This window comes from Homalodisca vitripennis, chromosome X (genome assembly GCF_021130785.1).
Source record: "Homalodisca vitripennis isolate AUS2020 chromosome X, UT_GWSS_2.1, whole genome shotgun sequence".
In the NCBI taxonomy this organism is placed as follows: Eukaryota; Metazoa; Arthropoda; class Insecta; order Hemiptera; family Cicadellidae; genus Homalodisca; species Homalodisca vitripennis.
Window position 1 is genome coordinate 136,786,464 of NC_060215.1, and position 122,198 is coordinate 136,908,661.

A 122,198-nucleotide genomic window follows, 5' to 3' on the forward strand; every position below is an offset into this window, starting at 1 on the left:
AAATCCTTTTACCCTGTAAGTCCCAGCTCATAAATCTTTATTTTTTGAGCGTCAATGCTTATTTTCAAACCCCTCCCATTGTAGCTACGTTAAGTGTTACTTATAACTCTTGCTTGTAATACATTTTATCATTTCAGCTTTTTATCATATTCCACTCTGAAGAATCTTTTTGTAGTATTATCGACACAAAACATTTCGCTTAAGAGCTTACAATTGCTTTGTTAGGAGTTTCTTTTGTTCTTGAACCTATAATCTTTGAACCACTTACTCAGAAGCTACATATTGGGCGGTGTGAATAAAAACGAGTAGGACAAGTAAATACTTGAACGTTTAAACATTATTATAGACTAAATAGGAGCTTTTTATTTTTTATGTAACATGGAAGTCAATACAGTTAATGGAAAATGAATATGACTCATGATATGTAAACAATTAAAATTGATTTGCCATTACTTATCTCATTGATTTGTATTGTGTTAGTTATATGGCTACAATCAATTGTACACATATTTTTTTCAGGAGAAAGAAGGGAATTTTAAGGTTCTTATTTAACGGTAGAAAAACGTTTGCATAGTGCATGCCGGGTCTGGTCTGAATTTACTGTCAGATCAGAATTTAGTAAAAGTATATTGGTTTTTGTTGATACCCGTTTGGTGTCACAGTACTAATGGATCTGTTCTTATACGAATTTCATTACATTTCATAGTTAGGTACTGTGACAAGTAAGTTCTTTAGGTAGTTACAAACCAATTACATTTCGAAAATGCCGGGAGCCATCGTTGAAAATTTAAGTGGAAGGAAGCTCTTTGTTTTGGTGGCAATTTTGTTAGTACTACAAGTTGCCTGCTTTTTGTTAGGTGGATTAATAGGTAAGTAGAAATGAATGACTAGGAAACTAATCTGGATCTTAAAATATACACGCTTATGTATATTTTATATAAAACTGTAACTAAATACACCCTATCTAGTTATAGTTTTAAATTTAAATAAATTGGGTTAGTCCTAGGCTACAAGATCCAATAAGGAATAATAGTGATGGGATTTAGGAGTGTTAAATTACTAGTAGAGGAAAATAAAAATTAAAGAATGGCCTATTTATTGGTATTTTTTGTTCAATTACGTTTAGTTAGAAGTGATTTTGGGTTCAAATCTGTTGACTAAAGATACCTCTTCACACCAAAGCCAAAAGATTCTTAATTATTTTGACTAAGGTTTGAGATTATAACAAGTACCCTTATAGGTACACATTAAGGGACATTAGGCACTCTCTATAAATTTATATGTTGTTTTAAAAAAAATATATAAAGGTAATTATGATCTTTATGTCTGAAGTGGCAAAAAATGAGTTTTGCGTTATTAGCCTATTGCTATTGTCCTTCTGAAAAAAAAGAACAGTATAAGGGTTTAAGGAAAACAAGTGATAAATAACGAAGTTATAGAACATTAAAAGTGGAACCACTTCTCTCGAACAGAGTAATATTTCATTGTTCTTCAGGCGTCAATTGGTTTTGTTATAATCATGAGTCAAATTTGTGTTGGTTGCTGCTGACATTTGCCATTACGCCATCTGTGGATTCATCAAATAACAATAATGCTGAAATCAGGGGAATTTGACCCAAATAAAGACGTTTTTGTTACCTATTAAGAATAAATATTCATATCTGTTTGACACAAGTACCTCCGGCCATGTGAAAAACATCCCTTGAGGTAGTACCTATCACTAAAAGATCAAATTCTAGAAGGTCTGATCACGAATGCCTCCGGCCAATACTGCTAGTTGGGTAATTCAACTTGACAAAACAAAGAAATATTGTAAATTCATCTAACCATAACTTCCTTCCATCTTACAAGAAAAGTACCAGTTTTAATGTTCAAAAATTCATTATTTCTCATTTTTTCCCTAAATCCTATATTTTTTTGTCCAGGACGACAATTGCAATAGGTTTATAACTCGGATCTAGTTACCGGTGTGGATAAAAATAAATTAAAAAATAACGCAAACAATTTGACCAAGCTTTCTACAAATAAATAAATAGTGTATAAAACAAACATAAGTTTAATAAGCAAAACTGATGTAACCATAACTTCCTAATTTTGTATGTATATCTATCTACTTACATGCCATGTGGTAACTTCTGATAAAATAAAAATAGTTTTTCTCAAATTAAAGAGAACACACGATTACATGACATGGCATGAACTCTCACTTGAAAAAATACAATGACCAATTAAAAAGGATGATATTTATTTACATTAGCGTGACCATGGAAAATGAACTTTTTTTTCATGGGTTGGGCATTTATAGCCAAGTATTATTATCACAGGTGCATATAAACTGGGGGGAAAGTGTATTATTGTACTATATTGATGCCTTTCGGACATTATTGCGTTAAGGAGCAGGGGTATCACGTGATCTGGGATTCGACTTTTGCAAGCTCGAGTTAATTTTTTTTCTAAAAGAGCAAGCAGTGCGCAGCGGGCAGGCATCGTTGGCAGGATTAGCTTATTTCAGTAACTTATCACTTACCTTAATGGATAATGTTGCCAGAGGTACGATAATTTCATTGATTTTATGTGCCGGTAAGATACACGATGGGTAGTTATTATCCTACCATGAAAGATTTTTGACAAATTTATACAAGTAACAAACCAAAAGTTAATTATAACATAATTTATTATACGAACATAACATACTTTTTCAATATGTGTTTGATACGATTATTTTATATGAAAGTACGATAATTTCTCGTTGTTGGTATGATAATCGGTTTTTAAAATCTGGCTATACTGAGTTTGAGCAGACGCGGAGTTATAGGAAACTGTCAAAAACAGAGTTTTCAGAGGATTTAAAAAAATCGTAGCTCCTTTGATTTTCGTTGCCGACGAGTTTTTTCTTCAATATTGGTTTCAGGAAAAATTGTAGTTTTCAGGGAAAAAAATGAACATACCTTTCCATGGTCACGTTAATGTAAATTGATACCAAAAGGATTTAATTAATTTCCATATATAACTCTATTCATCATTTCAAACAAAAAATGTGATATAAACAGGTTGAAAAATGTCTTGTTTAGCCGTTGACCGCCATTTTGTATTTTTTATACAAAAATTAATATTTTTAAAACTAATTAAGCTACAGCAACCAAATTTTGCACATAGGTTTCTTTAGAATAGAAGAACTCTTATCTTGTTACATGTTATTTTAAAGGTATATTCAATAGAAACACAATGACATGACTAAAACATGTTACTGATGTTTAACAGTGTTTAAAAATCATTTATAAAAAAGTTATTAGGTGGGCACAACTGTTTAAACTAATGTTTTATATGTTTTCAGCACCCAGTCCATCGAATGCTAATAGTCTTTTAGCCACTAAATGTCATGACAAAGGAAACAACACTGATGCTTGGTTTTATGTGAGAGGAAAGGGTCGATGTACCCCTGTCAGTCTTGAACACTATGAGTCAGACAGCCATCTTCGACATGCCAACGAGATTGTCTTTGCTTTCCAGGTATGGATGGAATTCTTGCTTATAAATATGTAAAAAAATACTAACTAAAAACAAATACTAAACATGTATATTAAATAGAAAATTACAAAAAGTTACAAGTACTAGTTAGGCTACTTGATTTAGAAGGCTTTAGCCTTTAGTTGCTTGTTCAGGGTTTACTGTTTGTTATATGTTCTACTTATACGTTCTCATTAAGTTTATTGGTGTACCCAGTAGGGATCACTTCTGGCTGGTTTATACCTACCAGTTGAACCCACCACTGGGCACAGCAAAAACCGATGTGCCACTTCAATCTGGGCCACCTTATGGATGTCCAGTAGCGGCACATCACTAACCGCAAATGTTGAGATTCTGGGGCTCATGGGCAATTCGATAGGTCTAGTCTACTGTGGGAGATGACTGTTGGAGTTGGTTGGGGTTTGTTCCCCTACCTCAGAGGTTCTTGTTAACCTCAACAAGGGTGTGCCTGTGCCACCCCCTGCCTACTTTGACTGGAGAGGCTCGTTCAGAGCTGGCCTCCCCTTCTTCCAGGATGACTTTGAGATGTAGTGCCCTAATTCTTCCTCATGGATCTCGATAGGAGGCGGCCCCTACTCCATAACCTTACCCATCCTGAATATCCTATCACTCCGGAAGCAGCGCAAAGGTTCTTAGAGGACTAAGTGCAATTGATAAGCTTCTTGTCCTAAGAGAACAAAAAAAAAGGTTCTTTGGTGTATCAAAAAACTATATTTTACTCTGCACAAATGTCAGTCCTCGGATATTTGGAAGTTTTATTTGAGATTTATAACCTTCATTCATACTGTGACATGTGAGCCAGCTGCTTGAAAGTACTCAGTAAAAAAGAGGGAGTCATTGGAAAAGAATGTGTTCCATGTACTCAGAATGGACTTAAACCTACAGCAGCTTGCAGGAATCAGATTCTGTTCCTGCAAACATCCTTGAAATGATTCAAGAAGTGTTTTAAGGTAAATGTTTATCCTAGAAACATGTTTTTGAATGTTACCTACAGTTTACGAAGGGAGAAGTAAGCTTTGAAGATGCACCACGCCCAGGCAAGCTATCATCAGAAAATGAAGTAAACATCATCACCACTGATGTTTTGCTGCGGCAGGAAAATTAACAAGAGGAAAGATTGCTGACATTATACATATTTCATATGGAGTAGTTGAAGGCATAATCTCCAAAGAGCTTGATGGATTCTGCATCAGAATAATGCTCTTGCTCATAAAGTGAAGGTAACTCAAGACATCATAAATGATTTAGGCATTGACGTCATGCTCCATCCACCGTATAAACCAGACCCAGCCACCTGTGATTTCGACCTCTTCATACAGGTGAAACACGTGCTTCAGGGATGCCATTTTCAACTAGACATCTGTGTTGAACCATGCTCCTTCAGGTATACTAAACAGACTCCCAGGGAAACATTTTAGTGAATGTTTTGAAAAGTGGGTAAAGCATTGGAATCGTATAATATCACAAAAGATGTACTTTGAAAGCTTATAGCAGAATTTCAATAAAGCATGTTCATTAGTTTTTTTAGTTATTGCTGTAGTAGTACCATTAATTTTTTGATAAACCCTCGTAGAATGTTAAGTCCTTCTCAAATCACTAAGTTAAGTCAGGTTGCAGTACTCTAAATTCAAAATATTGCACTAAAAATCAGTATATTAAACAATACTGCGCTGAAATATAACCTCTGATTTTGCTTGAACTTTTATTAAACTCTTAAAAAACTTTGCACCTCGTATTAATGTGTTCAGTGCCAATGTAAGATATGTTATTTTTAAGGTAAAATATACTAAAATTGGTTTACTTTTGGACTTTTTCTAAAATGTGTATAGATGTTTCATAATTAAAAATGTATTTAAACAAACTTCTAGAGGTGTTTTTCAATAATTAACAGTAGTATTGGGATAATACAAATGTATTGCTGTTCAATAGGATTGCTAGTGACACATCTAGTTGAGTATTGTTTATTGTTTAAATTAAGGGCAAAAAAGTTTTTTTATATCTACATAATATAAAACTGCATCTCCAAAGGTGTTTGAAAGCGTATAAGTTATACCTTTATAAAGGTGTCCCCCCATAACTGTTTAGCCAAACATTTGGGAGAAAATGGTCTAATGTTTAGCATTGTTATTATTGGGCAAAAATCAAGATGGCACATCTGGCTCTTAAGTACAATTAAGCCAATACAAATATCACAAAACATTCAAATGCATTAGTAGAGACATGATACATTAAAAATTTAATTTCTTAATGAACTTCTGAAACTTTAAAATAGTCAACTTCTCAGTCAGCTAAATCTGAAGATAAATGAAAAGCAATCTCGGTCATTATCAACAGCCAGAGATTGTCCTCTAGCATAGTCCCAGTTAGTACACGCTAGATGGAAGTTGCAGGAGAAATTGTTGGTAACCTTGACAAAGTAAGCGAACATTTTAATGTGTTTTTTATGACTGTAGCTGAAAAAAATGTTATACCAGACTAACATCCAAAGATAGATACTGCGTAGATGAATAATTAATTCCAAGGGGAATGTACTGGCAACTTGTATCACATGAAGAGATCTTAAATGTGGTTTCTTCTCTAAAATCAACATCTACTGGGATTGATGGTATGAAAAAGATGGTAAAATTTTGCATTAATAAAATTATTAAACCTCTCACTGACATTAATTAATCTCTGTCTGAAGGAACTTGTTCATATAAATTAAAAACAAAAATGTATCCTTACCTTGAATAAGGAAGTAAACGGGAAGTGAAAAACTACAGGCTCATATCCTTGGTTCTGAATATTTCTAGAATTATTGAAAAAATAGTAATGGTTAGGCTCACACATCATATAAATTTCAACAATATCTTACTTGCAAGGAACATGGGTTCCTAACTGGAAAATCAAGCACAAGTGCACTTTTGACCTAATTTAACAAACAATTTAGAACCTTGAAGAAGGAAAGTGTCTTGCCTGACCTCAGTAAAGCCTTTGACTCTTTGTATCACAGTTTAATAATTCAGAAACTGTGATACAAATTACTGTGTCTTGGGATTTGAGGGCACTTTTATGGTTTCAAAGCTATTTTTACAGGGAGATAGAAAATAGTTTTAAATAAAACAAATACAGAATGGTACTGAAAGAATTGTAAAATAAAAACAAGTGGTCAAACCATAACCATCATGCTTGGCATGGCAATGACTTTTTCTTACTGTTGCACAGAACTGTATACTGGAGCAAGACTAATCAACATGCTTCCACAACACTTAACGGATTGTGACTTTAAGACCTTAAAAAAAGACTACACATCTAGTTAGGAGACAAATCAATCTACACAAATGAAGAGTTCAAGATTTCAATTGTCACTTACGGTACCTTTAAAAGAAACATTGACATGTATTTTACCAATTTTAGTTTTTGATATCATTATCAAAATAATGTAAACTTCATATCATGACCATATTGTAATTGTCCAACATCTGTTCTTTTCTTGATGAAAATTAATACAGATTTCTGATTTCTTCCAATAATGATAATAAGTTTATTTCAATAGTTGATTCATTCATTTTGTTAATTTATTATTTAATTATTGGGAATTAGAAAATGTTTTACATACATGAAAATTTATATTTGTTGTTGTTTTTGTGTTTCTTCTATGTAAAAGTGACACCAAATTGACACCACTTTTGCACCTAAGTTAAAACTAGGCTCATGTAACTGCAACTATGTTCTTTCTACAATGTTAATTTTAAAATAAGTCGCATGTGAAAATTTACATGGTATTTTTGTCTCATGATGTCACCTGTTCAGAGAGACTTAATCTGTGAGTCTGTGTTGCAATTGTCAGTTGTATATGTATTCATGAATATTTTTAATGGCATAATTTTTTACACACTATACTTGTATATTGATTATAGAACATTACTATCTACTAGATTTATTAAACATCATATGAACCAATTTTTTGGTGCAAATGATACTTAACACTGTGTTATCCTGAAATATGAAGTAAAATAAAACCACATGTATTTGTTACAGTTTCCTAATGCTGCATGCAACAATGAAACTACATGTATTTGTTACAGTTGCCTAATGCATGCAACAATGAAACCACATGTATTTGTTACAGCTGCCTAATCCACGTAACAAAGTAATCTTGGACTACTCTCGTTGGCAGCAACATTTGATTGGGGTTCTACAGTTTGACATAGCGTACCATCCAAACACTGAAATGGGTGAGTGCATGTAAGTTAGATCTGTGGTGGTATTTTCCTTGCATACTAACATAATCCATAAACACCCTTGTCCACATAAGAAAGTCCAAACTGGGAAGTTTCCTAAAAGTGAAATATAGATTAACTACTTTAGTGTCAGTGATTTAGAATGAGTGCAAATAAAATAAAACATTGACATATTATAAAGTCAATGAAAGATGCAGTAATGTAGACTATTTGTCAGAATGATTGTCTGAAATTAAGTTATCAGATTTGGTTTCATTTGTTACATCTGGTAAAATGATTGATTGTACCTGTTGGGCAGGTTTTCTCCATTTTGCAGTAACATAAAAATTCAACACTCACTCATAAATCATCATCATCATCATCAGACGTTTCCGTTATCACGGGTCGTCATACACAGCCTCCTCCACTTTTGTCTGTCATTCCAGGTCTCCTCTTCCTCCACCTGTATTTTCTGTAGTCCCCTTCTCTCTATGTCTTTCCACACTTGGTCCTCCCATCTTCCTCTCGGTCTTCCTCTTGGTCTTCTTCCTCTTTCCTCCTTCTCCAGTGCTATTCTAGGCATTCTATTATCTCCCATCCTCTTCACATGCCCCATCTTCCTTCTATATCTGTATTCTTCTTCCTTCCATTGTTTCTTGCAGTGAAACTACCTTCAATCTTTCTCTGGTTATTTCGTTCCTTATTCTATCTCTTCTTGTAGTCTTCTATATCCCTCTTAAAAATCTCATTTCTGCAGCTTGCAATCTGCTTAAATCATTTTTAGTCCACGTCCACGTCTCTGCTCCATATAATAAAATTGGTTGGAACATTGGGAAAGAATCAAAAGTATTGATGTATAAATCACTCATAAATATATTATATAAATATGGATCATTCTTTTTTCAACCTCCGATCTCAGGCCATGACGGCCAGACATGTGGCAGGTTTGCATGGTGCGCAGTAGTTAATCACGCATCTTCCTCACTACAACATTTGTCACTGCCGAGTTCAAGTAGTCAGTTTACACTGAGCTACAGTTGCATAAACATGGCTGCCTCTATTGATTCTCCCTACAAATGTAAATTGAGGAGTGTTATTCATTTCCTGTAAGGAGAAGGGGATAGTGTAGTAGAATGTGCCTTGTTTACTGAGAAAACATTATGAGTGATGATGATGTGTGTGAACCTCGTCAAACATTTAAAGGTGGCCGAATGTCAAATTCAAGGATCAAGTCGAGAAATGTCAAAGCTAAAGCCATTCCGCGGTTTTTGTGGATGTCAGTCGACATCTTTGGCTTTTTACACCACTCGCGTACAACCCATAATACCCATAATATTTTCTCCATAAACATAGCACATTCTTAGATAGATTTCTGCTACACTATTCCATCTGCTTGCAGGAAACGAATTAAACTCCTTAATTCACATTTAGCGGGAGAATCAATAGAGGTGACCCATGTTTATGCGACTGCAGCTCAGCAAAAACTAGCTACTTGAGCTCGGCAGTGACAAATGTAGCAAGTAAATTGGCAATCAACTACTGCATACACTGCAGACCTCCCACTTGTCTAGCCGTCCTGGCGTAAGATTGGAGGTTGAAAAAAAGACTACCCTCATATATATTTTGTAAAGTTGACACATTTGAACAATAAAGTAGATGCATACAAATAATTTTATATAATAAAATAATAGTTTTTGTATTTGAAAACTAAAATTATTTATGCCACTTTTTTATTAAAAAGTTTTTAAAGATGTATAACAAAACTAAAGTCAATACTATGTTTATTTTTAAGAATATTATGCATTATTTGGTGAAAGCTATAAAAATGTCGATGGCACCAAGAGAGATGGTCTATTATAAATACTTGAGATTAGGCTTGTCATGCCCTAAAACTCCTAATACGCAAAAGATACAAAATTAACAAAGTTTCTAAGATCTGTATTGTGATTTGAAACATTAAATTCAATTTGATTTAATGAAATTTTACATTTAAATCTAATTTATAAACATATATAGTAAAAGCTTTAACAATTCAACATATCATAATTTTCCCTACGTCATCTTGTTTGTTTTTTTATATATAAAATATTTTTAATTATTTAAAAATCTTTTTCATATAAAATTAAAATTTTAATCGAATAAACACCTCAACTCTCCAGAACTATGGTAATGTGAAAAATATGAACTACACAGTGTCTAGTATATAAAACAGTTTGTATGATATTTCGGCACTAATCATTTCTAATCTTTCTCTTGCACATTTCAGCTCCTCGCACTATTATCACTCTGGATGCCAAATTGGGCTATAGAAACAAAGGTGATGCAGACGGTGACTGGAAGTACTTCACTTCTTCTGTTGTTCAAAGAATTTTGGACTGTTCAGTTGAAAATGTACGTTTTACTATAATTAATTAGATGGTATTTTTAACCCTTTGAGTGCCGCTGGGATTTTCCCAAGTCATGCATAAAGTGCCGGGCTGTTTTTTGTATATTCGTAAGCTTTTTGGAAAATAGCTGTTGTAAAATAACTATCCTCAGATCTTCATAATTTTGTTGCTGTTTTTTTTTGTAATGAAATGAAGAATATGAAACATATTGTTACAATCAAAATTTGCTTTATAAAAATATAAAAAAAATTTAGTTTTTACAAAATTGTTTTTACTTTTGTATAAAATGTTATGTTTGAACCTAATTTGAGTGTATACGGTATTTTTTAAATATTTTTCTCCTTTATGCCATGATAAAGGCCACAAAATTCTAAATAAACCCATGTATAATATATAACACTAAATAAAATCAAACATGCCACTATATGTATAAACAAAATGCTGCATGGTACCAACATTTTGTAAATTGTACTTCACTTGTCAAAGTTTAGAAATTACATAGTAATAGTATGTACCAATAGTTTTCACAATATATCAAATAAAACATCAAGATAACACAAATAAATATGATTAGTAAATGTAGAGACAAATACTTGCTTACATTTCTTTTTTATAAGTGTCAGCAAGTTTGTAAAATCCACAATAACCCTATTATATTTACACTGAAAACTTACGTTTTCCACTTGGACACAACTCAAATCACTGGTTATCGACACATAAACAACAAGAATGGTTGTCACACAACACGGTATATCGTGACTGGTAAACAAAATCATCGCAAAGGTACTTCGGTTGTATTACAGCCCACTATTTTGGATGAGTTTTCTATATCAGGGATCAAAATAAACTTCATTATAGTTCCTAATACTTTCCCTCTTCCATAATGAATAGAAAAATACTCGATAAATGATACTTCCTGTAGCCAAATGGCCAGTGAATAGGTCTAGACGAGCGACCCTTCAAGTAGGCCTAGACATACGAATCGCATGTCACTTATAATATGTAATATGTGTATAAATAATAAAATGTTGTTCATTTAGTTTTTGTTTTCATTGATTCTCGTAATTACTTGTAAATTTCAAAATAGGTTAAAAAAAGTCTTGTTCTTTTTGATACTGTAATTTATTTTGTCCCCAATAAGGAAAAAAACTCGTCCAAAAATAGTGGCCTCCTGATATGTACCCAAGCAACATATGTTTCACAGATCAAAGGATAGGGAAACAACATAAAACTCGTACTTTTCGGTACTTTGGAACCGATTGGATATAGCTGGTTATTTGGCTAAAATAACCTTGTACTAAATAAAATATTATCGAAATACGAAATGTCAAAATTAGCTATGCTGCGGCACTCAAAGGGTTAACCAATACTTAGATTTGTAAATCTAAATTTTGCAAAATTAGCCATCATGAGTGTTACGTTTTCCGGATAATAAGAGTCCTGAACCAAAGGCTTCCTTATGTTTATCTACTTTGTAACCGCATGGATTTGTTTTATTTAGTAGTGTTAGTGCAGTTAGTTATATATGAAATTTGAAGAGAAGTACAAAAACTTTAACGTAATCATTGATTACCTACAAAAATTTAAACTAAAATTTGGTTCAAAGGTTTTATTTTTTGTTGTATCGAACCAAAAAATATTTTCTCCAATTGAAACTTTTGCACTGCAGAGCTCTAACTTGCATGGCTTACTGTCATTTGCACCACAGCTGAAAGTAGCACTGTGTTAGTAGTAGTTTGTCCCTTTCATTTGTTCCCTAATGGATACTTATACTGTGTTTTCCAAACATCACGTAATGTTAAAAGAAGAGTATTATACTTAAATGCTGTTATGTTAAAACACTGAAAGACACAGATATAAACAAAGAAGATGAAATAGGTGGTGACTGGTGACGATGAGTCAACATACCTGAAGAGAATTCCATAGTTTTTTGTGATGGTGACATGACTTTGTTGTTGTTACTTTTAAAGTGTCAAATACAGTAGTATAGTTCCTTATATTTAGTTTTAAAATAGATATGGAACTGGAACTCGTAAATTTTCTACTACAATTAGAAAAAAGGTTTTGAGTTAACACCCTACTGCTTCTGCAGCAGCTACACAATAAGGATTTCAAACTTTGGCGCACAAGCTTCCTCTTAATCTTCTTACAATAATAATCACAGCGACTTATTTTAATTTATGATATAATCCAAAATGAGCCCGTTTTTTTTTATTAGTTTAAAATTAATTCAGTCATCACATAAATACTGTTACAGTTTCTGGATTAGAGAGAACCAGAACAAAAATGGTATAGAATTCCACTCTCTGTACAAATATCATATTGGAAAACATAATATGTGCCACAGTAACAATGGTACTGTCAGATTGTGATGTCCTTTCGCTCATTATAGTTTACTCTCTGTACAAATATCATATTGGAAAACAAATAATATGTGCCACAGTAACAATGGTACTGTCAGATTGTGATGTCCTTTCGCTCATTATAGTTTACTCTCTGTACAAATATCATATTGGAAAACAAATAATATGTGCCACAGTAACAATGGTACTGTCAGATTGTGATGTCCTTTCGCTCATTATAGTTTACTCTCTGTACAAATATCATATTGGAAAACAAATAATATGTGCCACAGTAACAATGGTACTGTCAGATTGTGATGTCCTTTCGCTCATTAGTGTGTTGGAAATATTGCTAGTTTGCCCATCATGTTGTGTGACAGGACAACTTTTAAGGCAGTAGAATTGTGTTGAATGATGACCAAATAATCCTACATTTTTATTGTATCTTTAATATTTGTTTGTGTCGTCCACAAAGAACCTTCTTGGTGATAATTTTATATTAATTGTTAAGCAAACCGTTTTGTTAAGTTTGTTTTAACATTTTAGAAGTACTACGTTGCAAAGAAGTTGATTTTTAAATTACACCATGATACACATTTTACGGTACTGCTGTGTTGTTTTAGTTACTGTAAAATCGTTAACTGTAGTAATTGCTACACTCCAAACTGCACCTGCATGAAAATCTCTTTTAAAATACAAAAACACATTGCAAAAGGCCAAACCATGGTGGTACAATGTGGGCTTAACTCTTAGAAATAGATGTTTGAAATAGTACTAATAAGTTGCAATTTACAATGTTGTCTTTATATGAACAATTTCAATGGTACAAAGTTGTGTTATAATGTATGAAGAAGAAGTAAAGAAAAACTTGGTATGCTTAACCCTTCGCATGCCACATAATAAATCCATGAACTTCCCTATAACACCAAGACATGTAAGAAATTTGGTGCCTTTAAGTTCAAAGCTAATTTTTATTATAACTAAATTATAAAACGTAAAAGCAAAAAAAGTAGTGAACAAGGCATTTTACTTAAAATTAGTGTATTTATTGATAAAAATTAAAAAAAGAACTATTTACAAAATTGTTTATTTAAAATAAATTTTAATTTCATTGTAATATGTAATTAAACTGAAAAGTTTAATTACTTTTTACTATAAAACAAAATAAATATTTCAAACTAATCAAAACACTACCACACAATGAAGAATAATAACGAGATACGTAGTAGACGTACACTTGTGACTACCAAGAAAGCAGTTATACACGCCACGGATATGTTTGGTTATGGCTCTGTAGGAGACGCAAAACTGACGAGCAGGTGGTCGGAGTTAGACAAAGGGCGCTTCCCTCCCCCTGCCGCAGAGTGAAGGTCATTTATAAATACTTCCTTGGCAGTCGCGATAAACAAAGAGCATGCACCGTGTATTTCAAAGGACTTTTGTGAACTAAAAATCTCTCCAGGAGACATAATCTATATCAGATATAACTGTATTTGGTGTTTTGGTCAAAGTCTACCATTCTAATATATATGTCTACGGCGTGGGAAGGGTTAATATCAACAATGTAATAAACATTTGCAATAGTTAACACCTACAAACGTAAAACCCCAAAGCATGAGATTAATTATGTAATAAAATTAAGTTAATAAATCAAGAGTAATAGTACTGAAACCACACAGCAAGAAAATGTAAGTTGTAAAACACAAGGAAAGGTACTAGCACTCCTTTAAGCTACGATTGGGGTTTTAGGATTTTACTCTAGAAGAGAACAGATACCACTTTTTGAAACATTGTCTTTTGAACACAATAGTAGTTTGTGTGTAATGTATTTTCGGATTACAAATATCCGGAAATATCTTGTTAGTAGTCTACAGCAAATACGTATGTAACTTAATCTGGGCAACCCAGGAACGGCACATCACTAGCTTGTCGACATATTAGGGTAAGGAGAGATTAGTTTACTGTGAAGGGTAGGTGTTGGTTACTGGTGGTGGGTTTTAGCTAGCCTAAACTGCGGAAGAATATGCCTCTATCCATTTTAACTGGTAGAGAGCTGCCTCCCATGCTTCCATGAGACTCCAATCCCCTATCCTTACCTAGCCTAAATATACTGTCACTCCGCAAGCCACACAGAACACCCTTTAGGTTTTAGTGCTGTAAAAGTTTCCTCTGCTTCTTGTTATAAAGATAAGAAAAAATCCGGTTACCTTTTTATATGAGTATAGGAAGTCCCTTCTGCTAACTTAATAAATTATAGTACCTATTTATAATCTGTATAAAAAATTGCATTAAATTTGTTGACTTTTTTATGACTTGCGAGTATTAAGCATTAGAAAACTTGTTAACAGACACGTGAAAGGTACTACTACAATTGTTCATTCATCCCATTGTTCGAGCTGGGCTCCCTGTTCCACGACTACTACTTGCTCAACATTCGTCTGCCAGTGGACCATGACAAGGGAATGAATCTTGGTCTGGGGCACATCGAGGACATTTGGCTTGTTGTAAGTATAATAGCTCCATTATCAGTTGACTGACTTACCGGTAGTGTGCAAAACTCTTGAGTTTAAATAAACCTGAGATACCCAATTTTTCAGAATTTATACCTTCTACTATGTTTTGTTTGATCTATCAAGGAGCAGAACATTATTTATTAAAATTGCCAATGAAGTCATAATCTATTTTGGAACGGTACATAATGTATATACTGCCCTGCACCACGCTGACATGTCCAGTAATCCAGAGCATACTACTAGAACTGGTCGTAAACAGTTACATTGAACCTGTCAAGAATTGTTTGTATAGGTGCTGAAGTATGTACGTAGTTCAGAGTACAACGTGCAAGTGTAGCGTGGCATCAGAAAAGCGTAAACTTGTTATATTAATATTAATTAAAAAGGTGAAATATTAAAATGTTTTGATAAAGTTAACAACTAATTGCTTATTTTTCTAAGAAACATACTATGAGTGTATTTGTCATACAAACATTAGAAAAGGATAAACCTGAGTCATTCATCAAGACTAATAAATTATCTTCTAATGTAAAGGAAACTAAATGAAATTAATGCAAGGTGTCACTGTATGCTTGGTTCATTTCAGAACAAAATGAGCATACATATAATTTAGTATACATTCTTATGGACAAGTTATTTTATGACAAAGTTGTAAAAAATTTGGATTTTCAAGTATTTGCTGACTCAGTTAATTTAACCACTTCAGAACGACATCTATGTATACACCACCTCCGAAAATGTGAGAAAGACTAAGCATCTTATTTAGTCACCAGTATATATTGTGCATCTCAAAGTTTTTGCCATTGTATCACAAGAGATGTATATTAATTCCATGTTGAAAATGTGCATTTCTGGCTTGTCAAATCTTTAAGTAACAACTCAGATAAATTGAAATAATTGAACAGTTATTTATCATTGTTATTTATGTTTTATGTTGCAGCCATAGATATCCGTTTATGATCTAGGACTAGCACTTTTCTTCAAAATATTTCTAAAGTTTTTTGTTCAGATTTCATCAAGTTCTTTAAAAAATTTATAATAAGATAAGTAATGACCAGTTATAATTACAAATATTCCACCTAATACTCATAAAACCTACCTGTAAGGTCTTTTTAAATAGGTCAAAAACAAAAACGTAGTTTCAGTCAGTGTGGTGTGCAAAAATCAAGCATATCTTCATTTGAAATTTTTAAAAGTATAAAAGTTGTAGCTTCATACAAAATTTATAGTTACAACAAATTATATACCCAAATAATAAACCATTTATTATTGCTTTTCTCATTTTTTTGTGTGTATACTTTGTTCGATTTTAGTTTCTGGAATCACAACTTTGCTCCTTAGGCTTACATGTAGCTTGTGTAGCATTAGTATTTATGAAAGTAACCCATTAAGTGCAAGGTTATTTCAGAACTGTGCTATGCCCTCAATGGGTCTTTTGAGTCTGAATATCCTCACGCAATAGCTAATTAAAAACTAAACCTTCAGTGAAGGCATTATATAATTATATCATGGTTCTAAAATTTTGAAATGTGATATTTGTAGGTTTTGAGGGTGGTGGAGTGGGTGGAGGTTGGTGAGGAAGGGGGTGGGGGTGGTAGGTTTTATTGGGAAGATGATAATATAAAAAAACTATTTCTAAGAATAATAATATTTCTGATGTTTTACATATTGATTGTTGTTGAATACAAATAGATTGTAACAAGTGATATTGATCGATTGCAGGCAATCAACCAAACAGGAGGGTTTACCAAAGTGTGGATGTCAATGAAACTGGTATTCTTCCCATCGATAGTTGCCATCATGATCTGGTTCTGGAACCGAGTACACCAGCTCACTCGAGCCCCTCTTCTGCTAGAGAACATGCTGCTCTTCTTGGGCAGCACTCTTACTTTCCTCAATAGTAATTATTCATCATTATTGGAAAAGTATCATGTTCTTTATTTTTTCTTTAATTTTTCTATTTGGGTGTTTCTATTGTCTTTGGAACAATTCCCAATACATTAAAGAATCAACTAAAAGCAATGCTGACTTCTGTAATCTTATGCTCCATATTGCAATTTTATGAACAATTAATTGTTCTAATCCTTCAACCCATTTTGCATCTGTGTTACAATATTCAATTAGTGTTTTTATAATAAAATTTGTAATTAAAACAGTGTTTATTATAAATGCTGTAAATTACACATTTTTTCTTAAATTGTTGAAAACATTAATTAGAAGCTTAGGCTTAAAATAACGAACTATAGAGGAATTATCACAGAATTTTTCCATTTTATTGTTTTTTACTTTATTAATCTCATGATGAACTGATTTACTGTATAATCACTCCATTGCTACTATAAATATGTACATTCTTAATGAGGATCTACCAACTTCTGAATAGACTTAGATTGTGTGACTGTTTGTTGGAGTTTGTGACACATCATGTGTTGTGTTGATGTAGATCATTGTGGTTATGTTGTCTTGAATTGACTGTTCAGTCAGGGGTCACGTCTTGACCGTAAATGGTTACAACAGTGAGTAGTTGTGAGAACAGCTAGAATATGTGGTCAATGAGTTTTGCATTATATTAGTGGTACAGTACAGTGCTGCATGGATCAAACAATCGCAGAACTACTCAGATGGGATCAGAGTATAACGGCTCAAAGACATGATTCATTCAAATGAAGACACAACTCTATGCAGAATAAATTATTGTGATAAAACCAAAGCTGTCTACTTTGGCTAGGAACAAGAAACAGATATTTTCTCTTGATTTTCCATTTCTTTTTCTTGTTTTAATAACCGGTAGAATTGAAAACCAACATATTTAATTAAGTATAATTTAATTTTTGTGGCCATCGTTGAAAATTGTCTAAACAATTTTAGGCAAACTGCCAATTTTTACTATTCAAACTGCCATAATTGAGTATGCTTGATACAATTGAAATGTTGATATTATGAACAGTGCCTCTGGAGCTGCTGACTTTGTTTTACGACCTGCCATTCATGCTACTGCTGAGCGACATCCGAGAAGGCATCTTCTACGCTGCACTCCTCTCATTCTGGCTGGTCTTCGCTGGGGAGCATCTCATGGTAATAATCTTTAGCTAATCTGTTTGTGCAAAACCCCCAGACTGAATACTTCCATGAAGTGCTCGGCTTCAAAATAAATTATGTACTCAGTCATTTAATTGTAAGTTTTGGAGCTTGTAAAGTCATTATTTATATTTAAGTTTTCTGATAATTGAAGACAATTGGAGTGTAGATCGGGTTAAATTTGTATTAACTTCTTATCTTGTCAGGTAGCGTTAGCCAACTCACAATAAATTCTCTTTTATTAATATACTCTTCATGGTTTTTTTTTATCATTACTTAAAAAAATATTAACAATATAATGAAACCAAAACAATAGCATAGAATAATTTATTTTTCTATAAAAATATGATAAATTCTAGGTAATAATAAAACTCCAATCAGTCTTGTAACTAATTACTGGCTGGGAAAATTTCTGTTGCAAGCTTGTTGTGAATTACAATGAATTAGAATTGTTGTAGTAAATGTAATACAAAATTAATGTGTTTATATTTTTAATGGTCGGTTCTATTTAACTTCAAATAATAAAATGTACTTGACAAAACATTTTCTCATAATAATGGCACAAGTGGTTAATTTTGTTTGTTGTATGCTAAAGAGTCTAATGGTACAGTATTAAAATTCTAATTCTATTATTTATCCACATTTCATTATTTAACTATATCGCCTGAAATTAAACTAAATGAATCCGTATCCAAGTGTGGCTGGAAAGTGCTATAATCTCTCAGTCAAAAAAGAAATTAAATTGGTATTTCACTATTTGTTTTACACTTATATATTTTTTATTTTAGTGTTAATGTTATTGTACCTATTATAGCATACACTATCATTTTATTGAAATCCTAGTGTGTTGGCAGAGCCAAACATAAAAATATCGAAATTAGTCAATTATTCTGTTGACATTAGAGACCTACTTTAGACGACTTGTATTTTTGTTATGCAAGTAAAAATACTTTTAAATCTAAATTTAAGTAGGATAAACCACAGCGTCAATTACATAACTTGGTACTTTTCCGAGGAAAGAATAGATAGCCAATAAAAAAGTACAACTTGAAGCTGTTAAACATTATAACAGGGATGCTACAGGTCAGGGAAATCAGGGAAAAGTCAGGGAATCCGGTCTCAAGTCAGGGAAAAGTCAGGGAATTTCGACGTTGGTCAGGGAAAAATATAAAATCCCTTTACACAAATAAACTTACTGCCGCCGCGCCGAGTCCAAGCCTGCAGACGACGCGGCGCATATTTTACTTCTGTGTTGTAAAAGATCATTTAAGTCAATCTTTTTGTACGTATTAAACTGTGTTCACTTTATTTTTTGCTTTTTTATATTTGCCACCCTGTTAGCCTCAACACCGCTTTTTTCCACCCGTTAATTGCCAAAAACCCTGGGGATTGCGTCGAAAAAAGTCAGGGAAAAATGAAAAATTTGGTCTGGAAATCAGGGAAAAGTCAGGGAATTTCATTATTGGACTCCTGTAGCAACCCTGTATAACTGTTCAAAAATTGCATTTAATAAATGCTAATGATTTAAAATGTTCCAAAATTTCCATACAAAAAAATCTTAGAGCGATGTACACAGTTATAGACTGCCGAGCAGGGACTCTGAAGCCACTATGGCCTGACGAGTTGACATGACAATTACATTGATTTACGGATGAGCTGTGTTAGAAATTGGTTATGTCCACTCATAGAGGCATGCCAAGCTCTTAGGGTTAAAGTATTTATATTTATTATTAGCTTTAATATACAATTAAAAAACGGTGAACCATATAGAGTTCTGCGTTACAAATTTGGCCCTCATTTCTAAGCTTCCCCTCATTGCATAGGAAGTATTATGTGGCATCTTAAAGGACTTGACTTTACATCAGAATTGTGTACTTTTTAGTTTAATTAAGTCTGTGGGGTAACATACAAGGAAACTTGTAGATCCTATAATCTTATGAAGAAAGTTACCTTGTTTATGGTTATACTAGGGGAGTTGCAAATGGGGGTAACATGCAATCAAAATCATTATTTAGTCTTTAATCATATTTTAAATTAGTGTTTTATGCTTACATCATTCTAATTCTTTGTTTTTTGTTTGGTTTTGTTTCATGTTCCTGTTGGACAACAAGATTCAGGTACATCAAATTGACAAGAATCCTATATCTATTCCTGTAGAGAGGTAATTTAAGTCTTGAGTAAAATGAGACTAGCATGCTAAATGGTCTTAATGGTAAGGAAGATTATTCTATATTAAACTTTACAATAGTTAGTGTATATCTTTATGTATACATCTGTTTAAAGTTTTTTGAAAATATTTTCCCAAAATGTATTTTTTGAAGGCAATATACAAGAAATTTTAAGTTTGTATTCTACTCAGCAATATCACATTTTTAATAATCCGTAGCACTTAAAAACTTTTTCATTAGTATTTGATGGATGTAACTTTTACTGGATAATTTATCATCCAGTTGGAGAAGAAACTACATGATTTAGAGACCATGAGAATCAATGTCAAAATACCAGAGTGTGAATTACAAGAAATACAAAACCGTGCTAAGGATTTGACTTTTCACAAAATGATTGAAGAGATCTAGTAACTGCACATGGACTTAGGGTTCAATAAAAAGTTGAAAAAGTAAAAAACTTTCATAATTTAGTAAAGGTAAGCCTGATCTTTTTACCATGTAGAAACCTGACCTTATGCCATCTTTACTCAAAACAATTTTTGGGCACAAATGAGCAACAGCAGTGCTTTCATACTTCTGTAAAAATAATATTTGCCTTTATTTAAAATAATTAGCATGTTTGAATGAACTATATGGCTTACAAGTGTACTGAATCAAAAATTGGAAGTTTTCATGGTCAACTTTGTCTTTAAAACAATAACATGGCATTTCTCTGAGCTTAATCTACTCTGGAAAACTGAATTTATTCACCACTAACACATACACAGTACTAGGTAATCCAAACTTTGCGTGGGGTTTTTCCAAAAGGTTGGCCTTTATTTTTAAAGCACAAAAGTCAGTTATAAGAACTATTTTAAACATCATCTCTTAAGCAGCCTCCAGCCAACAATACTAATACTGACTGAACACGGGTTAAGCTCAGAAACTTTGCTCTTAATGAAAGTTAATGTGTACAAGTTAATAACAGATTTTAGTAGAGAATAACACAAACTAGGAGGGGTCTACACCGGCAAAACAGCAGATATTAATGTAAATGTTGGACATAAAAAATCTTGACATATAACTCCTTTGTGGGGCTGCCAGGATAGGAACTGGCACAAACAATGCTCCTTCAATCTACTTTACCTCTATTGATCACCAGGAGGAAACATCAGACAAGCTGTAGAGAGCTTATCAGCAATTCTTTCTAAACATCAGGCAGATATAAGAAAACCGTTGTAATGGGTGATGTTAATTTTAATCGATTGACAGCAAACCTTGACAATATCCTGTTTGAGAAAGAACTATCAACAATTGGCATCAGGCGGCTCCTCTTCCAGCTACAAAATTAACCAGTATCTCTGTAACATCAATTGACTAATTTATCATCACTAATTTACATCTGTACTAATTTATCTGAGGACAATATCATTTCCACTATCGCACAAGGTGGAATATCTGACCAAATAGGTGAACTTTGCAATGTGCAAAATGAAGGGATCAAGGTTAAAAATAGGATTGGTCATTCAGAAGGGATCTCAGTGAACAAAATCTAGATCTTCTATAAGCTTATAACTCATCTCAATCTATTATAAAGAGAGTCAGCAGGCTTACCTTCAAAAATTCCTTCCCATACAATAAAACATGTTTAGAAATTTTCTATTGCACTGTAGTCTTTCTCAACCATTAGAGAGCATGCCAGTTGTCTGTCCACTATGGGTTGCAGAGTCAATGTGGAAAGCAAGGTTACCAAGATCTTAGTAGAAAACCATCCAAAATTATTCTAAGCAAAAAACTTGAATCTGGAACTTTTGTAGTTAAGTGGATAGCTGGGCAAGAGGCTGCAAAACGTTCATATCATGCACTGGTGGGTTCACCAGATAACACATAAGATATGGCCTGGTTATATGGGTAGGCATCACAGCAGAACCTTGATGGAATACTGATTCTCCAGAAAAAGGCTATCAGGGTATTGGCTAACTTCACTCCAACAGAGGGTCGTAGAGAGAGAGTGGGTCACTGCCTATAATCACTGAGGATTATGACTGTTGTTGCGTTTTACATTTACACAGTAGTTGTCTACACAGACCAGAGAAAGTTCACAAGAGGGGAAAATATCAATTCCTACAACACTTAGGGAGCAACAGAGTACTATCTTCCAGCACACCACACCACACAATATTGCAGAAAACCCTGGTACATTGGGTGGAAAGTCTTCAACTAGTCTACTGTGCAACTTATTTAATTTAACCAATGTACATTTCTTAAAGAAATCGTAATAAAGATCTTTTTTATTTTCATTTGATTTGTAATATTACGAGTAGACATACCAGCTATCTTTATTTAAACAGTTGGGTAGTTTAACCATGCCCTGTGTTCAAATTTTTTTATATTTGCCGATAATCAATGAGCATCTGTTTGACAAATTTAGATTTGAAATTCCATATGAGACTTGTAATAATAATAAACTTAAAGTTCCAGCTCATAATTTAACCCTAATAGATAGGCATCTCTTATTTATGAGAAATTAAAATGTATTGTATTATTAAGAAATCCACTTGTATTATTAATTTAAATAGAAATTGTTTTCTAGCCACCGTAAAAAGTTTAGTGTTAGTTAGAACATATAGTGTATAAGAGTTTTTAGATGCCAACATATAGTTTTATTTTTTTATTGAATGACAAAACACTTATTTTTATATTGCAATTTGTAGCTGATGTAAAATATATTGTGCTAATAAAAATTGAGCTGAATTAAAGATATCTAAGAAAGGCACAACTTGGCCAAGTGAGCAAAAATATAGTTGAAAAAAAGGGGATAGAATCCCAAAGTAGGCACTTTTAGTTCAAACCTTCTTTCTCTATAGGCTTGAATATAATTTGTATTACTGCCTGTAAAATATGTTGAAACTCAATTATGTGAATAAAGAAGTAAGAGTTACCAACCTAGCTGCAGAAGAACGTGGACGCATGTAGTCAATGAATACTGTCCGTAACCTCAGATGACAATTAATTAACAACAGGATGAATGCGCTTAAAGGAAGTGTTTATATTTTTAGGAGTCTCAGAAGAACCACCTACGAGGCTACTGGAAGCATCTGAGCGGTGTTGCTATTGGTTGTGTGTCACTCTTTGTGTTCGATGTGTGCGAGAGAGGAGCCCAGTTGCGCAACCCCTTCTACTCCATTTGGGTCACTGATGTTGGAACTCACTTGGCTGTATCTTTTACAAACGTATTATATGTTGTTTGTCATTTCAGATGATAATTATGATCCTTAGCCCATTGAGGAAGTATTTATTTAGGCCCATGTAGGAAGTATGTATTTACTGGTAGCAGCAATTAGATTGGGCAAAAATTTAAGACTATAAGACTATGTAAGATTTGGTTAAAGCTTTCTAAAACATAATCCATAAAAGGTAGAGCAAACATTTTTTACCACAGATTTTACAGTAATATCTTCATTTGATATACTAAATAGTATATTTGTAATAAAAGTATACACTTTAAAAAAAATTTAGTTTTGTAAATATTTTTATATACATTTTTGAAAACAAACATTTTAATTATTTTTTAGTTACTTTCTAACTAACTTTATCCTTAGAAATGGCAATGGTGAACTTCTATACTGGCAAGGCCTTTTTTTATGTCTATGCAAGGGATATTTTTTAAATTCATAAAATATTGTGTTAAACGTACCCCATCATATTGCATACTGCTTTATTCATAAAGATATGTTCTCTCATATTATATCATAATTAAAATATTTTAACCTTATTATTTTAGATATATACATGAAAAGTTTTATTTATGTAAAAATCATTGTCAGATTTTTTCTACTTTTACTAATATAAAATTACATAAATATATTCGTGATTCTTCTATATATATATATATATATATATATATATATATATATATATATATATATATCTGACCTATCTAACTGAACCTGTTCTTTAGGTAAATGACTAAACTAATGTATGACTAGAACCTAGGTTAAAATAAAAAGCTCTGGTATGTTTTGTTTACTTTAACCTAGGTTGTAGTCATGCATTACTGTGGTCATTTATCTGAAGAAGAGATCAGATTGCAGATTTCGAAACATGGTGTTACTAAGTAATCAGCTCGTAGCTTGGCATTCATCCCAGACCGCTCAGTACGTAACCAGTTCATGTGTGGTCCCAATGGGTTAACGGCGTCAGCTTGTGATGTTTGGTATGACACAAATAATAGTTACATGAGCAATAGTATAAATAGACTGAGAATTTGGTATTAAATTTGGTGTGTCTAAAAGTTGCTTAAGTATGGACATGCTAAAATCCCTGTGGAAACAATTATTGATATGTTTAACACATTTAGGTCCGGGTACAAATGAGGATGTACCCTTAGTTCCAAATTTTGTTCACTTAGTTATACTTGTGTAGCCATATTATTACTAATTATAATGATTTATTTTTTTAATAAAATACTTTATTACATGAAATATAACATGAAGCCACGTGGTGTTGTTGACTCATGCCTCAACTGGACCTAGCTTTGTGATAAAACTTCTGATTATTTAGTAATTATTAATCGCTTAATAAAGAATGCTATTTTTCTATGATTATATTACTCACATAGATCTAAATGATGCCAACGAATGTCATGTTATAGACTGAAACAAACTCGGCCTAATGTTGAGCGAATGTATGAGACAGCTGGTTTATCGGGAAAAGAGCGTAAAACAGAAGAAATTTAATAAAGAATAGGCTTACTCATCTTTAAGTTTGACAACATTCTCCAACTTCTTGTATGTTCTGTGTGCATCCAGATTGAAATCCTATTAAGAAATTGATAGTCCTACTAACTAAAGGATGTGCAGCATGTGGGAGTTGTACTTAAATTTACTATGTATGGGAAAAATGCGGGATATGTAAAAGCATTTTGAGCAAAATGCAAAAAATTTAAAAAAATTATGTACATCTAATTTTTTTGTGATCAAGTTCAAGGATATTGGACAGCGCCATCTTGGTGAAAAAGAGGGTAGAGGATTGTGATGTGAATTGACAGTTTAAGGCCACTCGTCACCAGTGAAAGTGTCATGGCATCTATGCCGGCAGTTTAGTCCATCTATGTCTATATAGTCTAGTTTGTGGTGTATGGCAGTCAGTGGTTGCCATAATTTTTATTGGCTTTGGAAGAAATAACATAATCATGTGTTTCTTTTACTACTATAAATAGCTTTTCTATTTTAATTTATGTAATTGAATTACATTTGCTTTTTTGTGTATGTGCTGATAAAAAAGTGTTACAGGATCATGAATTTACTTCAGATCCCTCACTTATTCCAAATAAATTGAAATTCACGCAAATAATGTTATTTTGTCAATGTTTTTAAATGTTGTTTTTTTTCAATCAACATTAGTTAAAACATAATTTAAAAAAAGAATACATTTTAATACACCAGATATATTTTTAAGGCAGTACTAAACATTATCTAGCCTTGGGAAAGACTCACGAGGATTACAATTTTGGGTTCAATCGTTCTGAAATTAAAAAAATATGTTCACTATGGGGTTGGTGAGACACAAAGTTCTTGGTAAAGTTGGTACATTCCTAATGATACATTAAGGCTGGAAAGAGAGTGAGAGGACTACTGGAAAATATTTCTTGTAGTTGGCAATACAAATAGCCAAAAATCTCCAAGTGTAATATTACACAAGAAATGGAATGAAATCTTTATCATTTATGTATTATTTATTTGAGGAAAAACTCTGAGTAAAGTATTAATTGATAGTTTTTTACTATTTAAGTTTTGTTTAATATTGTACTTTTAAATCAGCCGGATGTAAATTGGAGATTCCTTGACTTCAATATCAGTTGACTTTCATCATCCTTGCGGGTATATCAGCTGGCATGTACTTCCTGTTCCTGTCTTACATGATCTGGCAAGTTTTCTGCAACATCAGCGCCAAACGAGCCTCTCTGCCATCCATGTCTTCTCTGCGCCGGCTCCACTACGAGGGCATCATCTACAGATTTAAGTTTCTCATGTTGGCTACCCTTCTCTGCGCTGCCATGACTGTCATTGGATTCATCCTCAATGAGGTAATGTTCGTTTTGACTAATGCCACCTCTTACTTACTCCTAAGTAGGAATTTAAATGCGTTTTAATGAGGAAAACATTTTATATATGTACAGGATACAGCAAATCATCTGTATGTCAATTTTTATACCCAAGTGAGCTGACTTAGAGCTCTGCTTTACCATATTACACCACTAATTTATCTCAAGTAATTATTAAGAAACAAGTATATCTAATTTTATAGATTTCAATATATTTTATTCTCAGAATTTCAAATATCACCACATCTTAAGTTGCACCATTATAACAGCCATTGTTTGAAAAGAGTATTGTACTAAAAAACAATTAAAAAAATAAATGTTCTATATTTATAAAATTAATGTTTATATTTATAACATTTAAACTTGGTCTATTTGCCTGCTTTTTTTAGTTTTCTTTGTTGGATTCATTATTCGTGGGATTGTTCACCCACCATTTCTTCATTAATTTCCTCTATTGTGATTTTAAAACAAACTTTAAAATGTTTACCAGTTGTCTGAAGCTCATTATTTCAAATTTCTTTGAATATGTTTATAATTGCTGGCCTTATCTTTTTATTTCATAAATAACAAGTTAAAACAGGGTTAATACAAATTGTTTCCATCCTATAAAATTAAAAAGACATTTAATTCTAAAAACCCTATTATTCAATATTCTCAACTATCACAATGAGTTTTAACTGTAAAATTCGTAATAAACTTAACCCTCCGGCTGGCGCGCATTTGAGCCTTGACTGGCACCCTGTTTTGAAGCTTCGGGCAGAGTTTTTAATTTTTTATCCTGTACAATTAATTATTGGAGAAAACACAAAAGTGTTATACATCAAATTACTCTGCAGAATATGTTGTACAATATAAACATAATTATAATTTGACTTGCCTAAATAATGGTGGATGTTTGACGGTCAGAACTCAAAACTTTTTTTTTTTCAAAAAACACTTTTTTATATTAAGCCATTAAAAAAAAACTCAAAATTAATTTTATTTAAAAATCTAAAAATGCATAATGTTCACTTACTTATGCACAAAAAGAAAATACATAGTTATAAATACTTTTATTTACAAAAGAAATTACAATTGAAAAAAAAAACAAGACTATATACAAGCACTAACAGTTGCCGAGTCGCGTCACGCGGAAGTAGTTGGGAGCTTTTAGCGGCCAGTAAAATAACAAATATTCATATATATATATATAAGTGAATACATTATTAGAAGGCTTGGGATCTTGCGATTAAAGTGATATAACTTTTATGCGATTCGAGCGGTAATTATCGGAATTATGACGTAATTAGTAGACGATGTTTAATGAGTCGTATATTACGACTCTGCCAGTTCACGGTGGGAAAAAATGAGTCGTAATTTACGACGTTGCCAGCCGGAGGGTTAATAACATCTACATTAGCACTTCTATTCAATATTCATTCAGTAAAAGTGGCTGTAAAGTAATATTTACTTCCTATTTTCAAATAAGAAATTTGATTTTTTTAGGAATAAATACTAAGATTATTATTGTCAGAGAAATTACAATATTTAGAAACTATTTTTATTTTACTAATGCTCCATAATAATAATAATTAATGTTTAACTTAATTGTTTGCGTCAGGTTTCAGAAGGAAGGTGGAAGTGGGATGAAGATCTGGACTTGGAGTACACTTCGGCTTTCTTCACTGGGGTTTATGGAATGTGGAATATTTACATCTTTGCACTCATCGTCCTGTACGCACCGTCTCACAAACAATGGCCCTCCGAACATGGTACTAAGCTTTGTTGTCTTATATAGCTGTATCTTATAACCTTAAATTTAGGGAACATCACTTAAAACTGACCCCTCCTCTTAGATTATCAAATACAAAATATCCATTTTAAAACACTGATAAAATGAATACTTGTTCTAAAGAATGGTTTTATAAACCTTTTCTATTGAACAACTCTTCATCAAGAATATTACACACACAGTACTATATATTACGTTGGAGTTGGCATCTTGTACTAGAACCCAAAGAACTAACTAGTCATTATTACATACCTTACAGAGTTCCAGATTCTTGGATTGGAATTAAGACACAATGAACAATGAACCTTTTGGTTTTAGGCATATCAGAGACTAGACAGCTTACAGTTTATAAATTGATCAGAAGTAGGGTAGCGTCAAGTGTTTTGTTTGTATTGTGTGTGCGAGGTTTCAACATTGCCTCTTCTTAGTTTTTCCCTGTTCTGATTCATTCTGTCACTTTACATCTAAGGTAATTTAAGGTAGTTTTTTAAAGTTTTTTTTTCATATCTCACAAAATTATTAGCTGTGCCATCCCAGGACTAAAAGTTCATCCAAGGCATTGTTTCAAATAGTGCAATAATTATGTTTATTTCTCAGCTTTAATGGTTCTTCCTTATTCATTCTTTGTTTGAAGTTTGTTTTTGAAGACCATCATAAGAATTGGGATGAAGTCAACATAATACATCAGAAACCTCATTTCTTTAAAAGAAAATTAATCGAAGCTTCATACATTAAATTAGCAGACCAACAGATCATTCAACCATCAGTCGAAGTTAGGTCGCTTTGGTTGTCAATTCTGAAACAGAAACTAACAAGGAAACCTTAAGTATCAAACAGATTAGAAATTTGTAATAAACCAATGCGGAGTCACTATGGTTTTGAGAAGTTCATCTAGAATGAACCAATAATATAAAAGGCCCACTCCCTCCATCTTGTTTCTGCTGTAACGCTTGCCATTTACTACTGGCCTCTGGTCAGTTCTCTGTGGTTGGTCGGTGAGTGCAGACCTATTGTGGTTTGTATTCTTTAGTTCAGTTTTAATAATTAGTGTTTTGTTTTTATTAAGTGCATGTTTTAGAGTTAGTGTGCGTAGAATTGACACACAACATGGTTGTTGTGACTCCTCTAACATATGCATGTCACAGCGCTGTGGTATGATGGATTTATTTTTACCTAGATTGTAGTTATGTGTTGAAATATAAGAATAATTAATTGTTAATTTAAGAATAATTATTCACCTGAGGAAGAGATCAGATTGCAGATCTCGAAATGTAGTGAATTTTTGTATCACCGAACAATCGCAAATGTCTGGAAAAATCCTGTTCCTTCCTCCTTATTACTCGTAACTTTTCAGCTGACTTGGTGTGCTACCTACGAGTACACATAAATTGTTCAGCTTATTAATTACTGAAGTCCCTATTGTATTTTGTTTGGATTTTTGGCCTGTTCTGCTGTTAATATGCATAAAATGGTGCACCAAATCACCTTGAGTACTAGAAAGTGACAGCTTAGCAGCGACAGTGTTGAAATGCTGATCAACGCATTAAAAAGTAACTAAATAAAAGCTATAATTTAGTGCTGTTTTGGCTATAATATTCCCAGTCTAGGTTATTTTTAAGTACACTTGCCATTATGGTTGATAATAAGTATTTCCAGTTCATTACCTCATTAAAATTCAAAAATATAGGATTAGGGAAAACGATAATGTAAAGTAGGTACAATTTAACATCAATATTTCATGTAGATAAAAACAAAATGAAATGAAAATATCTTTATTCCTTCTGCAATATTACACTTCATGCATCTTATAATGGTAGGAATATACTCGACCATCCTACACAGTTTTGATGGCCGGCAATCAAACAATATACACTATTATCAGTTACTACTTTTATGACACTGAGAATTGGCATACTTGACACAATATGTGGTATACTTTAATATGCTTTTTGTTGTTGAATTAGTGTTAATTTAAGTTTGTGGTCAAATTTGTCAAAACCCTTAGAGCCCAAGGTGTATATAATAGAGTCTAGCTTATCCATCATAAACAGATGGCTGTGATATATCGGATAAGCAAAAGTATCAAATAGTAAGAAATATTTTCTTAAACATTCTTTTGACATTATGAAAAATTCATGTTATATAAGATGGAAGAATACAAATTTATAATTTTATATATTATTATTAAATATAATTTTTAAACAAAGGAACTACTCTTTTTAATATAAGTTATTTTTATATGACAAATTTGGTTAGAATCTTAATTCAAGTTTTAATAATCAATCCAGTACAAATTACCATTTAAAAATACTATAACTACATTATATATACTATTGAGTTGTGATATCTCATTGGATGCATGCCTTGTATTTAAAAAAAAAAAGACTGTCAACGTGACAGCAGATGTAACGGAATATCGGATGAGCTAAGGTCAAATAAGTGAGCCAATTTATATTGAAGTAAATGTAGTTGAACTTAGTAGTAAAGTTATTTTAATCTGAATCTTCACTGTACAGAAATTCGGAAATTTTGAACTTCTTACACACTTAGTTAAAATTAGGAACAAAGTTTCTATAAATAGGTTAATCCTTGTGCTTTAACCAGTATCTAAGAATTGTTATACTAAAATTAACTCAAGAAATTGTAAGTAATGTGGAAACTTGTGTGCACACCTCTATTTGAAATATACATAGACAGATTTATTATAAATAGAAGTGTTATAGATAATCTATTTGTTATTTATTTTAATACCCAGGCGGATTTTTTTACTCTGAAAATATTGTTTTTAAGTAGCAAATAAATGCATAGTAAATTCTGACTGTCGTCAATTTGTTTCAGATATATCAAATATAAATGATGAAATCGAGTTTTCACGCCTGCCAACAGATGCCAGTGAAATTTCGGCATTGACAACTTTTGTGAACAAGGCTTCTATAGATTAAATTGAAGGTATAAGATCCTATGTAATTAATTGTAGATTAGAGCATTGGTACTTTTGCTATAATAATATGACTTTTTCAGCTGTCCAAGTAGTAGGATACAGTTGTTTTTGTATCAGTGTTATTTTAACTACATTTAATTTTAGATTTTACATTAAAATGTTTATTTTAAGAGCAATACTTTAACATACTCAACTGTCTATCCATACAATGAGACACTTTTACAGCACCAAAAACCTGGAAAAAGTATAAAAACTTAACTTTTATACTTTTAATTGCAAATCAGAAGCTGTAGGGAAATCATGAAGATCTGCAGAGAAAAAAAATGGCTGTATTTCCCTTCACAAATATTGCCTTTAATGAACAAAGCAAAACTATTTAAATGTTTAATCGGAATACAGTTTAAATTATACATAGTCTCATTTCATGCATTCCATTGTCTTTTGTTCTTATCATCATTTGGTACAACTATATATTATGCAGTAGACAAAGTCAAATTTATGTTACTGTATACGTATTTTATACACAATTAAGAGCATCTTTTTAATAGAAGGAAAATATTAAATTTCTGATATATACTAAATCAAATAGGTACAGTAACTATAAGAAACAAAATTAAATCACTAAGCAATATTTAAAATCCTATAACTAAGTTAAAAACATTGAAAAAATGAATGAGTTAATATTACGTGTCAGGTAATCATAAACAGAATAAAAGCTTTTTTCAGCCATTTTTCCAATTAAATTCATGCGGACTGATAGACAATCAAAAAAGAGATTGGTATGAAAATTATGTTTTATAAAACTCATTCTTGTAGAAATGAAAAATACTTTGGTATTGTACAGAGACCACTCTGTCCCTATCTACTACTTTGTGTTATGCAGTATAAATTGGTTTAGATTAAGTTATCATAAATATGTTACTAGTAGTACCAAAGTTCAAGTTAACCTTTACAAGCACTCAAGTGATCTGAGCTTGAATTTGGGTACTATCTCGAGGCATGTTTTTTTTTTTTTTTTTTTTTTTTTTTTTTTTTTTTTTTTTCGCTACTGCAGCCCGCATTGATGGTCAGGGGCAATTCTGATCAGTACTGACCTCAGATCATATGCCATATCGTACATAATGTGATCTGACATAGGAAATGTACTGATTAGAAATGCCCTTGGCTACCAGTGCAGACTTCGGTGCCGGCACCAATATGCACTTTTCACAAAAGAAGAAAAAGATTCCTTGAGATGTACCTAAATTCAAGCTCAGATCACAAGAGTGCTCATTGTATTGGGTTAACTTTTAACTTTTTCTATTTATGATAAGTACGCATGTCCGTAAAATATTGATAATAACCTAATCTAAACCTACTTATATTGCATAATAAAAAGTAGTATATAGAGACAGAGTGGCCTCTATTAATACCAAAGTACAAAATGAAGTTTCATGTAAAATTTAAAGTCAGCATATAACACTTTTTTTCGAAATCTTGCCAGATAATACATTCACATTTTTGTTAATTAAATTGGGTCTCATATCATGTTTAAATAATAAAAGTCTTCATACCTAGTTACTTTAATATGATGTTTTATTATTATTATATATTGGGATAGTTGACCTGTATAAAAATATGCGCTAATGCTCAGCCAAATCCCATGGAGCGACATGTAAAGTTGTGCTAGTCTTACCAAATCAAAGGCATATCCAGAGTAATCACCTCCAGCATCAATGCAGTTTGAAGTCAGATTTTACAGATGTTGGAAGCACCCAGTCACTCAATTATCAAAGCAGAGTTAAAATACTTATAAATTTCACTATCAATTTCTGCTTCCGAAGAAAAGCGACGACCACACAAATATTTCTTCAGATTGAAAGCCACACAGCAAGATCGAATGAATAAGGGGAGTGCTCCATCGTTTTGATGCCATTTCCGGCTAAAAACTTCAAAATGTTTGCAGCAGTGTGAGAAAGAGCATTATCGTGGGCAAAGTTAAACCTTTAATGTTCAAGCCCTGAAGAACTACTAGAAAACATTGTTCAGTGTATGAACTTGCTGTTACAGTTCTTTGACCCTCCAGCTTAATAGCCTCCACCAGTCCTGTACTCCTGAAGAAAACAGCGTACATTACTTTCTTCACCGATTGTTGTTTCTGGGTGCTGGCTTGTCTTAAAGCACTCAAGCACAACTCTCTTCTCAATTTTGGAAATAACCCGATGACCACTATTATTAAGCAATTGAAGGGTCTGCTAGCTGATTCTCATACGGTCAGCCTTTTGCTCACCTGTAAAATATTAAGGTTCTCATAAATAAATAATTTACCTGACTTTTAAAGAGTCATGCAAAACTATTCACACTACTGCGGATTCAATCCCGAGGGAAGCTTCAATCATTAAATAAGAACTTTGTCTGTACTCTTAGATCATAGCATGCACCCTATCAATATTTTTTAAGTGACAATGGAATGTAGTCTTCCTGAAGGTTCATCATCAAGCGAATTACCGTCTTTCGAAATTCCGAATATGACCTAAAGCAGTTGGACAGGATAGTGCTTCAGAACCAAAGGTAACTTTAAGGAGTTCAACAAACTCCTCTTGAGACAAACCGACTTTAAAATCATAGCCCAAAAATGCTCTCAATAACTTTAAAAAACTTCGCAAATCCAAATCCGATCTTTCCGAACAGACAACACAAGTACACTGATGGACGAAAATTGCTGTCAGGTACAGACTGGCACTCGAGCAATCAAATAAAAATGATAAGAGTCCCAGCACTATTCACTGTCTGCTGGTATCTCAAAACTTTCAGAATGACCCTTGTATGGGTAAACTTGTAGCTAACAAAGTATTAGCCTCCTTAGTGAAATTTGATCCGAGTCTTCTGTTAAACTATCTGTCCAAATGCATCTGTTGGTGACTTTGACCACTCAGAGTTTTCAATAAATGCATCTTTTTTCAGGTGTTGAAGTCGGAATTGTAAGATCACCTCTCTAAACTGCCTCAGATGCTAGAAGAATCTCTGCTTTTAACAAGACTTTAAGCAAAATGAGTAAGATATTGATTGTTCTTCTAGATGTATTTATTAGTAGTTAGATGTTGATTTATGTTGTATGTGTAAATTGTCTTGATAAGTGATATTTCTTTAGCTACAGTATTATTAATTTTGTGTTAGTTTTAGAATTGCCATCGTCATATGCTGTAACAAAATAAGTCCAACAAAATTTGTCCAAGTTGTTTAAATATGTTTTAACAATGAGCGTAAAATCTAAAACTTATTTATATAAAAGGTATGATTCAGTTCTTTTTATAAATATTGTTTTAAATCAACAAAACCTGTACTGTCATGTGTAATGTAGGTGTGTAATAGCTTATTATATGTAAATAAATATCCTTGTTTTGTTCCTAGGTAAAATGTATTCTTCATAAGTGTTTAAGAAAAACTCTGGTGCCAAACTGTAAATGTTAAGTCTCATACTGGCTTGTCTCTTGAACTTATATATTTTTCACCTTCGATGTCAATACAGTACTTTATATGTATTAAATTCTCGTGATGTAGGTATCAGAAGCAACATAAAAAATATTGCACAAAGTTCTCGTCATTGCTATTTTTAGTACACACTTAATAAAGTAAGAATAGCAAAACATCTGTAATGCTATTGTCCAGGCAGCAAAGGCTAGGTCCATTGTTGTTGTGTATAAGTTTGTTTTAATATCTTAAGTTTAGATTAATCCATGAAATTGTTTCATCTCTGGGCTATCCTCTAATAGGCTCCACGGAAAACTTTTATATATTTATACAATCTAGTCCACATCTTGCCCAATAGGACTCTAGTCTATGCAGGTATTTTAAACAAACAATGAGATTTCTGCAATGGTTTTATTTCCACCTAATGTGGTAACTCCACCAACCCAATGTATTTTGCACTCAAATAGATTATTCCCGTATTGTGCAATATCTTCCTTTCCCGTCCTTTGACTAGAAATGCTCTGTGACGAAAAATGTTTGGAACCAAACTTTAAATCTGGTTTATTATTTCAAACATTTCTAATTGCAACATTTTCCTGATAAAAAATCTTTACATTGTGACTATTCTTGTCACGAATTCAGTTTCTACATAGTGATTCAAACAATCTATAAATTATAGTTATACCAAATTCTAAAATTTTATTTTAATTCCAAATATAACAAGATTACTAGGCAAACACCTACTCTACTGTCCATAACAAAATCACAACGCTGAACCGTTTGTGATGTGGAGGGGGCACATTGTTGGTGGCTAGCAATTCAATGTTTAAAGTCGATGGATAATACTGTCATATCAAATAATGATTGTAAAATCTAATGTGGACCTCGTATTTTGATCTGTTAACGCTTTGAACCCAGCAAGTTCTTACCAAGCTGCTGCTCCATTACTTCGGTTAGCGAAGTCTTGTATGTTGTAATTTGTTAATTTAGAATAGCTAGTACCTTGAGGTTTCATGATCAGACTCTAGACTCGGCTATCTAGCTATGTGAGAGGGGAAAGCGTAGTATAGATAAAAAGAGGGGATAATACTGAGGATGAACGAGTGAGAAGCTCGTTTCACCACTCTCCAATCTGTAGTTTTCTTTGCACCTAATAACCGAGACCGTCATAGAGTCCTGTAAATGCATCACTAAATAGTTTGCACCATCGTAGTTTTGGTTGCCTGGCCAGTCCTACATATACAAACACCGCATTCTCTGGCTACGGTCTCACTGATCTGTACTGGGATCGTTCAATAAATACTCAATCACTTCATTCTCCTTGTTCTCCAGTTAATCCGAGGTGCCACTTCTGTCTTCCATAGGTACTTGTGGCATTGAGTATCCAAAATTCAGAAAGCTTAGCACCTGTCGTACTTCTGCACAGATTTTTCTATGTTGTATTCGATAAACACACAATAGAGTAGCTTCAGTTTATTGAAAATTATGTATGAGTTGCAAAGTGAGTGTAATAACTGTAAGATTTGATTGAGTGCATTGGATTCTCGGCCCGTTACTTACCTCTCTTCTTTCTCTTATACCATCGTCTAGTTCCTTCAGGAAAGAATTAATTTGTAGATAGTATCTAACAGTATTATGTGTATGTGTCAAATGTCTGTTTAGTATTTAAGCTCCTGTCACACAGTATAATCTGAAATAATTTTCTCATTCATAAGGAACTTCTTTGTTTGAAGGTTATTTTTGACGATGGAAGGATTGTGAAGGAAACAGGATTTTTCCGGACATTTGCCATCGTTAAGTGAAACAAGAAAACAGTAACACTACGTTTCGAGATCTGCAATCTGATCTCTTCTTCAGGTAAAGAACTAACCTAATACATAATTACAAACTAGGTTAAAATAAACAAATCTTACTAAAGATAAAGGATAAGGATAAAGATATGGAGGATGAAGCCCACATAATACATCGGGAACCACATTTCTTCAAAAGGAAATTAATTGAGGCAACATACATTAAATTGGCAGACCAACCAATCAGTCAACCATCAGTCGAGATTAGGCCGCTTTGGTTGCCAATTCTAAAAAATGAACTAAAGAGAATACCAAAAGTATCAAACGGATCGGATATTTGCAATAAACCAATGCGGAGTCACAATATGGTTTTAAGAAGTTCATCTCTCATGAACCAATAATAACGAAAGGGCCCATTCCTGTTCCCCTTCCCTTGTATTTCCGCCATCTTGTTTTAGCCGGCCGTCACGATTACCATTGGCTACCCCCTCTGGTCAGTCGTAATGGTTAGTAGACGAGTGAAGACATATTGTGACCTGTATTCCGTAGTTTAGTTTAATGATTGGTGTTTTGTATGGTTTTTTTTATTAAGTGCATGTCTTTAGTGTTAGTGAAGTTGACATACAACATGTAGGTTGTGATTCCTGACTCAGGCGTGCCACAACGCTTTAGTAAGATTTGTTTATTTTAACCTAGTTTGTAATTATGTATTAGGTTAGTTCTTTACCTGAAGAAGAGATCAGATTGCAGATCTCGAAACGTAGTGTTACTGTTTTCTTGTTTCACTTAACGATGGCAAATGTCCGGAAAAATCCTGTTTCCTTCATAAGGAACGTTATATAATTCAGCAGCAGTTGTGGAAATCATTTTACAGCTGCTTTATTGCATTTAATGGTTATGTTTTAATATAAAAAAGGAAGCCACGAAAGATGTAACTAATGAAGCTTGCTAATATATATGTTCTTTAGCAATGCTGAATGATTTTAAATGTTCTGTAAATTTATGTTATACTTTCAACTTTTAGTTATATTTTAAAATTTACTTCATAAGTTTTGTAATAAAAATTAAAGGCAACAAACGGAGAACTAAATAATGAAAATGAAAGTACTCAAACAAAGGAAAGAGCACTTGTGTAAACTGGAAGATATTAGATCAATAATTTTAAGTATCTGTTCCTAGTCTAAATGTTTTTATTGCATGTAAAGTAATTTTGTATTTTTATATGTTAATAATTACAGTAAACAATTAAAGTATTTAGCATTTAAGTTTAGTTATGTCTTAGAAGAATCATCTTCAACCACTCTATATGGATATTGTATTTTCTATTATATTAAAAAGTAGATTCTTAAAAGGTATCTTTTTATTTTTACCCCACAATTTCTTTTACAGTAGAGTAATCAAATTTGACCTCCTGTAAAACAATAAATTTTAATCATAACGTCAGCAGTGATAAGGCTTTAACAAACAATATTTGTAATATCAATATTCAAAAACATGGCTGACTGGCTACAGTCTTAGTATAGTGACCTCCAGTGAAAGTAGTGATATAAGTGGTAATTATTCAACAAACATTACTTAACTTGTGCACAAACCTTAACTGGAACAACCGTAAGTCTACTCACCAATTAAACTCCACCAAGGAACTTAAATTTACCACAAAAACTTAAGAAAAGTAAAAGCTGACCTACTTCACAATGGCAGCATATTAATAACTTTTTATCATTTTTATAAAGAACTTCCCAAGAATTCACTAAGTAAAATATTAACTCAATAAAAAAGTTCTTAGTAGTCTGAGTTGTTAATAAAAACTGACAAGTCTAATTCATAATTCAAATTAACCTAAATGATCAACAAGTGATGTGACAGGAATTGGCCAACTCACAAGTGCTGAGAGTCTCCAACTCATCACCACCTGTGACAGTTGCTAGTGTGTCAACTCGGACTGGGAGCAGTAACTCTGTTATATGATATAATATAAGAGACTGACTCACTTTTAAATTATTTTCCTCTCACAAACTCTGTTTAAACACCAACCTGAGTAAATATTTATCACTTTATTATTAACCCAGTCTTAACTTGACTGAGATTTGAAATGCCAACAAAGTATCCTTGTGGCTCTTGTACCGTAGGAGTTTAATTCTCAGGAATAAAATGTTCTGGACCCTGCAATATGTGGTACCACGCTGGATGTCAGAATATACTTGAGAAAACCTTAAAAAATGGACTATTACAGAAATTAATGTGTGGAAATGCAGTAACTGTAAAAAAATTAGATCAAGACAACTCAAATTTTGACACTACGGCCCACTCATCAATCTTACTTTCTCGCAGATAAGCAACTAACTACCAAGCATTTCCCACATTCTTGACCATAAAACTGACCACACCTCAAACAAACCAGTCATTAATAATGAATTCACTTCCATGACACAAGTAACAATTGATGAAGTTCAAGGAAAAATTAAAAACTTGGAAGATAGACAAGATCCTTGACACCTTGAAACTTCACTTACCTTAGCTGCTGAGGTAGGAAATGCCTTGCTGGCCGAAAATGGAAAACTGAAACAAGACCTAAATAATTTAAAACTCAAAAATGTCCAACTATCACAACAGATCACAGACCTAAAGAAATACAGTGAAATTAAATATGAAATGAAAATTGAAGATTTGGAAAATGAAAAAGACACACTAATCAATAGAAATTTGGCCTTAACTGAAACTCTAAATCAAATTGAACATCAGCTCACCAAAGAGAAACAATTTCAAATAGAATTAGTCAAAACTTTTGAGGAGCAGACCGGGAGAAGGAACAAATTATTTTAAATTATGAAAAAGAAATTAGAAAACTTCAAGATGAACTTAAAAAACAGAAAACTAATTATATTGATCAAGTTTATCCAAAACAAGCCTTAACAACTGTAAAACACTCAGGAACACAAACCGATACCTCAGAGTCCAGTACCCTATCACCCATGACTACACCCCTCCTTCTTGAGCTGACAAAAATGAAGGTCCGCCAAGACCACATAGAACACCTTTTCAACTCTTTTCAAGAACAACTGTATGATATAAAAAGTAACCCAGCGACTGTGACCCCCACTTCTACAAAAAGGCTGAGTTATAGTTACTGCAATTCCCCAAAGTCACAAAAAAGAATGCAAGCCGAGGAAAAAATCATTTCAGTGTATCTCTGCAAGTGGCAAAAGCTCAAGCAATCGCACATCATAATGACAAGAAGGAAACTAAAGGGTCATACAATCACTGCACGGGGAGGGTCCACAAAATCCAAATCACTACTGGAATTTCATCTACAACGGCAGTTGTCACATCTCCGCCAATCTCTGCAAAACTTCGAGATCACAGTGATTGCATAGAAGAGTTTTTCAACAAACACATAGAACACTACAAAATAATAAACAAAAAATACTATGAGGGACAACTAATTGAAAGAGGCAACTCATGTTCGATTTTGGATATTTCGAAACACTACACTCTGAGCAACAACGAAGAAACTCAAACATCAAATTTGCAAATATCTTCAGATGATATGACACTTAATGCCAACATAGCACATGCCACAGACAACTCTACTGATGGAGAGACATCTGCCACAGAAACAGCTAACACCAACACAAGTAATTTTTTAGACCTGCGAAACAGAAAAGAAAATAAATTCAAAACAAGGACTTTCTGGAACACGACTTATCAAATAAAAAAACAACACTGAGACTTATAATCTTCCATCAGAACATAGACAGAGTAAACAATAAAATCGAAAGACTAGAACACTTATTGCATACAAAACCACCAGACATAGTGGTCCTAACTGAGCATGGACTAAAGCAACAAACCATCAGTCACTTAAGGCTCAGTAATTATAGTAGTGTGTGTGCATATGGTAGAACAGAACATATCAAAGGAAGTGTTGCTATATATACAATAAGCTAGCCAACAAAACTACCTCTCTTAACCTGGAAAAATACAGTGTAGAAATGGTATGTGAGGTAACTCGAATAACAATAAAAATAAGCAATAAAACAGACTTACATATACTGGGCTATTATAGACCACCAAATGCCAATATTGAGACCACACTCCAAGTTTTAGATGACACTATAACAGAAGTACATACAAACAACTCCTACATCATTGTCACAGGAGATATCAACATTGATAACCTTACCAATAACAGAGAATGAGCTTCACTAAATGAACTGTTGGCCTTACATGACCTTAGGAGACTTGCCCTGCTACCAACGAGAGTCACAGCCACCTCTAACTCCTCTATTGACATTATCTGCGCTAACCTCCCTCCAGGTAAACTAAATGTAGAAGTCTGTAACACTGGTCTCTCAGATCATACCTGTCAATACTGCACAGTTGATCTTCCTAAAATACTTGACAACTCAACATCTTCAACATGTAGGGATACAAGCTCAAGGAATCTAAACATCCTAAAACATCTCTTAGCCACAGAAACTTCGGAAAATGTGACACAATCAAACGACACTGATGACGCTTATGACAATTTCCTTATCACCTTTACTAGGGCCTTAGATGTTGCCTGTCCATTCAAAACCAAGAAACAACATCACTCTAAAAGGAATACATATCGCAACGAAGAAGCCTTGAGCTTACGGAAAGAATTTATTAAAAGAATAGAAGATAAGACTGAAGCAAACCGGAAAAAGAAAGCTTATGATCTAAAACTCAGAGAGCGTAGGAAGGAGGCCAATGCAGACTATATAAATCAAGCTAAAAATAAAACCAAAGCAATCTGGGAAATTATAAATAGAGAAAGAGCTGCTAAAAACCAAACATACACACTATAGTGTACCCGATAAGGTACACTATAGTCTGAAGTATTTATTTAAGTGCATGATCAAATTTTAAAAACTATCAAAAAGGCAAACTATAAACACACAATAAGGAAATGTATAGTAACGTGTACCCCATCAGGTGAACGACTTGCTTTACAAAAACCCGGTGTGTAGCCAACCGGGTACACAATGGCAGCTGTGAAAGATCACATGTACCTGACGGGGTACATGTCGTTATGAACGTGTTAGGACTGGTCCTATGCCAGACATGAAACAGTTTAAACATTATTAATCAAGCCAGCAAGCTCCTTGTAAAAAAACATTACAACTACCTGGTGAATTAAAAATAAAACATGGTCTTGTTTATTTTAAAAAATCGTAGCAAATGGTCAACTCTACCATTGGGCAACCTTTGTTCATTTTTATTGTGATTTCCAGAAATATATAAAAAGGAAATTTCTTTACGTTCCTCCAGATCTTGGATAATAAATTATAGTGCAAACGATAAAAGTCAACTTATACTAAACACGAGCTGTTGTAAAGTGGAAGTCCAGTATAATAAGATGTTGAGTCACTTCAGATAGGCGTTTTATGGGAAGAATCTTAACTTATTCAAACAAGTTATATTATATTCTTGTAATGGCTATTTCAGGACAAATGTTGATCAAAATGACAAGAGACATCTGATTTTGTCAACTGCTGCAAGATTGGGTGTTTCAGACACTTTTTCCGTGAGGTTGAGATAATTTTTTATACAGTTATCCTGTGATATATTCAAGGTAGTATGGATGTTAACACTTCTAGTTGTTAATTGTATTTTTTTGTGTAATGGGAACTGTATAATATACGTACATTATGATTTTTCTGTGCTCTTTTTGTTGTTCAGAAAAGTCTTAAATGAATACCGCCTTGGAAAACTCATCTGCTAGTTGATAGATATTTAGATTTTACAATGCATGTAGATTCTCTTGTTACATCCTGCCGTGCCTGTATTTAATTTAAAACAAATTGTGCTAAATTGTTCTACTGGCTTTTTTTGCAGGAAGATGTTAAGTTTTTAAATTATGTCCTCAGATAAAATGTAGTTCAGTTAGTTTAACATGAATTTGTATATTTACATAAATTATTATATTTATATATTTGTTATTTCATTATTTATTTTTGTTACATGTGTTAAATGATATATTGTTGATTTGGTACATTTATTGTTGCAATGTTATTGTTATTGTTAAGATTTTATTATTGTTATTGATGAGTTACTATTAGTTTAATTGCTGTTATTCTGTGGTGAGTTATTAATATAATGAATACCGACATATTGTATATGATCTACAGTAAAATGAGTTAGTGCACTCAGTAACAAGAAGGAAGGAAAAGTTAGAATTGGATTAGCTTACCCAGATAGAGGTTAGTTACACACAACACGATACTTGTATTAATTACCACACAATCACAACTATTAATTTTCACAACACAGCCGCTTGTGGCAGTTTCAACAAAACATAGGAAAACACAATGTGGATAGGATAGTAAATTGTAAATGGATAGTTTAGTATTTATTTCTGATGAATTGTGTCACTAAGTATCCAGAATGATGCCGGCTAATGCATGATAAAAAAAATGAAAATAAGAAAGTGAAAATAAAATCACTGTTGGCCGTTATTCAACAATATGTAGATATTCATACAAACCTATCAGCTCTGGTTCACGTCACTAGTATTAAAAAGTAAATAAAATAAAAAGAAAACACTACAATTGGAGGCTCAATTTTAAATAACTATTTAAGTTGCTGGACTCTAGATTAAGTGTCTTAATATTATTATTAAATTATATTTAATTATATTATTAAATTACTGGCCACACTACTGGCAATAGTGGTCGGTAAATTCTGAAAAAAGTTATTGTGAATTATACTTTGTAAATTATTATTGATGGAATAAATTATTATTATTATTATTATTTTTAATTTGGATTTTTCCCTCTAAATCTGATAACAGCAATGTTTTTTTCATTAGGTTTTCAAACTGAAAGAAGTTTGTTTTTGGCTTCTTTTTTTAACTTCTTTTTTTTCAGTTTCATAATTTTGTTATTGTGTATCAAAAGTTATTTATAAGGACTATCCAGAAAATATGGTTACAAACCTTGTACCCCTGGTGGGGAATTATTTCATGGAAAGTTGGTACAACTGCCATGTAGCAGGAATCTAATGGGGGCGAATTAGCAGTCCCAGTCATCAGTAGCAGGTTGATTCACAATGTGGTTAGGATTAGAGATATTTGTCATCATTCCACTTCCTGCTAAGCGTGACATACACTCTGTGTTTACTCAACTTAAATGCTAAGCGCATAATCACTACTAAACTTCGTCGTGAAATGGGTTCTGAATTTCAATCACAGAATGATGTAAATTCACAATGAAGACAGAAGTGGATGACGTGGTGCAGAAATTTGAAGAAAATATTTCCGATCATTCAACATTTGATGACCTGTGTGAACTTTGATCGAACTGTTGTTGTTCATGACATCCTAACTGATCGACTGAAACACACAACATTATCACAAGTTGTGTGTAATGGGTGTCCAAGATGGTTGATTACTGAAGTACACAAAATCAACAGGGTCAATGCCGCTTTAGCATTGTGATTTTCATATGTCTACTAATTTGAATATGATTAATAAATTCTTTACAACTTACTTTTGACATTGGATTAATACATTGGTTAGCTTTGTGTCAATAGAAATACTTAAGATTATATATCAGTACCCATCATTCGTTTAAAGGCATTGAAATGGTAAAGGGGTAAAATAAAGAGATTGCAACTAAATCCACACAATTTACATTTATTTGTTTAACCACGAAAATAATATAGATAAATGTTAGCATTTATTGTCAACTAACTGGTGGTAAACACAAATTTAAATGACACAGCATGAACTATCATTGTCATCTAAACATAAAAAAGTACATGTAATGGTAATCTATTCACAAGTCATGGACAGTCTTAGTTACTGGGAACTGACATTGAAAATGGGAATTGTACGTCTTTTTGAGTAAAAACAGGGTTTGAGACGGCAGACAAGTCCCCGAGATGGAGCATGTCCCCGATTACTGAGCGGGAAATGAACTTGGGGTCCGTGCAGTTCAAATTCTTGAACATCCTGATGGCTTGTTTGAAAATCTGTAACAAAATATCGCCATAATAAATTTTTTATATTTCTAAAAGATCCTTAAAATTATAATGAAAATCTGAACTCCACTGTGTGTTGGTCCACAAAGAACAGGTTCCAAGTTATCAACTATTAAGAGTATAAAGTTGCCGCTATGCAGTACAAGTTGTATTGTTTTATTTTATTTTACTACCAGTTACCCGTTTTACACACAATTTTGCTTTGCATGTGCATAATGCACTTCTGATTCAAGTAAAGTATATTTCCTACGCCTATGTTGAGTTTGCCACGGTCAATAAAACTATCTAAAGTGTATATTTATTGCCATTGTAATAAATTACAATGGCCATAAATATATACTTTTAAGTAAACTCCAAGCTAAGTATTTCTTGTGCCATAGTTGATTTTGCCCTGTTTCCCGGATTAAGAAAATACATGTATACATACACAGGTCTGAGAAGCCTACTTCTGGTAAAAGACAACTAAGATGGGTTTTATAACAGTCTTTAAATTTATCGTAAAAGTTAGATAGTCACTTTGTCTTTGATATCTGCATTACGGTACTGACCAAGCACTGTTAAAATACTACTGGTACTGACCATTTTAATATTTGCTAAAATTTACACTTAAAAGTATATGTTTACTAAAACATTCAGATTTCTTATCTGGTTATTTTCTTACTCTGTGCTTAACAGCAGTTCCGTAAAAGGTTGAAATAAGAAGTGTTGTTACTATGAAGATTACTTTATGTTATCAAGACTGTAAAAGTAAACGAATTGAACATAATAGTTAAATTAAATTAAACATATGGTTGTGCTGTCATAAAACAATTTTTACACAGACAGTTGATTATATTGGAACAGGCCATCTTTCAATTAATAATATTTGTTTCCCGTAATACAACTTTAGAGACTGAGATAGGGTTTTCAAGATAAGAATAGACCTATACATTACCCAAGGACCATAAGACGTTGATGTAAAATGTAAGTCCAGTCAGTCCAGTAGTTTTTATGTGATTGAGTAAAGAAAATGTAGACAGACACCATTAGATTTTTATATAATAGTAACTCACCCTGTATAATATCCTCAAAAAAATAAAATAAAATCTCTACATCAAAGTGTCTATTAGTAAACTCTGGGAGTTTCCAGTTTGCTGGTTATTGTGCTTAAAGACTCGTAGCTATCCAATCCAAAAGTTGTATTGTTGTGTTTTTTATATTTATCTGAGATTCTCAAAAAAGCGGACTCTAAAATGTCTATTGGTCTACTTGCAAATTTCTCAACTCGCTTATTAGTAGGGCTATGAATATAGATACATAGCTATACAGTCAAAGTTGTATTGCTGTGTATTAATATAAATAAGATCCTCACGGAAGAAAAGGTCAGTACACAATAATGTCTATCAGTCAACTGTAACAGTTAGTGTGTGTAGGAACTCACAACCATCCAATCAGTTTTATATTACTGTTCGTTTCATACCAATAAAAAGATATACTGAAGAAAAGAGAAGATTTGTACGCTACAATGTCTACATTGAACATCTGAATTGATTTAAACGCTTGTTTTAGTCTGACAGTTAATTCTTGGAATCATAAAATTAGTCAATTTTACTATTACATGAAATAGACTCTGTCTGTAATTCTTGATGTTTACACACTATTGGTTTTGTAATTGTTAAGAAATGCTAAAGAACAGACTCTAATAGTATATGTGGATACTGACCTTGGAGCTCTTGGCGATCCACTGCATGATGAAACTTGGAACAAGATTATTGCCTCGTATGTGGCCCATGACTAGATAGTTTTCTTGATTCTTCTTTTTGATTTTCTCCTCGCAACACAAATTTGGCGGATCCAAAATTAACACTGGCCTCCTCAACTTCCTGCTCAAGATTCCAGGTTTCAGTTTTTTCAGGATCTTCACTTTCTTGCAGTTCAGCTTGGACTTGTGGACTCTCTTGAACCTCGTGCGGATCACTGAAAGTTGAACACTTGGGTTAGGTAACTTTATTTTTAATCTGTTAATAATACCTACCAAAAGTGTCCCGTGTGTAGGGGGGGACTTATACCTGTATAATACCAGCTGAGTCGGACATTAGCTTTTGTTGGAATCATAATCTTCAAATTTATAAATAAATAAGTAGAATAAAGCTCAAAAGGGAATTGGCCTCTTCTTAAAAAAATTCAGATTAGGCCAATTAGAAATTACGTAAACTAGAAATATTTTCCGATCAGGCTGAAATGTTGCAGGTGAAATACCCCATGTATAGGGAGACCACTTTTCATAAGTATTGTCAACTGTAAAAAACACAATAATTAGCCACCATATTTGATAATTACATATTTTAGATTGTAATAAGAGGTTTAAATATTGGATATTTGTAAAACTTTGACATGCTCCAAAATGTCATCAGTATATTGTTAAAAAGAAAGGATATTTTATGTTCAGAATTTAATATACAGAACATTATTAACAAATAATTAGGTAAATGATGCATTAATTGAATAGTATATGTTTCAGGTATCCTAAAACTATGTTAAACTATGTATATCTATCTTATAATAAAATAAACACCTAATTATCATTTAAAATTTGAATAAATGTTGATGAATCTTTATATAAATTGTATAAATTACAATGGAACTTCTATCACCATGGCTGGAGGGGGGCTCTTTAACTAAGTATAGATGGAAAAATATTGTTGTCTAATTTAAAATACTAGTACATTTGCCAGTAAAAATTTTATTTATCGACATGATGTGTTAAATGAGCCAAGGTTGAAACATAGCACTAGTTTAGAGATTAAACAGTGTTTATAAAATAGCCCTGTTTCAAGGGTATGGTTAATGTAACAAAGCCCTTTTTCAGAATCAAGGTTATTGTAGCGTAGTACTGTTCTTATTTTAAGAGCAAGACTACTGATGTATAGCCCTGTTTCAAAATCAAGGTCATTTTTATGTAGCATAGCTCTTTTCTCAGAAGCAAATTATGTGACAGCCCATTTCGAAATGATACCTCTCCTTATTGGAAATTACTCTCTTAATTTTGGATCTTTAGAACTGTATTCTCAATATAAAATTTTGTTTGAGGAGTAGTTAGAAAATCTTGCATTATTACTGAAACGGTTGTAACTTTAATTTTGAGGTAAATGCTTGACAATCTTTATTTTCAAAGTAAACTGCTTGCATTGTGTGTTTGTATTGAAGTTATAAAGAATTATTTACAATAGAATATTTAAAAAAAGTATCCGAGCTGGATGGTTTACCAAAGTCAGAAGTACAGAAGTTGTCCAGTATGTTCTCGTAGGTCTCCACATGGTTGCACATCTTACAGCCGTTTCCTGAAACATCATAAAACATCATCATTCTGTTGCTACCCTAGAAATTAATTTGGACTGTAACAGTACAATATATATATATATATATATATATATATATATATATATATATATATATATATATATATATATATAGGTGTATTTTTACCTTACAGTTCAGTTAATTTATTTCATCATTTAAATGTACATAGTTATAAATTAATAACTAACAACAAGTAAATACATGAAAAATTAAATAATATCATCTAATATTAACTTAGTTTTAATTAATAAAATGTTTCTTAAATTCAACGTCAAAAAATATTTATTAATTTAGTTCTTAATTTTGTTATGAGGTTGCATAAAGTTTGTTACAGTAGAATTTTTTTCATTTGATTCGTTTTGCAAGTTGATAAAAGTAAAAATGGATAAAGCATATAATTTTGTTGAATTCAGTTTGACTTCATTGGTATGGGTGTACACATCCATTCCTTGTCATACAATAAGGCACTCTGTGAATTCTGTTATATCTAGATTCTCAGTTTAGTTGAACCAGAAAAAACGGTAATGCGTGAACTCAAAAGTCAACCGATGTAGCATAGTGCAGACAAACCGGGGAGGACCAGCTGAAGGACGCACTACAGCCAGGTGTTGGGGTGATACAAACCAGAGACAGTAAACAAACACTACATGGGCGGAGATTGAGGCTGTTGTCCAAATATACAAGCCCACTGCACATCATTATCTCTGATTTAATTAATACTCCACCGGAAAGTGCTACTACAAATTACGGCAGTATATATTTGGAAGGGATCACAAACTGTTTTTATCTACAGGGTGTGAAAATAAACCCCCCTTCCTATTTTACATATAATGAAATAAATATTGAGCTTAGAAAAAAAACAACAACCCTTGTAGTGCCAGACATTTTTTGGAATTCTTGTTAAAACTGCTAAGGGTATTTTTAAAGGTGTTAGAGGAGTAATTTTTAGCAATGTTCTATAATGTGATTATAAAATGTTGTAACTTTTTTATTTATTTGGCATTTTTATAATTCTTTTTTGTTTTGTGTGTTAACATTTTAAATACTCAAAACCTTATATTCTAAAATATAAAAAAACTATAAAACAAAATCTAATTTATTAAAGTTATCTTTAAAAATAAAATAATAGAGCGCTTGAGCTTTTAAAACTCTGATATTTAGCCATGTTGATTGTTAGCTGTCATTACTGATTGGTCAGCTGTTTTTATGCAATGTATAGCAGGTTTAACAGAAATAACATTTTTTAAATGTTAATTAGTATATAAAATACGCACATTTAAAATATTGTAATTTTAGTATATTTTTACAAAACGTTTGGTTAAATTGACATTGGCACAGAATACATGTTTTAACATGTTTGATCACCCGGGCGTCAGCTCTTTATGCGTGTTAATACATCCAACAAGTTATCCAAATAAAGTCGGCACTAAAAGGGTTAAATATTGTTTTCAAGATTTTTTCTTTATTAAATTCTTCCCAAAATGGGTTGTCACACAGTTTATGCAACTCAAATTTTTTTAACTCAAACCCCAAAATAAACTTCCAACACTCTTTATAAAAACATTTTATTTTACCCCTATACAAAGTTAAAGCTGTTTAAAAATTTGAGCAATATGTGTTTTTAAATCAGCAGCAATAAAAATTTGCCTATTTTTTCTGTTACATTATGGAAAATAAAATAAACCGGTTTGGGTTTAGGACTATTAGAGTATGAATGTTGAATTTAGCTCCACTTCACCTTCCGCTTAGGTGCAGCATCTGAAATCTGACATACTCGCAGACTTCAAATCAAATCAAAATCTTTTTATTCACAAACACAAAACAATAACATATACACTTCCATAATTTCAATGAATAATTCCCCATATAGACTATAGGTCTGTGTAAGGGGAAGAGTCCATCAATCAGTCTTTTCTTAATTTACATTTGTGTACCATAGTTTAACATAAAAATTTACAAAAGATTGGCTTAAGATTGTACGAAATACATAATGGTAAAAATTATATATATATACATATACATACATACATGATACGAATACATATGCACACACACACACACACACACACATATATACCCACCCATCTCTATACAGTTTAGGCACCGCTTAACCACCATATTACTATTAGATGGATGAAAACAATCCAACAGTACCACCAAACCACATTCCACAATAATAATTCTTACTTACACAATATGACTCCTGAAAACTGGAGTCCATGTTTATTTGTATATTTATTTGTATATCCATGTCTATTTGGAGAGATACAACAAAGTTGGCGATGACGAGAATGTTAAAACAAACTCTGCATCATTTCAACATCAGACACTTATATCACTGTTTGGTTTACCCAGCAACCATTCATTGTAATCTAGATGAAGATGTGTTTTCATTGTCTCATCAGGTGCACAACTGAGTGCTCTTAATATTCACATTTAATCAACCCCTCCCACCATGACTACGCTATTAGAGTATATGTGAAAAAATCTTAGAAAATTATAGAAAGTCTTATTTTGCCAGGCAATGTTGGGTACTATTTAAGGCTTACTAATATTTAACCTGTGGTTCAATAACTTGATGACTTCCGAACCACCACCACCAGGCATACAGGCGGCTTGTAAAGGCAGGATCGCTCAGTAGTCACCCATCCTAGGAACGACTACGATTGTTGTTGCTTCACTAAAAAAGGCTATTGCCAATATTTGTTGAATGTAGTGCGGAACGACATTTGCATACTGCTCATGGAATGCATTTCAATCTGAATGGTAAACGGTGGCTGGCGGAGAGGATCTGTGAAGCACTGGATGTTGGTGACAGTCAACCTGCAAGTGTAGCTACACCTGCGGGAAACGATCAGCTGACAACGACTGTGGCAAACCACCATCAGTCATCACAGACGACTTCAGGCTCCTGAAAGTGTTTCATCTCAACATTCAGTCCTTGAGAAGTAAAATTTTACCTTTAGAACTAACATTAGATAAGTTAAATTGTGATGTCATAACCTTAAATGAACATTGGTTGCACCAAGATGAAAGTTTATTTTATGTTCCGACTGGTTACAAAATAGCCGACATTTATTGTAGATGTCCTGCCCTAACTAGAGGGGGTTGAGTATTGACTACTTAATTTTTTTAAAGTACTTTATAAGCCAAAGTTGAAATATTGGGATTTATATGGGTCAAAAGAATCTTTTAAAGCAAATTTTCAGAATACATGTAGCATTGTTGCTTAGCTGTTTATATCAATATATAATATTTTCTCAAAAAAGTTACTAAATTTAACTATTTACATGTCTAGTGATTTCAATCATTCAAACATCTTAGTAAAAGACATGTATTTTGTCACTCATATGAGTTCTTTATAAACTACGATTTGAAATTTTTGTTTGACATAGATTTATTTTTATACATTTTAATTTGAGGGATTTTTTTGGATTATATATAAAACACTGCTGTGCTTCCATCCACCCTCCAAAGAGTGGCAATATGTATGCTTTATCCTTAAACACTTCATAACCAAAATGTTGTATGTTGTCTGTTACGTGAGTCTATCTATAGACATTTATTCGGGTATGTTTATCCCTCATTTAATAAAAATGAAATTTGTAGCAATGAGTCTATTCCCAAGTAACTTTCAAATTCACGTAATTTCAAGCATACTCTATCTTTGGATTTTAAGTCATGTTCTGAATAAAACTCTGTGCCCTCATCAGCAATTAATTTAAAACCCAAAATTTGAATTTTCTACCCTTTATTGTCTGAAAACACTATTCTTTTTTCATTCCACAAGAATTTGAAGTGCAGAATGAGCTACTACTTTTCCTTTGATATAACTTTTTATTATTATTATTAGTAATACTTGTTATTATCTAGTAAATAAAGCAACGACAAAAGACACACGAAGAATACCAGTTGCTGAAGCCTTCTAGTCCAGAAATGAAGAGCCAATGTGCATAATATATATATTCATCTTCATATATATATATATATATATATATATATATATATATATATATATATATACACACACGCAATCTAGTTATTCAAGAAAACAATAGATGAATTTGCCTTAAAAGAAAGAAATCTACCGTCAGCCACACTACTTCTAGCGAAAGTTTCAGTGTGGGGGAGGAGGGTAACAAATGGGTTAAAATACCAAATAATAAAGGTCACATTTTTTTAGTTTTAAACACTCATGAAGAACAGTCAGACACCTAAATAATAATTATATCATCCATAGACATGGCCAAACATAGAGAGAGTGAACCTCATAATTTTCAGCCAAAAAGACTGTTTTCGTCTTGTTGGCTGACGCTCATTTAACTTTTATTTACATAGTGCAGTTTGTTTTAGGCGTGTCAAGCTATAAAAATAATTGTATCCTTTGGTATTTTCAACTTCTTTAATATTCTCCCATCACAGTCTCTACTAGCACCAGAGCAGCTGTCAATCAGTTCCTTCCTTTAAGAGAAATTGCTCTATAGATCTTATGTTGAACTAAGTTATACAATGCTTCTACTGGCTCTTGATTACAGTAATAGCAGACACAGATAATCATTTAACATGTCAGTTATTCTAGTGTGTCCTACTTATTTGTAGAATTCATCTGTTACTAGAGGAGATCCATTGGTAGTGTCAATTTATATTTATACCTCAACTTTTGGAGTAGTTATACTTCAAATGTTTGAATAACATGTTCTATTTTTTATGCTGCCAGATAATGTCTGTTTTAGGATAATTTTAACTCGTAATATGTAACTAAACATTTAAAAAAAATTCACTTACAGCCCTTAAAAAAGATATATTATTTTAATAAAAATTTCTAACAGCTAAATTTTAAGGGTTATTTCATTTTCCAAAGAGTGCCCTTGAAACCCCTAGACTTCATTTTGATAGGCTGCACTAGTGATTACTATGCCTCTGGCATGTAACATTTTGTACTATTGACATCTCTTCACTAATGCAGCAGCTGTCAATCAGTTCCTTCCTTTAAGAGAAATTGCTCTTTAAGAGATTGACAGTCTCGATGAGTTTTATGACATTCTCAACTCCTGACTTGTAATGTTTTTGTTGTTAATTTTTGTTCTTTCCTTTCAATGTTATGTTTCATAACTTATTATTTTTATTATTGATTGACAACTATTCTGTTCTTGATGATCATGAATAAAGCTTTCTGTATTCTGTATTCTAATATCTAGTAATTCAATATTACGCTTACTCTGCTTATAAAAATATAGTTTAATCCCTTTGATTAAAAATCCAAGATTGCATGTTAATCAAGTACTATATTGAACATTTATGCACGTTTTTAATGTTTTAAATCATCCATATTAAAATAACAACTCCATGTTCTTTTGAAATAAAATAGGTGTTTTCAAAATTACATCTAAAGCTCTATCTTTTATTGATGTATCAAAACCTGAATTCCATGATATACATTAGTAAATTTTTAGTGGGAAAAAATAAACCCGTTCAAATAGCTGTCATGTAATTTAAAAATGATATTTTCTGTTGGAATTTGATGAATAGTCCCTTGTAGGTAGTTTGTTTTCATGTATTTGTTTTCTTTATCATACTATTTAGCATCTTAGCACATATGTAATAGACGTCAAAGTGTATTTACAAATTCTCTACTTTATTTCTTAATTTACTTTTTGGCTTAGCTTTATTGAAGCCTATCACTTTGTGGGGCTTCATTTCTATCTGTCTATCTATCAGCTTGCCTGAGTTTTGTAGACTTTTATTATTTATACCCTTACATAAAAATTAATTTAATGAATAGAAACGTGAATATATCATATTGCTAATATGTTGAGAAGATTTCATATATAGATTTAAAATTTTGCATGAAAATTCTTTTCTACAAGAATTATGTCTATAATGCGTTGTTTTTACGTCAACTTCTTTTTTGTTTTCTTTTTAGTCTGTCTATCTGTCCCCTGAACATCTCGATAATGAAATGAGCTATAGATTTCAAATTTTGCATGCAACTTTAGCGAAGCCTATTATGAAGTGGTGTGTCATATTCCTACCACGTATATCTTTATGAAGAGGTCAGTTTATATTTTATGGACGGATGATCCTCTGGTTGAAACCGTTCATATCCCATCTGTAGGCTATCTTCAGAGGTTTATATTTTAGTTTATGAAAATTCTGAGCTCAAATCAGGATTCAAGAGTGATAAACTGAGATGCTTACCAAACTACCACCAGCTACTAGGTACGGCTAAAAGATTCAGCAATAGCAATGGATTTTTATTATTCCTGCAAGGCAGCGACGCAATCTTCCATACTTCCCTGCAAGTTTTTACCTTCTTGGAGATGGCAGGCCTTAAGAGAGATTAGAAGGTGTAACATATTGAAGAAGAAATAACTTCTGTCACTCTTATTAAGGAATGCACTGTACTGGGCGTGCAAGAAATAACTAGCACATGTAATATAACAATACATTGTGTGGGAAATATGACCATGAAAGTTTGAACACACAATCTTGATTCTATTACACTTTCACTGAAATAGCTAAATAAGTATATTAAATAACTGAGTTATTTATTTTGTGATACCCTCTAGCCCAGAACCCCATTATAAGGTGAAAGTTACACTTAATTTGTTCAAAACGAGGAGGCACTCCTGCTTACTATGCAGGAAAAGCCTGGACTTCTTGCGATCAGTTAATTCCTAAGCCATCCACCACAGATCTGAAAAATATATACCGTGTGTTACAGACCACCCATCTCAAAAGTCTAGCGGTTAAACTGTTTACTGTGGAGGCTTGGTTTTCCTACTAAATCAAACCCAAAAGATTTGTTTAGATTATTTTTAATTCATAAAAGATACAGTGTTCTAAAAACAGATGTTGAAATGTTCTAATCTTGAAAACTTCAAATTCAAACATGGGTGATGTGCATTTTAAAGGTCTTTGTGTTTCTATGTAATAAATACTATTTCAACGATACAAATACCGAAATAAAATATTTCCTTTACATACTTTGTGATAAGAGCTTACAAATGATGCCCTTGACCCAAACATTTCAAATGGTAAGGGGGCTTCCAAAACATCAATTTAAAGGCAGTGCAAAACTGAACAACTTTCACATTCAACTTTTTTTTCTATTTCTAATAATATTTATTGTTCATAGCTCGTGAAGTATGTTAGAAAATCTTATTTTAGTGGAGGTTCATATTAAAAGAATAGTATTAAAAAGAAGAAAACACTATTTTCATTAGAATTTAGGCCAAAATTTTAAAACAAACAGAGATAACCAAATTATGGTTGACACAGCTAAACCTTATGTACAACATTACCCATGTTCACACAGGAAATTTTTGAGATTAGAAATGGGATCCTATTTTTTTTTAACAAGCTTTAACTGTAAATTGAAAATAATTCCAAAGAATTATTTGGGGTCGATTTAGTTGGGGATCGATCTAATCCAAGTCAATAAGCCGTTTGACAGCTAGGATTTTGAGATGGTGGTCTGTAACACTCTGTATAAATTGATGCTTCCAATACCGTGTCTGCTTTTATGAACTTATTTCTGTTATCATGTTCCCAACATTCGGACTTGGAAAGTATATAACTTTAGGACCAATGTGTCAAATATTGGGTTTTGGGTGTATTGGATCATGGTTACTGTGTTACTTTGAGTATCCAAAAATCTAAAGGCATGTTAAAAATCGTAAGAATAGTCACTTTGGTTTGATATAATACATGGGTAGGGTTTAAAATAAACCCAACTCAATATGGGTAAGGCCTAATGTTTTAAAAATCTGAACTTATATTTGGATTGACTATGAATCACCTTAATCATTTGATACCCCAAATAAATATGTGATCATTTTCATTTCTTTTTCAAAACTTTTCAGCATATTTCAACAATTTTGAGCAGTGGGTCTTTACATTAAATTAAAAAAAAAATCAAAGTTGCATACTAACCTCCAACACTTAATTCAAACTCTTTAGGAGACAAACATTTTCAGATTTACCAGTATAAATTTTATTTGTCACTTATTTTATTTAGATAATACAGTACAATTTACATTTATGCAAATAGAAAAATGAGTTTTCCTAGTCTCCTGAAAAGTTGGCAATTTGCAGATACTTGGTAATAGATATAGCCGATGATCTAGAATCACATATATTATATGTTTAATTGATTAAACCATACAAACCTTTTAATACTTAATTATTTTATAAAAAGTTAAAATATTATGAACATAGAAGTTGTATTTTGAATCTATAAAAAAATGTTTAAAGTTTAATACTCCATTCAGGTGAATCTTGCATTTTTCAAAATGTATTAATTTTGTTTTTAATTGTGGACTTGCTGCTCACCAATTTTAAAAAATCACTTTTTCAAAACTAAGGGTTACAATCAAGCCCAGGAAGATAATCCCTTTAATTGTACACTCCACGTGACGTGAATCAATATTTACAATTTTTACATTCTCAGCATTTTTCATTATTGAAACCAAGACCAAAGTCTTGCAACTATGAAACCAAATAAAAAATGCATTTTTTGTAGAATTTTGTATAAGTTTCATAATTAATAAGCAGCCTTACTTTGCTAAAAACAGTGAATCAAGATTATCGGAATCTGGTTGAAAACCCACTAATATATTCCTTCATTTGCAACTGTGCTAGATGGGTTTGGGAGGGATTCTGAGGAGTTTGAAACTTCAAGTGTAAATCAAAGGAAGGCACAAAAGCTATTGGTCGAAAGCTGCCATGAACCCAATATTTGAAAACTTCAACAAAAAAATGTTAGTTTTTCAGCATTTTTCAAGAAATAGGTAAAGAAAAAGAATACGTGTAATAGGAAATATTTGGCAGGAAATGCCAAACAAGCCCTGTACATTGAAGCGAACGGTAGGTTTTTTTGAACTAAACCCTTTTTTGATAACTCATTTCTATAAGAAAGGGAAAACCAGCCCACTGGTGATAGAATATGTAGCAGTCGAGGTGTAAGGCTAAAGCAATAACTTTGAAGCACAGGTGCAAGAAACCAGGGTAAGTGGGTAATGCATCCTTCAACATCCTTCCATATGAGTGGATGGTCCTGGGTTATGGAATGTGCCTAGACTGGTGCCAGAAACTAGCTTTGAAAATATCTGCTTTGACCTGTAACTGTCTCAGCGTCATGAATATAATACAAATGAGGATGAAGAAAAACACCTCAACCTGTTCAGTAATATCATATTGTGAGAATTGTGTTTTAAGTACAATACTGAACAATGGCATTAAATTATGGTGTAAATGCATCAGTGAATGAATCATTTGATGCAGGAATAACATGTCAGACTAAAGTCAATGAAGCAGTAGAGAAAGGTAGTTATCCAAACCATCTCCCCTATTGTGCCAAGAGGAAAAGGAAGGAGGGTCCTGAATCCTCTTTGGAGAATCCTGAATTTAAAAATGTTGCAGCAGTGGCATAAAAGTATGGCCATAATACTAGGCATCCTTAAACTCGCCCCAGAGCCAAATATATCTTGGAAGGGAAACTAGATTTGCCTGCATTAAAAAGAACCCTGAAGACTGAATTTTGGCATGAACAGGGAGAGAAGTGGCTCTGGCAAAGTGTATAGCAAAATTACTGAGGTATGTCCAGAGTATGCCTCCATCAACACACACCTTCACAATGAGAGCTCATAGAGGTCTACCTTGAAACAGCCTTTATATAAATAAGGTCAACAGTGGCAAGACTGTTGCGACCTGCTGAGAGATATTCAGACAAATGTGAAACCACATAACTCTAACATGATCAAAGGATCTGGAAATCATGAGTGAGTGGAAGTTCAGTGGTCATGAAGAACTGGGATCAAAACCACTGCTGCACTGAACCAGGCTCTCAGAGAGACTGGAATTGTATGGATCTTGGGCTAGAGAGTGGAAGCTATGCTCTCAACAGACAGGTCTCCAAACAAGACAACCAACCTTAGTGGCACGAGACTCTATCATGCGAAAAACTATGGAAGGCAGCGAGTATCATAAAATATGTATCCTTTAAAGAACCCTCTATTGGATTTGAATTACAAGTGATCTCGTCTTCAAAATTACCCAGGTGTATACTCGCTTTCCAGCTTATCCAGGAATATTATAACTATTTGTTCATAATTAGCGAGTAGTATAATAGATGGGGAAGGCTATATTGCGATTCGGACACTTTAAGCACAGCAGACATGTGAGGACCGAACACAAGGGTTAACAAAACATCACGTTACCACCAGAAGCTTTGTTTGGACGAGCAGCAGTGAAGCAACCTCCTTCAGTTACTATTTACACCCAACTAAACCATTGTTTACTTCCAAGAAATTGTGGACAGTCTAGAAGATGCTCTTTCCATCCTTGGTGGAGAGTTGATAGTCGCCGGTGACTTCAAGCTAACGGTGGATACAAGTGGATCTGGATCCGGTATTCTGGAAACTGTTGCAACGGGGGGACTGGCCGACAGTGAAGGTCGGGACAGAACATGGGGAAGAACGACACTCACACTTACCACAATTTCAGAGTAAATTCAAACTACTATGGACATCAAAACTTTTCTCGGAGGTTTGAGGAATAATTGAATTCTCTAAGAATGTGATTCAAGAACAGGCTGGTTAAAGTACCATTAAACGTCCTTTACTATTTTAGCAAGCAACTGAGGATCCCGTAATGTCCAGGTCTGGGGTTAAACATGTCCAGACTCAGCGAAGACACTGATACTCAATTACAAAAGGGAAATGTGGTTCAAGGAAATCGCGCAGCTTTGGAGAAGATGCGTCAGGATAGGGTGACTCAAAGTAGAGCGGAAGAGGTGTACGAGTCCCGAGGCAATCATCAGCTGGAGTTCAGAGCTGCGATATGAGACCCGCTTCCGGTGAAATTGCACTTAATGGGAGAAATTATGAGAGAATATCAATAATGAAACTTGGAGACTAGGTTACAGAGTCGTCTTGCAAATATCTTGTGCTCATTCAACCAAAAATGAGAGATGGATCACTCCAGACAGGGTGTACGAGGTCATCATATTCGGCTTCGGACAGATTCGTATTTACTCAGATAGAGTTGTTACAGTGTTGTTAGAAAGCGCCAGGTACCGATAGTTTGAGTACTCAAAGCTTGCTTGATCGATGCCAACACTGACATGCAACAGGAAATCAAACGGCTCACCTTCATCAGCAAAGGCAAGGGAAATCGTGAAACCCTATCTGCACACCAACCTTTGTATGTTGGAGGAATTTATCGAAAGGCTATTTAAGAGAAGGCTCTTAGCCTGTGGAGAAATGGAAGCTGGCGGTGGACTTTCAGACTTTCAATGCGGCTGTAGAGTTGCCCATTCTAGAGCATGATGCCTTAGAGAATTGCTTCGAAGCTAAACATTATGGGAACGGCTCGCACTAGCAAATTATTCTAGCCATGCTGGGCATAGGAAACAAGTTGAACTCAAACAGGTGGGATTGCCACGACAACCGAATTTCTATTTGCCACGGATTCACACCTATTTCAAGGATAGTCGGCTGATGTAGATGACAGCCGACTGCCCGCGTCGGAAGAAGATCGTGCCAAGTGCAGCCCAGGAGTCGATCCTATCGTATACCGGACATATGGAACGTCCTTAACGACGGGAACCCCGAATGGAAATGGCCGAAGTAAGCCTTCGCGTGGGATACAGGCGATATCGTTGCGGCTCGTGCCGAGATGACTCTCAACTAGACATTGTTTTCTCAGTGATATTCGATAAAACTATGTATTTCCAATACAGGATGTTCTTGGAAAGATATAGCCATGACAGGGGCAGAGTTCGCCTAGTAGCTGCTTATTTCACGAAGTATGCCAACTTTGACAAACATTTAGAGGAATCATTTAGGATCATCCCCAGATCAAATATGATCAACAATTTAATGACATTATCAAATGTGATTGGTACAGACCATCAAGTCTAATTTAGATCTAACCATATAATCGAATATTAAATAAAACTGATCACGATTGATTGGTATGTAAAGGTTGATAAAACAAATTTTATTGTTATCAAGCATGCCAAAACTTTTCATTAGAGTTGAGGTGGCGAGAAAAATGTTTTCAAACGAATCTGGTTTCTAAATGATCTCTCGAGGCTGTAAGAGAATGTGTCATAGAAAGCACGTTATTTTTATTGACTGTGGAAGACATCACCAAAACATGCGTCTACACAGAAAACACCTTTCAGACTGAACAATTTCATATCAGTATCTTCACTGATATGCATCGCAATCTTAAGATTATTTCAACCATTCTATGGAATGATATTATGTGAATGAAAATGTGTAGGATTTAGAAGTTGGTTCAACGATTAATAGTACAATGAAGAGACGATGATGGATGTCTCAACTGTTACTAAATTCAACGTAATAAAGAAATAGAATTTATATTTTATAAAGTTAAGAGATGCTATCAGAAATTTAGCAGCCTGCAAGGCGCGTGGCACCTAATGTCGTTCACGACTAGCTATGCTGTGTGTGTGAGGGTAGGCTGTAGAAAGAATCCTGCACTTCCAGACGGCTCGGCCACAAGCGAGACTTGGACTGCCACACCACGGTTACATATTCCAAACAGTGTAGTGTAGCACGTTGTTTATATCCTCGTAAACCTGAATTATGTAATTACTTTGGAGTGTTGGCAGGGACCGGACCGGGCCGGGGGTTACACGTGGGTCACCGCAGCTCTGGCCACAGAGCAAAGCAGCAGTTTACTATCAACATCGTATTTATGGCCGGACATTTACTGCTGTTATCTCGAGACGTGCTCCCCGTCTCTGTTCTTGTTTGCGCAGAAACATTTCAAACATTCGAGTCAGTGATTGGCCCTGAGTTGTAGCACCCTCTCCCCACTGCATCGCGCAAAACTCGTATGAGTGGTAAGTGGCCTTGACAGTGCTTGACCCACGAGTACAGGCGCTGCCTCCGTTTGTCAGACCAACGGAATCGCAAATGTCAGCTTTTATGTTTTCAGAATCACTAAATGGAGGAATTTAAAATTCAGTGGATAGAGTAGATGGTGTTTACGAGAGTTATAAATAAAATATGAATCCAGGAAGATTTTATGAAGGAATAACAACTATTATGCCTTAAAAGGCCCCACCTCAGATGTGTTCAATTACAGACCTATTTCGTCAATTCCTATTAAAAAAAATATATATTTTTTCACTCCCGACTTTATATTTTTTTATCTTTGTGGCAAACTCGTCGGTTTATAAAAGCCAGCCCAATAGTACTTATCGCCAATGAGATTTCTGTTTTGAATACAATGGGGTGCACAGAGTCGGGAAAATAACACTGTTGATTTACAAAAGGTGTTTGATTGCCATTCCATTCTATTCTTTTGAGAAATCTCCAGGAACCACAAGTTAAAAGAGAGAACATTGTCTTTTCATATCTGTCCGACAACATGGGTAACAAACTGCGTCTTGCGGATCAGAAATTCACCGAAGCCATTAACTTCCGAACTCATTGATAAATAACGATTTGTATTTCCAATAAAATATGTAAATAAATTTGTATTAAACTATTTAATTTTTTATCATCGCTGTTAATGGTTCACGATGTATATAAAATATGTATATAAATGTATATTTTGTTTCTGATATGCAACAGCTCATTCATGAAATAAGACCTGCAGGTGAAAGGTTTACTTAGGTTGAAGCCCTTGTGAGGGGGGGGGGGTTATTAGTGACGGTTACTGTTTAACATCAATCAGCTGTTGACTGGGGAGGCCCTCTCATCGAGGCTGAAATATTAACAGGATTCAATTGTATAAACAATATTTCGACACCGTGTGGATTGGAAACTGTTAGCATTTTACCAAAAGTACAGTATTTTATCTCGAACCTGACCGTCCTTATCGTGTAAATATACAAAAGACACACACCGACCAATCTGCCCAATAATCTCTGAAAACATATATTTTGAAAATATAACAGAATTGAAGCTATTTACCATCTTTATACGTTTCGAGAATTGATATCCAACCTCTTCCTCAGGTGTCAAGACATGAAGTCAAGCATACACAAAAATTAAAGTCTCAGTGTCACGCAGTCTCTAGTGCATGTGACAAGTGATTGTGCAGTGCGCTGGTTTTATGCATGACATTGTTTGGATTCGGTTTCACAGACTGGACTTACAGGTATATGCTTTATTTTTATGTACAACTTCTACGTTATCAAGTTAGTGAGTTAACCCTTGACTGCTTTGGTGGGGTATATATCTACTGACCCCACAAACTTTATTTTGAGTTTACACCGCGAAGTGCAGGCGTAGACGACGTTAGTCAATGAATTACGACAGGCCTTCAAACCACGTGCTGTACTGCTATTATCTTCATTCTGCTACCCTAACCTCCAGAGTACGGGAGATAATATTGTGAGGTAAAATCTGACCACACCAAGGTATTAGAGTTGATTTTTATTGTGGGCGATCTTTACAAGTGAAAATTAGTACATACAATCATGAAAATACTAAGAGCTGGTGAAATTGGCAATGTAGTGGGTGACTTTTTGAACTCTGAGTTTATTCAGGATCATTCTGACGCTACCCCAGAAGAAAGTGACCATGATGGCCGAGGAGCGCTGTGCACCAAAACGTCAACGCTACAATTTATGCGCCGAAACTAAAGGTCAGAAACATAAAAGGCCCACAAAATGCATAATAGGCGTCTACAAGCAACACAGCGAACGGATGATCGCCTGAAACGACTGCAAACTTTTAAGAGTAAATTTAATTTTTACACTTGAAATATTTCCATAGACAAAATATACACGTAGACACGAAATTTCAGCAAATACGCAATTACATTATGCTTTTTTATCCACAGTTGATCAAGGCTATCCCAGTGAAGACAACTAGGGAAGGTTCCTGGATAAAAAACTCAATGTTGCAGTCTACATGGCTTTTTTTATAAACACATTATGTTATAACTAAAGATTTTCAACGTTTTTAAATACGTTATTTTAGAACTTTATTTTGATTTAAATACATGCTTATAATAATAAAGTTCTGTTCATAATGAAAATAAACTGATTTTATTGTTTATCATGCGTCCTTTTTTATTAATACAATAAATTGTGGTTACCATTGGCTTCAACACGGCAGTTAAAAATGTCCAAATGTCATGAAAGCAGTAAACGGTTAATCAACACACTTGGATTATTAGCGTTTTAGTGTATATCTTTTTCCTCGAATTTTTGGTGCCTGAGGAAGAAGATAGATTTCATTATTCGAAACGTGGTGTTATATACTTTCTGTAACGTAGTATAACTAATGCAAATGTCCGAAATCCTGTTACCCTTTGCATAATCCCTCGTTAATAAGAAACTTTAAACAAAGAACAGATATTTTTACAAGAAGCACATTGTAACTGCTGATTCATGAATCAATCTTTCAGCGTAGGTACTGAAGGCTTTGATGTAATCAAAGCGCACGCGTGTACCTGCACCTGAGTCGGGTAGAACATGCAAATTAAATCTCGGCTATGAATAGCAAAGTATAGCCTGTGCAGAATCTAATCAAATTCTGTTACCATAATTGCATCCACGATTGGTGATCGTCATTTAAGAATGTAAATTCTGCTTTAGTAGATGGATTTCAATTTTCACCGAAGTAGTTTTTAGAATGCAAATTATTTTCAGAAGCATCTTTAAATTAATGTCAGCTCCTTCCTGTTCAGCCACATAAGTGAAAGATCGAACAAGTCATGAGCGATGGAAAGGTAGAAAATATAGAAGCATGTAGGATATACATTTTCTTTGGGCTCAAGGCTAGCTCACTGGAAACGTAGAAAGGTGTTTGGGATGTGACGTTTTCAATATTTGGGAATCCATGTATGGGATGATTTTTGGGAATTGATATTGCTGGATTAATCGTATTATATTGCCCTGTGATTTCAATTCTATATTGTTAAGGTACGAAATTTCGTGAAGTAGGAATCAGTTGAGAAAATTGCGTTTTAGTCCCTTCGTAGGGTACCTAATATACGAGTACATTGATTACCAATAAACAGCGTCACTTTCCTTGCATATATATGGAAGGTTGGCCAGAGTATGGAATGCAGAAAATAGCTCCGGTGTGGTTTAACCTTGCGATATGCCAAACCAAGTTTTTATGCAATCGGAGATGTTTAACCTCAGCGCGAAGCCTGTATGCGAAATGTCTGTGATGTTGGTCAACTTCAAATGGACCCCCACTGAAAAATCTATTGAGTTGTTAGTTTATCTACGGTTTATGGTTACCTTTTATTCGTCAGTTTTTATTACTTTCTGTTATTTTTTGGCATAATATTTTGGGTGTGCTAAATTCTCAGCAGCCCACTCCAACGCCACTGAGCAAACTACACGCCAGTAGTTACAAGGCAAGACAGTATAAGATACAAAAGATACAACGATATACGTATGGTGGTATAAGATGTAAAATATAAGATGGTATTAGACGTAAAATATAAGATGGTATAAGGCGTAAAATACAAAATGGTATAAGACGTAAAATATAAAATGGTATAAGACGTAAAATATAAGATGGTGTAAGACGTAAAATATAAAATGGTATAAGACGTAAAATATAAGATGGTATAAGACGTAAAATATAAGGTGGCGCAAGACGTAAAATATAAGATTGTATAAAACGTTACCTTTTAGTTAGCTTACTACCCCTTTATCGTTACCACATCCAATTTTATTTTGGTACAAACTTATGACATGATTGTACATGTTGAGCGCCAAACTTCGTCTGCCATCCTGACAGCAATCAGGATCCAGTTTATGTAATAAGTGCAAATAGATATGTTTCCTTGCAGATTGATTATATTAAATAAAAATTAAAAACTCTGTTCTATTTTGTAGATCTGACTGTCAATAATCTAGGGCGCCAGTATTTACGTAATTTAAATGAAATGTCAAATTCAAACACAATTAATTTATTTATTCATGTTTAATAATTCAATTGTAATACAAATAATTCAGGTTTACATTTTATGAAATAAGGTTGGCGAAAGCAGACTATGGCTGGCGGCCAAAACTCGTAATAATGCTAAAGTTAACACACACCACCCAACAATGGGTGCAGATGGCAAACAGTTGGTTTTTCTAAACCTTCGCAAAATAGAGGAGGGACAAAAACTCGAAACCCACCCTGTACAAGAGAATGGGTGTTTAGACTTGTCAAGAATACGACTGAATAATCGGAGGCAGCGCTTGCCAACCTGTCTTGTACCCGTCAGCGCGAGAAGAAAGACGCTGTCAGGATGGTGTCAGGGTGGCACTCCGAGGGCTGTGACTGCAGCACGATACGCCTAATTTGGGCTTTTCATCCGATGTGGAGTAGGAGGGGTGGCAATTCAAAGAGGGCATTATGCGAGACTGATTTTAATGGTAGATACGCCATGGGAAAGATCTGGTTTCAAACACGTCAGCAACTTGGCAGAACTTGGTCTCAGATGTACTCGCTGAACAAGTTTGCGAACGATGGATCCAAAATGTGAACGATATTATCGGCTGAGTTTGCTTCCCTTTGGCATCGACGGTTTTAATAAACGATAATCTTCGTTCTTGGGTTTACATGGCCGGAGTCATGACTAATTTGTGCACACCCCTTCGAAACATTGAAAAATTCTTAAAAAATCTTGAAATATTTTGGCCTTACAGTGGAGAGCTATCTTCAGCCATAAGATATTTTGGTTTAAGTACTGTTGGCTGAAGACTGCTATACACAAACATACCTTTTGGACTTTTACAGCGCTGTGTACACCGGAAAACTGATGATTGGCAAAATCGATAGTACATGTACAGTATTGATCTTAGTCATTGCATTAGTTTCTAGCCCTTAGTTTCATCACTTCTTAGGATATCTTTACGATATCCTTAAGGACGTATAAGTTTTATATTAAAGAAGCATACATTATTTGTATCACTCCACGAGGAAGAGGTAGGTATTAGAAGTAACAGAACTTCGGGCCGTCTTATAACCAGGTACAAAGAAAAGATTTAAAGATGAAGATGTGCTTTTTCACATTACCAGTATGTGTGTGAAATACGACTGGAGGAATTACACCAAATTTCCTTAAGTAATAAAATATAATAATTTTAAACCATATTTAAATACAAAAATATTATTTTATTTCGTCATAAACCATTTTAAAATGTTTAAACGTGGGTTGTACCCGTTGCAGTAGCAGTAACAATTCACATTTATATTTGGGTTTGGTTACAAAATTGCCTAAATGCTCTACTTTAAATGCCTGTAATTCCTTTAAGAGTGATAAAATTGTTCACTCAATTTTTTGCTTTCAGTAAAGCTATGACTATAACATTTAAAAAATTATCCAAACCAAAAAAGAACTGCACCACTTCAACTGTGTGCTCATAAGAACTGCCTTGTTTTTATTTAATTTATTGAATAACTCCTTTGTGAACTCCTTTGTGTGTTTCGGTTTACGAGCCATTTTAAAAAGTGTCTGGGAGCTGGTTTACAGCAGGTTTACATCAGGTGTATAATATGTTTATGTACGTTTATGGCCTGGTTTACATGAGAATACAAGCTGTTTTACTCGTATTTACGTTTACAACGTGTTTACACAAGGTTTACCATCTTGTGTACGGCAGATATACAAGTTTATAACAACAGATTTGTGTTCAGTACGGCAGATACACAAGTTATTCAGGAAGTTTGCATAGGTAGGCTTGCAGTAGGTGTGTCTTCTGTAAGGCAAATATCAGTGGCGTAGATAAAAAAAAATGTACTTGGAGGGAGTTCACCGTGGGGTCTGGGGGTATGGAACAGCCATCTGAGCTATTTCTGTTCTTAGCATAAGTTTAAGTCATCTTAATATTAGATTTAGTTATAGAAAAATAATAACAACATTAATTATAAAACACTGTACATATTGACAAACGGTCACAATAAAACGCATTTTGTTATTATAACTATTATATAAAAAGCTGAAATAGTTCTGTAGAAACAGGTATTGTATAAATTGTTTGATAATACATGATTTTTTAAATAAAAACCTTACCAGTATATTTTCCACATACCGATCATCCTTTTTACCTGTGAATCTGATTCGAGTCTGAAATAGCACAGAAATTATGAACCCCCCCCCCATATTGAATGATGTTTTTGCCAAATAAATAGTCTTATAAAAATTACCACTGACACCCATCACGAAATCTCCAACTACAAAACGGAGGAAGTTTGATACTATGTTCATCCTATCTCTTAGATGCTCGATATGAAACGGATTTGGAAATTTGGTAGTATTATTATGGAAGTCCGCGAAAACCGAATTTTATATATAAGCTTAGGGGTTTTCTATTAAATAATTACATAACCAACCGTGAGAACTCGTGAAACCCTTGGCAATACTCATGTATCAACTTATCCAGAAATCTTCGTAAATATTGGTTGCTAATTATGGAAATTTGAGGATTAGTTGATCTTGTTTCTTTTCTTGCTCAGTAAGAAACTAATTTAAAAATTTCACCATCTTATGGTGGAATTTTACAAAAGACCGCGCGCGGTGCAAACTTTCATGACCTTGAGAAGTGTAAAAATGTAAGCTACGAGCATTTCAGTTTGTTTCTACATTTACGTTTACAACCAACTTTTTGTCATGCCTCCAAAATCAACCGCGAGAACTTTCGAAAAGCCGCAATGCCCATTAATTATATCACAAAATCTCCGCCATTATCGTGAGTTGACACTTAACAATGCAATTTTAAAACGAATTGGACATAAGTGATAATATTAAGAAATTCCACGAAATCTTAGTAATGCGCGAAAAATTGTAACATTCTTGTAATATCGTGTTTAATTTTCGTTGTAATTTGGATGAATTAAAAAAAAAACTAAAAATGTACATTGTTATGTTAAATGAACTGAATAGAGTATCGCTGATAGCTTTTTAATTGTTTATTTTATTTCATGTTTTATGGTTTCATACCCATAAAACGCATAATTATAAACATAAATTGCATTATTTATAACTTTTAGGAACATAAATATTAGGCCTCAAACATAAAACGTAATTTGCTTGTTGTAAATTAGTTTTCACTGAGACAAATTTCAATAATTTATCAACCTGACTTGGAATTTTATGTTGGTGTGTACCAAATTAAAAACACTAAATTTAAACTGGCAGTAAGTGTTGCAAATGAGCCTAATTTTAAATATGCTTCACAGTAAGTTCATTCAACAACCTGATTATCCTCCAGCTGAAAAGAAACTCCAGGAATATCGTTTATAAGGAGGTAATGAGCAGAAAATTGAAAAACATTTGCTTACAATAACATATACAACGTTGTTGTTTGACAATATACATATTTTAACTCACGGAGTTAAGGTTAACGGTGACTTATTCTAATGAACATAATAGATTTAGCGAAGTTTGGGAACAGGTCATCTCCAACGTAAAGATTCTTGTCAATCCTACAGCTGGAAACGCAATGGGCGAAGCCGTAATGGATGTGCTGGTTTTGAATATACAAGTGTCAAATTTTTATTTCAAGCGTTAATAGTTGTTATCACGGTTGGAATTGGGAAACTACAGATTTTTTGTTTTACCGTGTATCACTGTTATTCCTCTGAAACCACATGGTTTACAGAATAGTTTTGTTTGGAGTATAAATTCAATCTTTTCAGATAAAAATAAAACAGTTATTGTACTTTTTCTATTGGAAATTTTAACAGTTCCGGAAGTTAAAAATGCATACCATCGTAGTTATGAACGTTAATTATTCCAATAATTATAAAACTGTTTGTATTTTTACTAGTTTCATGAAATGATATAATGACTGGTCAAGGGCTCGGGAATACAGTAAAAAATGTTAAACATTTTAACAGTGTGACGTTATACAAAGATTATCATTTCAGTAATGTTCAACATCATAAACTATTCTTATAAGCGCGAGATTTCATTTTTATTACTAATACTTAAAGTAATCCATATTGTATTAAGTTAATTTCTTGATTAGCCAAGTCAGTTATGCCACACCGATGGGGCCTAAATATTAGAACAAAGTATGTAGTTTTGTTAGAGGATCACATAACATATTTTAAAGTTAAATTCAGTGTTTAAATCAAAATAAACTTACAAAAACGCTCGTACTTTGCAAGAATGTACTCCAAAGCGCAACTAGCTGAGAGAGTCGCGCTTTGTCAACACGAAACAGCCGATTTTTCACACATATACCACCATAAAGCAGTGATGAAACGTTCTCTACCAAACTTGGACCGTCTCTTGTACCAAACTTGGATCGTCTCACTGACTTTGTAGTCCATAATAAAATCATAGTAGAAAATGGAAGGATATAAAATAAACAATTATCGATGGTTATTTATTCAACAAAGTTTAAAACAAATTACATGTAAAGAGTTTTTAAATTTTCTTTTGAGTTTGCTGAGGATCGGGACTCCCTTCCATACCTTCGCCACTGGATATACACTAGGTTTAAAACAATATTATTAAAGGAAAAGGTAAGCTGTAAGCACCAAACAAAAACGTAGCCAGGAAAACTTTTTGGGGGTTAAGACGACTGATATTTCCCGTAGTGTACAGAAAGTAAGGCAAATGTAGTAAACCACCTATTCCCATTTTGTTCCTTAACAATTTCTCGACCCGGTTCAATGTTGAGAACGATATTTCAGCAGTACATGTTAATAATAATAGTTTGCTAAAAAAAGTAATTTAAAAAAATGAAAATTTGGGAGAGGGGTCCGGAACCCTCGCTGACTACGTCCTTGGCACCGACGTTTCCAGACCCCCCACACCAACTATCTGAGAATGATAAAATCCTTTACCGTCTTTACATGCAGGCTATAAGGATATTTACTACAACTGAAACCAGAGGACTTAAGATTAGGGTAAGTAATCACACCTACGTTAAGTAAGTTGTATATGTATTGTTAAGTGGGTGGTGGGGAGGACATAAAAATAATGACAGAATTATAAAAGAAATGTTTTAATCAAATTAATCTTAACGTATAATAAACTTCGGTTCACATTTTCCAAACATAATTTATTTTAATGCATAATATTTAAAAAGAAGTTATTCTCTATCTCCTCCTTCATGAAATATGAAATGATGGAATTGAGCACCACAAAAGAGTGAAATCAATATTTCAGTGGTTGTTAGTGCCTATATTCAATTTAACTTTACAATTGTTCTAAATGCCAAAAGTAAATCGCAGTCACACAATATGTACACCACAGCTGAAAACACAAAACTCCATACGTGTCTCGAGAAGAAAGTTTTTAGCTTGGATTCTGACACAGCTATGAAAAGTCCTGATCGGAATAGCGATTATATTATCACACTTCCCGCTCAAACTTCTTCCGTAATCTCCCACACTGGGCTAAACCATGGGGAAGGGATTGCCTAGAATCTGTTAATTGGGAAAATGAGGCAGCTTTTAAAATTAATCATTTGATCAAATCCCAGCAAAGCTTATCTCGGTCTTGTCGCACGCTAGTAAAGGTCATATTTGTCATCGTTTGTGAACTAATATCGGGCAAATTAAGGTCAGCAGGTTTATGTTATTCACTAAATGTATAGGCTAGTTTAAGCGGTAAAAAATTGAAACTAGCAACGAAAAGGATTTTTGTGCAATATATGGGATACAATATTTATCTGTCAAATTGCAAAAAAGTCGAGGCTTCTAATCTACATCATGAAAAGGAAAATGATTCAAAAGTAATCTAAAAATTAATATTTGGATTGAGGGAGAAGGGATGGGACGGGAATCCCCCGCAGAAACTTCTTATATCCACTGACGAGTTAACGCAATTCCCGCCGAGAGCGAGGTAGATCGCCGTTTTCGTGGTTTACAAGCGCGAGCGCACCAAGGGTATGCAGGGCGTGCGCGGACGTGCGCGTGTGGGAGTCCAGACTGATGTATAGTCCGTCCATACTCCGCATGGTAATGCAAGAATAACGTATTCAACACAAACAATGCTTGACGCAAGAATGGCAAAACGAGAGATTGCAGCCTGATAACTCGATCCGCTCTTTTCTTACTTTCATTCCCTTAAATTGATCTTTTTTGCTTTGGACAGACAGAGAGAGACAGAGAGAGAGAGAGAGATTCAGGAGTACGAGCGGGAAGATCGCCAAATACTTGGTGCTCCACCTCCCAAATATCTCTCTCTGTCCTTCCCCTCCCCCCTTCATTCCTTCGCTAACGAGCTCGTTTCTTATTCAAATTCCATCAATTTTACATACGCACGTGTAATCAGATTGTAGATGTTTACTGTACCGTGAGATAATCTACATATTTTCCGAGCGATCATAAACTGTTGCTCGAACTGTGCTCTTCCAGACACCGCCTGAAAAACCGATTCGAGTTTTGATATTATTTCTAACACTCAGCAAGGATATCTTGAACTACGATATTCACTTTTCGATAAACGTAGATATCTTTAACTTCCACATCCGGTGCCAGTTTCTTAACTAACATTATAGATGATGCTCGGAACCTCGGCTGTCTTCTGTCCGGCTCAAGAGGTTATATTTGACTACAAGATGTGACCGTACTATCCTTGCGAAGTATTATTTTCACAACTACTACTAACAGTAGCATTTTACGGAACATGGCCAAGATGTTCAGATCACGAGCCGGATAATCACTATTGGACGGGTTATGAACGATTCAGGCAATGTGGAATCCGTATCAGAGCTGCAATATCTAGATTTAGAGCTAGTATTCAGGTTTCATTGTGTCTGTTTCAGGTCCGATTCAGGATCTGCAACGTCCATAATCAGGTTTGATTCTGATTGTATCTGATTGATTCAGGAGCCGTAACGAGCAAAATCAGAATGGATTCCAGATTATCAAGTCTGATTTTAGCTGTCACTGTCTAATCCAAGAGCTGAAAGGTGTAGAATCAGGCCAGGCCTTGACGTATTCAGGTTTGACACTGGATGTGATTTAGGAAATTTAAGTTTAAAATATGAATTATCCGATAACTATAAAGTTCATCATCAGGTCTGACTCTGGTGTAGTACCATCAATCCAGGGTCACCAGGACGTTCTGGTGTTTTTCACCTCATATCAGGCCTTGTTGTTAGCACTTATGACAAAAAAAAAAAAAAAAAAAATAGGATCAAGAACTGATCCCCACGCTGATAAGGCTGTAATTCAACTCTGTTTCGAGTATGTATAACTAGACCACATTGTTCCATAGGCCAATCTGAATATCTAAGGAACTTTAAATTTTATCTTGTCTTGAATTACATATTTCAAAATAATGATTCTTGTATATAGGGCAAATAAAAAGTCAGAACCCCCCCCTCTTTTTTGTTCTAAAGTTTACACAAGGAGATATCCTTTGGGTAATAATGCAATGAGGAAATGAAGTTTCATTTAGTGTGAAAATTTGTTGTGTCGCCAAATATACGGGATTTTGGGGGACAACTAAAAAATTTTAGACGTAAAATCCTCTCAAGTAACTGAGGGAGATTTTCTGTGTCCCAGTACCTGCAGTTGTATTTGCTTACAACCCCATTGACATAAAACACTGCATTCATCACCGAACACAACGTTTCGAACATACAATGGATGATCAGAAATTAGTGCTTCTATTTCCTCACAATATTGTAGACGACGATCCGGATTATCTTAATTTAACTCATGTACATGCTGAATTTTGTTAGGGTGAAGTTCAATTTTCTTCAGTAAGCGTACTACAAACCCTTTAGAAACCTCACAAAGATTTGCTACTGATTTGGTGGACTGCTGCGGATCTTCAATAAATTGTGCACCAATTTCAAACTGTTCATCTTTGCCTAAAGAAGGCCGACCTGAGCGTGGAGCATTTGATATGGATCCAGATACTCCAAACTTATTTACTAAATTGTTTACTACCTTGTCGCAGGTCTATCAGGTAGTGCAAAATTAAACTGCCTTTCTGCCTCATGATAATTTACATTCCAAGCTCCGAAAATATATATCATTCGTACTTTATCGTCGTGACTACGGGGCATTATTACTTAATTATTACTCGTAGGCAGCAATAATTTCAGATTATAATTTAAAAGTAAGAATGGCAAAACGATTCAAAATCAATAACTGTAATAACACTAAAACACACACAAATTTCTCAAAAGCAATTCACGAAACAGTAACCCAATAATGATCCACTGGATAGTAATGATACCACTGGATAGTAATGATCCACTGGATAATAATGATCCACTGGATAGTAATGATACCACTGGATAATAAACACCAAGTATGTCTTGTTCTGACGATATTGAAACAAAGAAAGGACTTGTTTATACTAAACCGTAGTTCGAACCGAGAAAGCCCGGTCAATCTTTGCAAGTAAACTTCTTATCAGTGTACTTTCTAATCTTCATTGGATCCTTCGTCCATTGCTTTCCTAATTCAGAACAATAACGACCAATAAACTGGTTTCCACGCTGACAGTAACTTTACAACACCAAAAAATTAAGTGTAAAGAATTAATTAAAATGTTGACGACCTATTATTTTGTATAAGAGATAGCGAACTTTGGTGTTCACAATTATTTCAGTTGTTTATGCTCTTCAAAATGAGGGGTTACTTAAGAGGAATTTTTATTTGGAATTTTTGAGTTGACCCCAAAATCCCACATTTTTGTGGGACACACAACATTTTCAAAATCACCAAATGAAACTTTATTTTCACATTTCACAACTACCCAAAGGATATAATATATTCTCATATAAACTTTAGAACAAAATAAAGGAGGAGGGTCCTAACTTTCAATTCAGCATGTATACGGTTATGTTGAAATCATTCCTGTCTGGTTCAGAACATAAACGACCAATAAACCGGTTTCCACGCAGACAGTAACTTTACAACAAAAAATGTAAGTGTACAAATGTCGTCAACTTAATTAAAATTTTGACGACCTATTATTTTGTATGGGAAAAAGATGGCGATCTCTTCTTTTCACCGTTTATTAAGTTTTTATGCTCTTCAAAATGAGGGGTCACTTGAGAGGGATTCATATTTAAAATGTTTGAGTTGCCCCTAAAGTCCCGCATTTTCAAGGAATCAAAATTTTTTTCAAAATCGCCAATTGAAATTTCCTTTCCACATTGCACCATTCCCAACGGATTGTAAACTTTATAACAAAATTGAGGGGGGCCCTGACTTTTTATTTACCCAGTAAACTGAGATACTGTGTATCCAATATGGTTACATATAGTTATTTTCTCTCCATTTTTCTAGTTATTTTTTCTCGGAAATGTTTACTTACACGATACTACTTGTTAGTAAAAAGCAATTCTATAGTTCTCTAGTTTTAAATGTAAATGTCCATAGAGAGCGCGTATTTCGGAGCGCGTAATACTTATAGAAAGCTAAACTACAGAAACATTCATACATTTAATAATATTTCCTCCATCCTCGATCAAAAAGCTACTATTTCTAAATTTACCTCGGAACCGATTTACTTTATTCAGATAGCAATAAATTTGCACCTACGTATCCATTTTACTCTGACTGTTCGTGACTCGTGTATCGTCAGTGTTTTGTAGAAAATAATTCACTGTACGTGATCAGATATTGAGTAATTCCAGGTAGAACTGGTGCTTCACATTGTTTGCAAGTCCCGCTGAAACCAGTCATCGTACTCGTACTGGCGAGATATTTCATACTAGCATCTTTTCTAGAGCCCAATGTTTCATCCAGCTTACATATAGTGGTTGAATATAAATGTTAGCTTGCATATAGTTCATAAAACATGGAGTCATTCGGATCATATCGGGTGTGATGTTCGCCCATTACAATGTTCGTGGTGTGAATCACCAAGGCTACCTGGTCCTTGGTGTAATTTCTAATTATAATAACGAGATCTACTCTTTGTAAAAGGTTTATCCCGATTGTAATAGCAAGGAAGCGTAAGAGTGTGATAGTTAAAAGCGAGGGTAGGGGTGTGATTGTAGAAAAGCAAGCGTAATATTGTTAATGTGAAAAAGCGAACATAAGAGTGTTATAGCAAAAGGGCGGACACAATAATGTGATAGTGAAACAGCGAGCATAGGAGTGTGCTTGTGGAAAACGAGCGTGAGTGTGATGAGCACTTTCTCACCTCCCTTGCCACATCCTGTTTCATCGCCATCTCAACCCACCACCCTCACTACAACAAGCGATCTTAAGTGTGACATTTCTCCCACCATCACACCTACTACCTTCCAATAAACGAGTCGTTAGTTCAACGGTCTCCTGATCGACTACGATCCGACATATCCAACTAAAGGTTACTTCATATGTCGTGTTGTTCAACTTTACTAACCTATTATTTAAATCTAACACAAGTATACTCAATGTAAGTTTGTGTTGTTTCCCAAAAACTATCACAAATAGACAAATTTTGATTATTGTGTCAGAGCTATTTCACATATATTCTAGTAAAGGTGGTTGCACTTTATCAAAACTTGAATTAATCACAATTTAGCAAATAACTTTATTTATTTATTTATTTCCTTCCAACGGTCAAAAACCAATTTACATTTACTAACTTATGATAGATGATTAAATCATACTTAAACAAAAGGGCCAAACCAAACATGCAACTGGACTCTAAATCAGATCTAGGCATAATTAACGTATAATTAATGTAATAAGAAAGTATAAATTATATTAAAAATTAGTGATAGTATATAATAAATTAGTGATAGTATTAACTTAAATACACTACTGTAAAAGATGTTATACCATATGGAGAAACAAACAGACAAATAATAACAGTGCAAATAAACTATAAAATTATATGCACTATATTATTATGCTAATATTAATTATTATAGTTATTAATAACTTTGACAATTATATGCTTTTTACACCGCCGACCTTCAAGTCCTACAAAACCTGAAAAAGTATGTACTACTTGAACTCAGGGAATTCTGTAAACATGTTGAAGTGAAGTAATCTGTGAAAAACAGAAGTGAGAGAGTTAAACATATGGAGATCAAGGAATTTAGAAAGTCTAATGGAGAGTAAAATGTTTAGCACTATCTGAAATTGAAATTACTGGTCATTGAAGTTGTGAACATATACTACAGTATATGTTGTGTTCAACTGATATACAAGTATGACGTTCGCATTATACACCTATACACAAAACTCAATCCTATACAATATTATGAGGTAAAGTTGTAAATCTGAAAAAAATTGTTCTAGTTGTCAGTGTATTGTTGATTATGATTCATAAATGTGTTAAGCCATATTTCCATTTCATTCAAATATTATCTGATTTTTTATTTAAGTATGTTATTAAAATAGGTTTTCCTATTCAAAACCGTTATAAGAACAATGTATGTCTATGCTTAACGGGGCAAAACGTATACCGTACGCAATGTTGAAAAGTTATTTTCAATTTTTTTTGGAAGTGATTACTCATTGTAATAAAGACAATGTAAATATGTCCTGAAACACTTTATTGCTGTTGAACTGTCATAAATATGTTGTATATAACTAGGTAAACTTTAGATGTTATTATAGACTACTTAACGAACACAAGTTATTGCTTGGTTTATTGGAATTATAATCAAGTAATTATTGAATTCCGAAAAGCAATCCTGGTCAAACAATTTTTATCCAGGACTGACTAATTGGATATAATAAACACACGATTATAAAAGAGGTGACTTTTCATAATTAGCACATTCCAAAGACGTGTGAAATTTGTCTAAATGTCATCCTTAGTTTAGTAAGTTTCTGGAAAGATTACAACTTATCTTAGCAAGTTCTCATCTTAAAAGGGATTACTGTACCTCCTCTGTAGAGACCTCGCTGCAGAGGCAGCGACTCAAATAGGGTAGTGGTAGGAATGTGTTTGTACATACTGTATTTCTTATCGAAGCCAAGATTTAATTAGGAAATATCTCTAACTAAAACGTTTCAAATATGTAAGTAGACTTTACAAGGAGGTGTTTCAAGGACCAAGAGAAAAGATCAATAGGAGCATAGTGTTGTGTGTATTGTGATTGGGAATCCTTTATTTATAGGCCCTCTCTCCCTCTTGCCACCCCTATAATTGATGAAGGGTGTTAGAAAACCGCCTTGGGCGTCCAATATCAGAGACCGACGACTGTTGGATGAGTCACGAGGCGATCGCGACCGAGAGCAGAACACTGAGCAGCTCAGACACAGAGGGAATATGATATACAAACTATAAAATACAATCTCATTTCTCTGTGGTCAGCCTCCGAGAACAGCTGAATACCGCGGTCATTTCAAAGATGTTTCGACTTTGATCGGTAGATAGCACCACGGTAAACTTCCCTATTCTTAAGTAATCTAACCTCGCAGGATTATTTAATCTTACACACCTTCTGTCTGACACAGAAATAGCTTTAAATAAGGTTCGATTTGTACGTGGACCTGTTATCCATGCGAAGGCCAAATCACTTTCTTCATCTCTAAACCTTTCGATCTCAATTATCTGAAAGGCACTTTCTTTTCATAATCGAGTATGTTTATAAGAGGGCAGCATCACGAGGAGTTAGTGTTCAGCCCCAAAGGTAAATGTAGGATAAGTTGTATATATAAAATCACTCGCTTTCTTAGTTTCAAAACATAAAACTAAGCACTATTTTTGTGTATAATGTTTTTCACATTCAAAAAAGGAACATAGATGAGTATGTGCTTGAGAGAGTGATCGAATATTATAAACTAAAATAACCCCATTTGCAAAGATGTACTTCCTTAGAAAAAATGGAAGAAAGAGTTCCAAGCCCAGCTGACCAGTTGCAAGCCCGCGTTATCTCTAGACCGATAAGACGTTTGACTCGGATAGTTTCACTGATAACGTTCGTGAAACTGATCCTTAGTAGTCTTTAACAATGTATAATTATGAGTGAACTCGTATTAACGTTAGTCACATACAAAAAAGTTTAAAATTTTGGGACAAATAACGACATTTTACCGCTTATCACTATGTTACATTGTACGTAAACGTAGATAGGATTCACTACAGCTTGAGCAAAATTGCAGTTTTTAATAGTATAATAGAGATTACTAGGTAAAGTACTTCAAACAGCTGTTTCCATGCAGTTTTCAATTTTTGTTTTTTAACAACGTGTCGGCTACATAGTTATCCTACGATGGGAGTCGTGAGAACTTAGTTATAGTGGAGTCATTTAGCTTTATATCTCTAGCGAGAAGAAGACATTTTCTCTAGACACTTGTGGTTCTAAACAAATAAATACGTTCAAGCCATCTGGCAAGGCATGTGTTAAGTGTTAATCCAACAGATCTTGTCGTTCTGTACGGCATGTTCAAAGTGTCTCAAAAAGAGATGAAAAGGCAATCGTAGGACTAATCAATTTGAAAAAAGACACCCAGAAGTTTGCTTCTGAAAATTAGAAACAAGAAACCCAGAAGCGTTTGAAACCACATCAACACCTCGAATTATCTGTATCCAAGCTTAATGTCAACGTTCTGCATATATTAGCCATCTTTCATATTTTGCATTGTCTCCTGGTAAATTATGATGATAATATTGTGTTAAAGACCTACGACAAAGAGAAGACAAAACCTAAAGGCAAAACCGAGATTTTATAATAACCACGAACATTGACCAGTAATGGAAGCGGATAAAAACTTGAAGACAGCTTACTAGTGTGATTTACAGTTTATTTTGAAAACAAAAGGATGCGCTAATGAACGAATCAAGGAGTAAATTCAAATTGATAAATATCACTAATCGAAATTATTCACTACTGTTGAACGCTTGATTTTGGCATTTTAACATCTCTGAAAAAGTAATGGTATTGCACAATGGTTGTTTGAGAGTTGGCATGCTTTCAAACATGCGAAAAACACCAATAAGAAAGTAAAGCGGAGGCATTCACCATTACGTTATTCGGCTTACATAAATGTTCGAAAATTGTAAGGTGTATCATCTATCTCAAAGAGGGTAACTCGCTCTGCAGAGATTTATTGACATATAGGTGTAATATGACATCTAATGAGAAGCATACCGAAGTTGAAACCCAAAAAATGTAATTGTAACAATATCTATAAAAGTCTGAATACAATTTCATCAAACCACCTCTTCTCTAGACTACCGTTGTCTTTTAAAATGTAGTGCTATAATTCTAGAAAGAAAGGAAGAACGAAACTACTTTTGGCCTTATAGTGCCAACAGTCTAACAAGTGAATAATAATGGCAGAATGTGAAAAAAGCCACGAAAGTTACTTACAAAAGATATGTTCCTGCGGTTTTAGAATGTGAGAACCCACTAAGTATACCACTACGGATCCGGCCCCATTTCATCCTCTAAACACTTTTAAAACGAAAACTGAACAGTCTCAGATGAGTACATAGTATCACTTTGGCCAAATAACTAAAACATTTGGTCATACACCCATTGAATTCAATAATTCTAAGTATCCATAAACTTGACTATCAGGAGAGGGTGCTTATACATGAGCAGCATACTTTAAGAATCATGGTGATTAAATAACTGGAACTTTCTAACATGATTAAGGAAACTTAACCATAAGGATAGAGCAGTAATACTGATGGGGGAAGAACAATTAGATAGAAGAGGGCTCTTAAGAGGGGCGCTTCTCAAGGCAGTTAATGTACGAGTACTTTATAACTCGGTTATTACCGCAAAGCTGGTAGAACAAAGGGTTTGTTTGGTCTAGGTTTCCTCGCCTCATTCACAGACAGAAGGCACACTAAGGTTGTTTATGGGAAGTCGTAACACACGTCCCGTCGGCAAAACAATAGCGTACCTTGTTACAGAGCAGTAACAGTAGCATCAACAGCCAGTAGTCTGTACAGATGGAGGAACCGGGGTCACACTTCTAAATCCCTTACTGCTCCCTTCTGGATAATATTTTCCAATTTGGTTGCACCGTTAATAAATCACAAATAACATAACTGACAGAACAACCAGATCTTGCTATTGGCTCCTTGCCTCTTATTATCAATCTCAGCAGCCTGTTTGGATCAAACACTTAGCACATGCCTTACCACGTTGACGCTAAGCTTGGATACAGATAATTTGGTGTGTCGATGTGATTTCAAATGTTTCTGGGAATCTTGTCTCTAATGTTCAGAAGCAGACTTCTGATGGTCTTAATTTTCATATTGATTAGTCCTAAGATTGTCTTTCCATCTCTTTTTGATAAATTGAATCTTTTTGTTCGTACAGTACGTACGGAACAACCAGATCTTGCTAGTGGCACCTTGCCTCTTATTATCAATCTCAGCAGCCTGTTTGGATCAAACACTTAGCACATGCCTTACCAGATGGCCTACACATATTTATTTGTTTAGAACCTCAAGTGTCTTGTTGCTGAAGAAGAAATGTCTTCCTCTCTTTCATGTTCACAAGTATCATAATACCAAGAGGCAGTGCAATATAAGAACGAAGACTAGTACGTGCAGAACGTTGACGTTAAGCTTGGATACAGATAATTTGGTGTGTCGATGTGATTTCAAATGTTTCTGGGAATCTTGTCTCTAATGTTCAGAAGCAAACTTCTGATGGTCTTAATTTTCATATTGATTAGTCCTAAGATTGTCTTTCCATCTCTTTTTGATAAATTGAATCTTTTTTTTTTTCGTACAGTACGTACGGAACAACCAGATCTTGCTATTGGCACCTTGCCTCTTATTATCAATCTCAGCAGCCTGTTTGGATCAAACACTTAGCACATGCCTTCAGATGGCCTACACTTAGAACCTCAACTGATGTTCACAAGTAATACCAAGACAGTGCAATATAAGAACGAGTACATGCAGAACGTTGACGTTAAGCTTGGATACAGATAATTTGGTGTGTCGATGTGATTTCAAATGTTTCTGGGAATCTTGTCTCTAATGTTCAGAAGCAAACTTCTGATGGTCTCATATTGAGTCCTAAGAATCTCTTTTTGATAGTTACTTCTGATGGTCTTAATTTTCAAATTGATTAGTCCTAAGATTGTCTTTCCATCTCTTTTTGTGAAACTTTTAAACTCATGTATGGAACAACCAGATCTTACTATTGGCCCTTTGTCTCTAATTATCAATTTCACCATTCTGTTTGGATTTAACACTTAAGCATATGCCTTGCAAGATGGCTTAAAAGTATTTATTTGGTCTTAACTTAAGTTCTCATTACTCCCCCGTAGGATGATTATTTGTAATTACAAAGAAAAAAGTCAATTTTCAATAATTGGGAGCGATAAACGATTTGTACAGAAAAATATACTATTTTCATGTAAGCTAATCGATTTAACAAATTTTCCAACAGACATTCAATCACATGCAAATTATCTGCTATTTATTACTTTAATCTTTTTATTTAAAAAAAATTAATAATCTATGTAACGCTATTCCAGAAATCCCAATTTATAAACCCTTTTTTGGCATTACAAACGGTATATTTCTTATTTATTTTACATTAATTTAACTTCTTACTCTTTTTATATTAATTTAACTTATTTCCTGAACTTTTCTAAGAAATTATGAAAAGTATTATCAAGAACATAGTTTAAATGAAAAATATAGAAAAAGTTAGGAATATCTTTCTATCGTCATCTTTATCGAAATCTTGTATTAATCCTAGAGACTTTTATCAAGATAATAATAATTTTATCCTCTATCATAAATAACATCAAACATTTCAAATTTATTAGCATAATTCAATGCGATATCCAAATAATACAAAAGACACATGTTCTACTTTTCATAATAAATAACCCAGTACGTTGAGTATCCACATATTTTCGATTAAATTGATTTCTTTGATTATATTGAAAAAAAACGTAAAAACCAACCAATAAAATTACTTACTTACTTTACAATACTTACAATTACATGAAACATTTTTATTGCTAACCAAAGATACATATTTGCCAAATATATATATCTGGTTAGTAATTGTAAGTTGTACTTCCCCACAGTGGATATCCAGGACCGGTCAGAGATATCCTAGATGCCGTACACACGACTTGTTGAGAATGACTCGTGACTCGTCACGAGCTTCATGCGACCTTTGGTCGATGGCGTCATCCCTGACCTCTACTTACGTTCTGTCCTACAACCGAATGTATTATACTGTCTAGGACCGGTCGAGGATATCATATATGCCGAACACACGCGATGAACCACGACTTGTTAAGAATGACTCGTAACTCTTCACGAGATATACGCGACCTTTGGATGAAGGTATCATCCCCGACCTCTCGTTACGTACTGTTTTATAGCCACTGTCCAGAACCGGCCAAGAACTTCTTAGCTGACGGACAGACGCGTTAAATCACGATTCGTGACTCGTCACGAGATACACGCGACCTTTGGATGCTGGTATCATCCCTGACCTCTCGTTACGTACTGTTTTATAGCCACTGTCCAGAACCGGCCAAGAACTTCTTAGCTGACGGACAGACGCGTTAAATCACGATTCGTGACTCGTCACGAGATAAACGCGACCTTTGTTTGAAGGTATCATCCCTGACCTCTCGTTACGTACTGTTTTATAGCCACTGTCCAGAACCGGCCAAGAACTTCTTAGCTGACGGACAGACGCGTTAAATCACGATTCGTGACTCGTCACGAGATATACGCGACCTCTGGATGCTGGTATCATCCCTGACCTCTCGTTACGTACTGTTTTATAGCCACTGTCCAGAACAGGTCAAGAACAACTTAGCTGACGGACACACGCGTTAAACCACGATTCGTGACTCGTCATGAAGCTCACGCGACCTTTGTTTGAAGGTATCATCCCTGACCTCTCGTTACGTACTGTTTTATAGCCACTGTCCAGAACAGGTCAAGAACAACTTAGCTGACGGACACACGCGTTAAACCACGATTCGTGACTCGTCATGAAGCTCACGCGACCTTTGTTTGAAGGTATCATCCCTGACCTCTCGTTACGTACTGTTTTATAGCCACTGTCCAGAACAGGTCAAGAACAACTTAGCTGACGGACACACGCGTTAAACCACGATTCGTGACTCGTCATGAAGCTCACGCGACCTTTGTTTGAAGGTATCATCCCTGACCTCTCGTTACGTACTGTTTTATAGCCACTGTCCAGAACAGGTCAAGAACAACTTAGCTGACGGACACACGCGTTAAACCACGATTCGTGACTCGTCATGAAGCTCACGCGACCTTTGTTTGAAGGTATCATCCCTGACCTCTCGTTACGTACTGTTTTATAGCCACTGTCCAGAACAGGTCAAGAACAACTTAGCTGACGGACACACGCGTTAAACCACGATTCGTGACTCGTCATGAAGCTCACGCGACCTTTGTTTGAAGGTATCATCCCTGACATCTCGTTACGTACTGTTTTATAGCCACTGTCCAGAACAGGTCAAGAACAACTTAGCTGACGGACACACGCGTTAAACCACGATTCGTGACTCGTCATGAAGCTCACGCGACCTTTGTTTGAAGGTATCATTCGTGACCTCTCATTACGTTGTTCTACAGGCCAATGTGCTATACTAGAACAATAGCCGGTCTATGGCCCTTAGGAAGCCAACAATCACGAGAACGAGATTATCTCCCCCTCTGAAGGGTCGAAACTCAAGAGTAAATTTAGTTAAAAGGGGTTAGGATCAAATACGTATGATTCATATAACACCTCAACAAAGACTGGGTTGAGTTGCAGACAATACAGAATTGCTATTCCTGCCATATGTTTAATTAAGTACCTAAAGAATGTACGAGCACATGTAAGTTAGAGAATTCTAACTTCAACTTAAGTTTATTCTTTACTAAAGTTTGAACCAAAAGCAAATTTTGGTAATTAAGGTAAAGCGAGGAGAGATTGCGCGGTAGGAGAGATTGCGCCTCTTTGGTTCCAGCTGGTTGGAGTTGGGTGCGCGCGCAGCGTCCCTCAGTGCCTCGATCCGCTTCATTAGTTGAGTGTTCTGTCAAAAGTTCAAGACGCTAAGTCTGTTTATTAGTGATATATATTAAACCTACAACTTTCATTTCAAAGGTAAGTGGGCTGAATTTTGTCTGCAGGATGCATGAAATTTAATCAGTACGATGCTACGTACATTATTCGGTATTTACCATTTTTTCTAGAGAGGTAATGAACATAGGCAAACTGTACAGATAGTGGTTGGTCAAATCTCGCTTCGGCCATCTTAGTTTTAAGCCTGCGCAATCTCTCCTAACCGATTTAGGACAGTACGCGCATTTCAATGTTGAGGATGAGAGATTGCGCATTTATTCCATTTAATGTAATGGTAGGAGACATTGCGCATGGATTTTTCATAATTAATATTAACTATTTGTGAATCTACATATTCGTTAGAAATTCATTAAATGTATATTATGAATCTTTATTTATTTTATTAATATGAATTGCATATTACCATTAATAAAACAACTTAAAAAAAAAATTAAAACATATTATTTTACCAAGATGACTATTATTTATTTATTTTTTACAGGCTAACATGCCTAACGTGTACAAGAGGAAAAAACAAACAAAGGATCCTGGACAGAAGATGATCTATCATCAGCTGTATCAGCAATAAAGAATGGATCATTATCAATAAGAGCAGCAAGCAAGAGGTTTAAAATACCAGAGTCTACATTAAGACATCGAATGAAGAAGAATGATTTTGCAAAACGGAATTTGGGTCCAGATGGCCAACTAGGATTGGAAGCCGAGAAAAAATTGGCTTTGCACATAATAAAACTTCAATCTGTAGGGTTTGCACCTACACAAAAGAATGTTAGAATGTTAGCTTACAATTTAGCAGAAACATTGGGTATTAAACACACCTTCAACAAAGACCATAAAACCGCTGGAAAAAGTTTGGTTTTCGTCATTCATGCGGCGACATCCTAATTTAAGTGTGAGAAAAGCTCAAGGCATTAGTAGAGCAAAGAACAGAAGGAATGAATAGGGAAGAAGTAAAAAGTTATTTCAATCTTCTCACTTCCACCTTAAAAGAAAACAACCTTTTAGATAAGCCCAACTGTATTTGGAACTGCGACGAAATAGGAGTGCAGCTTAATAATGAGCCTGGAAAAGTTATTGCCCAAAAAGGAAGCAAAGACGTTCATGTCGTTACAAGTGCTGAAAAGGGAGAAACTGTAACTATTTATGGCCTGCTGCAATGCAGAGGGACAGTTCCTACCACCTTTTTGTATTTTTAAAGGGAGTTTACGCTAAACCACAATATATCAAAGATGCTCCCCCTGGAACTGTTTTAAAAATGAGAAGAGAAAGTGCGTACATAAATAGTGAACTGTTCATGGAATGGATTTCTGAACACTTCATCCCAAGAAAGTCTCCTGGAAAGCATTTGCTAATTTTAGATGGCCATGCCTCACACATGAACTGTCCCAATATGTTTGCAAAAGGCTTATGATAATGACATCATTATCTTATGTCTGCCTAGTCATACTACACACTACCTACAACCCCTAGATCGTGTAGTATTCAAGCCTTTGAAAACTTATTTAAAGATGCTTGTAACAAATTTAGTCACATCTCGTTGTGGTACTGGCAAAATTTCAAGGGACGATTTTGGCCATCTATTGAATTTATCTTGGCCTCGTGCTGCCACTGTTCAACTTGGAGTTGCTGCGTTTCGTGCCACAGGAATCCATCCTCTAAATATTGATGTGATACCAGACTATGCATATCTTTTACATTGTGACCAAGATGTAAACCAGATTGTTCCTGATCCCACAACACTCCAAACCAACCTTGACATCAGTTAATAATCCAGTATCTGAAAACACTGAACCACCTATTTCAATCCAATCATCTCAATCAAATCATTTAATCCCTCCAATCTGTCAACCATCAACCTCAAGACAATGTTCAGCCGCATCTGTAGAAACTCCAACAAAAGTTTTACAAAAACTTTCACCGATTCCTAAAAAGTTTGGAGCCTTCAAAATCAAAAAGGAAGCAAAGTGCCATGAATGTTACAGATCCAAATAACATAACCAAAATCAAGATAAAAAAAAGAGTTAGCATCAAACAAGAAAAAGCGACCAGATGAAAATAAGAAACCTGCATGGAAAGAACAACCAAAAATCTTGCAAGATACAAAAAAAAAGGACTTAAAACAAAGAAACGGTTGATGTTTGAGCAATCTTCTACATCTGAGGGAAGATGACGCAGACATTGAACTTCTTTCCGATCATGTCAGCGATAATGAAGATGATGAGTGTACAGAGTGTCTTGAACTATATCAGGAGACTACTTCGACATCTGACTGGATCAAGTGCATGGTCTGTGGAAGATGGATGCACGAGAGCTGTACAATTTATGAAGGAAAGTGCATTGACTGTGGACGCCGTGAAAAACGTCAAAAAAAATGATTTTAATGCTCTATTATGTAATAATGTTTTTAAAATGTGCCCAAGTTAAAATGTTTAATTTTTTCAATTTCTTACATCAAGTTTGAAGGTTTCATTAGTTTACATTAATTAAATATGTTTAAAGTGTGAATTGCAGTAGTTATTCCCATAAAACAATCTCTCCTACCCATGTGCGCAAACTCACCTACCCTACGAGGAGAGATTGCGCAAAAAACACATTTTAACGATTTTTTTTTATTATTTCGTTATTAACATAAATATAAATTCTGGAAAAAATTACAGAGAATAGGACAACCATACAATGTAAATATAACACTAAAAAAATTGTATATTCAACTAAAAATTTTCGTTTTATTTAGATATTTTGAATTGTGCGCAATCTCTCCTCGCTTTACCTTATATAATATCTGAAATTTTTATGCAATTGAGAATATTTAAAATAATTTGGAACATAGGTTAACAAGATACTTCAAAAGCACAAATTAAATGTTTTTAGAGTTTTTTCATGTATACGTTTTTAATCAATACTTGTTTTTAATCAAGTCCAGACAAATAAACATGATAATTGTGTAAACAATTGTAATAAGATATTTAAAAAATTATTAATATAATAATTAATAATAATAACCAACCCTGTTTATTTTTAAGACATTGTATAAAATTGTAATGTTTTAAAGATTTAATTGTTTAAAAGTAATTTAGTTAAATCTTTTAGAGTATAATATCCTTTATTAATATTGAAATATTTTGCTATACTTTTAATTTACTAAAATAAAATTATTTTAATTTTAATTTAATTTATTAAAACTAAATGTGACAAGCCTATGGGGAATCCTAATGTTTTTATATAATCATCAGAATGAAAACTACTTAAATCAATTTTAGCTGAAATAAATACTTTAAAAATAATGAATAGAATAGTACATTTAAACTAAATTTCTGGAGGTGGTAATCACTAAGTGTGTCACAAAAATGAGAAAAATACATAATATTTTAATTAATTTGAAAGAATTATTGAATAGACGTTCAACAGAATAAGTACAATACATAAGTAAAACATATATATTTTAATGTTTGTCTGTCAAATTCTAAATCATGAAATTGTGCAATTTGCGTATTAAAAATATAAAATTATAAAAATATAAGAACAAATAAGTTATAAATAAATTATAACATAATAAATGTGTATTCACAAAAATTTTTTTATATATTTGTTATAAAAATAACTCGAAATACTATAAAACATGTCCACGAATCGAATATAAATTATTATTAAAAAATATCAGTTGAAAAACAAATTTTATAATAATATCAGAATTTTTAGAGAATATTTTAAGGCATTTTTCAAGAATTATTTGAATTTTAGTGATGTATTGGTGATAATATTTCGGAGTTAGGGCTTGCATTTAACAATATAATTGAGTATATAAAAAAGAATTTGATGGTCGTGTGAAAATGGTTTTAGTCCATAAAAGCAATATTAATAATTTAAATGAAGAAATGAGAATTAATATAAACTAAATATTAAACGGAATGAAAACAACTATTGTCATTCTACCCAGTATTAATAAGAATGGCATTGTTACTAAAGTACTTATTTATTTTTTTCCTGCTAAGTACAATTTAAACCATATACAAGAATCGAAATCGTTGATTTTAATTATTAAAATACTAACAATTAAATCAAAATGTAAAACAATTAGTGGTTTTAGGAAAGGGAATTAATCCATTTGATATACAGATCAAATACGTGCATTTGTTGACTATTTTATGAATAAAATCAAATAATAGTTGTTATAACCCGCATAATACAGCAAACATTTTGTTCAAAGGATAAAAATATCAGTGAGAAAAAACCAATATCAACTGAAGATGGGACTATTAACTGTTGAAAATGAGACTTTTCATGAAGAATTTAATTGAATTATTGGTAATTAAAAAATATTTGATCTTAAGAAGACTCAAGAAAAATTCTAGAAAAAATATGAAGAGAAACCTTAGAAAATTAACGAAAGATTTCATAGAACAAATTAGAAGAAAAGTTAAAACAATACAAAGATAAACATTATTTTGAAGCTTTTTATTTAAGAATCGGTATTTTACGAAACAATTAGGATCAATATTAATTTTTCTTATAACATGTTATTAGTAACTAGAAAATGCCAAATCTTCTTTAAAAGTGTCACTTAAATATTATTTAAAATGGAAACAAATATCTGAATCAATTCAGAGCATATTATAATGGAAATTGTAAACAGTTCCAGAGAAAGTGTTATTTGTAATAAACATAGTTAGTGCCAACTCATAACATTTTAGAATTTATTTTTAACGTTTTATTAATAAATTGAGATTGCACATACGTATTCTATGTCTGATCTTTCTATCCTTGATCAAAATGAAATATTAATAGAACATTATGATGATGGAGGACCTTCCTATAAATATGGATTACATGGCTATATGAGTAGACTGATTAAAATAATTAAATAGCTTCACATTTTTTAAATACCAAAATTATCTTTTGATTTTATTGAAGAATACATCGATTATCAGTGGGTGATATTTTTTAAAAGCATTAAAAGGTATAGATGATTGGACTATCGGCATTGATGGGAGTGATTGTCATTTGTAAATTATAAGTTCACATAAATTTAACAAATCTAAAACAAAATTTTGAACACGACGAACAGTTTTGATTTTACTCATAATAATAAATGTAATATTATAAATCTGCATTAATACGTCTTGTTTTATTGAAATTCTATTTTAACTTTTATATTTGTTCTATAGAAATAAAAAAATATTGTTCATTAAAAAGATCTTCCAAGAACAATACAGACGACAGAATAAGTTTAAACAAAACGAGAGGATATAATTAATGTTTTGTCCAATTAGTAACCAGCATTTGAATAAAGTAAATGAAAGAAACATACTTAAAAACGTTTTGCATAAATTTATTTCACATAAGTTTCAATTTCGTATTTCTGGATTCTTAATAAAAGCTGAATACATCAGTATAACGGAACTAAAAATGTGAGGTTAATCGATAGTTAATCGATCTTTTTACATGAATGACGAATATTACATGGATTAAATTACCTTTTAGGTTACGAACATCTGAAGTAATTGAATACTGATTTCATTTTTGAACAAGAAATATCAGTTCTCCAATTTATAATAAAGAATTTTATATTAGTTTTGTAATAGCTGAAATAGTGATTATATTGGGGGCAAAAATATAAAAGATGAACAAATAAAAACCGGAGGATTTGTAATTAAAAAATTCCACTTGGAAAACTATTATAATACAAATTTATTTATTATATAGCAATTTAAGCAACCTACTAAATTTTGTCAATAACGTCTTTTACGTAGACTCATCAACTGTTACTGAAATCAGGCGTTCCTTTATAGTTAAGCTTATAACCAAGTCTCTTAAATAAACCTAAAAATTGTCAGCCAATTGTACTTGAGCCTTAAATGAAATAACTCTATCGATTTGGTAAAACCAAAAACTTATTTTTTATAGTGCAAATTGTGTGAAAATGGAGTGATATAAATTATATGTGTATTTAAAAGGAGAAAAGTAGTAACAACTGTTTTATGAACTATAATTATTATAAATGCGCTACAGAAAGATATGTGTACACGAACTTACCAGCAGCGCCTGAAGATCCTGGGGTTTTAGGGGGGTATAGCCGGCGGTTGAAGACCTGGATCTGCTGTCTACCGTCAGCCCAACTTCCTGTGGCCGGTCCTGCAAAATTAACACCTCGTTAACAATCCTTTTCTCAGATCTCCAGAATACCCATTGGAGTTCTAAATGGGTTTACAATTTTAACAAGGTTGGAACAGCTTTGTTAACACCTGTCTAATTGTCTACGTATTTTTAGTCGGTTCCACTCAAGAAGACACGCCTTCCAAGGGAAAGAATTCCTCAAGCCAAAACCCACAGGAGGGGGTTCAATACCTAAATTAACACAAAGCAAAGGTATACATAGAATCTTAGATGAATTTGATTTCCGATGATAGCGTGGCCTAATTCAAACTGGATATATGAATAATCGAAACCATATGTAAACTTACGAAAGTCGTGAAAAAAATTACGAAACCAGGAGTAAACTTTCGAGAATTGTGAGTAAACTCATGAAAAGAGTGGATGAAAGCTTCGATCAATTCAGAGTTAATATATGGTGAGAAGCCCGCGTAGCTGAACATTTGAAATGTGTCCTGGAAAGTATGAATATTTATCAACACATACTATTAAAGTATCCATTAAAGGTCACATATATGTCTTGTATGCCTATTTTAGCATTACTGTATTACAAATGTTAGCATTCCCAAATTATATTTAAAAATTTTCTTCTGGATGCATAAATCCTTAAAAAATGAATTTTTAAAAATAAACACAATTTCAGGTGCTGAGTAACAAAGTACTCCAGCCAATTTCAATCTAGTTATTTAATAAATTTTATTTAACATTGTTTTATTGCGGATAACAGGCTCTCAAATTGCGAGTTCTATACAGTATAGTTAAACACACGGGCTACAAACATCTATCTGTTCGCGGTTAATCTAAACGATATTAGGACATCAGTGAAGTTCTTAATAATACTTATTGGTGGTTTTGTGCAGATAGTTTTTGGAACATTTGTACAGTACAGTCATAGATAACGTAATGTACAGAACAAAACCACAACGCGTCTTGTTAAAGTTTGCATCTCAACTAGTGGCAAGTCCCTTAATTCACTACGGTTAACATAATGTAAACATTCATTTTACTACAACGCCTGATAACAAATCAGTGTAAAATAAGGGTTTGGAATGTTGCGAAACAATAGGTATGGAAGGTCAAAAGGTCGAGAAAAACTTCTCATTGAAATGTCTGACGAAACCCTTGTGCACGGCTCTTTCATCAAGTTACAAGCAGTTTACCTGCCCTGATCAAGTACTGATGACAGCGTATTATGGCCTGATTATCCACAACTTTCCTACGGATTGGTTTTGTGGGAGACGTGCGCAATCAACTTTTAAGAGCGTTCAAATTCCAAAAGAAAGCGATCCAAATAATCGCGAAAATACATTTCAGAGAACCCTGCAAACAAGGCTTCAAACAATTACAACGGTTGACTCTGCCGAGTCTCTACATTTTGCAAACAATTCTGATCTGTAGATCTGTAAGTCAAGATGTGCCCTGATAAGGAGCCGAGACATACATGGGTATGAGACAAGAGGCAGAGACAGCTACCGAACTGAAAGACACAGAACGGTTGCTTATGAGCACTTGCCCTCACAGGCTGGTGTTCATCAGATTGCCAGATTCCATCAAAAGTGCCCCAACGCCCAAAGCGTTACAAATTCGTCTCAAACGCTTTTTAGCTTCTAAGGGATTTTATAATGTCGGCGAATTTATGGCACACACCTGGGAGACCGATCATTTACAAAACTGACCCCGAAGTTGGAAGTGGGTAGAATTGGCGTATGAATGAGACTGAAAGAATGCAAAAACTGTACGTCTGAATGGATATTGGGTACAAATGATAAAATTATTTAAATTTAAATTCTTAGACGTTTCGCAGTAAACATTTTGACTTGACTCGACCTCTGTTCGCCTAATGTAAACTGAATCTCATATTACAACTTGTGATTGAACAGATCTAATCGGTTGCCATGGGTGTTGCCGTGACACCCCACAAATCTGTCCGGACGGCCGCCACACCGTCAACCTCGGCTCGACCCTGCGGGTGCGGCTGAACCAGCCGTCTAATCAACCGGATTTATCTGCAATACAGGGGTGGAAATAAAGGGGAAGCTTTTAAGTCCTGAAATAGTCGTGTCATTCTAGCCTATCCTCTCCCCGGCCGTAGTCCGACCCGTCTAGCCCGTAGCCCCGCTATCTGTTCCCGTCTCTCAGACAACACTACCGTATCAGACTGTTTGCACAGACGTCCCACTTCCAAAAATAGAAGTTTGCTCTGTACTAACTGATTGCTGCTGACTCAGCTTTTGTAGTTTGCCTACATTTGCGAGTCTCTTGATGTTGGGGACTCTCATACTACCCCTATTCATGAAGTTCGTTAAGAAAGAAATAGGATTTTTCCGGACATTTGCCATCGTTCACTGAAACAAAAAAATCAGTAACACTACGTTTCGAGATCTGCAATCTGATCTCTTCTTCAGGTAACTAACTGACCTAATACATAACTTCAAACTAGGTTAAAATAAACAAATCATATCACTATGTCACAACGCTTTGGTATGATTTGTTTATTTTAACCTAGTTTGTAATTATGCATTAGGATAGTTATTTACCTGAAGAATAGATCAGATTGCAGATCTCGAAACGTAGTTAATGATTTTTGTTTCACTGAACGATGGGAAATTTCCGGAAAAATCCTGTTTCCTTCACAATCCTTCCATCGTCAAAAATAAACTTCAAACAAAGAACTTCGTTATAGTGCATTAACGAACCACAGAATCGATTGATCGTAACGGCAAGGGTCCTAACAGACTCGACATAATTGATTTGGAAATTTGGATCTTGTTCTGATAACAAACAGGGGCGAGTTTGAACTCTGTGTGTTCACCTCTGAATGTAATGGAAGAGGAAAAGATTTTGTAGCCGTGTCATGATACTCACGAAAGTTTAATTAAATTGCAGGTAAACTTACATCAAGGCCGGGGTAAATTACCCTACGAGCGAAAAAATAAACTGCTCTATACGTTCGAGTATCTTGTTAGTAAAAATTATGTTACGTTCACTAATATTAGGTATCACAGATTTGTCGAAGAGTTTTAGACAAACTTCGAACAAATATTAACAACAAAAGATGACAGCAAATGTTAATGATTAAACGATACTTCGCTTTATTGCTTTTCTGGCAACATTGATCCCGTTATCGAGATTTGATCAACAGAAAACACGGTGATTGCTGCAACAGCTTTCTCCATTAAGAAATTTTTGGATGAGACCTTCTTTCAAGGCAGAAGAAAATTACAGCGACAGTGATATGGTGGCTGACCCTTCGTTGTTGCCAACATCCTGGGATCACGGTCACTGCCAAATGCTGGAAGCATTCTCGAGCATTTGCCACCAACTGATGAGAAACTCATAACAAAATGGAAACGTTAGCAACGCGCAAACTCTCTGGGGTCATTGTAACGTTGTCAACACCTGGGAAATTCATCAATCCCATCACGACATTGATGTTCACCGATCATATTAAGAGAAATGTTGATAATAAATTGAAATATTCTTTATTTTAACATACAAATTAGGGCCATTTGGCCATTTCGTACCCCTCCCCCCACCGCCAACCAACATCATAATGGGTCATTGCCATGGTCTTTTCTTACGGTAATGAATACATATTATACTCGATTTCACAAAAATTACATTAAAATATTTATGTATACTCCAGGCACACATTGATTCCTTCAAAATGTACAGTTTCTTATCGTTGTGAAAAATTTAAGCCACGATGATCTTATTAAACAATGCCACTTATACAGATTAAAAACAAAATGGAAACGGCTTTACTATTATTGCGTATTGTGATTATGAAACTTAAATCATGTACTACACCGCGGGACTCCAGCTTCTCATAAGCGGTCCGTGAAGGTTCGAAGGCGGTGAAATGTAAAATATAAGCTAAAGTCGACTTTTAACAGTCTTTTAACAAGATATTATGGAAAGTCTGAGACAAAGGATTGTCCGTTAATGATTTTACTGGATAATAAACAACAACAAAAAAGTATCGAACAATAATCAACCTGGTATTTCGATTACTTTTTACTGTCCTATGCGCTTGTTAGTTAGCGCAAAGATAAAAATACTATGGGAAAGGTGTTTTTATGAATAGCTACAACTCGTTTAAAATCTTTACAATTGCTCCGAGAACCATCAAGCTTTTTAGGTTATGTTGCACAAATAGACTTTCTGATTAGTGGTTTCGTTTACTGCCGTTTTTTACTTGTATTCTTCAGAAGAGTAAACCGGTTTTATACAAACCAACCAAGTTAACCTAACTCATTACACATAAATATTTGCGCAGATTCGTGGTTGTAGTAATCAATTTGAATGTCTTGTTATCTTAAATAAATAATTGGAGTCTATATTTGATGTAGTCTGATGGTAAATTGTCCAAACACCACGAGGTTTACACGTGCATAATTTTTGCATCAATTCACGCTTTTGACTGACTGACTTAAAGGTGGTAAGCAACTTGACCTATGCTCATATTTAGACAACTTTAAGGCATCATTACATTATACTACGGATATGGCCTACTATTCGTGCAATATACTCAATTTAAATTTGCATAATGTGGCAAGTAATAGGCTTCGCTGAAGCTCAGCCAAAAAAACAAATCTATTTTTCAAATTGGTATGGAAGTAATATGAGACCAATATGTCACCGTAGAAGAAGTTTGGAAAATGAAATGTTTTCAGTTTTATTGATGTGCTTGTGGAACAACTGATCAATAAATTCTCTGAGAATATATCCTAAAAAGGGCTTCCCTGTAGTATTCTTCGGTCTAGCGTAGGACTGGCCCTCAGCGCAGACCACGTAAAACCCTGCATTTCAATATCAAATATGGCTGCAATCAGCAGTAATGCAAATTAGGCCTACATGAAAATGTATTCATGGACTAAGGCGGTTCTGACAACACTTGCCGCAGAACGTCAGAATAATGCTGGCGAAGAATATTCTGCCCCATCTCAAGTGACTTCTTGATCGATGACGTGGCAGCAGAAACGTGAACAGGATCACGGACATTTTCCATTGCTACAAAAATAGAACACTGCGATCCCAGGGTTGGAATCCATCCTCTCAATCTGGTGTCAATAATTATGAATTTTATTAAAGTATTACGTCTGTAATTTTTTAATTTGTTGTGCTTGCTTAACCTGATTCCGTAAGGTTTTCTGAAATCTAAAGAAAAGAAAGATTCCAATCTATGATTGTACCATACAACGTTTGTAAATCCAAAATCCTGGTATCTCTTCAAAACATCCAACGAGAATAATACAATGCAAGAGGACACGCTAGTTAGCTGCCGGCTGCACATTTTAACATCGTCTCAAAATCCATAAGTAAGATTTCACTTCATAAACTAATATTTTAGTGTCCCAATACTGATGAATTATTAAACACGATTATCCGTCAATAATAATCGTGTAGAATTCGATTTCATGTAAATGTATCGATCAGTATTATAACATGTACAAACTACCTTAAATAACCATTAATTATCTGCTAAATGTACGTTTTAATCAAAATGAGGCCTATGGATTTTTTAGGTAATCAATTTACATTTACATTTCTGAGCTGAATCTAAAGGGGAAATGAACATATTTAATAGAAATGACTTTGTTAAGGTTAACTGGTAGAGAAGAATCGATTGTGCCTCATAAATAAAGATACCTTTAGTTTCGTGTTTTAATAAATAGGCGATAAGCTTGTACACAAGAGAATTTTTGTGATTCATAGTATTGTTGCGAGAAAAATGTTAAGGACTTGTTTTCGATTGTTTCAATAATTTTCAGGGCGATATAAAATTGTACTAAATATTTTAGGTATGAAAAGTTTACGACATCAGTGATTTCTCACTTCCCATGGGACATGCCCTAAAATCGTAGGACATGACCAAAAATTTCAACGCAGTTTTTATGAGAAAAATAGTTTAAAACTTTTGTAACAGTTTAAAAACTACCAAAAACTTGTATCAATCAGGTAAAGTTTAAAAACAAAGGCGTTATAGTTCGAAGAACGAACGAATGCGTTAAAGCGAGAGTTAGCCTTTATGCTAAAGACGTCATTAATTAATTAATTCTGGGAAAGAAAGAAAGCTTACGATGTATCTGTTACCTTGTCCTAAGAACCGACCGAATATCAAGGTCCTGGCATTGAAGGTAGAACAAGGAATGAGGCATGATATATGATATCGTTCCTGGGAGCACACGTAATCAAGTGTGGGCGAGCTGCAATATCTCATGTACTTGTATAAGTGCCTATAAATAAATGTTGAGTTACACGCAACTGCATTCGAGAACAGGACCTCGTTAGAGCGGTGAACTTTGGTATTTGCATAAGCTAACAGCTTCTGACGTATAGACATAACCGAGCCATTACCGTACCGTCGTTGTCTACAGCACACTGTCATCCGAGCACCACCTGAGACTTATAGACATAACCGAGCCATTACCGTACCGTCGTTGTCTACAGCACACTGTCATCTGAGCACCACCTGAGACTTATAGACATTACCGAGCCATTACCGTACCGTCGTTGTCTACAGCACACTGTCATCCGAGCACCACCTGAGACTTATAGACATAACCGAGCCATTGCCGTACCGTCGATGTATACAGCACACTGTCATCTGAGCACCACCTGAGACTTATAGACAATACCGAGCCATTACCGTACCGTCGTTGTCTACAGCACACTGTCATCCGAGCACCACCTGAGACTTATAGACATAACCGAGCCAATGTGGCGACAACTATCGCAGTCAACTCCATCGAACGGTGGTGTCTCATCATTTGCCATCGCAGGCTTGTGTTAGGTTGATCAATAGGCTCCCTGAGGATCTTAAAACTTTGGCAGATACCCGATAATTTAAATCTCGTGTAAAACGCCTATTGGTTTCAGATGCTTTTTACACAGTGGCTGAGTTCATGGAAAGCCGCCTGGGAAATTAAAATCGAAACACGTTTTAACACGATCTGATATAGGAATTGCATGTATGTCTGGATGAGGAACTTTTTATATGTATGATTGTGTGTGAATAAGTAGATAGGTGGCTGTTGTTATACAATATTATATGTTGTTCAAAGGCAATAACGACTGATTTGATTTGATTACTCTATTTTTGGATTAATTATTATAAATACGGCGGTAATTTGTGCAATATGTCCACCAGTATTATCACTTTCATATATAAATACGGCCAACGAATGCTACAGTAGGTATCACGAGACAGTTCTCCTAAGCTTACTTTATTTTAGGATTTATTGATATTAATACGGTTGATATCTTTGCAATACCTATATCAACCAGTATTATCACTCTCAATATAACGTTTTTAGGAAATTTCAAAATAAATACGGCAATATGTGCTATAGTAGTTATCATGTGACAATTCTTCTAAGATTACGATATTTTAGGAATTATTAATATAAGTGAGATTATTAAAAAGGCTTATTAATATTTTTGCAGTATCTCCACTAGTATTACCACTTTCAATATAAATGTACTTTAGAAGATAGCAATATAAATACGGTCAATGTGTGCTGCAGTAGGTATCACGAGACAGTTGTTCTAATATTACTGTAATTTAGGATTTACTAATATAAATACGATTGATATATTTTCAATATATAATTTATCATCATCATCATAATTTACGTTTAATATGATTACTAGCTTGGCATTATCATATTCTAAAATATTACAAATATCTTTACCTTTCAACCAAAGTTCGTTATCATATTTACGTTTCTGTTTTCACGTTTCACGTTTTGGTTGTCACGTTTTACGTTTTGTTTTCAGTTTTACGTTCATATTGTCAAATTTTATTTTAATAAATGGACAAATCCTTATGAAAATGTTCCACTTGTAAAATAGAAAGATATATTTTAGAATTTGGAAAACAACTCGAAGAAATCATGTCATCTTCTAAAAATTGTTAAAATAAAAAAGTTTAGATCGATACTATAAAAATCGAAATGATAACAAAAACAAGAAATTTGATGGAAATAATTATTTAAATGATAATAATGAAACAAATAACAGCAATCTTGACGACAAACGCATACAATTAAATACAAAACAAGAAATAAATCAGTTGGAAAAGTATAGAGACTCAGGGCATTTTATAAAAGAAAACTTAAAATGTTAAATAAATATATAAACTTTTTTTATTTTTCAACTTCTAAAATTTTCTTAAATAAATGTATATGGCGATAACATTATTACAACGCGAAAAAGAACAAATAGAAGAATTTTTTTTTTTAAATTAAGAATTAATACAATATGCAGAGTCAGACTTTAAGGGTTTCAGGAGAAACCTATACAATCTCCTAGATAATATAAACCCGAATTTGCAAAAATAAAATTTAAAAACAGTATAAGCTCTGTAAATATTCTAAATAATAGAGAATCCGAGTCATTCACATTAGATACTGAAGATGAAAAAATAATAGATATCGTTAAAATAAATTGTTAACAGTAAAATCGTTGTAGATTCTGATAAATTACAAAATATTTCTTATTGGTTTTATAGTTTTAGAAAATATGGGTTTGGATTTTGAGAACATTAAAATTCTAAACCGATTTACAACATTGTAGCAGATTTATTTTTACTCGAAGTATATTCACAATTTATCCAATAGATTTCTCATTAATTCCAAGAAGATAAGACCAAATCTTAATAGATTTGACAACGATTCCTAGTATATTTGACAACGTTGTAATAGGTTTGACACTGATTCCAAGCAGATTTGACAACATTGTAATAGATTTTTGGAAGCAGATTAGACAATCAGGCAATAGATTACACGTTGACTCCAAGAAGATTTGGCAACCCGGCAATATATTTTATATTGGTTCGAAGCAGATTTGACAACAAATGCAGCATATTTTGCCGTGATTCGAAGCATTCTCGCGATGCAGTCTCTCGAAGCAGTATCTCAAAGCAGTCTTCACGGAGGTGTCTCCTGAAGCAGTCTCACGAAAGGGCCTCACGAAGCAATCTTCACGGAGGTGTCTCCTGAAGCAGTCTCACGAAAGGGCCTCACGAAGAAGTCTTCACGGAGGTGTCTCCTGAAGCAGTCTCACGAAAGGGCCTCACGAAGCAGTCTTCACGGAGGTGTCTCCTGAAGCAGTCTCACGAAAGGGCCTCACGAAGCAGTCTTCACGGAGGTGTCTCCTGAAGCAGTCTCACGAAAGGGCCTCACGAAGCAGTCTTCACGGAGGTGTCTCCTGAAGCAGTCTCACGAAAGGGCCTCACGAAGCAGTCTTCACGGAGGTGTCTCCTGAAGCAGTCTCACGAAAGAGCCTCACGAAGCAGTCTCGCGGAGGCGTTTTACGAAGCATATTTGACACATTTCTAATAGATGTTTTGAAGCAGGTTTGAAAACATTTGTAATATATTTTTGGAAGCAAAATATACAATATTTGTAATTGATTTTTAAAAGCATGTTAGACATTATTGTAATTTCTTTTGTTAAATCTTTCTTCATTTACTATAACAGATTGTTCTTTGATTTTGAAAAGATTTTGAGTTTTTTTGTTAAATTTTTCTTCATTGACTAAAGAAGATTTTTCATTAATTTTGAAAAATGTATGTGATTTTTCTTGTTAAAATTTTTTCATTGGCTGTACCAGAGTTTTCGTTCATTATGAGAGATTTTTTTTAATTTTCTTGTTAAAAATTTCTTCATTGACTGTAGGAGGGGTTTCATTGGTTTTACGAAGATTTTTGGTACCTACCTTTTTGCGATTACACATTTTAAATTAATTTTTAAGTGTTATATTTTTTGGATTATTTATGGGCAATTGAACATTTTTCACTTCGATTTTTGGTCTATTTAAAAGTATGGTAAACAGATTTTTTGTTGGATTATTTATGGCTCTTTGAACAGTAATTTAATTTGATTTACTGACGACTCCAAAAGGTGAGGCAGGAAAGCATATTCATATGTAGTATTGTATTTATATTGGTATCTCCCAAAATACTTTTACATATAAAGCACTGAACAAACAAAACAAAATTACTAGTTAATTTTCTGCGAAAACATCAACCGTATTTATATTAATAAATCCTAAAATACAATAATCTTAGAAGTACTGTCTCGTGATAACTACTACATCATACATAGGGAGTTTTTATATTGATAATGCCCAAAGTACTGTTATATTTTAAGTAGTAATATCGGTGGACATACTAAATATATATTAACAATATCTACATTAATTAATCTTAAAATACAGAGAACTGTCTCGTGTTACCTACTATGGCTAACATTGGCCGTATTTATATTGATATCTCCCAAAGTACAACTATATTTAAAGTGGTAATATTAGTGGACACACTGTTAATACATCAATACAAAAATACAGTAATATTAGGAGAACTGTCTCGTGATACCTACTGTAGCATTCGTTGGCCGAATTTATATTGATATCTCTCAAAGTACAGTTGTATTTAAAGTGGTAATATTAGTGGACATACTGTTAATATATCAATACAAAAATACAGTAATATTAGGAGAACTGTCTCGTGATACCTACTGTAGCATTCGTTGGCCGAATTTATATTGATATCTCTCAAAGTACAGTTGTATTTAAAGTGGTAATACTGGTGGACATACTGTTAATATATCAATACAAAAATACAGTAATATTAGGAGAACTGTCTCGTGATACCTACTGTAGCATTCGTTGGCCGAATTTATATTGATATCTCTCAAAGTACAGTTGTATTTAAAGTGGTAATACTGGTGGACATACTGTTAATATATCAATACAAAAATACAGTAATCTTAGGAGAACTGTCTCGTGATACCTACTGTAGCATTCGTTGGCCGAATTTATATTGATATCTCTCAAAGTACAGTTGTATTTAAAGTGGTAATACTGGTGGACATACTGTTAATATATCAATACAAAAATACAGTAATATTAGGAGAACTGTCTCGTGATACCTACTGTAGCATTCGTTGGCCGAATTTATATTGATATCTCTCAAAGTACAGTTGTATTTAAAGTTGTAATACTGGTGGACATACTGTTAATATATCAATACAAAAATACAGTAATATTAGGAGAACTGTCTCGTGATACCTACTGTAGCATTCGTTGGCCGAATTTATATTGATATCTCTCAAAGTACAGTTGTATTTAAAGTGGTAATACTGGTGGACATACTGTTAATATATATCAATACAAAAATACAGTAATATTAGGAGAACTGTCTCGTGATACCTACTGTAGCATTCGTTGGCCGAATTTATATTGATATCTCTCAAAGTACAGTTGTATTTAAAGTGGTAATACTGGTGGACATACTGTTAATATATCAATACAAAAATACAGTAATATTAGGAGAACTGTCTCGTGATACCTACTGTAGCATTCGTTGGCCGAATTTATATTGATATCTCTCAAAGTACAGTTGTATTTAAAGTGGTAATACTGGTGGACATACTGTTAATATATCAATACAAAAATACAGTAATATTAGGAGAACTGTCTCGTGATACCTACTGTAGCATTCGTTGGCCGAATTTATATTGATATCTCTCAAAGTACAGTTGTATTTAAAGTTGTAATACTGGTGGACATACTGTTAATATATCAATACAAAAATACAGTAATATTAGGACAACTGTCTCGTGATACCTACTGTAGCATTCGTTGGCCGAATTTATATTGATATCTCTCAAAGTACAGTTGTATTTAAAGTGGTAATACTGGTGGACATACTGTTAATATATCAATACAAAAATACAGTAATATTAGGAGAACTGTCTCGTGATACCTACTGTAGCATTCGTTGGCCGAATTTATATTGATATCTCTCAAAGTACAGTTGTATTTAAAGTGGTAATACTGGTGGACATACTGTTAATATATCAATACAAAAATACCATAATCTTAGGAGAACTGTCTCGTGATACCTACTGTAGCATTCGTTGGCCGAATTTATATTAATATCTCCCAAAGTACAGTTGTATTTAAAGTGGTAATATTGGTGGACATACTGTTAATATATCAATACAAAAATACAGTAATCTTAGGAGAACTGTCTCGTGATACCTACTGTAGCATTCGTTGGCCGAATTTATATGGATATCTCTCAAAGTACAGTTGTATTTAAAGTGGTAATATTGGTGGACATACTGTTAATATATCAATACAAAAATACAGTAATATTAGGAGAACTGTCTCGTGATACCTACTGTAGCATTCGTTGGCCGAATTTATATGGATATCTCTCAAAGTACAGTTGTATTTAAAGTGGTAATATTTGTGGACATACTGTTAATATATCAATACAAAAATACAGTAATCTTAGGAGAAATGTCTCGTGATACCTACTGTAGCATTCGTTGGCGAATTTATATTAATATCTCCCAAAGTACAACTATATTGAAAGTGGTAATACTGGTGGACATACTGCAAGAATATTAACAGTATTTTTATTATTATCTTATGTAGCAGTCTCAAATGGTTTAATTGATCTGCAAAATTGATATTGAGAGATGCATGAATTTTAATTTTTGAAGTAGACATACGGTTGTTTTCTTTCAGCAAATAGGTTTTGCGTTTTAATTAATCTATCTATACCACTCTGCCATTAATGTTAGGTTTGCGATAACAATCCTATCAGTTTATTTATTGATATACTTTTTAAATTTTTATAAAAAGGTTTGATTAGTAAAATGTAATAAGTAATCACAATGCCCCAATCATTTTTTTGTTTTTGTTTCTTAAGAATAACAATATTTTCAGTGAAGATGGAGAAAAGACAATCCAGTAGACGATCCGTCCAATTACAATTTTTCGTCTTGTTTATTGTATTTATTTTCGTAGTTGCATTATACTCATACAATACACAACACACATTACACACAAACACACACGCGCGCGCGCACATAGTTTATTTATTGCTTTAAACAGTATCTTACATTTTATGGGATGCAAATACTACACCGATTTCTTATTTTCACCTGCAGTTCTCAACTTGTATGTAATTTCGATCCATACAAGACTTTTGCAAAAAGAAAAAAGAGACAATTCATTTTATTGTCCATGAAATTCCTGCACTTACCTTGCAAGGTGCAATTGGATATTGATATATTATATATTTTTTTCTTTCTTGAATAAAAATAATTGTCAACTGTGAATACTAGAAACATGTTCTACTGCAGAGACAACACACTGCGTGACTCATTTGGAAACAAAACGAAAAACTGGACTCTGAAAATATGTTTTCAGATCATTACCCAGTATACTTGCAACTGAGCTCTGGCGCATTCCACAGCAAGATACCCCACTATAGCTCTGGGGCATTCCACAGCAAGATACTCCAGTATACTTGCAACTGAGCTCTGGCGCATTCCACAGCAAGATACCCCACTATAGCTCTGGGGCATTCCACAGCAAGATACCCCACTATAGCTCTGGGGCATTCCACAGCAAGATACTCCAGTATACTTGCAACTGAGCTCTGGCGCATTCCACAGCAAGATACCCCACTATAGCTCTGGGGCATTCCACAGCAAGATACTCCAGTATACTTGCAACTGAGCTCTGGGGCATTCCACAGCAAGATACTCCAGTATACTTGCAACTGAGCTCTGGGGCATTCCACAGCAAGATACCCCACTATAGCTCTGGGGCATTCCACAGCAAGATACTCCAGTATACTTGCAACTGAGCTCTGGGGCATTCCACAGCAAGATACTCCAGTATACTTGCAACTGAGCTCTGGGGCATTCCACAGCAAGATACCCCACTATAGCTCTGGGGCATTCCACAGCAAGATACTCCAGTATACTTGCAACTGAGCTCTGGGGCATTCCACAGCAAGATACTCCAGTATACTTGCAACTGAGCTCTGGGGCATTCCACAGCAAGATACTCCAGTATACTTGCAACTGAGCTCTGGCGCATACCACAGCAAGATACCCCACTATAGCTCTGGGGCATTCCACAGCAAGATACTCCAGTATACTTGCAACTGAGCTCTGGGGCATTCCACAGCAAGATACCCCACTATAGCTCTGGGGCATTCCACAGCAAGATACTCCAGTATACTTGCAACTGAGCTCTGGGGCATTCCACAGCAAGATACCCCACTATAGCTCTGGGGCATTCCACAGCAAGATACTCCAGTATACTTGCAACTGAGCTCTGGGGCATTCCACAGCAAGATACTCCAGTATACTTGCAACTGAGCTCTGGCGCATACCACAGCAAGATACCCCACTATAGCTCTGGGGCATTCCACAGCAAGATACTCCAGTATACTTGCAACTGAGCTCTGGCGCATTCCACAGCAAGATACTCCAGTATACTTGCAACTGAGCTCTGGGGCATTCCACAGCAAGATACTCCAGTATACTTGCAACTGAGCTCTGGCGCATTCCACAGCAAGATACTCCAGTATACTTGCAACTGAGCTCTGGCGCATACCACAGCAAGATACCCCACTATAGCTCTGGGGCATTCCACAGCAAGATACTCCAGTATACTTGCAACTGAGCTCTGGCGCATTCCACAGCAAGATACTCCAGTATACTTGCAACTGAGCTCTGGGGCATTCCACAGCAAGATACTCCAGTATACTTGCAACTGAGCTCTGGGGCATTCCACAGCAAGATACTCCAGTATACTTGCAACTGAGCTCTGGCGCATTCCACAGCAAGATACCCCAGTATACTTGCAACTGAGCTCTGGGGCATTCCACAGCAAGATACTCCAGTATACTTGCAACTGAGCTCTGGCGCATACCACAGCAAGATACCCCACTATAGCTCTGGGCATTCCACAGCAAGATACTCCAGTATACTTGCAACTGAGCTCTGGGGCATTCCACAGCAAGATACTCCAGTATACTTCAGTATACTTGCAACTGAGCTCTGGCGCATACCACAGCAAGATACCCCACTATAGCTCTGGGGCATTCCACAGCAAGATACTCCAGTATACTTGCAACTGAGCTCTGGCGCATTCCACAGCAAGATACCCCACTATAGCTCTGGGGCATTCCACAGCAAGATACTCCAGTATACTTGCAACTGAGCTCTGGGGCATTCCACAGCAAGATACCCCACTATAGCTCTGGGGCATTCCACAGCAAGATACTCCAGTATACTTGCAACTGAGCTCTGGGGCATTCCACAGCAAGATACTCCAGTATACTTGCAACTGAGCTCTGGCGCATTCCACAGCAAGATACCCCACTATAGCTCTGGGGCATTCCACAGCAAGACACCCCAGTATACTTGCAACTGAGCTCTGGCGCATACCACAGCAAGATACCCCACTATAGCTCTGGCGCATTCCATAGCAATATATGGTTTGTCGAACTGTATGTTTACTGCATGGATAAGTCAACATTTTATTATTTCTTCATTTGAAAAGGCTGGAGCGCAGCGCCAGACAGCGGCGAATGTCTTGAACTTATGAAATCATACAATAAATAACAATCCCCAAACACTTTTCTCTGGGTATACCAGTACTATGGTTTAGCAAAATATTTTATTGCTTTTACCCGATGTTTTTATTTCCACATAAGAACAATGACTTTTACTCAAAAATACATTTCTATCTCACTCCTAGGTTCATTATTCTCCTCCGTGAAGAGGCAGTTCTTTAAGAATTGTTGTAGGCTATACAGTATCAAAAAGTTGAGTTTGTGAAATCAATATTGATAATATGATATAATTAAACATTACCGATTTCATTACAAGAAATGTCCATAATGACACCTGATACTTCATACTTTAAACCTGCGTCGTTAACTGCAATGTAGACTTTCGGATCTCGTACAAGCATTAGTTTTGAGTTAGTTATATTTTGATTCTGTCCAAAATCACTCTTAGCGTCTAAAGTGGTCAAATTGCTTTGTGACAAATCACAACATTCAATAGCCGGGAATTTTTTGAGACTACCAATAAAACATCTGTGACGCTTACAGCGGCAAACTGATTTTTGACAAATTACACCATTCGATAGCCGGGGATATTTAGAGACTACCCATAAAACATATGTGACGCTTACAGCGGCAAACTGATTTGTGACAAAAAACACCATTCGATAGACGGGGATATTTAGAGAATGTCCATAAAACATATGTGACGCTAACAGCGGCAAACTGATTTGTGACAAAAAACACCATTCGATAGCCGGGGATATTTAGAGACTGTCCATAAAACATCTGTGACGCTTATAGCGGCAAACTGATTTGTGACAAATTACACCATTCGATAGCCGGGGATATTCAGAGACTACCCATAAAACATTTGTGACGCTTACAGCAGCAAACTGATTTGTGACAAAAACCACCATTCGATAGCCGGGGATATTTAGAGACTGTCCATAAAACATATGTGACGCTTACAGCGGCAAACTGAGTTGTGACAAATTACACCATTCGATAACCGGGGATATTTAGAGACTAACTATAAAACATCTGTGACGCTTACAGCGGCAAACTGATTTGTGACAAAAAACACCATTCGATAGCCGGGGATATTTAGAGACTGTCCATAAAACATCTGTGACGCTTACAGCGGCAAACTGATTTTTGACAAATTACACCATTCGATAGCCGGGGATATTCAGAGACTGTCCATAAAACATCTTTGACGCTTACAGCGGCAAACTGATTTTTGACAAATTACACCATTCGATAGCCGGGGATATTCAGAGACTGTCCATAAAACATCTGTGACGCTTACAGCGGCAAACTGATTTGTGACAAATTACACCATTCGATAACCGGGGATATTTAGAGACTAACTATAAAACATCTGTGACGCTTACAGCGGCAAACTGATTTGTGACAAAAAACACCATTCGATAGCCGGGGATATTTAGAGACTGTCCATAAAACATATGTGACGCTTACAGCGGCAAACTGAGTTGTGACAAATTACACCATTCGATAACCGGGGATATTTAGAGACTAACTATAAAACATCTGTGACGCTTACAGCGGCAAACTGATTTGTGACAAATTACACCATTCGATAGCCGGGGATATTTAGAGACTGTCCATAAAACATCTGTGACGCTTACAGCGGCAAACTGATTTGTGACAAATTACACCATTCGATAGCCGGGGATATTTAGAGACTACCCATAAAACATCTGTGACGCTTACAGCGGCAAACTGATTTGTGACAAAAAACACCATTCGATAGCCGGGGATATTTAGAGACTGTCCATAAAACATCTGTGACGCTTACAGCGGCAAACTGATTTTTGACAAATTACACCATTCGATAGCCGGGGATATTTAGAGACTGTCCATAAAACATCTGTGACGCTTACAGCGGCAAACTGATTTGTGACAAATTACACCATTCGATAGCCGGGGATATTTAGAGACTGTCCATAAAACATCTGTGACGCTTACAGCGGCAAACTGATTTGTGACAAATTACACCATTCGATAGCCGGGGATATTTAGAGACTGTCCATAAAACATCTGTGACGCTTACAGCGGCAAACTGATTTGTGACAAATTACACCATTCGATAGCCGGGGATATTTAGAGACTACCCATAAAACATCTGTGACGCTTACAGCGGCAAACTGATTTGTGACAAATTACACCATTCGATAGCCGGGGATATTTAGAGACTACCCATAAAACATCTGTGACGCTTACAGCGGCAAACTGATTTGTGACAAATTACACCATTCGATAGCCGGGGATATTTAGAGACTGTCCATAAAACATCTGTGACGCTTACAGCGGCAAACTGATTTGTGACAAATTACACCATTCGATAGCCGGGGATATTTAGAGACTGTCCATAAAAAATCTGTGACGCTTACAGCGGCAAACTGATTTGTGACAAATTACACCATTCGATAGCCGGGGATATTTAGAGACTACCCATAAAACATCTGTGACGCTTACAGCGGCAAACTGATTTGTGACAAATTACACCATTCGATAGCCGGGGATATTTAGAGACTACCCATAAAACATATGTGACGCTTACAGCGGCAAACTGATTTGTGACAAATTACACCATTCGATAGCCGGGGATATTTAGAGACTACCCATAAAACATATGTGACGCTTACAGCGGCAAACTGAGTTGTGACAAATTACACCATTCGATAGCCGGGGATATTTAGAGACTACCCATAAAACATCTTTGACGCTTACAGCGGCAAACTATAAAGCGGCAAACTGATTTGTGATAATTTACACCATTTGATAGCCGGGGATAAATTAGCCATAAAACATCTGTGACGCTGCTTACAAAGCCAAATTAATTAATGACTAATTACATTTCATAGCCGGAGATATTTTAAGACTGACCATAAAGCATACGTGATGTATACGACAATTTTAAATTGATTTAATTACATATTACACCAATAGATAATCGGGTATCGTTTCATAAAACACAAAACATCTGACGCATACATTGGTCAAATAAAAATTTACCACATTCATAACCGGTATAATTTGATTCTGAACCTAAACCAAAAGTTAAAAGTAGAGCAGCGCAGCGTGAGTTGTTTGGTATTTTTGAACTTGACGATAATAACTTAACTGGCTTCTATTTTGATATTGCTCTTATAACAACAATCGATATGTTGTATTGGTTACTCTGAAAAATCACACATATTTTAATACTTCACTGCTGAAATAATCAAAAAGCGTACACTTTAAAAGAAAAAACAAACGTTTGGGTGCGTACTAAACATACATTTAAAATAAAACATCTCCCATAAATCTAAAACAAAACTTAAGGGTTTACATGTGTTTAAAGTTTAAAATCGTTCTGATGGGATAAAACTCAAAATAGTTTCACTACACCCGGCTTAAGTCGGAGTTGCAAGCCCCTTCCTTCTCTGTGGATTACGGTTTGAATGGATCCGCTCCCGATGTTTTTTTGTAGGTTTAGAAACACCTTATTTACAGCACATTGTGTGTTTTGTGTTCTTTTAGACTGGATGGGCGAAATAATATTAATAGTTGCCTAAAGGCTAAAGCATAACTTTCCCACACAAGTTACAAAAATCATCGACTCTCGCTAATATCGAAATCGCTCAATCTTAATTCACTATTATTTAAATCACTCACGGAGGGTTAACGTTTTACTGGCGGTAGACATCGGTAAATCGTTTATAACTTACGAATAAATTGTCAGGAGTAAAATTCAAAAGGTTGCCACGCCAGTGTTTGGACACATGATTGAAACTGTGACATTGACTTCCTTTATTCAACGGGTGCTCCATTTCCAGTCTTGGAATAATTAAAATCGATTATGAGTGATTAGCGTTTCCATGTTTTATACATGAATAAATATTTGTAATCATTGTCTACAATATTGCTAACGATCACAAACCGGTACAGTAACTACGGTTAATCATCCAATGAATCAGTCGGGCAATTTTATTGTTTTCGATCCAATGGATTTTCAAATTGGAAATGCAGATTGGATGCAATTCTGACCCGAACAGATTTTGTTAGCTATTGTGCTGAACATAATATTTACTGTTTGAAAGGGTTATCTCGTGGTGTGGGTAGACGGACAGTTTATTGGTTTGGCATTGATATATCGTGTGACGGAATTTGTTCGAAACAAATAAAGAGATAATGAGTGCGGTTTGCTTTAGTTCGCTCAAGAATGAATTTCTCGAAGAGCAGAATGGCAATTTGAGTTCGGTGTTTCGTCCTACATGTATACCAAAATAATAAGTGTAGAATGTGGATAGCATTAAATGTTCTCGCCCAAACTCCACGGCGACAGATTATAGCTAGAGATCTACCTGGGGGAGGAGGCGTCTCGGTTCTCGTCCGGGAAGCGATACACATATCGTTGTCTACAGGAAACTTATCACAGTGGAACATTTCCGGCCAGGGGAAACCGTAAGTCCGCATGCGGCCCTCGCACCCGCGGCGCACTTTCTCGCAGAGGCTGCGGCAGGGGTAGATGGGATGGTCGAGGCAGACAGGACTGAACAGCGAGCAGAGGAACAGCTGGGTGTCGGCGTCACAGTGCACGTTCTGGAGTGGCACCCAGGACACGGCCTGCTGCGTGGCCTCCAGCACCGTGTCGTGTTCCAGCAGGTTGGGCAGTCGCATCTTGTCGTAGCCGATCTCGCGGCAGAGTGACAGGTTGCGCGGGATATCGACACAGGTGTGTTGTTGAGGGGCGCGGTAGTACGCCAACCCCAGCGAGCCCGTCAGAGTTGCTGTCGCGGTCGCGCAGCACACGGACACGCACACGCACACGCACACACACAGCACCGAGAGCAACGTCGGTGGCGGCGGCATCTCTCGTCCCGGAGACACACACACTGCCTGGCGCTCGCCTCCTACTCCTCGACAGTCTGTACTCGCCCCCCACCAGCACTCCGGGCACTCGGCGACAATCCGATCCTCTCTATCGACAACACCGATTGTTAATATCGATTGTCGAGTGGTTTCTCTTAGACAAGATTCTTTAGACAAAAGCTGTGAAATTATATAGGCAACACGAAATAACCAATCAAATTTAAGAGAAGTAGATTTTTTTGTTTTTAAATCAAACGATTTTATTCTATACTTGTGTATAATAGTTTTGAGCGTTTCATTATTTACGGAATATAATTACTTAATAAAACCTAATAATATCCTACAAAAATTAAAAAAATACGGATAATAATAGTTTGAAATTGTGGGCACGAGGTTTTTAAAGCCCAAACGTGAGCGCCTGCAAAATTAAATTTTTATTTGCCCAAACATAACTGTTATGTAGTAATTAATAAAAAGAGATCCTAAATATTGAAAAGCTCTCACACACCCCTACTTGACATAAAATTCAAAATACTTGATACATTAAACATAAGAACGTTAGGTGGCCAGTACGAACATTCTGAACACTATTTTCTGACCAGTACGATGTATTAACTAATGCTCATTTAAAGATTCAGCAGCGTTTGAAAATCTTGCGTTTCTCTCTCCTTCATTGTTTTTATCAATTTGCATACATGATAAGGGAATTAAGCGATGGTGGACAGGATTTTTCCACTCTGGCTCTCCCAATCACTAATTAGATACTCTAATGCAAATAGTTACAGAAGTTTCTCGTTGAAAAAGGGTGATAAGCGAATCGCTTCTGCTTTGAATGCTCGTGACGGTGGAGACCTGCTATTTACGAATCGCCTGTGAGAGAAAGTGGTGGGCCAAAGCGCTTCTCAATTCGACTGACAGTTTTAAACTCACGGAGAGCCCAAATATCACCGTCTTAACAGCTCGACGGGATTCTGCTTCACTTGAAACTCCAGTTCGGGATCCTATCCGGAATTAACTGTCTCCATACAAAAATACAAACAAGAGGGAATACAAATCTGAGACTGCTGCACGCGTAATCACAATCAGTGAGCTTTTCGATAATTTGATGCTGTCTTTCTTCTTGAAGCTATCCTATATCTTGCGAACTGTCAACAATCTGGCAAACTGATAACAAGATAAAGAATCCAAATTTCTAATAGTTGGTCGTTGGTCGATTAAGCTTCGACCAACCACAATAACGCTTCGTCTCTTTCAATTCACCTATACAGACGAATGCTTATTATTGGCAGTTTCGGTTTAAAATCTGTTCCTTGAAGATGGCTATCCACAGCGAGTCCAAAATATTACAAAAAAGTACTTTTTCAAAGCTGTATTCATATAAAACTATGAGTATAGTGATAAATTTTTGATAGTTGCATATCGATGGCTTTAATAATTTAAGTGAAATTTTCAGGAGGTATTCAATAACGACTGATCAGTGAGTGTATTAATTTAAATTTGCAATTATAAAAAAATTCGCATCATATTTAATAAGTTTTCCACATAAAAATAATTTACAATTTAAAATCGAAATATGGAAGCCTGTTTGGAACAGGCGAAAAAATTGAAATGTAATGTGTTGTGTGTTGTATTGTATTGTAATGTTTGAATTGAATGGTTTTTTTGTGCTAGCAATTTAGTGTGCGCTGTGGATTTTGAACCAGTGCGAGATGCTAGTGTGTCAAGTACCAGCACCAACACCCGCGGTCGAAGTACTCTCGCAGGCCACCTACAGACAACAATCAGCCTTGTCTCGTATTGTGCTGGCATTGGAGTGCTGACTTTCTCAATTTGTTAAATTCAAGGCCTACATAAAGTTGTATGTTACTCGGCACCTTAGCGTTAAATGTTATCTACTGATGTTATCTACTGATAAAAGTTATGTTTCCTTTCTAAGCAGTGCATAAAATAGAATTTAACTTAAAGAGTGTAATTAATCATTTAGAGAAGTGAGTTACATAATTATATATATATATATATATATATATATATATATATATATATATATATATATATATATATAGTCATTCCTCTAAAAACATCATCGTTTTTATCACGAATGTGTTGATGCAGGAACAGAAAATATAATTTCCCATTTAATTTTCAACAATTTTTATAGTTATTATAGACTAGGACCTTAACCTTTCAAAGAGTGCCATTGTATAATATTTGCTTTAAAAATAAATTGCATTATTAAAATAAAAAGTATAAAGTTAACACGACAATTCTTAAATTAACTGTCAAATGTTTCTGACCAAACGATTCAGCATCTGTTTCCATTAGTATTGAAAAACACAACACTCTAAAATATAATAATAATGATGCGCTGTACCCTTAAAATTGTCACAATTCGTGTGTTTTGTATAAAAATGATATCTCATCAAACCATTACTAATAATGATACGCCAATCATCATTACTTGGTGTGGCATCTAAATGCCATTAATAATGCATTATTAAAAACACATTTATGCATGCTTTATTTAATACACAACCAGTACAATTTCTTTTCGCAGTTTCTGGGATGGTACAGTATTTCAGGATGCACTTCAGGACATCCTCGTCACCCAAAAACCTCATATGGTACTTGTAGATGATCCCAAGAACGTGACGTGGAATCGAAAATTAATCCACAGACTGTTCAAGATAAAAATCATAAACCTAAAATGTTCAACTCGAGTCTATGCACAGGCCATTAAGGCCCATGTAGGCTCTTTTCTATTTAATTTTCTTAATTATACAGTATTAAGGTAACAAATTAAATCTAATGATAAATGCTGGTTTTTAATGTTTTTTTAAAATTTTAATTGTCTCTTTAATTTCTATGTATGTATTTATTTCTTTTGTGATTTCATTCAAGATAGTTCCTAGAAAAATGTGTTTGTTATATCCTGACGAGTTGTGTTCTGTGCAGGCGGAGAGAACGGATGTATGTTGTCTAGAAATCCCTCAGGAACATCCCAGAGATATGATATTGGCGGAAATCACATCACAATAACTAGTATCCTCATAGACGTAACTTATATGCTTAGCGCCACTTCGTTCTGTCAATTGCAAACTATCACGTCAACATTATCCTCATAGACGTAATCTAAATGCTTAGCGTCACTTCGTTCTGTCTATTGCAAACTATCACGTCAACATTATCCTCAAAGACGTAACCTATACTCGTATGCTTGGCGTCACTTCGTTCTGTCTATTGCAAACTATCACGTCAATATTATCCTCACACACGTCATCTAAATGCTTAGCGTCACTTCGTTCTGTTTATTGCAAACGATAACGTCAACATTATCCTCAAAGACGTAACCTATACTCGTATGCTTTGCGTCACTTCGTTCTGTCTATTGCAAACTATGACGTCAACATTATCCTCACAGACGTAACCTAAGTGCTTAGCGTCACTTCGTTCTATCTATTGCAAACGATCACGTCAACATTATCCTCAAAGACGTAACCTAATGCTTAGCGTCACTTCGTTCTGTCTATTGCAAACTATCACGTCAACATTATCCTCACAGACGTAACCTAATGCTTTGCGTCACTTCGTTCTGTCTATTGCAAACTATGACGTCAACATTATCCTCACAGACGTAACCTAAATGCTTAGCGTCACTTCGTTCTATCTATTGCAAACGATCACGTCAACATTATCCTCACAGATGTAACCTATATGCTGGCGTCACTTCGTCCTGTCTATTGCAAACTATCACGTCAACATTATCCTCACACACGTCATCTAAATGCTTAGCGTCACTTCGTTCTGTCTATTGTAAACGATAACGTCAACATTATCCTCAAAGACGTAACCTATACTCGTATGCTTGGCGTCACTTCGTTCTGTCTATTGCAAACTATGACGTCAACATTATCCTCACAGACGTAACCTAAATGCTTAGCGTCACTTCGTTCTATCTATTGCAAACGATCACGTCAACATTATCCTCACAGACGTAACCTAAATGCTTAGCGTCACTTCGTTCTGTCTATTGCAAACTATCACGTCAACATTATCCTCACAGACGTAACCTAAGTGCTTAGCGTCACTTCGTTCTATCTATTGCAAACGATCACGTCAACATTATCCTCAAAGACGTAATCTAAATGCTTAGCGTCACTTCGTTCTGTCTATTGCAAACTATGACGTCAACATTATCCTCACAGACGTAACCTAAGTGCTTAGCGTCACTTCGTTCTGTCTATTGCAAACGATCACGTCAACATTATCCTCAAAGACGTAACCTATACTCGTATGCTTGGCGTCACTTCGTTCTGTCTATTGCAAACTATGACGTCAACATTATCCTCACAGACGTAACCTAAATGCTTAGCGTCACTTCGTTCTATCTATTGCAAACGATCACGTCAACATTATCCTCAAAGACGTAACCTAAATGATTGGCACCATTTCGTTATGCCTGGTACAATGAAGATCACATCACATCTTCACAGATGTACTCTCTCCGAAGAATCGTAGTCTCTGGAGGATTAAAAGCTTATAAATGCAAAATTATACAAGATTACAAGTCAGGACTCCACCTGTATTTTGTTCTAAAGTTTATATAAGGAGATATCCTTTAGATAGTGAGGAAAGGAAGTTTCGTCTGGTGATTTTGAAAATTTTGTATGTCCCCCAAAAATGCGGGATTTTGTGGGCAACTCAAAAATTTCAAATAAAACCCCCTCTTCAGTGACCCCTCATTTTGAAGAGCATACAAAAACACTGATCGCTATCTCGTTCCCATTCAAAATAATAGCTAGAGTTACCAGAACGTATTTTTAATAACTCACTACGTTGCAAAGTCAAATCAAATGTTCAAACTGTTGCCATCCTACTATTTGGCAGTGAGACAAGCGTAGGGTGAATAAACTCCTCTTGCACGTTTTAAAAAGTCTAAAGTGGTATTGGTTTGCAGGCCTCAACAATCCCGTTTCTTAAATCTTCAACGTTTTTTACTGGTGTTTTCTAAATTATGGATTTAATTCGACCCCATAAAAAAGGCCATGGGTGTAAGGTTCTGACACCGCGCAGGCCATTCTATTAGACCACGCCTACCAATCCACTGACCACGTATTTAATTTCTCAGGAAACACAACGCCGTGAAAATGTGTTGGCAAACCATCCTGCTGCAAATGAACAATGTCTTCATCAAATCCAAATTCATTTCCCCTAATAACAGTAGTTATTGGGGGGGGGGGATTGATTCTTGTAACATTTGCAAATTCATTTCTCCGTTAAGATTCCCGTTAGTAAAAATTGGTCATAAAATGTGATTTCCAAAAATGCCGGCCTACACATTTACTTTTTCTGCGTATTGGATGCAGGTTTCACGGAAAATATGGGGATTTTCTGTGTCCCAATACCTGCAGTTGTATTTGCTTACAGCCCCATTGACATAAAAAATTGCATTCATCACCGAACACAACGTTTCGAACATACAATGGATGAGCAGAAATTTGTGCTTCCATTTACTCACGATACTGTAGACAACGTATCATTTTCATTTTCATGTACATGCTGAATTTTGTAAGGGTGAAATTTATTTTTCTTCAGTAAGCATATCACAGACCCTTGGGAAACCTCACAGAGACATTCTGCTGATTTGGTGGGCTGCTGCGGATCTTCAATAAATTGTGCACCAATTTCAAACTATTCATCTTTGCCTAAAGGAGGCCGACCCGTGGAGCATCTGAGATCGATCCAGATACTCCAAACTTATTTACCAAAGTGCTTAAGTATTTACTTGTCGCAGGTCTATCAGGTAGTGCAAAATTAAACTGCCTTTCTGCCTCATGATAATTTACATTCCAAGCCCCGAAAATATGTATCATTTGTAATTTATCGTCGTGACTACGGGGCATTACTCGTAGGCAGCAATAATTTGAGAATATTATTTAAAAGTAAGAATGGCAAAGCGATTCAAAATCTATAACTTTAATAACACTAAAACACACACAACTTTCTCAAAACACTTCACGAAACAGTAACCCAATAATAATCCACTGGATAATATCCACTCTAAAAGTATAACCTGTTCTGACGAGATTGGAACAAAGAAGGAACTTGTTTGTACTGAACCGTAGTTCGAACCGGGAAATCCCGTTTAATCTTTGCAAATAAACTTCTTATCAGTGTACTTTCTAATCTTCATTGGATCCTTCGTCCATTGCATTCCTAACTGGTTCAGAACATTGACGACTAATAAACCGGTTTCAACGCAGACAATAACTTTACAACAACAACAGCAACAAATGTAAGTGTAAAGATTTAATTAAAATTATGACGATCATTAAAATGTTAAGTATCATTCTGAATGTTGAATGATAGAGGGCTGCAAAGAAACATCAGCATTGGGATCCTCAGCAGATTCAGTACAGGAAAAACTTCAGTATAAGTAGGTAAAACATTATCTACGCAACAACTTACCTTAGAGGAGACAGGTTTTATTTTGACCCATCCAATGTTGACGATAGACACCATTTAGAATGTCACAGGCGTGAAAATGTTATGCACACTCACTGTCAGTTATACACTATGATACCACAAAAAACGGGTGAGTAATTTAATTGTTCAGGAAATACAACATGTAAACAAGCAGGTATCTCACATCAATCAAACGATAACTTTTATAAAACAAACTAAGTACTCGCAAATAGCTGTTATTTATTTCACACTAAACTGATGCCAGGCAAGAAAAAATAACTGTTAACAGACGCACACACCCAGTCTACCAAACACCAATGCGACAGGTACAGACCTAACATTGTGAACAGTACCTCCCTCATAACTAATCCAGATTCTACTTCCTTCGTCCGTTACCGATATATCTGCAGACTGATGTAAGCCTAAGGTTGAATACGGATACGGGAAGTTCTCCCCGAGACATTTTACAAATGTCAACACTGAAAACATTGTTTTAGGAAGTGCTTTGCTGAGAATTCTAACTTTCAAGTCTACTCCAATAACCTGGTTAATTCATACAAGATTTTTTAGGTTCCAATAACTATTACCTGTCTTTTTTAAGGGAGAGGCAAGAAAATGCATTTATGCACACAGGTGGTCAGCCTGTAGTGTGGGACTCTCACAAAAGACGTAAACTACCCAATAAAACCTCCTATATACTTCAGGATCCTAACCCGTAATCAGTTTGTCACATTACTTCAGGTTAGGTCAGATTTTAACCTAGGCCCTCAGGGTTCTCGCCGATCTGGCCTTCGAAGAACTAAGGTCTAGACAGCGCGATGAAACAGATTTCAGCGCGGATGATGTCCTGGACGAAGTGGGACAAACAAGTTTAATGTTCATGGCCCTCCAGCATCACCCGAGTCTACCGATAAAGCACTAGCTTCGGGACGGGGGGTTTCCCAACGTGAGCAGCGTACCGCATCGTCGGGAACGTCTGGGCAATAGATGCAGTCCGGTGACCCGGTTTTGCCCATAAAAAACAGGTAAGCCTGGAAGTACCCATGTCCACTCTGGAATTGGGTGAGGTAGTACTCCACCTCACCGTGCCGCCGATCCACCCAAGGTTGGACCTGCGGGGTTAGCCTTCCAGTACATCGTCCTCGGGATTCATGTTCCCACATCTCCTGCCATGTCCGATAGGTGCGGGTGCGTTCTTCCTTTTTGAAGTGGTCGTCCCCACGCCGCTTTCCTTCCCTTGCCAAGAACTTGACACCAGTGACCAGCACTCTTCCGATCCGCACCTGCCCACATTGCAGCTCCTCCGGGAAACGGACTGGACTGCAGCAATCAGGAGTCTTCTACGGCTGGACCTTGGACCACCGACGTTTGCCATCAGCCGGTTTGGACCCCTTAGCGGCTTTGTCCGCAGTTCGGAAAATCTGGTCCCTTCGGGTCAGATTACAATCGACCATTACCCCAAGGTACTAAGCGGTTCGAGTGTTCTGGATATTTACACATGTGGTATTTCTAAATAACTATTACCTGGTTAATTCTGTTTCCGATACAGATAATAAATATTTGATTAATAATAAATGAGAGAATTACATAATACACTATTATTTTTACACAATCCAGGTGTCCCAGTTTTCAATCAAAGTAAATATATTTATGTACTTATTTTTGGTATCCTTTATTAATCGACTGGAAATCCAGAGGTGAAATTAGGTGGACACCTCCAGCCATTCCAGGGTGTCTGGAGAAATATGAAATTCCCCAGTTTTCTGGACAATTTTTAGTGATGAAGAAACAATTTAAGGACACAAATTAATCAAATAAATATATGTGTTTGGAAAAAAAGAAATTTTATTCATCTTTAAAACTAAAATTTTAATGTTTAGTAAAGTTTTCATTGTTTCAGTTGTAGATACCACCGCCTATTTTCACCCTATATTGGCCAATTCCAAGAATGTAGTATGAGTATAGTTGGATGAGAAATTCGGAAACGCTGATTTAAGTAACAGTTAATAGTGAAGGGAACAAGATTTTTCCGGACCTTTTCCATCGTTGAGTGGTAAAAAACAATTATTAACATTGTGTTTCGAGATCTGCAATCTGATCTCTTCCTCAGCTGAGTGACTACCTTACACACAATTACAATCTAGGTTAAAATAAACTAGTCATATCAGAGTGTTTGGACATGCATAAGTCAGAAATCACAACCACCATGATGTGTGTCTACTCCATGTATACTACCTGTAACTCTAAACCATACACTTAATAAAAATATAAAAAAATAATTAAAAGTAAACTACAATAGGTCTGCACTCATGTTTTAGAGTTGGTGTGGATGGAGTAGACACACAATATCGTTGTTGTGGTTCCTGACTTGACCATGTCACAACATTCTGGTATGAATTGTTTATTTTAACCTGAATTGTAATTATGTGTTAGGTTAATTATTGACCTGGAGAAGAGTTCAGATTGCAGACCTCAACAATTGCAAATGTCCAAAAAAATCATGTTTCCTTCACAATCCTTCCATTGTCAAAAACACACTTCAAACAAGGAGTCAACAGGTGTAACATCACTGTAACTGTCTGAACATCGGAACTGTGACTTTAAGATTAAAAAGAACTGCTCCTATTTTAAACTTGTTAACTGGGCCTAGAACACATATGAAGGTATCATGTGAGAATCTGTCTGCTTGTCTCTAACAGACTGGAAATTGACCAGCATCTAGTTAACATTGTGCGGTGGGATGAACGGAAACTAATTTCCCATAAAACTTCCCAGCAATTTCTTGTGTGACACTAACTTGAGGAAAAAACACAACCTGCATTTTTTAAAGTGTTATAACATAAATAGTTAAATAAATCACTCAGTGTGTAATGTCAAATTTTTAACTTCAGCGTTAACATTAGAATTCAGATGATTTATAGTAATTTATTTTTTTCAAACTCACCAATACTAAAGCTACAAGAAGCACATGCTTAATAGTAGAAAATTTGTCAAGATAGCCACCTTTTCTAGTCACTGGTTTTTTAAATGATTTTATTAACCTGCCAATGTGCGTATGTCAACCTTTTAAAGAGCATAACTACTAAATTTAATTAGTTTCATTGATTTTTCTTGTTTGCCTTAACTTTCTCCTTACTCCTCCTAGCTTAAGTGCGTCTACGAAACAATGTTGTAGGGTTGGAGGATGTACCAGAAGCAGCCTGACTATTTTCTTGTGGCAGAAGAAAAAGCAGTTTTTTCTCACCACATGTGCCTACTCGCACCTCAGTGACCACAGTCTTTTCCATCACGGGATCTCCAAAAAAACTACTATTTTTGTATGTGATATTTTTAAGTTTTAATAATGGATTTTTATGAAAAAATTACTTAAAATGTTTGATAGATAGAAAAAAGTGAAGAGATACTGTAAAAGGAAAACTAAAACCCAATGAGATACATATAGTGTTTAGATATGCCGAGAGAACTCAAAAAACTTGATTTGTATCTTGGTGTGAAGATGAGCAACAACGTGATGGTATTTCCTATAATTATATTGAATAATATTAATTGGAACTTGAGTTCAATGTGTATACCATATTAACACTTAATTTAGATCTCTCTAATTTATATTTATTAAAATTAATCATTATTATGTTCTTATAGGTATTTAATCGTAATTACAATAATATATTTCAATTAAAACCACTTAATATTTTATAATACTCTATAACTCCTACATTTTTGTCATATTTTATTTTTAAATTATTTGCAATATTTTATATTCATATTTAATGAGTTTACTAATTCTGTATTAATCTCATGAAATATCCACACAAAAATGAGTAAAACATAAAAGATGTTTTTTTATTTCAACTTATTTCCATAAGAGTATGGTAAAAAAGATCACGTCCACTGGCATTGGTATTTTTGTGTAATTTCTTTTTTCTCTTACCAAAAGTGTGTTTATGGGCTTGGTAGATGAGCCAAAATACTTTTTGCATTAGTTTATGTGTTTAAAAAAATTTACATTAGATAAAAAATTATTGCAGAATAGAATAGTTTTCGAAAGATTCTTGATTCCTTTTATATGAGGAATCCGTTACTATGACAGTTCAATGATGTGAGTAAACCTTTACCTAATTCTTAGGTTATTCAACGCATAAACAAAAAATACATAAAAATTAAACAAAATATTGCACACTTTATATCTGAAAACAAAAATATGGGAGTTTACAGCAAAAACTGAATTTAATGTTAATTAGCATGTTATTGCAAGGGGGTTTTATTGGATTGGCATATTATTACAAGTTAGTTTTATTAGATCGGCATGTTATTGCAAGGTTTTTTTAATTAGGTCGGCATATTATTGCAATGTTTTTTTTATTAGATCAACATGTTATTACAAGGTGATTTTATTGGATTGGCATATTATTACAAGTTAGTTTTATATTAGATCGGCATGTTATTGCAAGGTTTTTTTATTAGGTCGGCATATTATTGCAATGTTTTTTTTTATTAGATTGGCATGTTATAACGAGTTAGTTTTATTAGATTGGGATGTAATTGCAAGGGGTTTCTATTAGGTTGGCATGTTATTACTAATTAATTTTATTAGATCAGCATATTATTGCAAGGTGATTTTATGAGGGTTAGGGTTACCAAAACTTGCTTTTTGTAACTTGAAACAAAGAAAAACCACCTTACATATTGCAGTTTCAAAAAAGTTAAAGAAAACCACTTTAAGTATGTATCACATATAATTTATTAGTGTAGTATTTTTTTTTTCCTTCCTGAGGGAAAAGGAGTTTGTCCCCGCGCTTACTCCTAAAAGGACCTTTGCGCCTCCCTTACTTTAATTTTGTGCCCTCAAAGTCCCGAGGCTTCTGCAAAAACCAATTAGATTTAAGGGCTCCTGTTCTCTAATGTCCTTGGGGCTGAGAAGATATGCTCCCAGGTATCTTTTCAGAGTTTCTACGATGGCAGGACAATCTAACCAAATGTGCTCTGCTGACTCCTCCTCCTCTCCACAGAGTCTACATTCGTTACTCTGGTAAGGCCTACCTTCATAAAGTGCTTCCTTAGAGGGCCGTGTCCTGTCAACATTCCTAATATCAGTCTTATATCCTCCTTATTCTGGTCTAGGAGAGCTGTCCACCCTTTAACGTAAGGAGAGATAAACAATTTGGATAGTCTTAATCCTGAGGCTCTACTCCAATTATTGTGTCTTGTCCTCTTTTACCAATCTTTGACCAGAGCTTTAATGTTGGAGATGGCTATCCCACAACCTGGCTCTTAGTATTTGTTTCACTAATAGTGAAGGGAAAAAAACACTTTTCATTTTATAACCAGATTTATTAAGGACATTTTATGTACATATAAACATTCAGTATTTCTTTTCCAAACAGCTTAATGGGAAAGAATACTTAAAATAATAATTTATCGAGACATAAACATATTCACACTTAACACTAAAAATAATAGCCATAATATAAACATATTGAACAAATAAACAGCACTAATCAATAGTGAATCATTGAGATACTTAACATTAGTTATCGTGGACGAATATTGAGCTTCTCATGTAGAACAATTCCACATGTAGCTATGGCTGCGGGCGGTCTGGATCCGTTGGTAGCTGCCTATAGTAATACAATTTTGTTCTCAATTCTCAAGGGTAATAGTTTTGCAGATAAGGTAGCATTGTTATTGGTGACCAAAACAACTGTATCAATGGTGAAGCCAAAGTAAGTTTAACCCCTGACACTATGGAAATAATACTGTATTAGTATAAATAAGTATTAG

The 122,198-nt window shown here is 34.5% G+C and overlaps 2 protein-coding genes across 2 annotated transcripts; one reads left to right on the top strand and one right to left on the bottom strand.

Moving 5' to 3' along the window:
• The first annotated feature begins 562 nt into the window (after nt 1-562).
• LOC124369885 (protein wntless) lies at nt 563-34,591 on the top strand. The gene is made up of 13 exons (XM_046828025.1): nt 563-869; nt 3,335-3,510; nt 7,640-7,745; nt 9,997-10,121; nt 14,808-14,963; nt 16,695-16,872; nt 17,920-18,047; nt 20,162-20,167; nt 23,257-23,415; nt 26,058-26,285; nt 27,904-28,054; nt 30,913-31,023; nt 33,959-34,591. Exons 1-12 carry the CDS (start codon nt 764-766, stop codon nt 31,014-31,016), a joined length of 1,623 nt encoding a protein of 540 aa, XP_046683981.1. The 5' UTR covers nt 563-763; the 3' UTR covers nt 31,017-31,023; nt 33,959-34,591.
• A 9,308-nt stretch (nt 34,592-43,899) lies between these two features.
• On the bottom strand, nt 43,900-110,016 carry LOC124369886 (secreted frizzled-related protein 5-like). The gene is made up of 5 exons (XM_046828026.1): nt 109,448-110,016; nt 89,567-89,665; nt 47,508-47,582; nt 45,965-46,218; nt 43,900-44,253 (listed from the first exon to the last, which is right to left on the bottom strand). The coding sequence occupies exons 1-5, from the start codon at nt 109,953-109,955 to the stop codon at nt 44,077-44,079; spliced, it is 1,113 nt and encodes a 370-aa protein (XP_046683982.1). The 5' UTR covers nt 109,956-110,016; the 3' UTR covers nt 43,900-44,076.
• Nucleotides 110,017-122,198: the final 12,182 nt, after the last annotated feature.

Coding starts and splice junctions, on each gene's coding strand:
- LOC124369886 (XM_046828026.1), bottom strand. CDS start 109,955: ATGCCGCCGCCACCGACGTTGCTCTCGGTGCTGTGTGTGTGCGTGTGC. Junction 47,583..89,566: donor AGGATCTTCAGGCGCTGCTG/GTAAGTTCGTGT, acceptor ATGATGTTTCAG/GAAACGGCTGTAAGATGTGC. Junction 44,254..45,964: donor GGATCGCCAAGAGCTCCAAG/GTCAGTATCCAC, acceptor ATTTTGTTACAG/ATTTTCAAACAAGCCATCAG.
- LOC124369885 (XM_046828025.1), top strand. CDS start 764: ATGCCGGGAGCCATCGTTGAAAATTTAAGTGGAAGGAAGCTCTTTGTT. Junction 870..3,334: donor TTTGTTAGGTGGATTAATAG/GTAAGTAGAAAT, acceptor ATATGTTTTCAG/CACCCAGTCCATCGAATGCT. Junction 26,286..27,903: donor TTGGATTCATCCTCAATGAG/GTAATGTTCGTT, acceptor TGTTTGCGTCAG/GTTTCAGAAGGAAGGTGGAA.